The sequence below is a fragment of the Pogona vitticeps genome, chromosome 9 (genome assembly GCF_051106095.1).
Source record: "Pogona vitticeps strain Pit_001003342236 chromosome 9, PviZW2.1, whole genome shotgun sequence".
Classification (NCBI taxonomy): Eukaryota; Metazoa; Chordata; class Lepidosauria; order Squamata; family Agamidae; genus Pogona; species Pogona vitticeps.
In genome coordinates, this window is record NC_135791.1 from 7,218,014 (window position 1) to 7,340,373 (window position 122,360).

A 122,360-nucleotide genomic window follows, 5' to 3' on the forward strand; every position below is an offset into this window, starting at 1 on the left:
CTGATGGTTGTTCTTCCTGGTGTTTCGCCAGTCTCTGTGGCCAGCATCTTCAGAGGACTGGAGTAGGAACACCTTTTTGTCCTGAAGGAAGGCTGGTATGGCTGGAGGATACCTTTATCAGACCACGACAATATCACAAAGTGAAGCTAGCTTTCCATTCCTGCCAGAGTTCTTCTCAGGCCAGGCATGACAAAGTTGGAGGCAGTGCAGAAACACACACACACACACACACACAAAAGTTCCAACATCTATAGCCAGATGTGTGGATCAGGTTTCCTTGTCTAAAGCAAGTTCCAAAATGGGGGCTATAGAGTCCGCTCAGAAGCAGCCAGTTTCAGAGTCCATTTCTGTTGGTGCAGGTAAGAACGCCTCCCTGTCTTCTTCTAAGTAGGCCCTCCTAGGTAAGTGGGTTCTAGATCATAGAGACGGGACTTGTTCAATTCCCAGGTTTCCATAATTCAGCAACAACTCCTCAGGACAAATTACGGGAGAAAACTCTGCAAGCTGGCAGGAGACCCAGGAGTCCTTTCATCTCCTGGCCATTCATGTGCCATTTCTCTGAGCAGGAGGACAACCACCTTGTTATAGTGTGGAAGTTAAAAGATTCATTGGGGCTTGCAAAGTTGCAGGAGCGTGGAGAGTTTGCCAGTCTTAGGGAAACTGAGGGTGGTTTTCTTCCCTCTCGACACAGAAGTGGCAGGTGAACAGCAGAGTGGGGAGAGGCTGCTGTTCCTCTTGTCAATTTGCAGGCTTTCACTCCCATGATGGGTTCTCTGGTGGGTTCTCACCAAATTATGGGAGCGGAAGTCCTGGCATGGCCAAAGCTCCATCCCTACTTGATCAAATCAAACCAGATCTTCCTCTTCTAAAAGCAAGAATGATTAAACTGAGACTGTCGTACTTTGGGCACAACACAAAGAGGACTCATTGTAAAAATACAGTCATTCTGGGAAACATTGAAGGCAACGTGAAAGGAGGAAGGCCAAGATAAGGAATTGATTGACCCAGTAAAGTAGTGGCTCCCAACCTTGAGTCCCCAGATGTTCCTGGACTAAAACTCCCAGAAGTCTTCACCACTAGCTGTGCTGGCCAGGATTTCTGGGAGCTGTAGTCCAAGAACGTCTGGGGACCCAAGGTTGGAAGTAACTGCAGTAAAAGAAGCAACCGCCTTGAGTTTGCAAGCTGAGCTGGGCTTCTGACAACAAGAATTTTCCTGGAGGTCCCTCACTCAATATAAAGGTTAAGGTTCCCCCCTTGACATTTAGTCCAGTCATGTCCGACTCTAGGGCGCGGTGGTCATCCCCGTTTCCAAGCCATAGAGCCAGCGTTTGTCCATAGACAAGTTTCCGTGGTCACGTGACCAGCGTGACTAGACATGGAACACCATGACCTTCCCACCGAGGTGGTACCTATTTATCTACTCTTATTTTTACATGCTTTCGAACAGCTAGGTTGGCAGGAGCTGGGACAAGTGACGGGCGCTCACTCCGTTGCGTGGATTCGATCTTACGACAGCTGGTCTTCTGACCTTGCAGCACAGAGGCTTCTGTGGTTTACTTAGGTGTTTTTGGACTGCAACTCTCAGAAGCCTTCACCACCAGCTGTGCTGGCCGGGGTTTCTGGGAGTTGCAGTTCAGAAACACCTGAGTAACCCAAGGTTAAGAACCACTGGTTTAACCCGTAGCTCCATCCACGTCCCTCACTCAATATAGAGGGTCACAAAAAGCTGGACGGTCCAGAACCGCCTCCTAGTCTTGTTAGCGAAAGAGTTGCCATTTGCTCAGCACACACACACTCCACTCCTACTGCCACTTCCTGTAGAGATTCACACTGGATTTCATTCCAGAGTACAGTGTCAAGGCACCTGGGTGTCAGCTAAGATCCTTTCCCGGCTCTGCCTAGGGACACCACAGAACAAACCTCACACCTTAACCTCACACCTTCGGGTGTGCAAAGCCTATGATCTCCTGTCACCAAGACTTTGCCCTTTTTTCCTGCATCAACCTCTGCTCCTAGAAGTGAAGTAGGGCGAGAGAGACATCCACAGGCTGAATGCAGAATGGCAGCCGAGTCAAAACTTGCCATCGTTCTGCTGCACAAATCGTTGTTATATGCTGTCAAGTTGCTCTTGACGTACGGCAACCCCCTGTATGAGTGATCTCCAAAACATTCTGTGCTCAATAGCCCTGCTCAGTACTTGAAAACTCAAGCCTGTGGTTTCGTTTTGGGAGTCAATCTATCTCGTATTTGGATTGTAGCCCAGTGTGGAGGTGGAGGTGGTCCAAGAGCTGCCCCACATCACTAACACTTTCCTGTGTGGCCATCGGATGGAGAGAGTTCTACCTCTCACAGATCAGGTCATGTGGCTTTACGAACCTCCCGTACATCATAAGCATTGAGCAGGAGGTTGGCCTCAATGGCCTTTACAGGCACCTTCCAAGTGTAAACTATTCTCTGATTCTGGAACAAATTCCACACACCAGAACTTCTTAAGAAAACAGCAAAGTTCGTCTTTAAGTGAAAATATAAATTTTATTTTTTTAAAACAATAGCTGCCAGCAGTTTGCTGGTATATCTGTAAAAGATATTCCAGAAAAGTGAAAAGATAAGCATATTATAATATGTCATATTGAGACTTCAGATCTCTTGATACAAAAACCAAATTAACTGTCCTGCCCATTCTGGGAAATTTGCACCGCTTCCCCCCCCCCCCCAATAAAAGGGTTAAGTAGGAATTTGACTGTATCTAAATAATTGTGGTTTCATTACGGGACAAGATCTTCTTCCATTAGTCACAGCTGATTGGAAGTGGTTGTTTTTCTCATAAAGCAGCGATTCCACATTGTCTTTGCTGCCAAGGAGCATTTTGACTAAAGAAACATTTCATGGGGAAAAAAATCAGACTTTTTCTTGCACATGGGAGGTCTCTAACTTAAGGATTCTACATGGACAGGCTGCTTGTACTGCTCTATAGTGGAAGGTCTAATTATCCTGCCCAGAGGATCTCCTGCATCACCCCACTGTGTGTTCAGATTTTTCAACATGAATTGGAATCTTCATCTCTGCTTTGAAATATGCCAAGGGCTTAAAGCAGTCAACCTTTGACTCTCCGTGATGCCTTTTCTAGCTGCCAATGTCAATAGCAGCCAGCTGCTAAAGCAGGAGTGCGCCAAAGGCAACCCTCCAGATGTTGGGCTACAACTCCCACCAGCCCTAGATAGCAGAGCTTGGGGGCTGAGAGTTGCAACCCAACAACCCCTGGGGTGGGGGCGCTTTGCCCGCCCTTGAATTAAAGGCCTACAAACAAGGGGCCATTGGGCAGCAGCCATAGGTACTACCTAAGAAGCCACCCTCTCTTTGTGGGCTGACCCTATAAAGTATGGCCTACTTGATAAAGAGGCACAGATTCTATTCACAGAATGTGTCAGAGGTGGGAAAGGTAACATTTCTGCAGCCACTGCGCACAAACTCCATCAGGGATGGGGAACATGTATTCCTCCAGAGATTGGTTGGATGACAATTCCCACTGGCCCTAAGTTGGATATCCAGTGGAAAAGGACAATGGGAGAGTGAGTTTGACAACATCTGGAAGGCCATAACTTCCTCAGAGGTGTCACATACAGTGGTCTGTTTATGGAACAGGTTTCAAATTAAAAATATTCTAACAACAACTTGGCCCTTCTTGATCATGAATGCTCAGTTTACAACAGCGTTCTTCCTGCCGAACAAAACTAGCTTTACAAATGGGCAGTCCTGCTAGGCACTGTTGCTATGCTTTTTCTGCTTGGTACATTACGTTCTACTCTACTACTCTTCTGTACCTGTTTTCTGACCATAACATAAATTAATCAAAGGGGAAGGGGAGGTATTCTCTGAAATATAAATGAGGTTCCTTTGATATTCTCTTTTGACCTCACAATGGGTAAAGAGGACAAAAGCGAGCAATGACTCTTTGTCCGTGTTAGGAGGGCACAAACAAGAGTTCCAGGGCCAGCTCAGCATTTTGAATGTCTCGGGCAATGGGCAAAGGCTGTTTTTTAAAGAACAGCTAGCAGACATCAGCGAACCTTTGGTACAAATCTGCAGCCCTTCCTACCAATCCCACTTGCCTGGCCAACGGCAAGTTATGATGGGATGGTCAAGAGTTCCTCAGCCCTATTATAGGGGGAGTTCTGGGTAAGCCTCTTTGAAAGGAACACGAACTGAACAAAGTGTACAGGAAATAAAAATGAGCCATATCATTGTTTGTATTTTGTACAGGAAATATTCCAGGTGCTTAGTGTCTAAATAGGCAAATCTATTTGCTTCTGCTCCGAGCAGCTGCCTCTCCGTCTTATGGCACAACCAAGTGTAAAAACATTATGTGCACATAATTTCAAAGACACATATTTTTAGGTCCCAGGACTGGCTCCATGAGAATCCTCAGAATACCTTGTTCTAAGATTAAGCTCCATAGTGACAACTGTAATGAAGACGGAAAGGATCCCCTTTGGAGTAACGAACCCATGATACTGAGTGTAACACGCTTCTTAAGTGTCTTACACTTGTACTGCTGGTTCTCATGAGAGAATCAGAGTTCACGAAGGAAAACCAGCCCTGCTCTTGTGTCGTAGGACAACTGAGAACAAAAGGTTCGATCCAGATTTAGTCTTGAGCAAAGCCAAAGGGTCCTCAGCTAATCATGAAGTCCCATTGATTTTCAGGAAGTTGTGCTAAAGCTGGAACCAGCTCAGAATACTTGAAATTTCGTTATCCATGAAAATCTTAAGAATACATTTTGTAAGGTCAGTTTGGAAGTAGCAAGAAGCAATACCACGATCTGGACTGTGAGCCCTTCAGTGCTTTGCCATAGACCAGTTCCCAAGGCAGTCAAACAGGGGCACAAACTGTACCCGTGTTGGACCTTCCGTGTACTAGTCTAGTAATGGTCCCACCGGCCGCAATTTGCCATATAAGCACAATCCATCTAGAGGTCTTTCAGTCTTCCAGTCACTGTATAAACCCATGGATGCTATAAATGTGAGAAGCTAAACGAAGGCCAGCTAATGGCAATTCTTTAGAACTGCCATGACAAAAGGTGGAGACAGTGGGGAACTGAGTATTTGCCCCCCAGCTCTCTCCTGGTGAACTGAAGAGAAAATGAGACACTGTCTCATCTCTGGCGGCTCTCAAGTCACCCTAAAGCTGATCTACGCCATCCTAATTGGGGCAAGCATTTGGCTCAGCGACGCTCGGGGGACAAATGATCACAGAAAAGATTATTATCAGTTCTTTGTAAAGAAGAATAAGCAGAGCTTGCCCTGTGTTACTTAAAACAGAATTTACAACCAGCTGGCCAGGCTGAATCCTCTCTTTTGACCGATACACTTGAGACATTATCAAATTAAGTACTGTACTTTCAAAGGAAACCTAATTCATAACCTGAACCACTATGGACAACTTTCATATGTCTAATTGGATTTAATAACCAGCCAGGAACATGGGCAACAGGTGGGCATAAGCAGTCACTTATAAATACAGAGGAGGAAGAGATGGGACCATACCCTTTTATTTTCCATATCCCATCCAGTCCTTTGCACTCGTTACCTGACTTTACAACGACTATGCTCAGACAGAACAGTAGATCTGGAAAAATTCTCACTTGAGCGGAGCAACAAACCAGGATTCCTAGCTTGGGGGAAGACACGAAACAAAGGTTTCCTGATTTGTTGAACAGCAATAGAATAAGGAGGATGGAAAGATGCAGGCTGCTGGCTCCAATGCACGGTTCACAATAATTCAGGGTTCTTTTGAGTTTTTTGTTATCACTGCATCCAAAAACAACATGCTCAACTGGACAGGGAGAATTCTGTGCCGCTAAATATTCAACCTGCCATGAGACACAACTGGAAAGTCAACACAGATATTGGCTACCCTCTTCTACCAACATGCTACAGAAACCTAATCTATCATTTTGCTACCTTATTATTAAATGTACACTCCAGCATGGTCAACTGACCCCAAAAGGCAACACGGGCAAAATCAGCAAGAATGTGGAGCAGATTCCAGACGGGTGAAACTAAATTAAGAGGCAAACAGCAAAAACTCTACAAAATGTTTGCCTTTTCAATACTTCCGCCAAAGGTGCAGATTGCTTTAAGCCCATCCTTAGCAACAGCATATGCACCAAATGGATTTTACGAATACTGGAGACGTTAGACCTAGAAATGAGCAAGAAGGCACCACAAAGCCATGTATAACACATACAAAGCCATTAGTAAAGTCACATTTGCATAACTTGACAAAAACCACATAGCGAAAGTACGGAACAGGGGTGGGGTGAATAAACAAGTCTCTATAAAATGGGGTCCCTAATGAGAAAGCTATTGTACAAAAGTATGTCTCCAACTCCAGACATACTTAATTATGAACAGTGTTTGGAAAATTATTCTTGAATCACTGTGCCCAGAATGCCCTAGCTAGCATCACAATAGCTAGAAATCTTGGCAATGATTGTTGAGAAAAGTAACCTTTCTAAGTTGCATTCAAATCTCAGGCTGAGCAAGCATGAGGAGGGTAAGTTTCTTCGCAAGAGAACATAAAGTTGAACTGCAGAACTCTTAAAGGAACAGCATGCCCTTACTTGTAGACAAAGTCAGATAGCTACTGTTCTTATATTTTGTTTAAAAAAGGATAAACGTTGTTGCAAAGGATATAAAAATATGCTGGCAAGACTGATCTTCTTTGGAGTAGTTTCTGATGGCATTTAGAATCAATGAAAAGGTTACTTTGTGCCTCAAAACCTGGACTTTCTTTTTATTCAGAAAAAAAACCCTCAAATTTTGTAACACAACTTTTGCGCTTTTAAATGGCAGCACCGTTCTTTCACGTTGTTATTAGAAAAACCCAGACAACTTCTAACATATAATGATTATGTCATAAAAAAACGACAAGAGCTGGTAAATATGCAACTACTGGTCAAGTCGGAATGAAGATGCTAACAATGGAGGGACTGGCAACTTCATATTCGCCTTACCTGAAAGTAGAGAATCATCATGATGGAATTATGCATGTAGCCCAGTAAGGCAAAGAAGCTGGTTTTGGAAGGTCACTTGCACGTAATTAAAAATAAAATAGCTCTTAGCAAGATTCTGATTTTATCAAAGTGAGACAGAAGTATCTTCAGAATCCAATCGCAGCACTTCAATAACCAGCAACATAAAAGACCAAGTTACATCTGGAACAGAAAGGTGATACTTATCTAACACTGTCGGATAGGTCAGTTTTTGACCAGCAGATACTTCAGAAATAAATCCTATTGACAAGTCTCTTAGTGCCTTAATAAGAAGCCACTTGGTGCTATTGTGCTTCATTATAAAAGAGCCAAAGTCCTATGTATAGGGCGCCCCCAAAGGAGATCTCCAAATTCCCATCCTATCAACTGGAGGGCCACAGCAAAATAGCAAACTTTCACCTCTCACCCTGCAACTTCCAAAGAGCACAGTTGAGACGGAGATCTCCCAATGTCTGTGAACAGTTCTCGATATTTTTATATATATGCATACATGTGCCTTTTCTATTGTGAGTGAAGACCTCTGCAAGACGTTGCCCCAAGTATTTTGCAAGTCTTTCTTGGTGAGGCAGTAAGATATCCTGGTCTACATTTCAGAGAGACCATTACACAGAATGTTTCAGAGTTCTTTGCTCTGGTACATGAAACTGCCTAAAGACCACCCAAGAATACCCAAGCTGTCCTGGATCCGCCACCAAGAAGGGCTTCTACCTGAGAACACCAGGCAGATTTTGAAATCTGAAAGGCCCATTTATAGGATCTGCAATCTGAAGAGGTAACCCTTTCCCTAGGCTGAACCCACTTAGGCAGAGGGGTTGGGGAAGGCTACGGAACCATTTCCCAAAGGAAAGAACATCAAGGAAAGGTTGGCTGAACCCATTTCCCTAACCAGACAGCTTAATATCGAAAAAGTGCTCAAACATACACCTTGTTCCCATCACCTAAAGTGGTCAGTCAAGTGAAATCTTTTTCCCTTGGTTCCCCTGACTATGTGAACCGGGATCCAGACTAAAGCGGTCTGAATCTATAGACCCAGTTCCAGAACTGCTATCTGCAACATTAACCTTATTCTGGGAGGCAAAACGTGTGAGTGGCATAAAATTTGTTTGCATTATTTAAAAGAAAGTACGGTAACTGGTGTATGTGTCACGTAACACTGAATAACTGCAAGTACAAGCAAAGTAAATCACTATTGTAAAAAGGGCCAAAAAGGGAGCAGTCTGTTAAAAGAAGCTTTTTGTTACACATGTGTGTGAAATGCTGCTTATTTCGTGAGTCTCTTCGCTACATCGCTGTATGCTATTTCAATCTCTTTGTCTCCTGGACAAGTGTTGGTAAATTCATCCCGGCTGTAGGCATTACTCAGGTATCTCCAGATCCCGGTCATTGTCTTGGGAATATCGAAGTTTCGATACTTTTTGGCTACAACCTAGAAACAAAATAAAACCAAAAAAAATATGAATAATTGCTTCTGCTTAGAAAAGAAAAGAGCCATGTGGCCCTTTACACCATCTGAAGGTAAGAGTGAATGACACTTCTATTAAACCACTAAAATCTCTGACAGAGGTAACCTTACAATTCTGCATGAATCTTCGTCAGGCTGGCCATTACAGAACTAAGGGTCATGCAGAAAAAAGACCGAAGTTCCAAAATATACGGCCAGATGTGCAAGCCATATTGCTTGTTTAAAGCAAATTTCAAAAACAGGTTACACTAAATTGGTAGATTGTCAGCCTGGAGGCAGGCAGTGCATCACGGCCTCTCCCAATTTGAAGAGACCCTTGTCCAGCAGGCCGAGGCAAAGAGGAAGTCACATAAGCAGCAAAACCAGGGAGCCGGACAGGGGACAGACTGGGTTTGTCCTCAGTGTGGAAGGGACTGTCACTCTCGAATTGGCCTTCTCAGCCACACTAGGCGCTGTTCCAAGCCCTCCATACAGAGCACGCTACCATAGTCTTTCGAGACTGAAGGATGCCTAACTAGGTTTCAGATTTTCTATACGCATATGTATGGCCTCCCTGACCTCAAACCACCTATCTTCTTGGTCTAAGATGAGTTCATAGGGATCACCACAAAACAAAGTATGTTTTTTTGCTTCAGAAATATCTTTGTCATACATGCAAATTTAAATGCACTGAATTAAATGTTATTTAATCAGGGAGTAGTCTTAATATATACTAGCCAAATCTTTCCTTTCCATGCACCCTTGTCTCTGTATAATGAAGATGGGCAAGTTTATATCAAGTGGAAATTTGTAAGTGCACAGTGTTTTCATAACACACTATCTAAACTGTTCTTTACTACAGATGGTTGCCACTCTCAGCTTGAGACTCAAACACCAATCATACACAGACGCATGTCTGAAATGGCCCTCAAGCAGAGGTTTGCTTACCTTGACAATATGCAGCTTGGGCAACAAGTTGCAATCTGCTAGTGTCATCTCATCACCATCCAGAAATTTGCGAGTGGAAACGGTGACGTCCTCCATGCTGTTTTCATCAATCTCGTCAGGGAGAGGTGTGTTCAGGTAATCATCCAACTTCTGCAGAGTCTTCAGCAGGCCCCTCTCCAAGGCTAGGAGGAAAGAAGTGGCTGGATTAGCCAACAGAAATGAGAAAAGGAAAGCCAGCAAGGCTGAACAAAGAGACCTTGGAAAAGTGGTTGTTGGTTTTTTGGACTACAACTCCCAGAATCCCCAAGCAATTTGATGGCCATGCTGTCTGTCTGGGGATTCTGGTAACTGTAGTTCAAAAACAAACATGTCCAAGCCCTGAGAATACACCAATCAACTTCCGACTTGCATACCAGTGAGACCAGTTCTATGAACAAAATTCATTCATAGCCGCCCCGAGTAGACGTTGTCTAGAGGGGCGGGGTAAAAATCGAATAAATAAATAAAATAAATAAATAAATAAATAAATAAATACACAAGGGAGGGAGACTGGATGGTACCTGACGCCTGTCACATCAACCTCGACAAGATGTAGGTGTTTGCTCACAGGCAGCCCCAATTATGATGGAACACCCTCAAGTAACTACCAAGGTATACTCAACAGACGTGAAAAGGGTGAGCACCAGTTCTACTGCTGCTGTTTATTTGGATTTTAAAGGTTTTTTTGCTTTAATTGTTTTTATTGGTAAGGACATACAGCTGACTCTTACTGCAATCCTGATCAACACTTATTGATCCTTTAACAATGTAGGGGACTTTAAATGAATGAAATTCTGAATTCACACCAATTTTGAGAATTAGTACCACTCTCCCATCCACAAACACACAAACAAACAACCTAATGTTCCAGGAAACAGACTATCAATTCTTCTGGCTTCACCATCACATTCTCAAGTCACTTTACCACCCTTAGATCTATTCAGCTGGGTAAAAGCACAAAACATTTATAACTTTTCATTTGGGGGGATTTCTAAAAGACCTTCACAGTCCCTGAAATAAAGCACTAGAAGACTAAGCTATACAAATAAATTTCTAGCATTTTGATACCACTTTCATTGCCTGGCTCCAGAAGACTGGAATTTATAGTTTGGCAAATCAGATTTTTCTACTCCAAACGCCAGGATTCTGGAGGAGGAACCACCTAGCAGCGAATACTCTTAACATAACAGTGCAAATCTACTTTGTTCTCTGCTTGTGCTCCATAACTGTTGCATATATGGCTCGCAACACTGAGTGTAATCATGAATCAAGAATCTTTACATCGTGGATCAAGACGTCATATTAGTTTCCAAAGAGGAATCGTACAACAGCAGAGGGCAGTATTGGTCAACACGCCTCTCCGTGCAGTTCACTATTAAGTGGCTTACATTGTCTAAGATGGAGGACTGAAAGATTCTAACCTTCGAGCTCTCTGTGAGAGTCTATGGGCTATCCTGGGTGAAATCTAACACCACTGCATCACCTGAAGAGACCCACTTCTTCATCTGCAGCATCTCTCCTCCATTACATCCTGAAACACTATACAGATTAACGAGGGTTCAAGATTCAGCCTTCCTTCTCACATTTGCTTTTCCTCCCTCCACCCACTTTGAACCACAGACATTATTCTAAAAGCTTGCACAGTATGTGCCTTAGCACACCCTTTTGTACCTTTCTGGTTGATCTAACAGAGGCATCACATCAGTATGGATTTTCTTGCTATCCCTGCTCCACCTTTTCACGAGAGAGAAGCAGCTTTGGCTGCCAGTTTTCCTGTCCTGTGTAAGGAATGCAGGATCCGGAGACTTATTTACATAACCCAGGGCTAAGAGGATAAAGCAAGGGTCCTCTCGCACATTCCAAGCCACAACTTCTAAACTTTGGAGTGGCCTGGGTGTTGACAAGCAGTAATTAGGGCTTGGGGTTGTTTAAAGGCCGTCAGGACTTTTGTTGTTTCTGCAGGATAAGCAAATAATCTGAACCCACTTTAAGATGTTTACTACTTTAACTCAACTTTTGCAAGCAGTACAAAAGGTGAACAACTGTGGGGTCAAGAACATTCTTCAAGATGGATTCTTGTTAACACATGATTACACTCGATGTTACAAGCCAAATTCAGCAAGAATGGCATCCTTTAGCCTGGAACAAGAACTATGAGTTATTCTGGGGGATTCTTCTCTTCAACAGTCTCCCATCTACTGTCTCTCTTAGCTGCAGTAGCGTATTTACCAATTTGCAACCAAGCTGACAAGAACCTTGATGTCAAGGCTGTAGCTGCAACCCACCTCCAATGATCTCCTTGTGTATTCAGGGTGTTGAATACACAATTCCTCTGTGTTGTGCAAAACTCATTTTCAAGCACACACACCCTTTGCAATTCAAAAAGAATAAACTCCCATGAACATGCATGCTTGGCCTTCAGAAATAACCCAGATGGTCAAATCCACCCCCAAGCTATGATGCAGAGGCTACAGATATATGGGAGAAGACAGAGACAAAGTGAATAGATGCTGTGACTCAGAACACGAAATGGTAATAAGAAAACACCCCCCAGGAAGAACGCAGTTATCAATATTGTTCTTCTACAGTGAGCTGCTGTGTGACATTCCTGTGGCAAAAGGTCACTTAGCAACCATGGGTCGCTGATATACAAGCGCAAACCACAATCCAGGTTTTACAGGTCTGTGCATCCAAATGAATTGTCATTTCGAGACTCTAAAGAGCAGTATGTTTTCCACACAAGAAGCATGCAGACCATTTGGAGAAAATGTCAAACAGCAGCTAATCTAGCCAATTAAATCTTAGCAGGAGACCCTTTTTAAAAAAAAACAAAACCAACTAACACATTCTTACATTTAAAAAAATAGCTTTGTCTGATCCAGTCTTAAAAGCTGGTCCAGGAAATTCAGAAGTTAACAAAGCAAGAACAGATACACAAAGGATAAACTCTGCCACAAAGGATGGGGAATACTGATTCTGGGTATTTAGAAGCATTTTTAAGGAGTACATTTTTCATGTGTCATTGAGAGGAAGGTGACAGGAACATAAATCTGTGTAAACTATTGTCTTAAGTAATAAAGAGATGTCATTACAAAAGCAGGCTTTCAGAAATACAGACATGATCAATGACTACAACCTAAAATCTGCTACTGGATAAAATCATAGATTCCCAATGTAGAAATTGATCAGTGGCCAGCTAATGGTCAGAAATCCAGGAAACATTTATCCTGAGGAAACCAAGTGGTCATGGTTGCTAGTTAGTTTTAAACTCCATCGTTAATTTATCCTTCTTTTCTTAGGAACGTTTTGAGTTATACAAGTCTAAATGAAAGAACCAATTCAAATGTTACCAAGTTCACCTAATTAACATGCAAATTTTTATTTTTAGCATGGTGCATGATGCCTTTAGGTTATATACACAGTGACACCCAGATATGCAGCCATATTATTTTGCTGCAGGGATTTTTTTTAAAAGGAGCCTTTTGAAACCTCAAAGACAGAAAGATTTATTGCGGCCAAACCTTTTGTGAAGGCCTATCTTTGGTTGGCAGATGTACACAGGGAGAAAGTTATAAACAGAGAGGCCAAATGATCATGAAATATATTCAACCACTCAGCCGTGTACATAGATGGCATGTGTTTGCGTGTGTGTATTTTATGCCTTCACACTTGCTGTTTCAATTTTTTTCTATTATATCCACAGATGCACTAAATGAATGTAACATTTTATACACCAAAGGGGTTCTCGTCCACAGGAGACATCCAATGGTCTCTAAAAGGAGCCACAAAGCACTGCTCACGCACGTAAAGATTCTAGAAAATATGAATCCTGTAGAGAGCTGGGCTTTGATTAGAAGGCCTGGGTCTCTGTGTATCTGGCACATCAACAGAATCTTTCTGTATCTGTATATGCTCAAGATGACTTATAAAACTGCAGTCTCTCTTCTGGCTTCGACTGATAAGACAGTCTATTAACATCTGGAAGGTGACAGCCTCCCCACTCCTAGCTTAATGCTTATTCTCTGCCCCCCACCTTCCCCTTGCAGGACTGCAAACGCAGCAGGTGGAAGCCAGCATGCATGACCTGGATCAGCGGAGAGTGTAAGAAAAAAGTTCCTTGTGCTTTGTTTCTCTTTGCAGCAGCAATAAGGCTTTAGGGCTTTATTGCACATTGGAAAGTTATAGGCAGTGGCCACCACGAGGTCCTCCAGATGTTGCCTTTCTTTAAACCCATCAGCTGGAATCATGGGGAAAGCAGCCCAGTAACATCTAGAGAGTCATAAGTTGCCCATTCCTGATGAGACAAACACTGTCTGCTTGGGTGAGAGGCGCCACTTAACTGCTCTACATGAGATACTGTCCTCCTCTACCAAGGTGACTAGGGAGAAACACCTAGAAAACAGTCCTAATGCAAATTTATGCACAAGAGGAAAGACCAGCTTCCCCACCTTCATTTGTTTCGGGTTTGGAATTCTTGATAAATGCCGAAAATTTGGCAAAGATGTCCATTCCAGCGGTGTTTGATTCTGGATGCTTGGCTGAAAGCTTTGAATACCTAAAGAAGAATACATATTTAATTTAATACACAATTTCAGTAACAGCATGGCACCTCACAAGATATAGGAGACATCCCATTTAATAACTTTTGGAGCTATTTAATTCTGTTGTCACAAGAGGCATACATTTCCCTCTAGCTTACAGTAACCCTAGCTGTGTAAATTAAATTTTCTAAGAAATGATGAACTTGCCCATTCCCCTTTCTAGGGAATCTCCCCTCTCTTTCCCAGCCAGACATTTTTTAAAAATAGAAATTAGGTTTTTCCAACCCCTTTGCCTCTAGACCAGTGTTTCCCAACCTTGGGTCCTCAAATGTAGCCTTAGCTATTATCTCTGGAAGCATTGCTCTCCTGCGTGAACCCAGTGAAATTGTCTGTTCATTCACAGTGTCAGCAGTCATCTGATTTCTGCCAAAGCAAGTAGTGACTGATGACATTAGAGGAAGAGTGCTGTGTCTTAGAAATGCCAGCTAGCTGTTAAAATTCCAGATATTCAAATAAGTAGATCAGCCCTCTTGAGCAATATTAAAATGGTTGCAATTACAAAAACCCAATGCTATTTAAGCATTACAGTGGGGTCTTGACTTGAGAACTTAATCCGTATTGGAAGGCGGTTCTCAAGTCAAAAAGTCTGTAAGTCAAGTCTCCATTGACCTACAGTGCATTGAAAACTGATTAATCCCGTAACAGGCCGTTTTTGTTCCATTTTGGTTTTTTCTGGTCTGTAAGTCAAATCTCAGTCTGCAAGTCAAACCTAAATTTTGCGGCCAGAGAAGTCTGTAACTCAAAAAGTCTGTAAGTCAAGGGTCCACTGTACATCGCCCAGATTTTGTTCCTGCATGCCACATTTATTCTTTATTTAATTTTTGATGAATCCTCAGAATTGTTTAGCCCAAAGTTACAGTATTTGCATGTGCACACTTAATTCACAGGAGAAACTTAGTGTTTCAGCCAACAGGAGAGAATAATTTCAAGAGCACCTCACTCTGCATTAGATATGGGTACTGCCTAAACACTTGATTTCTTGCAAACTGTGCAAATACCTCTCAAACAACACCTGACACTTGTCTTGAAAACTAGAGCTCAGAATAGTTACACTTTTATACTACAAACTCTATGTTAGTTGCAGGATTCTGGGAACTGCGGTCTACAAAAGTAACTTTTCCAAATAGTCAAAACCCTGCTAAGCAAGGGGCTACACTTTTTTGCATAGACTTGATGGCCTGCCGAAGTCTGCAAGCATCACCAACTTTATTTGTGACATTATGCTGAGCTTTGGAAGGACTGCAAATGCCCTAAATTCCAGTGGAAATGTGGGAGGGAGTCCTGCCCTTAATCATTCACATAGGAACACCTCCCAAACTCAACAGAATGTCAGACACATCACACTGCTTTGTCTCAAAGGCTCAATGCAGCGTCCTGGGAACTATCGGCCTCCAACACAAATCAGAAGGTGGGCCAGAGTATGTAGAATTACTCAAAGTATGCCCATCAAGGCATAAAGAAAGCCCCTACTTTTCAAAGTCTCTCTATTATTCAGCATCAGGTCTGGGGAGTGAGTTATAAGCACAGCATCAGGGGAGGTTTAAAACAGAACATTCTCCCTACTAGTGAGAGTATGGTTTCCTATCTTGCCTGGAAATTACAGTGCATTGCTTTTAATGAACACAACCCTAATCTCTCATGAGTCAGGAAACACCAAGGGAAATTTTTATTGGAAGACAGGCTCGGTTTCATTTCAAGTACCAGTGACATTCGCAGAACTGAGTGTTGTGTCGAGTTTTACACAGCAAATCTTAGGTGACCTCCAGTCCCATCTGGCCTCTTCTTTTACAGGTGAATGAAGGCATACAAAGGTTCCTTTCTGCAGAGAGACCTGCTTGCCATAGTCGGGCCTGTTTAATGATTGGCAGAGCATCACAGAAAAGCTTCTCTGAGAGTTGATTTCCTAAGTCGTTTCCCACTCCTTGGAGGGGGCAATGCTAAGAGCACAGCAGCCGTGCGGGATGTGAACCACGATGGGAAGAAACTGGATAGAAGGGGAAGGGAGAAGCCAAATGGCATTTCTGCCAAGCTTGGTTGGTTGAAGACAATCGACTGCCTTTCCTCCCCAAAAATGTCATATTTTTCGCCCACATCAATTTGGATTGTAGAATTGAAAATAATTAATTTATAAAATTTTAATAGTCTTTCAAAAGCCAAAGATGCTTTTTAGAGAGGTCTTCCCTGCCTGATTTCATCCCTCATGTCCCATTTGTTACTGAAATAGTGTTATCTATTTTATTTCTCTAATTTTAAATTTATAACTTCATCTTTTCTAACTGCCTATATCTTAGCCCTGATAAACTAGCTAGTTAAAAAAAAACACATCATCTAAAGAGGCCATGGCCACATGGAAGACTAGCAAATAGGGATGGGATTTTCTCTGAAATCTGTTGGAATTGCTCCTGCTAGAAATCCAGGGGCTTTAGCTCCTGCACCCAAAAGACTTCATATAGTGCAAAGCAATGGGGGTATTGTACTATTTCTTTCCATTATGCTCCATATAAAAGGCATCTTAGGAAATTACAATAACCCTAATACTATGCAGTGGTCATAGAGCTTCACCCAACCAGTTCCTCATCCTTGGAACTCAGAGATGGAAGGATTTTTTTTCTCATTTATGTTACATCAAACACCTAAGTGGGCTTTTTTTTTGGGGGGGGGGAGTTAAAATCCTCTAGCCAAGACATTTCTGGTGTTGTAAATTTAAAAATCCTATCCCTACTAGCAGCACAATGCTCAGAAGCAACCACGACAATAATCGGCAAAATAACCTTCTGCACATGACCTCCAGATATAAACACACATATGGTAAAACTTACTTAGGTGGGCAGAGGACATCTTCAAGAAACTCTTCAATCTTGTTGACATCGGTCTTCACTTCATTATTAAATGTGATGAAGGGTGGGTGGGTCCCTGGAGCCAAGTTCTGAAGGTCAGCAGGCTTCCTGGGATATAAACAAAATTTTGCCTACATTATAAACATTCAGTACACTGCAAACGCGTGTAGAGTTGTAGTTAGCACTATTATAACCTTTGGTGGCCAAGTCTTATGTTGACCAGGAAAACATTTAACTTGAAATAAGCAGATGCACTTTAGAGGCAGAACGGAGCATTCGAAGTACAGAGTGGCTTCACAAGCAACTTCAAGGATTTTGCTGATAGGGTTAAAGAACACCCAGTCAATAGCTGAACCAAAGTAATACTGCAATGCCTTGCGCTTTTAGGGCTTAGTATTACTTCCAAATGATTTGCAAAGCTAGACATGGCTTTGATCGGCAGGGTGAGTTCTGCAGGTGTGCCCATGAGCACTCCTTACACCTCTCTTTTGACAAATATCTCAAGATCCAGGAGACATTTCTGAACAGATACTGGTTCTTGTTGGATATCAATTCCACTCCATCGCTCACATGCTGCTTGGGCCTCCTGGAATCGAGTTAGTTTTTCCTATCTACTTTCAAAAAATAGTTGTGTCTTCATCTAATCATCATCATCATAATCGAAATACAGAGCAGGAATGGATCCTATGGATCATGAATCCAGCCTCTGTCAAGGAGGCCCGGGGGGGGGAATCAAACTCCCAACCTCTGGCTCAGCAACCAGATGCCTAAGCCACTGAGCTAAAGTATGTGCCATGCAGAATAGATTTGCTGACAGTATGTGCACTGTGGTGGCGCTGTGGGCTAAACTGCAGAAGCCTGTGCTGCAGGGTCAGAAGACCAAGCAGTCGTAAGATCGAATCCACACGACGCAGTGAGCGCCCGTTGCTTGTCCCAGCTGCCGCCAACCTAGCGGTTCGAAAGCATGCAAATGTGAGTAGATAAATAGGTACCATCTCGGTGGGAAGGTAAACAACGTTCCGTGTGTAAATCACACTGGCCATGTGACCATGGAAAGATGGTCTTTGGACAAAACGCTGGCTCTATGGCTTGAAGAGCGGGATGAGAGCCGCCCCCTAGAGTCGGACACGACTGGACAAAAAAATTGTCAAGGGGAACCTTTACCTTTACCTTTATGTGCACTGCCCGAAGCTAAAAGTTCAAACCACCACTGTGTCTCCTGAGAAAGTGGCATCACCATCCCATGTGTGTTGATGACCAAATCCTCTGCTACTTGAATGGATTTGGACAAGTTGCACAATCACAGGGTGGCACCAGGAGGGGCTAGGAAACCGCTTCTGAGTGATTCATGTCTCAAAACGCCCCAAAAGAGTTCCCATGAGTCAGAATCCAAGTGGCACATAACTATTATTACTATTATGATGATCAATGCCTAAATGTCCCAAGCTCAAAGGCCTAGCTGCCTGGGGAATTCTGGAAGCTGGAGTCCAGCAACATAAACCTTCACACCTATGGCATACTCATGTGTATCTTTGCATATACCTGTCTGTGTGCGTGTGTTCAAAGTATTTATAATTCTTATGCTCAAACAGCTGGTGGCTTTCTTATTGCTGCTGCTATTAACATATTAGGAGCAGTTACCAGCCTGGGCAAGTATGGTTTTGTTTGATATAATCATATTTCAGGAGAGTGTGGGGTAACAGTTGTACCTGCAGGGGGAAAGCAATCCAGACGCTATACATCAGATAGCCACCTGACACCTCTGGCAAGGGAGTTCTAGAGATTTATCGCTCTGTGGAGGGCATAATCATGGGGAGGGTGAGCTGAAGCTCACGACAAGCAACCCACAATATCCAGCTTCAGAATGCTGTACAATGATGGGGTTTAGAGAGACCACGTTCCTCTGCCCCGAGCCCCAAATTGACACCTCCAGTGTTTCTCCAACTCAACTGCCCTCTGCTAGATATCCTTCCAGGACTCACAGCCTGTCAGCCTGTGATCCTATAGAACAGCTTCCCACAAACAGTTGCCCTCCAGATGTACAATTTTTACCATCTAGAACCAACATGGCTCTTTTAGACCAGATTTTCCCCTCCTGGAGTAAAAGAGCTGTTCAGAGAAAACAGCACACAGATGGAAGAATTTAGAACAGCTGTAATTGGGCAGCTGTTTTATTCCCCAACCACCCTCCCTCAAACAGATCGTCTGTCTTTTGCATCATTTAGCATGAATCCAGAGGTTCTCTTTACACACATCAAGGTTGAGTGGCTGCTCTTCTTTATGCCCATAACATTCTGCAGGTACCGAAATGACAATACAGTATATTGTTTTTTAAACATTTCTAGTTTAGAAGTTTGTAATGCTTACTGGCTTAGGGAATCCCCCGGATAAGGAGACGTTTCTACTTTATTTTGAGTTAGTTTCACTTCAGACCACAGATAGTCAAACTGCTTATTGAAGAGAATGGTGAATAGGTAGTGATGTATAAAGTATGGCTGCAATTTATCGTATAAGGGTTTTAGACTGGCCAATATGATGACACCATACATGATGAAAGCAAGAACTTTTACATAGGGTCCCATCTATTTTAATAGAGCTTTTAATGTAGGTACTGTGACTTGTGACCTTCTGGGTTACATCTTCCACCTTTAATAATGGCAAAAAAAATCTACTGCCTGGTATTTGTTGAATGCCAGAAAACACAAGCAGAATATTTAGTTTTGCAAACCTGCCCCTGACTACGCATGAAAGCATACCCTTTAAATGTCCCTAATTTGTCCTTTTCCAAAAGCTGAGGCAATTTGTGAGTCAGTTACATACCTTAAGCAGCTTAGGCTTCAATTAAAGCACTGCTGTGTACACCCACAATAATTACAGGAAATTACTACAGTGGCTCTACTCCAATTTCTCGTATTGGTTGGAAGATTCTCTCAAGTGGAAAAATAGCTTAAATCATATGTGGCAAACTGTACTGATCAGGTGTGAAGATTGCTTTCTGTTCTTCAAGGCAGGCAAGACCAAACTCATATCAACTGCCGCGGGGAAGTTTTGAAAGCAATGGACAAGGGCCTCTGGTGTGTCCCCTCCCTCTCAAAATGGCAAATTAACACTAATTGCTGAAACAACTCCCCTTGCTCGTATAAACAAGAGAGTTTGATAGTGCTATATTACTTCACTCCCTTAGCATCCCTTTAAGCCACTCCTTTCTCTAGATTACTTACTGTGCACATTTCTACTATAGATAGAAACACCGAGGTTTAATTATGTAAATTTATTTTTTTAGAGGCAACAATTGTTGAGGGGTCCCCCCCCTTTTGTTAAAGAAAGGATGGCCTATATAGTCACTTTCCCAAACCCACCTTTATTGGTCTCTGTTATAAATTTAAATTGACTTTCAACACGGTCTTCCAATACTAAGTACAGTGGTGCCTCGCATAGCGATCGCTCCGTTTAACGAAGAAATCACTTTGCAATGCTGTTTTTGCGATCGCAAAAGCGATCGCTTTGCGATGTTCCCTATGGGGAAAATTCGCTTTGCAATGATCGCAGGGAAGCTATCATTGCAAAGCCCCCATTTTCGGCCAGCTGATCGGCGGTTCCAAAATGGCCACCGGGTAAACAAAATGGCCGCCCGCTGTGTTGCCTCGCTTTAGAGGTACTGAAAATGGCCGCCGCAATGGAGGATTTTCGCATAAGGTTAGTTTTTAAGCCCATAAGAACGCATTAAATGTGTCTGAATGCGTTTCTATGGGCTTTTTAATATCGCTTAGCGACGTTTTCGTTCTGCAGCGATTTTTGCGGAATGGATTAACGTCGCTAAGTGAGGCACCACTGTATAAGGAATTAGATGGCAAGGTAAAAGGGACTACCTTCTAGAAACAGAGGACCACGGCTCTCAGTGTATACCAGAAGCACAGATAGTGTGTGACACTCTGCCTCTTCCAATTATACAAGAGCACAACAAGAGAACTGCATAAAGCGAATGTTGTTTGGGTCAAAATGAACAACATATCGGGGAGTGGCGGCGGTGTGGGGGGGAGTGAATAGTAAATAACATTTGTGGAAGAGGGACAAAAACAGGAAGTGGTATTTCAGAATGACAACCTAGTCTAAAGAAGTTACAAAATTTGTACCAGCCTGCCTGCAAATACTAGCATGCAATGCATGAGCACAATCCACTTCTCATTTAACAAGCACCCAAAAAACTCTATTCCTATTCCCTGTGGGTGGCTTAAGCCTCTGCTACACTACACAGATTTGTCCCCATGAGTGCAACAAATTCCACACACACTGCAAAGGAGTTCTGTTGTATGTACTGTGCAGAACTTAAAAGCAGAGGTGAGAAAACCTGGGGCCTTCCAGCTGTTCTTAGACAGCCCTTCACATCATCCCTCACCACTGGCTATATGTGTCGGGGTCAATGAGAGCCGTAGTCCAACGGCATTCAAAGACCACACAATCCCCACCTCTGCTTTAAAGAAAGGCTACTACCACTGGAGATCTGGATCTACTGCCAGATTGCTAAGTGATCTGCAATAGCCTGGCATGGATTTTGGGGATCCTAACAGCAGGAACAAGAAAAGGATCCCTCGACACACTGAACGGTACCACTAAAATGAAACAGAGTAAGCAGAAATGGATTTATGTGGGGAAGAACTGCAAGCTCTGTTCCATTCTGACATGAGTTCCTGGGCTCAGAATTCTTAACCCAAAGTGTATATTTATCAAATGAAGTTCTGATTAATGAACCTTGAGGTTCAGAAAGAAAATTCTGGGGCCTGCTTACCCCTGGAAGAAAACCCTGCCTCTCCCTCTATCTTCTAGCCATCAAATGTGCCAACAAGTATCCTGCCCTTCTTCCAAACAGTTTGGGGTAGCATCTGAGGTGGTGACTATGGTTATCTCATTATAATCCCACATCCCTCTGAGGCAAATTCAGCTAAAGCTACCCAAGGATCTCCACTGAGCAAGCAGAGTTTGGAACCAGAATCTTTCCAATTTATGGTATCCAGATCCCCACACTGCTTCTCAGCAGAAGCAGTCAATCAGGGGTGGGGGGTTGAGATTTCAGGCATTATAATTGAAGAGTTCAACTTCTAAAATCTTTCTGCGTTCTCAGAAAGTCTAAGACAGATAGGACCAAGAAAAGGACAATAACCAGGTTTCAGGTGCCGAAGCAGACATGGTTTGGTCCAAGTAATTACAGCAGTGACCCATGGAAATGCCTATAAATGCTCTCTGGTAAAAAGAACAGCCCTGTTTTCCAGTCTGACAAGCACAGTGGCACTAGCTGTGGGTCATTACAGTGTGTGTCATTTGGTGTGTTTTTCCTTAAGATTCACTGGACAGATGCCCAGACAGTCGGGCTGGCCAGGGATATTTTAAAGGCCCAAGATGGTATAAACATTACGATTACTGATGGAGCCACCCCTTTAGACTCTGTTCAGAAGAGGTGCAAAACGACTTTGCTTAACTTTAGCCTAATTCAGACCTAGAGGGAGTTGTCCTCTCCTCCATGTATGTGCAAAACTGCCCTCAAAGACAGACAGACAGACAGACAGACAGACAGAAAGAAAGAAGGAAAGAAGGAAAGAAGGAAAGAAGGAAAGAAAAAGAAAGAAAGAAAGAAAGAAAGAAAGAAAGAAAGAAAGAAAGAAAGAAAGAAAGAAAGAAAGAATTTTTTTTCAGTCTCAGACAGGGTGGATTTGATTTAAACCAACTTGATTTAAATTGTGATTTAATGTTGTTTAAATCAGATTTCTGATTAAATTTTAAAAAATTCAATCTTTTAAATTTAAAGCATGATTAAAACTATTTTATTTTAAATATCATTGATTTTTATCCACCCTGTTTTAGCAACACCTAGACTAGCATGGTGAGGAACTTCAACATCTCTTCTCCTCCTGCCCATTCACTTATTGTTTGTCTCCTAATTTACTGGGGGGGGGGGGAGATGCATCCCATGAAGTCTTAGAACAAGGGTAGGTAAAGATGCTCAGAACTGCAACCCTCGTCAGCTCCAGCCAAGATAGCTCAGAGTGAAGAATGCTGGGAACCGAGAGTCCAACAACAATTGCAGGGTTGCCCTTTGCTTGCTCCTGCCCAAAAGGATGGCAGATATCCGGAGCCATCAAGAAGCAGGGAACACGCAGCTCTGGTGGTTAGATAGATGTCAAAAACAGCAGCAGGAAGGAATCATGTGATAGCTTGCTATTTAGAGTCAGCCTCAAAAGGTTAGGGCTCTGCCTACAACAGGCTGAGGGATTCATTTCCAAGCTTCCCAATGCTGTGTATCAGCACAATGATGCACGGAAACATAGATGTCTATGCATCAGACCAGCCCGGTGCCTCGTTTCTAATGCTTCATACTATCCACTGCAATCTGTCTGCTAAGGAAACTCTGTACATTTGTACCGGAATCTCTGTGACCTTAGAGAGAATTCTGATATTGGGACTCTATCAGACTAGGGGAAGGCTGGCCAGACCAGCTGGCCTTCCCTTTTGCCATGAATGTACCTTGCCAGAAAAGGAAACTGGATAAATGCATGGAAGAGGAGGCTACCAACGAAGATGGATGTATACTCTTGTCATGAACTAGCGATAGTATCCTTCTGACCATCAGTTGCCAGGGAAGCACAAGCAAGAGTTTGAGAGGCTTCCCATGAGAAACTGGATGGCAACTGTACAACAAAATGCTGGACAGACCTTTCGTTTGGTCTAGTTCAGGCTTGTCCAAACTTGGCCCTCCAGATGTTCTTAGACTACAGCTCCCAGAAGCCTTCACCACCACCTCTGCTGGCCAGGATTTCTGGGAGTTGAAGTCCAAGAACATCTGGAGGGCCAACAAATGCAGCAAGCACTCTAGTCACCCACCAGAAGCGGCCTGCTACAGGAAAACGGGACTACTTTATCATTAAAGTTTTCTCAGACGATGCCACTGACTGAAGAACGTCTAAGGAACTCCCAAATTTCCTTGGGATTTCACTTGAAAGCCATTCGCTCCGTTTTTTCCCCCAGTGGTCCCCACACTATTTTTAAAAAATACTGCAAGTTTGCCCCATGTTCTTGGACAAGCTCAGCTCTGCTCCGACCAACAAAAGATGTCTAATTTCTGTACACAGACACAAGCTGCATTCCTGAAGAGGGAAAAGAATGAAGCCTCTGTCTGTAGTCCACTGAGAGGCAGAAAACATATGAGCACTCGGGGGGGGGGGGGGAGAAGAGCTGCTGTGTCCCCATTTGGCCCATGCATATTTCTTGCTTGTGTCCATAGCTACTAAAGAATTGAACTGGAAATAGCCTCTTGTTAGCACAGCACTATATTTAACAGAACTGCACAAAGGAAAATACATATCATGGAAGTTTACAGGGGAAAGTTTTATTCAGGGACCCACAGGTACAGTATTTGCTCTGATAGTAGCAGCACTTTTTTGGAGTTCAAATAATTGACACTGTCAACAAATGACTATTTGCACCCCATTTAATAAGAATATATTTGCATTCCCCATAGAGGAATGGGGTCATGTAACCTTACATATCGTAGGGTAATCGTACTCTGGAGTCACAACAAGACAGTCATATAAGAGTATGCAACAATTTTCTCTAGTGGATACTCAGTTGAGTTTACCCTCCGTCTGAAAGCGAAACAGGATTATCACCATCCCTGCAAAATTACTGCTTTCCAATCTTAAAACTCTTAAGAGACACAGAAATTCCTAAAAGGGAAAAATGGCTGGAAATGGCTAGTTTCAGATGAGGTTTCTATTATTTTAGCAATGAGAAGATAAAAGGTAAAGGTAAAGGTTCCCCTTGACAATTTTTGTCCAGTCGTGTTCGAAGATACTTTGCAGTTATTCTATTAGTTCTTTTTAATGCACATTCAGTGGGAGAAGACAATGCCACATAAAGGTTTCATCAAATTCAGTTAATGAGACTGGGTGACTATATGAAAAATGCTTCGTTTGAGAACTGAATTTATTTCTTTTTTATTTACGAGATTTTTTTACCCACGCCATTACCAATGGTCTCCAATTTGCTTTGTCATGCTTTCTTAGCTTCATAAGTTATTAATTGTTTTGGTTATTCATTTGTGCAGATACACAGCTGCTCCAAAGGACCACATTTTTGGAGAAACAACATCTTGTCACCTTCTAACTACATCTCATCTAGATTGGCCTGACTTCTGGCTCATTACCTGGTTAGCTCCCAGGAAGTTGAGTACAAAGATGAAAAAACACCATCAATTGTCTGAAGATGGAACTTCTAGGTTCAGAACAGTGGGAATCCTACTGGCACAGCTCTGCATGTGCAAGGCTCTGCCACCAGTGATTTTTGGACATTAAAATCCCCACTCACTGCACCTTGAGGTTCCCAAAGGCTTCCCCAAGTTGAAAGAGCCGTCCCGAGTAGACCTGGTCTAGAGGGGCGGGGTATAAATCTAATTAAAGTAAAGTAAAGTAAAGTAAAGTAAAGTAAAGTAAAGTGAAGAGACCCTTATGGGACCTTGAAACCTGAGGGGAGGAAGCAGGAAACCTTTAATTAAAGAGAAAACGCAGGAGCTGATTACATCACTAGCCTTATTTGAACAGAGCTGTGCCGACAGGATTCTGGCCATGAAAGCTGAAACCCGCATCTTCTGTCTATGGTCCACATTTTGCTCATGAATGTGGCAGGAGAAGAGAACATTCTGCTGGCTTATCTGAGCTATGCTAAAATCCTGAATTACTCTATTGTTTTTACAGACAACACTTCTGCTCCCAGGCAGAGAAGGAGGAGAAAAAAGGTCTTCTCCTTTTTGGCAAATGAGAGCTGTTATGTATCTCAATAAGCAAAATGTTAAAAGTGAAATTCACAGAGCAGAAAAAGCTGGAGGCATATCATTCAAAAAGTGCTGGGTGTTTCTGCAGCAGCCCAACGGCTCCATGGTATTTTGAGCAAAATTCTCATTTGCCTTCTTTGTCATACAGCTTGTTTGCTCGGATGTTCCATATCCATACCTTTTTCTGTTCAAACTGAGGTATTGTTGAATAATTGCGATACTTTGCATAATAGTCACACTACAATTCTTATGTATAACATTTACTCTAGACAGAGTAGAACATGTAAGTGCCAATGTAATGTCAACAAAGCAATTGGTCACACAAGATTTATCTCTCGTCCATAGCAACAACAGCTGCTAGAATCAAAGTTTAACATTTTGCTTTGAGAAAGAGGTTTCTGCTGAAATCTACCATAGATAACTGGATGCAAAGTAGTTCAGGGAAAATATGTGTTTCCTACCTTTTCAAATCAACTGTTGTAACACTAAATACCACTCCTTTAAGCCACAGGATCATGAAGAGTCTTTGAGAAAAAGGGCAGTTGCCTATGCTTTCACCATCACTGCCAGCCTGTTTGAAAAGAAAAAGAAAAATCCATTAGCAAAAGTTGAACAACTTTGAAGATCTGTCTTCAAACATTACCAGTATAAGCTACTGAAGAGGCAGAGCACTCTTCCAGCATTGACCACTGTCTAAGGTCATCAATATCATGTCCATTGGTGCCAATAACATCTAACAGAACTACTACAGCATCTCTCTCTCTCTCTCTCTCTCACACACACACACACACACACACACATTGTTGGAGCAACAAAAAATAAAGAAACCCACAGGACATCAGAAGCAAAAAAGAGACAAGGACCACTTCTCACTTACTACACTTACAGACATCAAGGGAGATACTCCCAAAATGCCCTCCACTTCAAGGTAATTTGTGATGGTAGTATATTTTTCAATATTTCTGATTACCCTTTGGTTTCAAAGGGTTGTAACATGGGCATTTGTGGCATGTTTAAAAGTATCCCAAGATACGTAACTGGAAAGCTAACGCATTAAAAAATATAAAAGGGATTCCTCCTTGCCTTTGAGTCTGTTACTCAAGAGAGCTAGACCATCGTTTGGCTCAACAAGCAGTTTAATCAAATCGCTTACCAGAATGAGCCACAGAGGAGTCAGTAGGAAATCATTTTCTACATAAATCCAGAAGCAGGCCTATGGAACATCAGATCCATGAGGTCAGAGCCAGGTTGCAAAGTCATCCACAAATGGGGTGGCTTTGCTCCCTGCCCCTGAGAATGCAGAAAACGGCGGTGTATGGATCGTCTGATGAGCAACCCTACTTTGCCTCCAGAGAGGGGAGGAGTGAGACAAGCTGCACTGAAGGCTGCTCAGTTTATAATTATTAACACCAGAAACATGACAGCTAAAGACTCTAAGCAGGAGAAATGTCATATTCCAATCAAACTGACCCTCGTGTGAAGAGCTCCCTGCCTCCCATGTCTGAAGGCATATTTTTAGATTGAGATCTTCAAAGGCTTACGTATCTGAAGCCAACTTTTTGGCAGAATCCACTTTAGACTACAACCATACAGCAGTTCCCCCCTTCCTACTCTAGGAGAACGTTCTTTGCGCACCCAGCCATGCATCAATTACAGGAGCAGAGGAAAACCCACCAAAGCACTCTGCAACTGCAGGCGCACATTTCTGCACAAGGATCCAGCCCTAAATGCCTTTCTTTATACATGGTGCTTTACAACTTTAAACAGGGAGGTTTTATTGCTTACGCAGGCAAGCAGCCACGAGGTGAGAAATCAAAATTGAGACTTACAGGAATGTAAAGGTTTTTCCAAGACACTGAGCAAAGGTGGGGAGTGGCTGGAAAGCAACCACAGTTGTGCCAAAAGAACACCCTGAGATTTTTAGTTCACAAAACCAAAGGGCTGGGAGGGACGCAAGAATATAACCAAAGCCCTCTTTTTTCTACATACAACGACACACAACCATATCTTGTAAAACCATGAAGCTAACTTAGTTCAGACTACTATGAAGACAGGAATCAATGAATAAGCTGTTCCGACCATATATGTCCACATAATATATTGAGGAGGAAGGCCTCGCCCTCTTGAGAAAATGACTCAAGCCACAGTAAGAAAAAGGACACAAAGTCTTCCATCAACCTCAGGAAATTATTTCCAGACATCTACTTAGAAGGGATCGAAAACCTATCCTAAAGAGATAGGTACAGGATGCCAAATGCAGTATCCCAGCTTAAGCAAAGAGAAGCTTTTAAGCTACTGTCTAGCACACTGGTTCTTAGCTTGTGATACTCCAGGTGTTTCAACTTCCAGAAGTCTAAACCAGCCTGGTGAAATCCGCAGGGATTCTGTGAACCGAAATCCAAAACATCTGGTCTAGTGAACCGCCAGCTGATGCTAACTGTCTTTCCTGCAGAGATGACATTCCAGGGAAACCTTATTCTCATCTCCAAATTACGCCTCTTCTGTTTTACTCCTAAACTGTCTTAGATATTTACAAGAAACTAACACGAAAATTACTACTGCTCTACCAAGAAATGCAGAATTTCCAGAGGTACCATGTCCTTCCTGATCAAAAACAAAAAAGGCTATTACTCCTCCCTGAGGAAAAGCAGAGTTTATTAAATCCACATTAAGCAACTTGAATACATAATTAGCTGGCAAAAGCTTTATTATAAAGAGCAAACTGCAGTATATCTACTTGTCTGCTGAGACTGGAAAATGAAGTGGCAAGCAAAATCTGAAACATACACACTCTTTGACCTCTTAGGTAATATTGCTAAGCCCACTTCACAGATTTGAAAGCGGCCTTACAATTTCCAAACCCTTGTTCTGCAAACATGTTGCCTGAATGTTTCCCAAAAGATGCCCCTCATCAAAATGCTATGTAAAAGATGGGCAATGAGGAAAGAAGGGGGAGAAATTGACTCATTTGAAAAGAGGTGTTGGAGGTGAGCCTTACAGATATGACAGACCGCCGGAAAGGCAAATAAGTGGGTGCTCAATGATGTAAAGTCTAAACTCTCATTAGAACAGGAACAAGTAACAGAAATGCACATATGAGAATATACAGATGACCAAAAAAAAGATAGTATTCCTGGGGAAAGGGAGGGGCAGTAAAAAAAAGAAGGAGATCTAACATGAGATGGGTTGACTCAAAGGAATCCACAGCTGTTAAGTTTGCAAGACCTGAGCAGAACTTACTAGAAAAGACAACTGTGATAGGAAGGAGGGGACGCAGTAGGAAAAGAGAACAACCAAACATGAGGTGCTGTTGGTTTGCAAGATCTGCACAGAGTCGTTAATGATTGGTCCTATGGGAAGTCATTAACTCATATAGTCATCATACGTCAGATGAGACTTGATGGTACATAATTACCTTAGAAGGTTTTCTTTCTTTCTTTTCTTTTTTGATTATCAGGCAATTGTATAGTGAGAAGATGGGTGGAATGACAGAATATAGGCACCAAAGCTATGCTAACATCAAGACTGACACAATCCACAAAGCAAAACCCAGCAATTTCAGAAGTTAAATAACCTTCTGCATATTTGTTGTGGAACCGCAAAACGCAGCATCCACACCAGAATCAAAGAACATGAGAGACACTGCAGACTAAAACAACCGGAAAAATCGGCAGTAGCTGAACACGCCCTGGAACAAGCTGGACATGAAATTCTATTTCAGAAGACAGAAGTACTGGACAACACCAGCAATCACTATGTTAGACTGCACATGGAAGCCACTGAAATCCACAAACACCAGCAGAGCTTCAACAAAAAAGAAGAAAGTTTAAAAACAAAGCCTGGCTCCCAGCACTGAAAAATATAGCCTGCAAAAGGTCAACGAACCCTACCCAGCCACAAGGACCGGTGATCACTGCACACAAAAGACCAGCTAACGACACTCATCAATCACAGTGACAGATCATCTCTCCCCCTTATCCACCCACAACAAAAACACGCTGATCACCATTATCACCCAATCTCCTGAAAAGGACTAAAGCTGATCCCACAGTTATACTCAACTATTCAACAAACTGCAACAGAGCAGAGTTCTGACTCCTGTGCTCTGAAGATGCCAGCCACAGAGACTGGCAAAACGTTAGGAAGAAAAACCTTAACAACATGGCCAAACAGCCCGGAAAACCCACAACAACCAAGGTATACAATATTTCATTTAACAACGTTCCCGCTAGTACATTTGCTCAGTCTTATAACAAAGTAGTTGTTTTCCCCATTTGAAAGGCCATTTTGATATATCAGGATCTCCTACCAACTCTCTTCAGACTGAAGAAGCTACTTGGATGAATAGCAAAATGTTTCAAACTAACAACAATGAAGTCCAGTCGCGATGACTAAACATCTAGATAACCACATCTGGATAACTGAGAATGTTCACAGATATAGGCCTTTTTGAATGATTAATATTTCAGCCCCTGTAGCCTGGATTCTATCCAAAAAAAAAAGTGGGTGGGACCAACCATTCTCTTTCAAGAAAAGCAAGTTTGCTATTTTCAATTTATGTGATATTTTTGATATCTGGAGTCATTCAGGGTCATCTATTTCTAAACACAGGAGAACAGTTCTACTTTTTAAAAAAAAACTGTAACTCAAACTCTTTTGCCCAAACTTTCCCAATTTGCAAGTGCAAACTGTCGGCTACAACTGTGTCAAATCTGCTGATCTGAAGCTCAATTTAAAAGTTGTAATTTCTTGTTTGGGCTGCTCCTATTTTTAGAATTGCCGTATAGAATGTTAATTTACTGTGCCAGGACAGGATTCATTGCTGCACTCATATGCAGCAGTAAGTTAAAGCTCACCTTTCCTCCAAGGGGCCTGAGTGTTTTTCAGTTTTCCACATTCTCATTTTATCTTTACAACAATCCTACAAGGCAGAGAGAGCCTTCCTGCACCAACTAGTAAGTTTTAGTAGGCATAAGCTTTTGGTAGATTGTCAGGCTGAGGCAGCCATTGGCCCAATGTTACCTGGTAAGTTTCATGCTGTGAAGATACCGTATGTGCCTGACCTTTCTGACCCTCATCTGGTATACTAACCATTATAGCATGCTGATTCTTTATCACTAGTTTTCCTACTTTAAGAAAAAGTGGTTTGAATACTAACTGTTTGCAGATGGGAAGCATTCAGAAGAATCTCAGGAATCCTAAAATCTAAATGGGCACATTTCAAAATAGTTTTGGAACAGCATAAAGCAGATGGGAAACTTTCCTCCACCTTGCTTCCAATCTAAAGCATAACTAGTGCCAAGCCCTGAAAATGAAATATGAAGTCTAAGTACAGAACTTCAATATCTTTCTTGAATATTCTGGATGGGGCAAAATAATCATCCAAATATATCATAATAGATGACATGCTTTCTTTCCTGAGAAATTCCAGTATACCACCAGCAGTTAAATACTTCCACTGGATTAATAACAACAACAAAGATCCCAAGGAAGCAGAATTAATACAACTTTATTGTACTTAGTTTAGAGCAGTGGTTCTTAACCTTCGTTACTCAGATGTTTTTGAATTGCAACTCCCAGAAACCCCAGCCAGCACAGTTGGTGGTGAAGGCTTCTGGGAGTTGCAGTCCAAAACTCCTGAGTAACCCAAGGTTAAGAACCAGTGGTTTAGAGAGTCGTGTCCTTGGATTGTTGTAACTCCCAGAACCACCATGGAAATGTGAGTTAGGGGTCCCCAAAGGCAACTTTTCCAAGACCCGACCCCATTCACCTGAATATATGAATAGGCTGCATTGGTTTGTCATTTTCTATACACACTACTGGCCACATTCAAAAGTAAAATCCTCATAACCAGGCTTTTGTTCTGCACTAACTTCTAAAAGGATTCTGCTATACAACGGACTGCGTTCAAGCACCATCTGTAGAGATGTAAAGTTGCACTCGGCTTCTTACCTACTCTGTAAGCACCAGAGTACATTTAAGTCTTCCTAGCATTCGATTCCCTGGAGAGTGTCTTAAGAAGCCTTGATATCCAGGAAACAGTTTTTCAAATGTTGGGTGTGCTGCTTCCATGCTTTAATCAATGTCTCATCCCACGGGGCAATACAGAGACAGAGCATCTATGTGTTATCAATGCAACATAAGCTGGTAGATCTCAGGAAGCAGTTTCAACAGCTCCCACACCACCAGAATGAAACTGAGATGGGTTTCAGTGTCATCCATTAGGCAGAAGAGGATACCCAAGGACTGAAGGCAGCATGCAAAAAAATGTTGTTGGTATGTGGCATTCAGTAACTACCCTTTGATTCAAAATTACCATGGGCACACTAGAAAATCTTTTAAAGATTATACCAATTTGAGCATATGCTCTCAAAAAGCTTGTCACCCCTTCTTTTGAAAACACTGAACGATCAAAACACACCGTATTAACCTTTGATATAAACATGGCTTCTATATAGTGGGCAACCTTTTTAAAGGACATCCTAGTGACCTCTGAAGTTGTTCATTCCTGCATTCTCTGTTCAGCATCTGAAGCCTTGTTCATCATTATTCATACCCATCAAGCACGACAAACAGTGACTGGGACCAGCTCCTTTTCTGTGATGACACTCTCACCGCTGACTGCCCTACTTCAGCCTCCCCCAATCCGGGGCCCTCCAGATGTTTTTGGCCTACAACTTCATCAACATTGGTTACCAAATGTGGCACCTAATATATGGAGGGATAATTTTCTTCTTTTCAGTTACACCTGGTGAAATACACAAATCAGTAAAGCATGAGATCTGAGCAGTTGTACTCCAAAAACTAACCCTATTTTCTGTGTATAAGACGCCCCCATGTATAAGACACACACACCCCTTTTCTAACCCAAAATTTATTTCATTGCAAAAAAGTGGAGGGGGGAGGCAAAAAGGGAGGAAGTCAGGAATCAAAGCGCTTTGATTCCTGCTTTCCCCTCCACTTTCTTTGCAAAAAGCTGCTTTCCCCCTCCAAGTTTTGCAACAAAAGTGGAGGGGGAAAGCAATTCCAGAACAAACAAACAAAGCCTGGGAAAAAAAGTCTGAAGACACCAGGAAAGGACGTGCATCAGATGGGTGGAAGGATAGTACTGAAATTATCAGCGTAGATCTTGTTTTTGCAGAAACAAATGCTCAGCCTGGAAAAGGCCTTAGGTGGTAAATCCTCTAGGCAGAAAGCGGAGGCGTCTTGATATTACAGCAACAAAAACACTTTTGCCTTATACAATAATCAATATGGAAAATCATTGGCAATTTTCACCTCCAGATAAAAGTGTGAACCAGCAAATGTGTTCCGTTTTAGGGTGAGTAGCATGTGTAGACTTCTACTTTTTAAAAAAAAAAAAATGAACACACTGGAACAAATATTGATTTGGATGCAACAGATGAATTCAAAATCCCTGCTTGTCTGTGAAACTCATTGGCCTGAAGCAAGCCACCTGTTTCTCAACACTATTCTCAGCAAAATGAAAAAAGAAAAAAGCGCTGATTTTTCTACCTTATACAAGTATTTTTCTAAAGCATTGACTGCTGATAAAAACATGCCATCAGACGCTTTTGAAGGATGGGGAGAAAGCTAAATAAATGTAGCCTTACATTAACCAAAATATGTGGTAAATTGTAGTCCTGCATTCATAGCTGCCATTTTGGCCTCCCCTTTTGATAGTCTCTCACTTATTACACTTTATGCTACTTAAGATGGCATTAACTATTTAAGTCTACATGCAGTTTTTCATGGACATCTAAGTACAGAAAGTACAGAAAAGAGATGGTAAATGATGCAAATGAAGAAATCTGGGTTCTTACCAACCCAACTGGAAGAGAACCAATACATCAAAAACGTAAGGTATATTTCTGGAGATACAATGACCCCATATTCTATTAATATAGACTTCAATTTTGGACCAATTGCAGCTAAAATGTGAAGCAAATATGAAAATGATGGGTAAAACTAGAATTTCGCTACCTAAATGAGTTAAAGGTGTAGAAGCATTTTTATGTTTCCAACTACAATGAAGGATCAGAAACAGTTGCCTAAATGAAATGTTTAAATTCTTGAACTTCGTAATTTGACTCATCCACTTCACTGAGATCACACACACACACACACACACACACACACAGAGAGAACTATAATTAAAATGGTAGCACCACGGCACTTTATTAAATGGGTAGAACGTGTTTTTGAAGTGCTGCATGCCACGTGTAGTGAACTGGGAAGACTTTAGGAGGCTTAAGGCTTACCCTTCAAATAACAGGCTGATCTGTGCCTTCTTTTATTCCTGTCTGACGTAACCCACTCCACTTCTGGAATGGAAAGATCGCCCCAAAGGGTGTGGGCATGGCCCAAAGGGTGCCTTGATCAGGGAGGCTCCTTCCAGGTCCCCATGATTTGTGATTAAAGGCAGTCAAGTTAACATCATTAAGTAAAAGAGGCAATACTTCCATATTTTAAGACCTCTCTGCAAACCCTACGTACACTACAAGACATTGTCCATACTACGTCATAGTTCTGAAGAGGCTATGGATTTTTTTCAAGAGGAGCCAAGCACTTAAATCAATAAAGGTACAGTACTTTCAACTGATGTGAGTTCAGGTAGCCCTCGCTCCAACAAGCCGCACTGTTACAAGTGAGACCTACAAGTGTTCACACAGGCTACTGATCCTTCTGTTCCTTTTTCGGACTTCTATGTCAGAGACCATAGGCTTGCAATAGCATCATGGGGTAGGGAGAACAGACCCGTCAACAAAGGAGTCAGTCAACGACTTTGTGAACGGTTTCTGGCAGTTTGTTTTCATGCTGCGAACTTAATCAAGAGGATTCAATAGCTTTATTTCTTCTTTGCGGTTTCCTAAACCAGATTAGCAACTGGTAAAGCAGAATTAAGTTTTGAAAGCTTTGACATACACTTTCTTTTTTAACGAGTAATTAGAACTTAATACAAGTATTAAAGAGAACACATGCAACGAAGGTCAAAAGGAAATGAAGGGCAACATCAGCTGTCCAGTTCTAATACTAGTGGAGGAAAAAAACAACACCCTCCGATGTGAACGTCTCTGTGAATTATTTCCAATGCCACACATTCCAAAAATGAGACAAGACGGAGAAAATTCCTTTTTTTAAATCCTCAGGAATTAGCACATCACAATCCAAATATGATTTACCAGGGAAATATTTGGTTTCCATTGTTTATCTCAAACACTGCAATTGCTGAAATGTTCCTGTACGATCACAGTAGCTGAAGTAAAGCAGCTGTAAACACAAAACTTGGAAAACGTTCTCATGAAACCCTGGGCAAATATACACATGGTTCTCAAGAGTGCATTAGTGCGCTTAGCATCCTATTACCCAAAGGGCTATTTAAACAACCTCCCACAACACTTGTGGCAAACAAGAAGCACTGCCAACAATATCAACTGCTGCATTCACTCTAATAAAAAAAAATTAATGGAGTCCAATTCATACTTGTATAGTTTTGTTTTTATATAGAAGAAAGCAAATCGTATAAGGGATAAAAGGTATTAAACCAAGGATTAGTGGAGCTCAGAACAATAATTCTGTTAGGCAAAATTTAAGAGTCATCACTCAAAGTACAGTCTTCAGCAAAGGTAAGAGATTTTTTAAAAGGTAATACATCACTCAAAGCCATGTCAATTGTACATCACTTAAAGGCCAAGCAAGGTGTATGTAATCTCCATTCCTTTCCACTGTTTGTCTACAAAACAGTGTCGGAGGTTGTGATCTAGATAGGAAAGGAGAGCTTCTGAATCCTTTTCCTTTTCCTAGAAGTCCGTAACCGGAAACTGCTTGTTTCGTGTGGGAAGAAATTTGGAATGTTTCATCTCACAGGCCAGTTAAATCTTAAGCAGAGTAACTTACTTCCACCACTTCTTTGGGGCAGCAAGAACATTATATAGCATTGGGTAGAAGACAGACCCGTACTTGTCCAATTCATGAGAAACGTGGTTCTTCAAGCACCCTGATCTCCAAGCCACATAGAGCTTTGTGGATCAAAACCAGAAGACTTGAGTTCTGCCACAAACCTCAGAAGACAGTAGAACTATTTCGACTCTGAAGATGGGGGCAGTTCCTGCAGTCAGCCTAGCTGCTCAATTCTACGCCAAAAGGGCTTTGCAGGGCCAAAGACAGCCAAAAGTACTTCGACAATCTACCTACTTGTTATCAAGGAATGAACTACTACCACCAGGGGTGAGAGAAACAAACAAACTCACAGGACCAACCTTCCCTTGGCCTCCTCCTGGCATCAACCCAGGTCAGTCCAGTTCCGAACGACAGACTAAATACAAAGTACATGCATTTTAATCTGTTTCATCCAGGTATGTCTGGAATTTGATGGTTACCGAGCACTGTGCCCTTCAAGAGAAGGCTGGTGGCATGCCAACAACTTCCAAAGTTCAAGGAGGATTTCTTTACAAATGGATTACATTTTAAAGCTGGGGACCACTCCCTCTTGTAAAATAGTATTAATTACTCCATGCATACACCCAGCTTTTCTCTGCCACATGTGTGCTACATGGGCAGAGCACAAGTAAACAGATGGCTCTCTCAAAGCACTTTTTCTGTACACTAGAGCTGCCCTCAAACTATACCACAACAAATGTAAAACTTAAAATTGTGAGACGTGAGCAATTTTATTTTCAATGTACTTTATTTACTGGGGAGACAATAGCAGGGTACCAATGGTTACTCAAGATCACATCAAAATCCACTCGTAATGTACCTGGCCTAGAAAAAAAATTCAAGAATGCAAAAGGAATAGGAAAGAGTAGTTAGTATTTTTTTTAATCATTGTTACTACAAAGTAGGTCCTATAATGGATTCTCTTTTATGCACAGCTTTCCCTTGCATGCATTCTAGTCACTGCAATGCCTTACAAAGTGACCTAGGTTTCCGAAGGAGCATGGGCCACATCAGTCAGCAACCTGGAAGGACCACCAATTTCAGAGCTGATTTTAGTCAGTTAAAGACAGTTGTTTTAATCAGGTATCGTATGACCCTATAACAATAAATGACAGATGATGTCAATATTGCTGAAACTCCAAAAGATCTTGACTATAGCATGCAAAAAACCAAAGGTGATGATTAAACCAGAGGTTGAAGCCCTTATGAAAAAACAGCTTGTCGATATATGGGGAAATGTCAGAATTATAGCCTGCCAAGTTTGAACTTCCATTTTACTGCACAGTTACTATTCACTATTCATCATCATTAGATTCTAACTGTGAAATGAGAATTCACAATACTAACAGGATCTGATATGAACATGCAATAACCTAATATACTGAGACTATAAAATAGAAAAGATCTTCATTGAATAAATCACTCTGTCAGGAACAGAGTGGATGCTACATGCCCAGAGACACGGCTATATAGATGGCTTTGAAAAGAAAATCCTGCTTCCACTGAAGAAACATGAATCCAAGGTCTCAAAAGGCTGCATCATTCTGGCATGGTGGGAAAAATCAGCTATGAGGAAACAGCAGGAACCTCTTTCATCATCACCACTCTGCAGGTGATTTCCTGGTTTTAAAAAGAGCATGTTGGGTAATGACAAAGGTACCTATATGCAAAAACGAATTCAGCCCGCAGAAAACTTGACTTGAAATGCAGAAACAGAACTCCATTATCTCAGCAGGTTTTGCTTTATTATGTGTTCCCTACACCTCCATCTATGCATGTAGGAACAAAAAAAATTTAGGCAGAAGGTATGTTCACTGATTTATTATAGTTCTGTTTGCCTAAGAAGCGATTTAATGCACCTGAAATCACAAAACACCCCATAGTGTAAGAATGTTCTCAACTCTATTGTACTGCCCCCACATGACATTTCTAAGTGTATATTTCAAAGCAATATTTGCTTTATTCTTAGGAAATGGGGCTGTAAAAACCTACTGAAATACAGTTTCAAAAGCTTATTTAAATGCAATCAACCTTCCATCTCATGACTCTTATAAAAATAATTGGCTATACAGTGTTACTTTCTGTTTTTGATTACTGTTGAGTTACAAGACCTATTTGGAACTTTGATTTAGAATGTCAAAAACTGGTTCTGGATAAAAGTTTGTCACTGTGTAAAGAGAAAAGACTTTAAACTGGCTTTGTTTAGTTCAGATGGAACTGAAACAAATAAGTGGAACTGTAAATACCTTAAATTATACTGAAATCAAGAACAGTTTGAGTGCAAAGTTATGGATCGACTACCAGATGGCAGATTTAATAGGAACCCGGGCTCATACAACACTTCATAAGACCTGCTTCTCAATGAGGTTTTGAAGGTACTGAAGCCATTCGTATAGCAAGTCCTAAATTCTTACAAAAAGACCAGCTGCATAAGTCATATTTGGTTTCAGATAAGTCATCATCACTTATTACTCCATCCCAATGGATCCTTCTTTGTTGCCAATGCTTACTACTTTCAGGTTTCCCAATAGGAATAACCAAGTTGACACGTCATCCAAACACAATGGGACCTCTGCTGGTGACAAAAATAATATTTTTCTGTGGATTATTCCACACCATATACAGTATACAGTATGTGTATCCAAAGTTGTCTGGTCTGGCATATCAAAGTCAATCATACTAGATAGGCTAAATATAGGTTAACTTCGATAAATTATTCTTCTAAGCCAGTGGTTTCCAATTTTGGTTAGCCCAGGTGTTCTTGGACTGCAACTCCCAGAAACCCTGACCAGCACAGCTGGTGGGGAAGGCCTCTGGGAACTGCAGTCCAGGAACACCAGGGTTACGCAAGGTTGGGAACAACTTTTCTAAAGACAGAAACACTGGCAAATACCAGTGCTCAGTGGCTCATGATGGGACTGAAAATTAACATTATTACAACCTCTTTCTGTGCACAATGCAGTTGGCTTCTGTCTGGATCGGGACTAAATTCATACTCAGTGTATTTGTCTTCTATTGTTAACATTGCTCAACAATGAACTGAAGCAAAAGTGAGATTGAAACAAAGAACGTGATTACTGTTTCCTTTCTTCAGAAAAGCAACTCATTTCTTCTCTGCTGAGAAGATTATAAGTGTTCCTCATCTGTGCTTGTGGTTAATTTGAGGCAAGTCATAATGCCAAAACACAAGATAACTTGCATACGCCATCACTACATTGAAGACACTGTAGGAAGAAAAACAGTTGCTAAGTACAGTATCAATATCGTAGGCAGGAGTATTTCAACCATGCAACAAAAATGAAGACACATTTAACATGCAGGCACTGTCCCGAAAAGAAAATACAAGATCCCTACAAGAGTTACTACAACAAAGTATTGGAATATTTATTTATTTTATTTATTTATTTATTTCATTTATACCCCGCCTATCTAGTCAATTGTGACCACTCTAGGCAGCTTACAACATGCATTTAAAAAAGAAACATATAACAAACCACATCACAAATAATAATTTACATAAATTAAGATAGAATAAAAAAAAAATTTTCCCAAAGATGGCGAGAAACGGGATATATTATAACAGAAAAAGAAAGTGTTAGGTAGAAAGGGGGAAGGCCTGCCTAAACATCCATGTTTTCAGTTGTTTCTTGAAAATACCCAGCGAGGGAGCTGCGCGAATGTCAGGAGGTAAGTTGTTCCAGAGGCGAGGAGCCACCGCCAAGAAGGCCCGGTTTCTTGTCTTTTCCTTCCGGGCCTCCCTCGGCGTCAGGATCCTCAGCCTCACCTCCTGACTCGCTCGGGTGACACGGGTAGAACTGGGTGGGAGTAAGCGTTCCGCCAAGTATCGAGGCCCTAAACCGTTTAGGGCTTTAAACGTAAGCGTCAGAACTTTGAAGTCAACGCGGAACCGAATGGGCAGCCAATGCAGCGCGGCCAGAATAGGAGAAATGTGATGGTATCTTCGAGCTCCACTTAGGAGTCTGGCCGCCGCATTCTGCACCACTTGGAGTTTCCGCGTCAGCCTCAAAGGTAGCCCCACGTAGAGCGCGTTACAGTGGTCTAATCTTGAGATTACGAGCGCATGGACCAGGGTGGTGAGCGCCCCCACATCGAGATAGGGTCACCAGGAAAATTCAGCTTCAGGAAACCTACACAAGTAAACAAATTAATGTCTCTACCAATACATACTGCAAACCTTTTATTAAAAAATATTGTAGCTAAAAGCATTTTTAAAGTTAATGAAACCCCGAGTCTATTCAATTCATTTCAATACTGTATATTGTATCCAAATATTCTGTTTGCACCAGTATCTCTCAATGTTTCTAAGATTTTTTTAAAAAATGAAATAATAACCACCCTTGCAAGAGAGGCCCAATGTATTTCCCTTTGCCTAACGTCCCAAATGTATTTCCCTTTCTTTTGGAGTCCTGATCCACAGCAAGTGGTAGTGAACCCAACACATCGTTCTTTCTGCCACAGGAAAAACGGAAGCTGCCTGCAGCTGTTCCCTCTCTAGTGAGACTGGAATAGGGCAAACAAAAATATCTTCATCTTTTTTGTTCCAGGAAGTTGATAGCTCAAGTAGAATTGGATGTTTTCCAGAAATGAAAAATGAAAATATTAGGTGTGAGTGAAGGAGAAATCCGTGAAACCAGATTTGCAACCTGTGAGTTGCACTTCAAGATATTCAAGCTTTTTCTCAAGTTTTGGACAGAATTTCAGTCATCCCACAAATTACCCGAATGTTACTGCATATCAGATTCTCTCTTAGATAAAGGAGAAGACAAATGTCAAAGAATGGTTGTTTTGAGGACTGACAAAGCAGAATCACTGACACAGATGGCCAGGGTTCTCTCTAAGGTGTGCGGCTGCATCAGCGTGGATGACCCGGCCTCCTCCATGCAGCTTTCCTCCATATGCACCCAGAGCAATCCTTTCCAGCCGCGACGGCATCCCGGGAGTGGCGGCAGAGCCCCACCCAGCAGGGCTGAAAATTAGACAAAAAGTTGCTGGTGGCAGATGGCCGGATTGAGATGTAGGGAAGCCCTTTATTTAACATTATACTTTGACTGTGACTGACTACGCAAAAGCCTTTGACTGTGTGGACCACAAGAAACTAGGGCAAGTTCTTAAAGAAATGGGACTGCCTGACCACCTTGTTTATCTCCTGAGAAACCTATATGTGGGACAGGAAGCAACAGTTAGAACTGGATAACTGGATATGGAACAACTGATTGGTTCAAAATTGGGGAAGGAATACGACAAGGCTGTATATTGTCTTCCTGCTTATTTGACTTATATGCAGAATACATCATGCAAAAGGTTGGAGTGGATGAAATCCCAAGCCAGAATCAAGACTGCTCGAAGAAATATCAACAACCTCCGATATGCAGATGATACCACTCTGATGGCAGAAAGTGAGGAGGAATTAAAGAACCTCATAATGAGGGTGAAAGAGGAGAGTGCAAAAAAAAAAAAAGGTCTAAAGCTCTACATCAAAAAAACTAAGACCATGGCCACTGGTCCCATCACCTCCTGGCAAATAGAAGGGGAAGATATGGAGGCAGTGACAGATTTTACTTTCTTGGGCTCTCTCATCACTGCAGAGGGTGACAGCAGCCCCGAAATTAAAAGACGCCTTCTTCTTGGGCGGAAAGCGAAGACAAATCTTGACAGCATCTTGAAAAGAAGAGACATCACCTTGCCAACAAAGGTCCGAATTGTCAAAGCTATGGTTTTTCCAGTAGCGATGTATGAAATTGAGAGCTGGACCATAAAGAAGGCTGACCGCCGAAGAATAGATGCTTTTGAATTTTGGTGCTGGAGGAGACTCTTGAGAGTCCCCTGGACTGCAAGGAGAACAAACCTATCTATTCTGAAGGAAATCAACCCTGAGTGCTCACTGGAAGGACAGATCCTGAAGCTGAGGCTCCAGTACTTTGGGCATCTCATGAGAAGACAAGACTCCCTGGAAAAGACCCTGATGTTGGGAAAGTGTGAAGGCAAGAGGAGAAGGGGGACAACAGAGGAGGAGATGGTTGGACAGAGTCACCAAAGCAACCAACATGAATTTGACCCAACTCCGGGAGACAGTGAAAGACAGGAGGGCCTGACGTGCTCTGGTCCATGATATCACGAAGAGTCAGACATGACTTAATGACTAAATAACCACAATACAGTACTTGCTACACGTGAAGCAACATTGCTGAAAGCAACTGCTACCAAATCAAGCAGGTGAATACATAGCTAATGTTGTAACCAAAGAGATTGAAAATGTAGGCTCCTCCAAGTTACAAGCCCTTGTAACAGACAATGTGTGAGTAACAAGAAAGCTGCATGGCAAATATTAAAGGAAAAGTATCCTGATTTAATAATATTTGGCTGTCCTGATCATGGGCTGAACCTTCTGGCAAAGGATGTACATATTAAGTGTGAAGGCAATGAAGACAACTTTGACAAAGTCAAGGTGACTGTGAAGGCATTCTGCAATCATCATGCTGCTAATCAAATTCTGAAGTTATAGGAAAAGAAGCAGGGGAAGCAAAGCACATTTTTATTGCCAGCAGAAATTAGACGGCACTCAACTACAAAGTGTTTGGCACACAGAGTTCCCAACCTGGGGTTACGACTCCCCAAGGGGATCACAAAATATTTGGGGGGAGGGTGGGAGGCACAGGAGAAACCAAACTGCACCTCTCTAGAGTGGAGGGCAGAGGGCTCAAGTCTTTTGAGCTGGCTTAAGGAAAAGTAGCCAGTGTCCCTCCAAAAGGCCCAATCCATGCCATCACCACTTACACGTTCTCAATCGACTATTCCTTTATGGTTTCTTTCCCTCCCACCCCTTTCCTTCTCCACCGGACCTGGGGAGGGAAAAAAAAAAAAGAAAATGGAAGTTCGGTGGTGGTGGTTCTGCTGCTGCTGTTGTTTCAGTCACAGCTGCCTGGAGCATTGAGAAAGAAGCACAATAGCAGTACAGTTTGTGATTTACTCCTCTCTTCAATATGCCGAGGCTGTTTAGTTAATATTTCTCACCTGCCTGTATAAAATACATTAAAGGTAGCTGACCCCCAAGATAGTCATAACAGTAATCAAGACAATTAGGCAACAAGATGAAAAATCTAGACAACAGAGCTGGGTATCGTTGTATCTTTTCCAGCATTCATGAAAACAGCTGAGAGTTTTTACGAACAGGTCAACCAATATGCTGCCAAATACATGTTTCAAGATATAATTTCAATCTACTCATCTAGAATCTACCCAGGCTACATTTCCTGAAGGAGACTGGGTTCAAATCTGCTGCTCAGTCCTGGAGAGCTCACCATGTGGCCTTGAGGAAGTGTCTCTCAACCCCAAAATATTTCAAAGGTTGTTGTGAGTACAGCCACCCCTTCCGAATAAGCCATTTTACAGTCACATTACAGCACTTAGAGGGTCCCTCGGAATCAAATCAGGCCCACAGCATAAATGGGTGGCATTTGACTGCTGTCAAAAGCTATATTGTTGCAGCACAATACTACAGTTGTGTAGAATCCCTGTATTGCAAGGCAGAAAAAAAGATTTGCTATGTTCTACTGGAAAATTTTCCAAGCTGGCTGCCTGCTATCAAGTTTGCTTTATATTTTAAAGTTGCTTTAAATTTAATGTTACATATTAGCAGAGGGCCCTGAAAAGCTATTGTCCAAGAACTTAGCTAGTTGTGCTTTGGCAATCACACAAAAACCTAACCCCCTTGGATTCCACATGGCTTCACTGCAGAGACCTCAGAAGCTTTCACATTTATATCAGAAAAAGACAAAGGGATTTCCTCTCAATATCTATTAGGTGTTTTTTTTTAATGGAACTAATTAGACCTCTGACACGTCAATTATTTATAAGACATATAGACATTTTCATGGTCAACATTCAAGGTATTTTATAAGCCCATTCTTTTTCAAACAAAGAAAAATGTGCCAGGCCGAGTTAAAGAATCTTTGAAGAATCAATTTAATTTACGTTTCCTGCCCCATTCTTATATGAAGCAAGGGGTCCATGTTTTACATGAAATAGGCAGGGGAGAGCACAGCTTTGCTACTTACCTTGCCGTGCTCTGACGTTTCCTGCTATCTTCTTCAAGCAGAAAGAGAATATTTTTCTGCAATAGAGTGTAATGTCAAAGGACGAGATATCCCGTTGCTAACACCCCATCCAATGTTTCTATTTGTTAAAAGAGCAGGTCTCTTGCACATATATACATCTGTACATGAAAAATGCAAATGCACCAATAAGATGCAGTATATGCAATTCCCCAGTACATCTAGATTTGCCCTTAAACAGAAACTGGCTGAAGTTATTTGCAGCACCACATACATCTATCCCGCAGCTTGGCATTGTAAATTACACTAGATTGATTCAGGCCCACTGAATCAATGGAGATTTGATGACTCAAGTCTTCCCCAAGTTCCTTTCCTTCTTTTAGCATATTAAGTTGCAGTTAGAGTAGGCTTGAATCAGTGTTACTCCATTGAAATCAGGGTTACTCCACTGAGGGGAGCTGACTCAATTAACGGCCCTCTGCTAGTGCAATTTATTACGCTTGGCAATATAAATTTGGCTCTTATTTAAGTCTTTGAAAGATCAGCACAATACTACTATAATTAAATCAAAATTAAAACCATGTACTGGCAGTCTGAGAGGGTTTTTTTCAAATGTATTGTTGTGCTCTGTTGTTTTTAAATGGGTTTTTAGTATTGATTTTATTTGCTGTTTTTAATATAACACTTGTTTAATTCTTTTTGAATATTTGCATCCTTACTGTTTTTAGCCTTTTAAATATTTTCTTTTTAATGATGCAAACCTGCCTTGGGTCCTTTTATGGAGAGAGGTGAGATAAAAATATTTCAATAAATGAATAAATATTAAAGCAACTCATGCACCCAAGGAACAAAATGAAAACAGACAGATCAAGGCTTAAATCTATTCTTTAATATGCTTTGAGACACTTCGTATACTAGAACAACTTTTCTTTCTGGAACACCAGCAATCTGAAATTTTGCTGTATTCTTTTTCAGTCTTGCTTGTAAAGCTGACTAGATGAGGTAGGTGTTTACTACCTGGGCCAATCAATTTCAATCTACTGGACTGTGAAACTCAATGAGACAGGTACATAGACCGTTATCAGCTAATGTGCCATGAGTACATCAGAGAAATACCTGCCAGCATAAAGCCTGGGACTGCTCCATTTAAATACGTATAAAGTCATTAAGGTTCCCTAATCTATTTAGCCTTAACCGCCCTGAAAGGAAGAACTGCAAAGCTTTATACACCGAGGCACTCTTGGATCATTCACAGAGAATTTCTGACTCCGTGTTATTTTTGGCAGAACCCGTTCCCAGTTCAACTACTGAAAGGAAGCTACTTCTATTTATTTGAAGAAGAAAAAAACACAAAATATGGAACAAGCTCTGAATGTTAAAGCTGGCAAGCAAAAAAACATTAAGTGTATGGGAGGGAAGTCTGAAGGCCATCCAGTAGCAAAGACTGACCTCATCACTCTCTTGAAAATTCACAGATGTGGCTTCTCTCCTGGGTTATGCACGCCTATATTTAGTTTATGCCTAATATGGATTCAAGTCCAGGACCGACAGCTACTTCCTTTCTCCAAGAAAAGAAACCTCTCGCTCTTTGTTCAGCCAACAATGCAAAGATTAAATGAGAACTCGGGAAAGAAACGGTGCTGAAAATCCACAAAACGAACACGTAATGTAGCTCTTTCTTAACAGAGCAAAGTTTTTCTGTAGAATTTAAAAACATTTAGCCTACTAATGAGCGATAGTGAACAATTAAGTGATAAAAACGTATTCATTTTCAGATCAGAGATTGAACAGAAGCAGCTTTCCAACAAAAACATGATTATTTACTCAGTTGACCTATTGTAATTAGGTGACTGACCTAGGAGGTTGACTCTCCCTACACTGCAATTGCTGAGAGCCAGGTTGTCTCCACAGAAGTTGTCCATTATCATTCTAGTGACAAGGGCACCAGGCTGAAGAAAGAGAACATATACACATTTGTTCTATTTAAACATGGGCTTCATGGTTTTAGAGCCAATAATCTCAAACTGTATTTTATTAAACCTCTAGCCTTCATTACTTATAGAAGCTTGAAATTTCAAAGGCAGACATAAAGACTAAAGAGCAAATAAAATACACCCTGACGTTTTAATCTTGGGGGTGAAGCATTTATCAAACGATGCAAAGGCTGGTTCCATTTCACTGGTATTTTGACAGTAACGTAAGAGCACAATCTAGCCCAAGTTAATCGCTTCTAAGCTCATTTGGTTTTAGTGGAAGAAAGAAGCATGAGCTTGACGTATTGTAAACAATCCTGGATATTTAACCAAAGCACAATATAAAATGTTTTAGACAAAAAGCCTCTCATATTAAAATTAAAGGGATGGAAATGCTCTTCTCTTTTGCTGGGCAGTCACCAGTACCTATCATGCTAAACTGAAGTACTTTTATCCAACTACATCTGGTGCAGTGCACCACTTTGAGATCTTGTGATTGGGTTCTACTTTCATGTTAGGAACCTCCTCTCTCAACTGCAACCCAAAAGATGAAGAGGTAAATGTCACCTAATGTTTATCTTTTCCTTTCCTTCCTTCCCTCCCTTCCTCTTCTCTCTCCTCCCTCTCTTTCATATTCTCTCCTTCTGTCAGCTCCTCTTCCTCTACCTCCAGTTCTTTATTCTGATCTTTCTTCTGAACCTGAGCTACCCACCCCCTCATTGGTATTGCTTTTCCCAAGCTCTCTTCCAAACTCAGACTGGTTATTGCTGGCCTGTTCCCCAGATTTTCTATATAATCTGGACTGTCCACTCAAGAGGAGCGTGACTCTAGACCCACCGATAGTATGCCAACCTCTACCCTCTACTTCTAAAGGTGGCAGGACACCAACAGGAAGTGCTCCCTGTCTCTTTCCTCACGGCTCTCTCTCTCATGTAACATGTCTTAGTAACTTCCACATAAGGTGACAATGCATTCTATGCAGGATTGCCTTGGAAGAGTGCTTGGAAAGCAAAGCTGCAGAATTCTTCAGAAACATTCCTGAACTGGCTGCTGTAAAGCTATACTAGTAACCAGTGAGTTTTCAGGTACAGATCAGTGATCAGCCCTTCCCATGGACACTCAAAGAGATACCTCCTCCTACATCTGTGCAAGGCTGGCCTCAGAAGGCTTGCTCCAGGTATACCCACTGTCTGAAATATGGCAGGTTAAGGTTACTTAATTGAAAAGTTTCACAACACTATCATTTAATTCACTAATATGCTTGGTTTGGTGGATGGATGAAAACTCCCTCCATCCCATATTAACATCCCTTTTCCCCCACTTGGGTGAGCATCTGATGTTTTAACAAACTATTTCACTTATGTTGCAGTTTAGTTTTTTTTCTCTCATTTGATTTTGCCTTCTCTTGTTTTGCTTATCTTTTAATATCACAAACTGCTTCAAGGGGCAAATAGTTTTGAAAACAGGATATAGACATAAATAGCAACAGCTGTGAATTTAGTTCTTATCCAGTCCATGCCCATGATTATATACACACCCCTGTCAGGACAAGTTAACTATTGCTGTCTAGCCTATCAGATAATTCCAATACTGAGGCAACTCTGCATTGTAACCCTTTTTAAATCTGTACCCTAATACAGTTTTGCTGGTATATCTGCACAAGTACACCACAAACAAAAGCTGCACTAACTCTTCCTATGACAATATTGTCTCAATCTTCAAAGCAATGCAAAAACAATTACTTTTGACATTGTCGTTAGTTGCATTAACAAAACAGCTATAAATAGGAACACTGAAGCAGGATATACCAAGAGCGAAGCTGAGGCCCACAAGATCTTTGAAAACTCTCTGAAGTAGTACGGTAAAACTAAATAGATCAAAACCATTAATTTAAAGGAATCTTGGCTCAACTACTTAAACGGATACACTTTTCCTTGTGCTGGATTTTATTTACTCCGCCTGTTTTCATTGGAGGACCTAGGCGAACTTGCACTGTTTTAAGACACGAAATTAACACATTGAAATGTTCATTTTTAAAAACAGCACATGGAACCAAGTGCAACAGCTACCAATAGAAGTCCTCTCCTCATCAGTCAATCGCTAACTAATCTTTCTCACAGGCAGCAAATTTCATGAAGAAAACAAGTCTTGGAAAAAGGCTCCACAGCCTGGGAGCAAGGACCAAAAAAAACATTTTCCATGTTGTCACAAAGCATGTTGTGTCTGTAGAAGGGCAAAAAAGGCATATTCTCAAGATCTTAAAGAACCAGGCAGACTCATTTTCAAATGATTAGGAGAAAATAAAGAGGTGGAGATTTCCAGTTCTTACCCAGCTGTACAGAAAAACAAACAAACCACAAAAGAATTTTTAGGGAACTTGGAAATGATTGGACACACATCCCTATAATGTCTAGTCATCTGCATATGTAATTTAAAAAACCTGACTCCTACTAAATCTCTCCTAGTAAGGCTAAATGATGCATTTCATTTTCAGTAACAGATTCCTAGCCTTTTCAGAAGTGCAACAGAATCCAGGTTCTACCATACAGTTAGGCACCTTTTTCACATTGGGAGCCATATTCCAATTGGGAAGAGTCTTGGGTGCTTCATTCCAGCAGTGGGCCAAAAACGGGCCTGGAGAGCACCACAAGTAGATGGCGACAGGTGTCACTTTTTCCAACCTGGATGATTTCACCACAGACCATACAGAACATCAGTCAATTCAACTCGGCCTCTACTGAGGAGTAATCACCAATTCAAGAGCTTTCTTGGCCACAAAGCAAAGCTAAATCCCAAACAATACATCAAGCAGGCTGTAGCTGACAGTTCCAAATGCAAACTGACTCCCCCCCCAAAAAAAAACCCAAATGGTTCTTACTGTGAGCAGCGCCACAGGAACTTATCAATTTAGGAAGAGATATGTGGGGGTGGGGTGGGGTCTTGAAAACCTTCCTCCAGAAATCATGTCCACAGCCCTAAGCTTGAATCTGAGACACTATTTTCTCAACTGTGACTTCTTAGTATACTAATAACTGGAGTTATATTTTTAGGGATCATGCCTTGTATGATGCCTTCCCTGAATTTTACTGTTGCTCTTATTATTCTTATATTATTATCTTGATTTGTTTGTCAAGAGTAGTGGCTCTGCCACTAGATAAGTGGAATTAAAATGTAAGTAAGCAAGTAAGTAAAATAAATAAATAAACTGCTGGTACCGTAGACTCTCACTTTCAAAAAGCAGTCAGCACATTTATGCAAAAATGGAACATTTCATCCATCATGCACCATGAACAGCCTAAGTTTCCAGACTGTTTTTGCTGCCACCAACACATATCCAATGGCAAGCTCACTTTCGCTTGGCAGCCACAAAGCAAGAAAACAAAGCTATCCTCGACTGAATGCAAAAGACCTTTACACAATCACAAGTTCTTACCATATAGGAGCTGAATTGGGGAGTGGGGCAACCAATTTATTTGCAACTATCAGTTAAATATTTCAGGTTTAGAAGCGATAGCTGTGTTAATCTGTTCAAGTATTACAAGCCAACATAAAAGAAAGAAAGAAAGAAAGAAAGAAAGAAAGAAAGAAAGAAAGAAAGAAAGAAAGAAAGAAAGAAAGAAAGAAAGAAAGAAAGAAAGAAAGAAAGAAAGAAAGAAAGAAAGAAAGAAAGAAAGAAAGAAAGAAAGAAAGAAAGAAAGAAATACAATGGTGCCTTAAAGACTAACAGTTCTATTTTAATGTGAGCTTTTGTGGATAAGTCCACTTGCTCAGACAGGGGAAGGATATAAAATGGCAGATTTGTATACATATATACATGGCATTAAAATACAGAGACCATGGTAGATTAGAAACTAGCAAAATGTGTGAGTCAAATGCAGTCTCTCTTGATATATTCCAGATCTACTCCATTCAAGCGTGTAAGAATCACTGGCATGAAATAAATATTTCAGATTGAAGTTGCATGGGAAGAAACATTAATAAATTTTCATAATTACCTCTTCATGATCAGAGGCCGAACAGCAGCAGCATATTAAACTGCACCTGTACAAAGAATCTGAACTGGTTAGGCAGATCCACCACTGATGTGACTAGTAAGGACCAGGCATCACATACGCTGCACACTGTGCACATTCCCCACAAATAAAGTACAGCTTCTTAGCCAAGCTCTTTCTGGCAGGTATGACCAATGAGCACATGTAGTTGAAATAACACTGGCTGGACAAAAGCCACTTAGCACATTTTGTAGTTAAGGAAAGATTTGAGCTTGAGAGCTTTGGCTTACACTCTCAATGTTCAAACAAGTCCACCAATCACCCAGCCAGTGTTTGTTCCCGACTCTTGCAATTGACAAAGACACTATGACACTTTCAGGAGTTAGACAGAGATAAAGAACGATCAACACCTTCCTTAAATGGGAAACACCAAATTACCACTTCACTTATGAAAAGCCTGTCATAAACTTTTCTGTAGCTCGTCAGATTGAAAACTTATTTTAATTTACTATCAGTTGCTTGCATGAACAAATCTGTACATGGTACTAGACCACACCATCTAAGTTGTATCAACAGAACAGTGGCAATCTTGCTGCAGAAAGCCAAGATGTTGTGACCTCTCTGGAGCTCCCAGGTTTTGGGGCAGAATTTGGCAGGCAAGCTACTTACAATGACATGTTAAAGTCTAAAGTCCTTCCAAAAGCACAAAAACAACAGGACTTGGATCCAGGCAGGCAGAGAACTCTCTGGCTTTTCCAAGCCAGGCAAAAATGCAGTGAAAGGTTTGCTCCTTCACCTCCCAGGGTTCCAGCTGCCAAAAGTGACCCTCGGTTTCATGAGTTGAGATGCAGATACTGCCGGTCAAGCTTCAGTACAGTCATGCATAGGACATTCTGACTCCCACACAGCCCCATGTCTAAAAACATTAAAATCCACTTGTATTTCCTACTTGTATTTCCGAATCAGTAACAGGTGTTGTTGTTTTTTTAAGAGGTTATCCTTTAGCAAGAGCTCTGTGCCTTGCATTAAGGGCTGGGCATAATGGGATTATTTTGATGCCAAACGAGACCTCTGGATAAGATTATCTTTGGACATCAATGCTACAGATGAATACACACTGCCTACAGTATTTCCTGCCTCCATTTCTGTTTATCTTTCAGAGGTTGGAGGTACATTGTTAAAGCGTATGACAAATTGTAACATTCTTCAGAGGAGTATGCATTGTTTTCTTGCCTTTCAGAAGGAGCGCCAATTATTCCTGCTGAGTCCAATTACTCCTTACTGCTTCCCAAATAGCTATTCCGGGATCAGGAACCTACTTGGTCAGCTGCTGAGACACTGAACATGAACTGAAGGTCAACATCTGATTGAGACTAGGAAAAAAATTTCCTAGGAGCTCAGATTGACCTACTTACTCGTAACCAGTAAGGATGCTGCACTTTCGCTTACTTCAGTTAAGTTTATGCCTACGAGCAAACGTGGCAACACTCCGGCTTCCTTCCACTTTGGAAGCTGTGGAAGGGAATGAGAATCATCCCATAGTTACGTGACAGTTGTTGTGTCACCCAACTTCGCAAACAGGGCAGGGCTGTAAACTCAAATGTGTCAGAACAACTCAGCAGCACACGCCCTAAGAAATAGGAGCTAGTTACACTTTCTGATTTCAAACTTGGTATCAAAGGGACAAATAGAAAATTCTGGTTCACCTAGCACAGCAGTATATGGCTTGGGACCAATGGAACCATAAGATTCTGATTTTTGGGACTGGCTACAAGGCCAGAAAAAAAATGGCTTGAGACATCGTCATTTGACTAGCAGACTCAACTAAGTGGTCCACTGGTAATGAGCCATGTTTTGTCCTCATGCCATGGTATACTTGAGAAATCTAAATAAAATCTGTAGGCAGCAAGCTTTCAGATAAAGGGTGAGAAAATCTTTGGCTGGGCTCCAGTTGTGCAATCTTATGATATTAACATTACAAAGCAAAGTTTTTATGTTTGGCAAAGTACTGAAAGCTCATACTAACACTGTATAACTTATATGGAGTCATGTTTCAGTAACAGAGTGTTTGGAAATCCCAAAGACTCTGGCATGTCATCAACTAGTTTCCAAGAAATGAGCAGCTGTGAGCCAACTTCAGTTCTCCGGCATGGCAAACTTAGTTTCTCATGAGCAAAACTTTATACGCCACTCCAGTGACGAGTCAGGGTTTTTCCAGATGTGCAGAGGGAGCACACACAGTGGTGTTCCTCACTGTACCTCCCTGATAGGGGCTGGACCAGCTCTGCAATTCGAAGAATACAGCTTATTAAGTCTTCAAATTTCATGTTATATCAGGGAGAGGAGGCCAATCCAACTTCTTCAAATATATATATGGCCTCCTCTCCCTGATATATAGAGGGACGTGGTGGCGCTGTGGGCTAAACCGCAGAAGCCTGTGCTGCAGGGTCAGAAGACCAAGCAGTCGTAAGATCGAATCCACGCGACGGAGTGAGCGCCCATCGCTTGTCCCAGCTCCCGCCAACCTAGCATTCCGTGTCTAAATCACACTGGTCATGTGACCACGGAAAGATTGTCTTCAGACAAACGCTGGCTCTATGGCTTGAAGAGCGGGATGAGCGCCGCCCCCTAGAGTCGGACACGACTGGACAAAAATTGTCAAGGGGAACCTTTACCTTTACCTTACCCTGAAAAGCATTTTCATTCACCAAAAGGATCAATTTGTTTTCTGATCAAATTACTTTCATTGTACTTTTTGTTTAACTGGATATAGTTTCAAAAGCTGGTCAGCATGCTCTTCTCCATTTCTTCTAAATATTAAAATAAAGAAAGGAAGAGTAACTTAACTGCAGTTACTCTGGGATGGCACATGCTAATCTCGCTCCTGGGAAAGAGTTTTCTTTAACTAGTTATAAGATCTTAGAAAAAGAGAAAAAAGTTCAGAATGCAACAGCTATGCTGACAGTTTAGAAACCCACCAGATTTGGACAATACAGTCTCAGTGTATGCTATCTTCATGACTTCACTGGTTTCCCTTCACCCCATTATGCTTTTAGAATTATAACTTTAACAAAAGACACCCTAAAACAAGAGTGTTATTTAGTGGACAGTAATCCCAAATTGTATGTGAAATATGTGTCCAGCCAAGAACTTATACCAGATCCACTACTTCCTTCCTGAAGAAGGAAACTGCCCCTGTTCTTATACGACTATGATATGGACAACAGCCATTCAGCACGCTGCATGTTAACAGAGAATGCATAACAGCATGTGAGAAATCAGCTTGGTTTAGCAGACGCCTAATCCGGGCTATAGGGACTTATTATCTCATATTCCTCACACTGCTACATACAATTCTGTAAGTATCCTAGCACCCGTTCTTAAATACTCTTACTACATAATGAAGATCACTCTCCTTTATCAATTATACATGCAGTTTTGCTAGGAAGCTCTTAGGGAATGAGGCATTGGCTGGTTTTGCTTAATAAGCATTAAGAGAGCAAATATTAGCATTGCACACTAACATGGCCTTCAGGGAGACCAGAAGCACTTGACGGAAGACGCAAAGTTATTCATTACCACCAACCACCAAAATAAGTTCTACAAGCTGTGAATGCTGTATTTCATCTATGAAATTTGCTTCGCAAATATGCTTTCAAGAAACAAGACATGCACGCACAGCATAAATATTTTTCTTTCACAGGCACTGAAGACATTACAATGATTATACTCATTGGAAGACAGCAATCTCCATCTGTTTTATCTCCCCTAGAGATGACACCCATTAAAAAAAAATATTGGGTTTGGAAAGAGACTCTCTTCATAGCAAACCAGTCAATGTATTAAATCCTTGTGGGGAAACTGCATTCCAGCATTTCTGACTAGTAATATTCTTTGAGTGCAAACACATCACTACAAGATTTTAGCCATGAACACTGCTTGCGCAGGAAACTGAATTTTTCTATGCATCTTAATGTACAACAGTGCTGAATTTAACGTCCACACTGGGACATTTGTAAGCCTCTCCTTCATATCTCAGTGCGTAGCCCTCCATATGAACCAGCCTAATTAATGTGTGGGATTCAACTGATCTTCAACACCCTGGAAAAAGGGAACACTCCTTGCTTCTGCCTGCTTGTTTTTATGACCAATATGCTATTTGTACCATTGTCTTCAAACTAAACAAAATCACTGCCTAACCCCCAGCCATGAGATCAGTGTAGGAAGCAGTTCTAAAAATTATTAGAGGATACACATTTATTCTTGTTTTCAAGACAATTGCACCACCGCACAAGACCAGTGATGAGATCCTGTATTCATCAGGGTTACACTTCAAGACTCTGGTGCAACGAGTTGATGACAGCAGGGGTGGAATCAGTGATGATGATTACGTGTTTATAAATCTAAGGTAACAAGGACTCAAATATTTATCTGCGTAAAGAGAATCACTTTTTAAATTCGATTCATATTAGCTCATAACACCAAAATCTGGCAGGACTGGAAAGAGGAACTCAAGCCAACCTTCCTTCCACCACCTCCAAGAGCAAGTGAGTAATGGTTTAGTCATACGCTGCATGAAGTAATGACTTCTAAAGAACATTACTTCATCCAGACCAGACTCCATTAAATCTCCACCCTTTATTCCCAGTTCAAGATTTTTTCCTCTCAACTGTGTCTGTTATATGCCAGAGAGAAGGGCACTTAGGTTGAGAACATGTCTCTGTTATGGAAGCAGGCAAGAATGCAAAGAGGAGATTGTCTTATCAGAGCACTGGCAAGGGAACTTATTTTGGAAAATAGGCGTCTCAAAATAAAGTTGCACTAAACAGATCTTAAACCCAGAGTGTGATCAAGCCAGGCAAAGACTGAGGGTAAGGCAACATAAAACGATCGTTTCCCAGAAAGTTGTTTTATAAACCCTTTGCAATCAACTTTGACACTGTTATGAAAGATGTTGTTCCAAAACTATTTACTTAACCAAATGTTTAACCCTTCTAAAAATAATGTTGAATGTTATATAATGAATTCTTTCATATAAATAGAAAACTGAAGATAAAGAAGAAAATGGAACTGAAAGGAGAGAGATTCATCAAATGAGAGCTAACCTCAAACTTGTAACACAGAATATATATTATTACAAAGCTACTGTTTTTAGCAATGGAGGAAGGGTACTACAGAAACTCAAGGACACTTCATGCAGAAGGAAGTTCCTACAAATCCAGCAATTCAAGGGAAGATATCTCAAAAATTATAACAAAAACTATACATGGGTAGTGTACCATCATCTTATCTCTTACATCAAAGAAGAGTGGAAATAACACTATGTGTTCTGAGGATACAGCACTTCCCAAAAATATACCATATTTTTCGCACCATAAGACACACTTTTTTCCCAGAAAACAGGGGGGGTGGAAAGTTTGTGTGTCTTATGGAGCGAAGAAAACAGATTATATTTTCCTGTTTTCTTCCCCTAAAAAATTGGTGCGTCTTATGGAAAGGTGCGTCTTATGGAGCGAAAAATATTATTCCATTACTGACTTACAGCAAACTCACTATGATATCATGTACTTACTCGTATCATGCCTGGTATCTTACTACTGGGAAGAATGCTTCTTTTCAACAAACACCACTTTCTGTCTCTGTGGAGCCAGGATTGGGTCAGAGAATGTGAGAGAAAAGCAACAAAGGGCTAAGGAAGCAATCCACATTTCAACTATTATTTGAAAACTTTAATTGAACTTTTCCCACAGGAAACACACAAGCCACTGAAAAAGTAATATTTATCAGCACAAGTTAGTCAAACACAAAGTACAAAACTGCTTGTAAAAGACAGTACTACAAGCTGATCAAAACCTTCAGGAACAATTTATATAGGCCAGGGACATATTAGGATCCTTCTACCACAGTAAATCTCTAAATGTTATTCCCAGCTGTTGCCTAAATCAGAGGACTAATTCTTTGCGAAGAACTCTCTATGAAGCCTAATGGTCAGCGAGATTGTTCTTCCTAGAAAGCCCAACTTCCCTTATTTTTGAAATGAGAACATGGCTGAAACAGTCACTCACAAAGAAAGTTGGTATGTAGACTTATGGTTCTGGATTCCACTTCCTAGAATTCTATCTAGAGAGGCTTTGGAGAATTCTGGGGGTTGGGAGTCCAAAAGAATCCAGAAGTCCCACCCTGATAACTGAAAGGGAGGATACTCCTATCTTCTAAAATTAATGGGACACTGGGGGTTTCCCAGTTGAAAGGCACCACCCATGATGGGAAGGATAATCTAAAATGAGGACTGAGTGTTCATTGGAAGGACAGATCCTGAAGCTGAGGCTCCAATCCTTTGGCCATCTCATGAGAAGAGATGACTCCCTGGAAAAGACCCTGATGTTGGGAAAGAGTGAAGGCAAGAGGAGAAGGGGACGACCGAGGACGAGATGGCTGGACAGGGTCACTGAAGCGACCAACATAAATTTGAGCCAACTCCAGGAGGCAGTGGAAGACAGGAGGGCCTGGCGTGCTCTGGTCCATGGGGTCATGAAGAGTCGGACACGACTCAACGACTAAACAACACCACCACAACAACAGCAGCCGCCACCAATTCTTAAAACACCAAAGGCACATCAGAACAGCTAAGCGCAGCGCTTTTAAAAAGTTACAAGGGATGGGACCCATACTTAGTGGGAGTCTGGAGAACTTGAGGCCACTACTGATAGCCAGAGCCCTTGTCCCCACCTGCCAAGGTGACAGTTCTCATCATGAGAGGGTCACAGAGCAGAGCCTCCAATCAGGAATTTAATACTCTAGGTTTTGTTTATTGAATATCTTTGCCACGCTGAAATCCTTTTCATGAGTGAAGATTCTGCCTGTACTGAATATTTAGAAAATCAATGAAAGGGGAATGATACAGGGACCACAATTGTGTGGACCTAGGAAGTGAAAGCAACCCAACTGCCCCCCCCCCCCCATATTACCTTGCTGTCTACCTACACAATGTGTTATTTTATGTAATCTACGTACGGGATGCTTCCTTGAAAACTTTGCCGAACTGAATTGAGTGACATCTACTTGGAGGCACACATCAACAGCACCAGGCTATTCTTATCCCAAGCGCCACTTGAGGAGGTGTCAGGTCCAATGTCCAGGAGCCCAACCCAAGGAGATAGTACCCAGTCATTGTGAAGAGAGGGAGTCGAGAATATCTCCCTACAACAAGGGTGGATAAAGTGCAACCCTGGGACAATCCTCAAAGGCTGTTCTTCCACTCTCCCCTCCTTTCCTGGTCCCCTCCTTTTTTTAGGGGGAGGATCAATTAATTAATTAATTAATTGTTTCAATGTGTGTACTGCTCAATTAGTGCAAACACACTGTTCTGGGTGGTTTCAAAGCAGATAGAACCAGTATAAACATACAATGGACAATAAATTACAAATCAGATAACAAATAGCATTAACTCAAAGGGCACCAAAAGGATGTCAGCTGCAGATGCTGGAAGTTTCGAAAAATTACTATCTTTCATAGAGTTCACACTCTGCAGCGCTTAACACTCTCTCTTTCCCAAATGATTTTCGCAAATGAAGAGGAACTTTCTGGCGGCGTTTTTTGTTTTGTTTTTATGTTTGTTTTTGGGGGCAGCCTGTGTGCCCACCTCGGGAAACAGCCCCCCCCCCCAATCTGCTAAAGTTGCGCGCCTACTTCTCCGCGCTAGACGTGTGAATCGGGAGTCGAACCAAGAGCGCTTAATCCCAGGGAGATGGAAAGCGAGGGGCAAACTCGGGGGCCAAAGACCTCGGGCACGAGCGTGTGTGTGTGTGTGGCTGGGGCCGCGCCGGGACCCCGGGAGATGAACTAACCAAGCCGATGCCCTCAAGGAGGAAGAGACTGGTGAATGGGGGGGGGGGGAAGTGGAGGAGAGAGAGAGAGAGAGTCGAGGGCGGCCCTAGAAGCACGGCAGGGAGGATGCTGCTCTGGGATGCGGAGGCAGAAGGAAGCCTTTTGATGCCCCCAGGGAGGAACGGGCAATGCAAGTTGAGGAACGGAGAGAGAGAAAAGGAACGAGCCGGCGTTACTCCTTGCAGGCCACGAGAAGGGGGGGCGTCTCCCGAGGAGCCCCCTTTTTACCTTGACGAAGAGTTCGATGACGGGCTCCTTGTCGCCGCCGCCCTCCTCCTTCACCCCGTTGACCGGCACCGAGAGCGCCATGCTCTTTCTCAGCTTTTCTCCCTTCGGGTGGAGACTCCGGCGACGACGCCCCTCTCTCTCTCTCTTTCTCGGTCAAGGGAGCGAGCTTGCTTCCTTCGGCCGGTCTTGGCTCCTCAGCCGTGCGCAGGCGTGGGAAGGGGGGGCGCGCGCTCTTCTCGGCCTCTCCGCTCCGCCGAGCAAGGCGGGACCCGCGCGGGGGGAAAAAAAAACAGCTGGAAGAGACGCTGAGTGTTTTTATACCGAGGGGCGGGGACTCCGGCAGAAAAGAGGCGTGGCTGAGGGCGCGAACGGACGAACGGGAGTCTCGGGGCGGAGGCAGAAAAAACCGGGACAGCGACCAATAGAAAAGTTACAAACCCGCCTCCTGGCAAAAAAAGGATTATGTCTGCCAATGGCGAGGGCGGGCCGCCGCTGATTATAGAGACGCGGGCGTGGCCTGAGATGGGTGTGGTCAGGGGGGAATGGGCGGGGCTATAGTGATTGATAATTTGCCCTCTGAAGCCTTGGAGAGAAGTGGGTTTGAACAGCATAAAGTGGGGTTCCTAGTTAGGAGAAGCGCTTGCCTTTTGGATGGAGGGCAGTGACTCCCCCCCCCGAAAAAAAAGGAGAAGGAGAAACAATCTGAGCAGTTTGCTAGTCCATAACGATTGCTATTTGTTTCCCAAACATGACACAATTTCTATTTTCTGGGCCACTGAGGCTGATAAAACAGCTCTGTCACTCCTAGGAGGCTGTTTTAAAATGTTAACTAAGTTCTGTAAACATTCTCACTCTCAAGAATGTGACCAGTTCTTTGTGGTCTCTGGAAACGTACATTTTGGAGTAGGGCCTGTGGTTTAGGACAATAATGCTGTGTGTGGAGCGGTTTATCAAGAGGGCTCCTTTTCCTTGGTATGCTGGGTGCTTCAACATGAGGCTTTCGTTGTGCAACCTGCCTCATTTACAAACTTTTATCAAGTCCAGACAAAGTTGTCTTTCACTAGTAACCTTTTTTTTTTGCACCACATTTTTTCATCCTTTTTTTCTTTCCACAAAAATCCATTACACAGGAAATGCTGGAATAGCCGCACAGCATTTTGAATATACACTGTCCATCTGGAAGCATTTGTCAATTCCTCGGTTGTCCTTCAGGAAATACCTTTATAGCAAATACACTTTTATAGCAAGTACACTTCTAAAGAGAAACATGCAGGTAGTTACTGTAATACTGTCAGTCTACACTGCTACAGCTTTTTAATTTCCCAACTTCATTTCTACATGATTTCAGAGGGTCCAGACCATCCTTGGTTGATAAATAATATTTTCTATTGCATTAAAATTCCATTCCATCTTTGGTGTTCAGTCAACATCCTATTCCTCTACAAGCATTTAATGGTAAATTTAATAATAATCATGTGCTGTCATGTCAATTTTGACTTTTGGCAACCCTTTTCATACTTTTCTAGGCAGAGAATACTCAAAAGTGATTTGCCATTCCCTTCTGGGGACACTCTGGGAACAGTGAACAGTAACACACAAGCTGGCTTTCTTCACACGAAACACAGTGGAGAATTGAACTCCAAAACTCTGGCTCCTTGGGCAGGTAACTAAGTCATTGAGCTGTCTGGCCAGCTATAATCACGTGCTATCAAATTGTTTCCGACTTATGGTGACCTTTTTCAGAGTTTTCCAGGAAGGGGATACTCAGAGGTGGTTTCCCATTCCCTTTTCCTGAAGGCAATCTGGGACTGCGCACCTTGCACAATGCCACATAGGCTGGTTCATCCCCTAGGAAGCACAGCGGAAAAATCAAACTCCCAACATCTGACTCCACTGCCAAATATCTAAAGCAGTGAGCTATCCAGCCAACTTGATGTTAAATTTAGTCAATGCCATATTAAACGGTAGCATCTTTTCCTATTCCTATAAGTGATACTCAGGCCACACCCTGTGCTAATTTGGGATTGAAGATTTTGTCTTTCTACACACACAATACACTTTATATTTTCTTGCCAAGGGGAGGGGCATGCAGAGGATGCCAAAATGAACATGCTGGTTGGATGCCCAATGACCTAATGTCTGGGACAAGCCTCTACACGCAGCTGGGCTTGGCAAAAATGAAACAGGAAACCAACCTCTTCCATGCCACAAAAACTGAAGTTGGGAAAAACGGGGGGGGGGGGATCAAGCTGCTATTGTAACTGTGAGACAGCCAAAGAGCTCGAGGCCCTCCCATCTTGTTGGGACTACTACTTCCAGCATGCCTTACCATTAACAGCTGATTGGAGAGGCATTCCAGGAACAGCTGGAGGGACACTTTTTGCCCACCCTGATCTAGTTTGACCGTCAATGGTTCTCAGTGGGAGGTATGCCGAATTAATATGACCAAGAGGCAGGGATTTCAGAGACTACAAACTCACTCTGTCTGAATCCTTTTGTTGATGTCTATATGTGCAAGTTACTTCCTGTCTAACCCATGGCAAGTAGAGTAACTGCTCCTGCAGTTATGACACATGTGTTGGGAAAAGTAAGGGAAACCTGCTCAGACCAGCTCAGCTGTCCATGAACCTGAAGCCTGGGCCATTAACCTGGGGAATGGGGCTAGTTTGTTGTTATGTGCCATCAAGTTACCTCCAACTCATGGGAACCCTATGAATGAGCGCTCTCCAAAATGTCCCATCCTCAGCTGCTCTGCTCAGTTCTTGCAGATTCAAACCTGTGGGATCTTTAAGGGAGTCCGTCTGTCTCATGTTTGGTCTTCCTCGCGGGCTGGATGGCTGGCTTGCTTCAAATCACAGAATCATGACGTTGTAAAGGGTCTCTAAGGCCATCGGGTCCAACCCCCTGCTCAATGCAGGAATACAAATCAAAGGATATCTGCCAGGTGTTTGCCTACATTTCTCTTTAATGCCTCCAGTGTTGGAGCACTCGTCACCTCTCCAGATAATTGATTCCATTGCTGTACTGCTCTTAGGAAGTTTTTCCTGATATTCAACCAAAATCTACTTCCTGTAACTTCAGCACACTCTTCATTATTTGTTCTAGTTATATCCTTTCTCCCAACAAGCCTGAGGTGACAGATGTATTTAATGTCTCTTCCACACTCTCCCATTGCTAATCCCAGTTAGCTAGATTTGCACTAAGTACACTTATATGTGCCACAGAGGCATGCATCAAATATACAGTCATTAGAAGGTTACCTGAAAAGAGCCAGCAGGAAACCCTAAGAACTCAGGCTTGAAAGACACCTCACAGACAAAACACAAGGTTTCTTCTCTTCTAGTACTAGTCTTTTGTTTGACTTCTCCACATCACCCATCCAAGATATCTTTTTCAGATTTTATTTTCCCAACATAAAACTTACAAATATGTAAAATACACCATTCATATATATATGCTAAAAGAAATGTATTATTATACAAAAGGCTTGTAGGCTATATATATAGCCTTTTGTATAATAATACATTTCTTTTAGCAATATCTTCTCCATATTATTCATTTTGGTCATTTACTTTCTATTTATTACAAAGTTTTTGTTTTCTACCATTCATAGAATAGGTTCCAGCTTTCGTACTAAGTTGATTTTTCTTGCCCTTTTAGTCTCTTTGTTAGTCTGTCCATTTCTGCACACTGTAATATTTTTTAATAATCAATTTGTCTTTTGGCGGGTCTCCCTCTTTCCATACCTGTGCCCATGCTAATCTAGCAGCGGTCAGGACATGTGATATTATATAATAACTTTGCTTATTTATATTATTTGGCATTAATCCCAATAAGAACATTTCTGGTTTAAATTGTATTTCTTGCTTAGTCATTTGTTTAATCCATGTATGAATTTTGACCCAATATTTCTTTGCGATATCACATGTCCACCATGTGTGATAATAAGTTCCTTCTTGGTTTTTGCATTGCCAGCACTTATTAGAGATGTTGGCAGAAATTTTTGCAAGTCTGGATGGAGGGAGATGCCATCTATAAAACATTTTGTATAGATTTTCTTAATAAGACGTTGCTAATGTTAATTTAAGATTTTTGGTCCACATTTGTTGCCATTTCTCAAGCTCTACCTATACTATATCCAAAAATATTTGACCATTTTACCATTGTCTCTTTAACCTCTTCATCTTGGGTGTCCCATTGCAATAAAAATGTATATACTTTTTGAATTTGTTTTTTTCTGTAGCGAGTAATATTTTATCAAGTGCTATGTATTCTCTATAAAATCCTCGTGTTTTGTTGTCGTGATTATAGATTGATTGTAGTTGTAGTTGGGGCCACCATGAAAAAGTCAGTCCTTGACTCTCTAATTGATCTTTTGTCTTTAATAGTCCTTCCTCATTTAAAAGCTCATTATATGTCGTTATTTTCTCAAAATTTTATAGATTTTGGTGAGTGAAAGCTGCCATCAATGAAACATCCACAGATATCTGTGGATACTGTTGTGCATCCTATCAAAATCAAGCTTGAGGTATTTCCTGATAAGCAGTATATGTGACAAAAACAAAAGTACAGTGGCATTTTAAGGACTAAGATTTATTTCATTGTGAGCTTTTACGGATTACAGGTCAGTTCCTTCCATCCTTTGTCATATGGCATTCTGTAAGCATATTCTTCAGCTTTTGTTTTTGCTTTGACCAGGGACCCTTTCATGCAGTGGTTGCTATCCAGGGAGCCACAGGGACAAATGGCCAGGAACAGCAACACGCTTCGTAAGAGGTCTTTTTAGAATTTGGATCTATTTAGTTTGGCACCTCTGAGCAAATGTGCAATATATAAAGTGCTTTAAAACCCCTCCTTCTGAGCTCCTCTGGGACCATGTTGTTTGCTAGAGGCCACATACCGTATTTTTCGCTCCATAAGACGCACCTCTCCATAAGACGCACCAAATTTTTAGGCGAAGAAAACAGGAAAAATAATCTGGGAATTTCGCTCCATAAGACGCATACATTTCCCCCCAATGTTTTTTTGGAAAAAAAGTGTGTCTTATGGTGCGAAAAATACGGTAGGTTGGCTTTTTTCTCCAGAGCCACACTGGGTAATCAAACTCCCAACCCTGGGCTCTGCACCAGTGTTAAACACAGTTTTAAGCCCATCTATGTCTGGGGAATCATTACTCCCCCAGTGTTCTGGAACATACTGACAAGGCCATTCTGTTCTAGTCTGAAGAAGTAAGCTTGGCCACGAAAGCTCCCATTAAATTATATAGCAGTTCGTCTTCAAGGTACCACAATGTTTTTGTCTTCTTTATTTTTATTTTTTATTTTTCTTGCTCTCTATCCTAGATCACTGGTTCTTAACCTTGGATTACTCAGGAGTTTTGGACTGCAACTCCCAGAAGCCTTCACCACCAGCTGTCCTGACTGGGGTTTCTGGGAGTTGCAGTTCAAAAGCATCCGAGTAACAAAGGTTAAGAACCACTGTCCTAGATGATTGCTAGTTTCCCTGGGAGTCGTGTATTTCAAAACTCCTGGCATAGAGATTGCCAGCAAGTGTATATAAATGCTGCTGTTGAGCCAGGGTTGCTATTGTGCCTCCGAATTACACACAGCTTGAGAAGCTTTCATGCAGTGGTTGCTTTCCATAGGGAGCCAGACTGATGCATGGCAGCCTATTGTTTCCTTGAATCTTAAAATGAGACCACCATAAAGAAATCATTGTCTTTAGGCTTTTGTGTTGAGAGCCAGCCCCCAGTGAGAGATTGTACGCTTGGGAAAGGAGGTAAGCAGCCAGATCTATCTCCAACTGCCACAACCTCATGTTGTTCTGCCCGGAATCATTTATTAGGGAAATGTTTACCTTAAAATTGGAGCAGGCTGAGGCATAGTAATCCAGGTCTCTTGACAAACCCCCTTAGAACTCCCACTGTGCTAGTGTCTTTAGTAATTGGTGCTATATTGCAGCTCTCCCTGCTTAACATGGACCAGGGCACTCATGTTGTTACCAAATAAGTTTCGAAATCCTTATTGGGTAATGCTTTAGCAGGCCAAGCAAATTAGGCACTTGCCATGCTGACTGATATTGCAGTCCAAAAAACCTGAACTTGTCCAACCAGCGGCTTAAAAAGAGTTCGCTGTGTGCACCAGAGCCATAGCTGTAGGGTAAAGCACATGCTTTGCAAAGAAAAGAAAACTGATTTTCATGCAGGACAGGAAAGGCGCATCAGATGGCCGCAGGCGGCTTTCTCTGGGACCAAGAACATTTGCACAAATGTTATTGATTCCATCATTCATTTTGAGGCTAGGATGTGCATTTCCTTGGGGCAACCAGATAATCTGCAGGGCTGTATGTAAACATGCTTGTATTTATTTATTTATTTTTATCGTGTTTTAATATGGTTGCTTATAAAAAGGTAAAGGTAAAGGTTCCCCTTGACAATTTTTGTCCAGTCATGTTCGACTCTAGGGGGCGGTGCTCATCCCCGTTTCCAAGCCATAGAGCCAGCGTTTTGTCCAAAGACAAACTTCCGTGGTCACATGGCCAGTGCGACTTAGACACGGAACGCTGTCCCTATTTATCTACTTGCATTTGCATGCTTTCGAACCGCTAGGTTGGCGGGAGCTGGGACAAGCGACGGGAGCTCACTCCGTCGCGTGGATTCGATCTTACGACTGCTCGTCTTCTGACCCTGCAGCACAGGCTTCTGCGGTTTAGCCCACAGCGCCACCACGTCCCTTTTATGGTTGCTTATACTTGACTTTATTTTATTTTTGGTTTTGCAAGGAAAATACCTTCACATTAAAATACAGTGGTGCCTCACTTGACGAGGATAATTTGTTCCGTTGAAATCTCTGTTAATCGAAATCCTCGTCAAGCGAAATGAAAAAGCCCATTGAAATGCATTGAAACCGGTTCAATGTGTTCCAATGGGCTAAACACCTCAGCATCCAGTGAAGATCCTCCATAGGGCAGCCATTTTCGGTGCCTGTAAAGCAAGGAATCCATCCTGAAAACACAGGGGGGAGCCATTTTGCATAGCGGGAGGCCATTTTAGAGCCGCCGATCAGCTGTTTCAAAATCATCGTTTAGCGAAAAATTGGCTCCCGAAGCAGGGAATCGATCATCGTTAAGCAAATTTTTACCATTAAAACATCGTTTTGCGATCACAAAAACTTCATCAAGCGGTCTCATTGTTTAACGAGGTAATCGTTAAGCGAGGCACCACTGTACTTGTGTGTACCCCCTATCATCAACATTGACCTATCTGGACCTGTGTCAGTTGCCATTCCCCATCTGTATGTGTCCAGAGCCTAGGAGGCTGTTTCCAATTACAATAATACCAGGGACTCAATATATTCTTTCTCCCTGCCCCCATCCCCATTTAAATTATTCTGAAGTCTGGATTCTCAGCTGCAGACAGCAAAAACAAGAGAAGCAGATCTCTTTTTAGACTAGGTCATGGCTGTCTAGCTTGCCTTGAGGCCTGGATAAGCTAACAAAGACATGCAATTGCAGCTTGTGGGTTTTAATTTTTTTTAAAAAAAAATCTTGTTTTCTTGTTTTTGCGTGCATTTGTTTTAGGATAAATGAAGAATTAAATAGGGCCCACACACTAAACAATTAAGCACGGGCACCGCTTTAGTCAGACAAAATGTTTGTTGCCAACCAAATCTTGCAGACCTAATAATAATAAACTGTGGGTAGAATGAAAATCCAGATTATAAATGAGCTGTACGTACCATGTTTCCCAGAAAATAAGACAGGGTCTTACATTAATTTTTGCTCCAAAAATGCATTAGGGCTTATTTTCAGGGGATTTTCATTTTTTCCATGGACAACAATCTACATTTATTCAAATACAGTCATGTCATCTTCTAGTTGCTGTACAAGGGTGGAGGGTGGGGTTTCACTTAACTAATTGAGCCAGAGCTTTTTAATGACCCATTTAAAGAATACAGAATAAAGAACTAGATTCTATTTTCTACATCCTGAGACTTCGTCTCTCATTTATAATCTGGACTTCCGTGGATGAACCAGTTCCTTTCATTTATTTTATTTGATTTATTTAACTTAGATGCCGCCCACACTACCCAAAGGTCTCTGGGCAGCTTATAACCATTTTGTTTTGTATAGAATGAAAAAAAGAGAAAGGCAAGGCAACGCAAAGGGTGCTGTTTATATACTGCCCTATAGTACGTAAAGCACTCTCTAGGTGGTTTACAATTTAATTATGCAGGCTGCATATTGCTCCCCTCTCCTAGCAAGCTGGGTACTCAGTTTACCCGCCTCAAATGGATGGAAGATTGAGGCAAGCTCAAGCCAGCTACCTGAGCACAGGATTGAACTGAGATACAGTACTGTATTGACCAGAGTACTGCGCCATGAGGCCCTAAAGTCCTGCGATACCTTAAAACCAGGGAAGGCAAAGTTTAGCCTGGGACTGCTCCTCAAAGGAATCCACTATTCACTTTTAGGTGGATCACAACACACACACACCCCAGCACCATTAGTTCCCCTCAGTTCTCCATTTTTCAGAACTAGAAGGCGATTTCTAGTGACTGCCAGTTTCATTTTCTGGCTAATTTTCAGCACATTTTGTGGCATCTGGAAGGTTCTGGAGCAGCAAATTGACCCCCTTGACCTCCAAAACACTTGGCCACCTCTCAGTTAAAGACTTAAGAACAAATATCACAACATCAATGTCAGGTCTGGGCCCAAACTCTTCTTTAATTCCCTTCCTCATTTCCCCCATGCAGGCTGTGGACATGTGTACCCTGAGGGGTTGAAAGAAAGCCTGTCTTTTCATAGCAGACATTCCTCTCCATGAGGGAGAGTGTTTTGTTGCTTGCATGGGACTTGAGAGAGAGAGAGAGAGAGAGTTCCTAACTTTTTAAAATATAAAAATCCATGTTCTTGGACTAAAACTCCCAGAAGCCTTCACCACCAGCTATGCTGGCAAGATTGCTGGGAATTGTACAGTACTCTAGTCTTATTCAAATACAGTCATGTCATCTTCTGGTTACTGCACAGGGGTGGAGGGCGGGATTTCACTTCACTAGGGCTTATTTTTGAGGTAGAGCTTATATTGCAAGCATCCTGAAGTATCTTACTAGGGCTTATTTTCAGGTTAGGTCTTATTTTTGGAGAAACAGGGTAGGAAATCTACCGTACTGTGAGCTGGCCAGCAATATTAATGTTCCTCAGGAATATTCCTATGGGGTGGGGGACTGAAAAACAAAATGGAGGTGATTGGGACTTGGTTTCCGGTTCCTCTCCTTAAGTGCCTGAAATGGCACGACACTAAATGTAGGCTTGAAGTAGCTAATCTACAAATCGCATGGTCTGTGTGCGAGAAGAAGTGGTTGTGTGATGTAATCCTTCAGCACCCATAGGCCTCTCTCTCTCTCTCTCTCTCTCTCAATCCTCTCTCCCTCTCCAAGTTGCTCTTCCCGTCCCCAACTGCCAGGAGCATATTGTCTGAGGCGTTGGGGACCCTTGTCTTCCTCCCAGCTGCAGCTTTGACCATCCAGCCCGCTCACAAGTGCGCAGACAATGGCAGAATTCAAATAAACAAAAGTGTCTGTTTTCACCGCAGCGTTTCAAGTGACGTCACAAGCCAGGCTTACCACCAGGCGTGCACGACTCATGCCGGGAGGCTGTGGTGTTTTTTTGTTTTTAAACAGTTTTCTCCTCAGGGGACCACCTCACAATGTTAATGGCAGGGAACCTTTGTCAGATAGTGTGGTTATCACTGAAATTTTTGAGAGACTTTGTCTTTGTTTGAAGGCATTCTCTACTAGGCCTCTGCTTTCTCTTTCCACTGGATTGTGTGCTCCCTCTTTGCCACCACAGGTCTCTTAGAACGTTTTCCTTTCTCTAAACACTGTGTGGCTTTCTCCATATGGAAGCTGACCAAGTTGCCTGTTCGACACTGGCAATGAGACAGGGCGCTCTGCCACACCTGAGGGAGCAGGCTAGTCTTATGACAACAATTATAATGTCCCATCAAGTCAATTCTAGCTTATGGTGGCTCTTTCTAGGGTTTTCCAGGTGGAGAAGACTCAGAAGTGGTTTCCTGGGACAATGCAACTTGCCCAAGCTGGCTCTTTTCCCTAGTGGGGAATCAAACTGCCAACCGCTGGCTCCACAGCCATTTGGAAACTGACTAAACTGACAGCTGGAGGCTGGCAATGGGGCAGAGCAGGCCAGTCTAGGGAATGGGAAAAGCTTTATGTGGGAGGGTCTCATATAGATCACCAAACTAGAGGACCCTGACTAGGCTAATTTATATTTAGAGGTATAAATTTACCAATCATTTTGTGATAATTTCAAGAAGATTACAATGCACAACAAGACAAGCAGGAGGGGGACGTTTTTTTGGCTGAAACCCAGCCTAAGATCCGCTCTTCCTCCAGCCTGGAGGACAGTCATTCATAATGGCAGTCATTCAAAGGGTAGATGCAGAAAGAGAGAGAGCAACTCCCCAAATTTTACTGCAACTCATGCCATTTGCATGACGATATTAGCCTTGTCCTGCATCTTCTTATGCTGGTGCATGAATTATGAACTAGAACAGACCACTTAGGGATAGCGACACTTGCAATGTGAGATCTTCCACAGAAACCAGAGACCAGTATTGTTTTACATTAGGGATTGCTACAGAAGAGAAAGCTACGTTTGGTTGGTTCTGCTCCTCCATCAACATAACATGCCGAAGCTCAGCTTCAGGTGCCCATAAGACAGATTCTTTCACAAAGCAGTTGTATGTGTGGGGGGGGGGGGCTCCTGGAGTTTTGTCTTTTAGTCTGGATGCCCCAGTTTTGGCAGTGTCTAGGAGAGCATTTGCACAGTTAAGGCTAATGCGCCAGCTGAACTCATTCCTGAAGAGGTCTCCTCTGGCCACAGTGACACATGCCCTAGTCACTTCCAGGCTGAATGGGTGTAACCCACTCTACATGCGTTTGCCTGTGTAAAATGTCAGGAAACTTCAGTAGGTCCAAAGTGTGGCAGCTAGATTGCTAACTGGGGCTGTCCACAGGGATCACATAAGCCCCCTGTTACAGCAGCTCCACTGGCTTCCAATCCGTTTCCAGAATGAATTCAAGATATTGCTCCTGGCCTATAAAGCACTAAAACAGCTTGAATCCAAGCTATCTCAATGACCACCTCTCCCTTTATGAGCCTGGAGATGATCAGGAGAGGACTTCCTCTCAGTCCTGCCACCTTCACTGATGTATTTGGTGGGCACAAGGGAAAGGGCCTTCTCTGTTGCCTTTCCCAGACTTTGGAACTCCCTCCCACTGGAGACCAGGCTGGCCCCATCTTGGCTGTCCTATTGCAGGCAGGCAAAGATCTTTCTCTTCAGGCAAAGTTTTTCTGATTGACTGGCAGTTTTAAATGGATTGTTGTGCTTTACTGTTTTGAATGTGTTTTGGTGCTGGTAATGTTATTTGTATGGTATTTGTTTGTTCCTTTTGTATCTCTATACTCACCATTGTGAGCATTAAATACTGTTTTATCTCAAATAAATAAATAAATAAATAAATAAAGCATAGCACTTGGAAGAAGCTCTTGCTGCTAGTTCTGGTGTTTTATCAGAGACAACCACCTCCAAACCTCTCCCAGCCTTTGGGGTTACTTCTATTAAATCTGTCTTCTGGCCAGTGCCATGTTGATCCTGCTGGTATTTTTTAAAATAACATAAACCCCACAGTATTAAATACATGATGAGAAGAACCACCTTGATAAAACTACTCTCGCGTAGTCTCCTGGCACATGGGCCTAATGTTTGATTGCTATGTAAAACAATTAAAACCAAATGGGAAAAAATAACAAGGAGAATTTATGTTGGACAAAACAAAAGGAATTTATTTTGAAATGACAGACATGTAGGGAGGAGGAAAAGAAAATCTCTGGATACTTAAACAGCAGCAAAAAAAGCCTTCAATGTTGCATTTCTTGTACTGTATCACACTATACTAGGGCAAAAGCCAACTGCCTCAGAACCCAACTGTCAAACCGAATTAACTGCCATTTCTCACTCGTCTCCTCCCCTATTCATTCTCAGCAACTGATCAGCATTGAGCACCATACCTAAATGCTCTAATACCCATCTGCAGATCATCCCCATGCATGTAATTCATTCAACCATTGTGTGTAGCCATACAGACAACAACACACCAATATTACAAATGATAAGAGTCTCTTTTTTTTATTTTCAAAGAAGACTGCCCTCATCGCATTCATTCACCATTTAAGCAGGGTGGTTGAGAGGCGGTAAACAGTTAAAGTTGAGCAGAAACACAACGTTGATTCCAAAGCAACGAAGAAAGTTTATGTTTTCAGAAAAAGGGGGAAGTTAATAGAGTTAGGGTGTTCCTTCCCCCCCCCCAAAGTAGATTCACTTCTGGCATTTTGGTGCACAGATACGAACCCCCCCCCCCCCTTTTGCCTTGCTCTACTTATGGATCTGTGAATCACTACTCCTGAAGGCTTTGAGGAGTGATTCCCTCCCTCGCCTTTTTAGCCCACTGAGGAGAAGAATTTAGGGATGGCAGGCAGTGAGGAAGTCTGATGGGACCTCAGGCCCTGGGAAAAAGCTTTGAGGCTTTTTCTTGTACTGTATCACACTATACTAGGACAAAAGCCAACTGCCTCAGAACCCAACTGTCAAACCGAATTGCCAATGGCTTCAAAACAAGGTTCCCACCCCAGAAGTGTTCATCTGTTCCCTGTGCTTAGAGAACTCAGCAATCTCTGAACAGCCATTTGCCTGCCTCTTGTGCAGGTCTCCATTAAGATAATAAGGTCTCAGAAACGCGACTTAGAAAAATGGATCCCAGTCACAAGTCAAGTCCGAGTCAGTGAATAAAAAGGACGCAGTAAGGGGGAGGGAAACCATCTCCCAAAGCATCCTGGCTTAGCGGAGTTGCCAAGGCAGCCATCCATCAGGCCAACCCAACGGGGAAGGTGGTGTCTTTATTGAAACCTCCACCTCTCCACTGGTGGCTGCCTTCCAAGATGGATTCCTCTAGCGAGGTTGCTGCACTGGAACTTTGTGGAGCTTCCTCCTCTTCCTCAGGCCTCTTGGTCTGGTGGGAACGTTTCGGTCTTCTGGAGGGAGAAAAGGAGGGAGAGATCAAAGGGGCTGGTTGGGGGGTGAGGGTTAAGGCAAGGCTGATCCAAACTCTCTGCCCCACTCCCATGCTGAAGACCTCCCTCAGCACCCCCCCACACACATACCTCTCCCCATTTTTTTCTTTTCAAGAGGGAATTGAGACTCAGACCCGAAGACTCTTAACTTAGATTTGGAACTCAGATCTCAAGGCTGTCCAAAATTGCTGCAAAATGTCTGGGTCATTAAATGGCTCTACAGTTGCCAGCAGGCCCAGAAGGCAGCCAAGGAGTCCATGGTGTGAGCAAAAAAAGAGAGAGACCTGGCTTCAAAGGCAGTTCTTAACACACGGAAGGCCAGGTGGACCAGCTGGGCCCATAAGCTTCTCTGGACCAGCTGGACTTATGTGAGGGCCGAACTCTTGTTTGAGGCTGATGGCAATGCTTCCATTTTGGGAAAACGAGCAAGGGGGAAAAGGTCTGATGCCTGTTGCCAGAGAGATCTTTCAGAGATGGATCTTTTCTGTAGCAAGGACGCTCTCCAAAAGACCCCACCAAGGAATTGCTCTAGAGCAGATCGGGTTAGACCCACAAGAGCACTAAGCCAGGCCACCATTTTGGAGGCCAATTTGTGGTCTGTGACAAAGAAGCAGGCATTGGTTCTTAGCTGTTCCCACTCCTGTGTACTATCAGTAAGGCACCAGAGACCAAGAGTGGGTCACTGTGTGCCTCCAAATGTTTTAGTAAAGACTGGATGTTCTCCGGCTGTGTTCCTTTTTGTATGCTAGCATGTGTAGAAATCCAAAAGAACTGATAGACTGCACTACCAGAAAGTGTGCTTGCATGTGTTGTTCCTAGTGAAGGAGAAAGCTGGCTATCAAATGTGTCTTTCTCTGCTAGCACAGATCTGAGAGTAAGAATCCTTTTGTGGCACCTGGGTGTAAACTGAACCCTAGAACTTAAAATTTGTAAAGTTTTTGTTTTGTTTTGGATTGTAATGCTCCAAATCCCGGCTGATTTTGAGAACTGTTGTCCAAAAAAGATAACTTTTCCAAACTCTGGGTATAAGTACACCTCTTTGAGCTAAATTGAAACCGAGATGGTTTTCCCTTGATATTTTCCAGGTACAACTCAAGTGCTCTTTCAGCTTGCCCTGAGAAAGTCGGATGAAACGGCTTCCACTGAGGGGGGGGATCAAATGCTTAGAAAAGTGACTTTCTGAACTGCTAGAACCTCCTAGCCTAAACTAACATTGAATACCACATGTATGTACATATATACATACAGCCTGTGTGGCTTTGGGCAAGCTGCACAGTCCCAGGGCCGCCCCCCAGAAGAAGTGAATTGAAATCTACATATTTCAGACTATTTTTTAATCTGGAAAACCCTGAAATGGGTTGCTGTAAAGTCAGAATTGACTTGACAGCGCATGTTATGTATATGTGTATATACTATATATTTTATTCTTTGCCTAAATTGCACTGTGCAGTGTTCTAAATTATACTACTCAAATCTGAAATGCTACAATAGGCTTATTTTTGGAAAACCTGGATAAGTAAAATTGTATAGATTAGAAAGTACAGTAACATATTAGATGACATCAGACACACTGTATGCATTGTAAGAAGATCCCGTTGAGATGACACAGCTACAGGTACACACAAGGCTAAGATAATCCTATGATTTGTTTAAGCTCAGGTTTTGGCCATGCTGTGCAGTGAAGGTTTTTAAAATGTGAACCCTGCTTTTGTATCCTGATTCGTGACACTTGAGTATACAGTGCTCCCTTGTGGTACACTTAGAAATAGGGAAACAGTCATGTTAACTAAAGAATGCACCTGCATTCTATAGAGCCAAGCAATGCACAGCATAGGCTATATGGTGCTTTTAAAAAAAGCTTTACCAATTCTTCTTAGGCATCCTTCAGTCTCGAGAGACTATGGTCACATGCTCTGCATGGAGGACTTGGAACAGCGTCTAGTGTGGCTAAGAAAGCCAATTCGAGATTGACAATCCTTTCCACACTGAAGACAAATGCAATATGTCCCCGGTCCAGCTCCCTGATTTGGCTGCTTTCGGGACTGCCTCTTGGCCTCAGCCCGCTGGACAAGGGTCTCTTCAAAATGGGAGAGGCCACGATGCACTGCCTGCCTCCAGGCTGAACGCTCCGATGTCAGGGTTTCCCATATGTTGAGATCCATTCCCAAAGCTTTCAGATCCCACTTGCAGATATTCTTGTATCGCAGCTGGGGTCTCCCCGTGGGGCGATTTCCCTGCACTCATTCTCCATACAGGAGATCTTTTGGAATCCAATCATCAGCCATTCTCACAACATGCCCAAGCCAACATAGACGTTGCTGTTTCAGTAATGCTTTAGTAAAAAAACAAAAACAAAATCATGTTCCTAGCCCTCATGACTGCAAACATCTGTTTGAAAGTGAGTGGACACGAAAAAGAGCAGAATCCAAAAGGGACTGGTGAATAGTGCATCCAGTATTGTCAAAGCCAATGAACTCACCAGTGGGTATATATAGTGCATCCCAATACAGGAGTGGCACTGGAGTTCACACCACCAGCACCAGAGACTGTTACAGCTGCCCTGGGAGTGAGAGGAACTGCTGAGCCAGGACTCCCTCTGCCATAAGGGTAGACCATCCCTTGCTAAGGAAAGCCAGTCCACTGGAACATGTGACACAAACTCAGCCCCAGCTGTCCATTGTGAGCACTGGAAGTATTAACTGGAGTCAGTGCAGATGGACTACAAGGAGACTGGGACGGAAAGGGGCCAAATAGGGGTGCCAGACCGCTTGACACTACAATAAAGAGTGTTCAACTTGACACACAGCCCGCTGAATTGATGGAGCGCATGGTGGAGGACATATTCCAGCCACCCTGCTCAGCAGGCAAGCACAGAGGGGATCACACTAGGGTATTCTGGGAGTTATAGTCCCACAAGATAACTTCCCCATCCCTGATCACTGTTCCCATTATCTGAGGTGAGGGAGATGAGAGTGGGTTCCTTTCAAATAAGGAAAAACCCAGGTTTCCAGGCTGTAGAGGGCTAGAACTCTGTCTGATCCACAATGAATGCAAACTCATGTTATTTCATCCTTTCAAATCCATGCAATACCAGAAACTATGCTGCTACTCAGAATTCGCAGGGAGGGTGTTGACTTCCCTGGGGGGCTTCAGGGGTCCTTTAGTTAAGCACACCATACCTTTCAAGATCTTCCTCTTCTTCTCCTGCCTCTGATGATTCCTGTGAACGAGAGGGAGGTTTTCAGCCTAAGGGTGCTTCTTTCCCCAAACCATGCCTGAGGTCAGAGAGTAGGGCTAGCCCAGACTGTTTGATTTCTACACATCTCCTTCTGTTGTATTATTATTATTTTTAGCTTTTCAAATTAACTTCAGGAAAGTGCTGCCATCCTTGGGTGGCTTCAGGGGTCACCAGACCATACCTCGCAGGATCTTCCTCTGGCTCTCCTGTGTCTGATGATTCCTGTGAACGAGAGCGAGGTTTTCAGCCTAAGGTGGCCTCGCTAGCCAAAGCATACCTGAGGTCAGAGAGCAGGGCTAGCCCAGCCTACAGCAAGCAGAGGCCAGGCAGGGCCATCCCCGCCAGGAGAGGGTGAGGTCAGGACATGGATGAAAGATATAGGATGCCTCGGGAGGTAGGGGGATCCGGGCCTTTCCTTGCTTACCGTTGAAGAGAGAGATGTTCTGGCGATTTCCTCCAGTCGCTCCACCACACTAGAAGACAGAAGAAGCCACCATGAAGTGACAGGTGACGCTTGGAAAGCAGGAGTCCCAACCCTCTCAGCTCTTTTTTCGGGGCTGCTTCCTTGGCCTCCCAGTGACCTCAGTTCCCACTGGGGCACCCCCAACCAGGGAGCCCAACCATGAGCAGGGAGGAACCGAACACGCTGCCCATAGGCCAGAAGCCAGGACTCCTGCCTTGTCTGTTTGCCTGAACCTCAGGGACCCAAACCAAGAGAAAGGGGGTACCTCTCCAGGAGTGTTCTGACGGAGGCCTCTGACCCGATGCTGCTGACATCATCCAGAGAGTATTGTGGGCCTTACACTCTCTCTAGTCAGTATTTTTTCTGTTTCTTCATCTACGTTTGACGCCGGTCTTTTCCTAGCCATTGAGAACACCTGGGTTTCTTTATCTTGCTTCTCTGTTATGTTTTCCTTAAACACTGTCACTTTCTCCGTCTCTTTGGATAAGCAGCCTTCTTCAGTCATCAGAAAGACATCTATATTTTCCCTCACAACCATCAGCTCTTCTTCTCATCTCCCTCGGTCGTTTCTGACGGGTTTTACTGCCTTTCCCTTTCGTGGCTTTCTCGCGTCATCCCTGTCTCCTCCGTGTGATCACCTGCATGTCTCTGTCTCTGTCTCTGTCTCTTTCCTTTGATCACTTCCTATTTCCCATTCTGATCCTACTGTTTCCCTTGCTTGTTCCTTCCCTTCTGTTTGCTTTACACTAGACGCTTGAGGGGACGGCTCACTCTCTGTCTCATCAGTAGCCACTATCTCACACGCTCTTGCATGAGAAGACCTAGTGGGCGTGGGGTGGGGGGCTTAGGAGATTTTGGGCCGGGGGCTGCCTAGCCTCTCAGGGAGGGGGGTTTCCAGAGCCTGGGAGATCAGCTCCCCAAAAGGCTCCCGTCCTCTGCTAGTCTGGCTCTTGTGGGCGCCGGACCGAGAGAAAGCCTCTCCCTGCCATGACGAGGGATGGCTCTTGGCCTCTGCCTACTCCTGAGGAATCCCATCTTCCTTGCTGGAGAGCCCCTCACATGGCTCAACTCCAGGGTCACTGAGCAGATCCCAGGGAGGAATCCACTAGATTTCCCCTTTTGCACGAGTGTGAATGAGCACGGTTTTCAGAAAGAGCGAGGGCTTAAACCAAACCGCCCATCCGGGCCACTGAATCCACGGGACTTGGGTTGACTCCCCCTCCGTCCGGGGAGGGCTTTGGTAGGTCTCCTCTCCTCTCCTCTCGCTGTACCCAGCAATAGGACTAAGGCCCCCCTCCCCGCCTGTCTGCCCGTGTGTGGATTTCAGGGGGATCGAGAGAGCCTCCGAGGGGGAGGTTGGGCAGCTCTCGGCCTCTCCCTGCCAAGCCAGGGCGGGCCGAGCCCGGCAGAGGTCCAAGGGGCCAAGAGGAACTGCACGGTGTGGGCCCCTCAGAAGCCCTCTGGTCCCCCCCCCCGTGTCCACCTCAGTCCTTCCCCTTCGGGAAGGGTCTGCCATTACCTGGGGGGGGGCTTCAGGGGTCCTTCGGCGAAGCACAACCCACCTCTCTGGATCTTCCCAGGCCTTTCATTCTGTGGTATTTCCTGAGATCTGTGAACGAGAGCGAGGTTGTTAGCCTAAGCGGCCTCGCTCCCCAAACCATACTTGAGGTCAGAAAGCAGGGCTAGCCCAGCCTCCGGCAAGCAGAGGGTGAGGTCAGGACCTGGATGAAAGATATAGGATGCCTCGGGAGGTAGGGGGATCCGGGCCTTTCCTTGCTTACCGTGAGGGAGTAATACATTGTAGTCCGTGTCATTATTTCCACCGGCTCCATTTCGCTAGAAGACAGAAGGAGCCGCCATGAAATGACAGGCGGCGCTCGGAAGGCAGGAGTCCCAACCCTCTCGGCTCCCCATCTCGGGGCTGCTTCCTTGGCCTCCCAGTGACCTCAGTTCCCACTGGGGTACCCCCAACCAGGGAGCCCAACCCTGAGCAGGGAGGAACCGAACACGCTGCCCATAGGCCAGAAGCCAGCCCTCCTGCCTTGTCCGTTTGGCTGACCCGCAGGGACCCAAACCTAGAGAAAGGGGTTACCTCTGCAGAAGTGCTTGGACAGAGTCCTCTGACCCGGTGCTGCTGTCATCGTCCAGAGGGGAGTCGCTCACAGTGGGGACGTCCTGCAATCAGAGTCAGCTGTCAGTTCATTGAAAGCCAAAACCTTCCCTCTCCTGAACTCACCCACACTCTATTTGCAGAACTGGGAATTTCTCAATGAAATTAAAGCAAAGGCGTGGGAAGGGGTTGGATTGGGGAAAAAATGGGAAACTAGAGGCTGAGCAGGGGGAAACGGGTTGGCTTTCTCCCCTTCAAGGACCTACCTGGGACTCCCACCACCAACTTAAAAAAAAGAGGGGGGGAGAAAATGACTGATTGTGAAGGGAATCAGTCTTTCAACTTCCTTCAGTTGAAAGGAAGGCCACCCTCTCCCACCCTCAACAGATGCCCATCGAAAGGATCCGCAGTCCTGGCTTACCCAGGCAAAGAAGGGCCCCTGGACGATGTCAGCAGCATCGAGGAGGGAATCTGCTGGAACGGCTGAGCTGTAAGAAAATGTTGGAAGGAGTAAGAATCCAAAAGGGGAGGCCTGCCTGGTGTATCAGGCTACCAGGTCTCCAGCCACCCCCTCCAAAGGGGGAGGTCAGTGGGCAGCCCCAGACGGAGAACCCGGAAAGCCCTCCCCTGCCCCCTCCTTCCTTCCCACACCAGGGAAATATACCATGGAAAGCCACGGCTCTCCTCGCTCTCCAGCTCCCTCATCACACTGGATTCCTGCAAATGAAATGAAATAAAGGTTAACGTATGTGTCACTCCCACACCCCACTGTGTGATCAAGGGATCAGCCCTTTCCTTCTCTCCCAGGGGTTGGATGCAAATGGAGGAAAATCAGGTGGATCTTTCAGGTGGGGAGAGCCCGTGGGGTGTCTTTGCAAAGCTCCAGGTTCAAGGATGAACCAACCCCCCCCCATTGGTCCCTCCTGCCCTTGCCCCGCTCTCTCTCCTCTCCCCCTTCTCTTTCACCAACAGTGGATGTACCGGCTGCCTCTGCTTTGTTACGCTTCGGTCTTGCCAGCAGAGAACCAAGCATGATGCTCCAAACTTGCCCCCTCGACCATTTTCTCACGGCTCTTATGGTGGAGGCTCTTATTTCTCAGAGCTAGGTTATTGTAGAGGTCGGGTAAGAAAGGATGTCCTGTTCGCTCTGCCTGTCGCGCAGTCCGTCCATCCCCCAGGGCCCATCTCCCTCCTCTCTCTCCCACCCCCCAGCACACATCGTGTACCCCTCGCCCAGGTGAGCCTTCAGCACTTACTCTGAGCCACCGCAGAAAGCGCCCCATCGTTGGGGGAAGCCCAACAGCGCCGCCAAAACCACCAACAAGCAAGCCTTGTGCCATTCGCTTTGGCGGTTGAGGCAAATGGGAGAGTTCGGGCCAGCTCAGAACCTGGGCTCTCCTCGCTCTCCAGCTCCACTGGAGCCCTCATCTCCCTGGAATCCTGAAAAAACTCTCGCTCTCACGGTTCAAGAAGGTGTCACTCCCACACCACACTGTGTGATCAAGGGATCGGCCCTTCCCTTCTCTCCCAGGGGTTGGATGCAAAGGGAGGAAAATCAGGTGGATCTTTCAGGTGAGGAAAGTCTTTGGGTCCTTACCGGATCATCAGGAGAGGCATTGATAACATATTCTCCTCTGAATCTCATAGACTATTCAGGAATGAAAAAAGGAAGAAATCAGACCATGTAATAGGTGAAATTCATCACAAATCCCCACAGGATGTGACTGAGGCCCTATGCGACCTGCCCTATGATGTTTAGCCGAGAACAGGCAGATGGATCCAGGAAGCCCGAAAGCCATCACAAAGGCAACATAAATTAATAATAATTTATTGTCATTGTAAGTATATACACAGTATACCATACAACGAAATTCACAGACACCCAGAGACCAGACACATGCACACACATAAAATTCCCCAAACACTCCCCACCCACTAAAAGTCCCCCACTAAAAATACAAACATCTACACCGCAGGCCAAGTAACACAGTCCAACTAATTATTCACTACTGGTGGTCTTTAAGCTCATTATTAATTGCAATTATAGCTCTGGGATAAAAACTATTCAGAAAACGTGTGGTCCGAGTCTTAATTGTTCTATATCTTCTGCCAGATGGTAACAGTTCAAAAAAGTTATAAGCAGGATGGGAAGAGTCTCTCAGGATGCTATGTGATTTCCTTAGACAGCGGGATGTGAAGATGTCATCCATAGAATAGTCATTCACCTTGTATGGAGTTAGGTGTTATTATACAAGGGCGATGAAACATGGGCAGATGCCCAGTATTGCCTCAACCAGCAGTGCCATGAATGAGGAATCTTTGGTGAAAATTTATCAGTAACTGCAGAATATCATTTACATAGTCTGGCTGTCCATCAGTCTGTTGAAGTATGTTTGTGGTTGTCGTTTTCCAAGGGCAGAACAACATGTGCCTTCAGAAAACTAATTTTCCAGAAGAAAGCAGCCAACACCTCTAGATTTGTAGGACCTGAACATACATATTCTATGAAAACCTATTCTTAAGAGGGCTAGAAGTAGCAGGTGGTAGAGAGCTCCACCTAGTGGGACAAAAATACCATGCACTGCAAATTCATGGTAAATTCATTGCAAATTCATTCTAAATACACTTTTTAAAATCACCATCAAGGAGATGCAGACCACGATTCCTACATCACACTCCCAAAAAAATTCTATGCACATCGCAAGCTTAATCAGTAATGTTGCTAAGCCCTGAGACACTGAAATGCTTTTCATGTTTGCAAAATGCTTTTGTTTCAGCTTGACCCCTCCTTTCTTTCCTTGTTCTTGTGCTCGGAGGAACCTCTTCCGGCAATTTAAGTCAGCCCTTCTCTTCAGACCACTCTATTCTGGCCCCTATCCTAGTAATGAGGCAGCATCCCATTCCATGGCCATTGGGGGTCCTCAATATTGCTTGAGTTTGGGGGATTGTGATTAGGTTCTTTATAGTTTGGAAGCAGTTCCTCTTTCGGTGGGAAATAACAAGGGAAATTCTTTTTAAACATCAACAGTTTTATTATTCTGAACATTCAGAGAATCAGCAATTGCCTCAACCAGTTCTAATAAACTGATATTATTTAACTGTCCATAACATGGTGTCGACAGCTCTATCTTTGAATTGGTGGGTTATAGGAAGGGGGCTGGTCCAAACCGTTCGTGATCTGTTGGTCTCCTCAGTGGTGTACTCCTCACCACGCACATGATCCCACAACGGGGATGTCTGGCCCAGTCACCCTCCAGAGGCAGGTGATTGAATGCGGAGTCCAGCCGGACCACCTTCTTCCAACGTCCCTGCCCTCTCAGATATACCACCACTGTCTATTCTAGTAGATCCGACAGGACTTCCTTTAACTGGATATGGTCAGGATTAGGCAGTAGGCCTCCCGTCTGTAAATTAGGGAAGTCTTCCAGCAGATATTTCATTCTTTCATATTCAGCTTCTTTTCCCATCTCTCCTGTCTTCTTTCTCCCTTCCTCTTATCCTGACCCTGCAATTCTGAATTCTCTCCTCCCCCTCTTGTCTTCTATATCTTCCTCCCAAACTGGTAAGATTAACTCCTCCCTCTTTTCTCCCTCTTTATCTTCTACTAAACAGCCCTCAATCTTTTCCTTTACCACTTCTTCTACATTTGCCCCTTCCTCTAATGTCTCTCCCCCTTTTTCTATTTCATCCCGCAGAGGCATCTTTTGTGAAGGGGACGGCTCACTCTCCATTTTCTCCTTTCTCTCTATCTCTCTTACACAGGGATAACTTTTTATTGACTGATAGATTGATGGAGGGATTTTGCAATCCTCTGCATTCCACTCCGAGACAGAAAGTTCCAGTGTGGTCCGGAGGGTTCCTCTAATATGTGTGGGATGACAGAGATGTGGGACATTTTCTTGATGGGTTATTGTGTTTCAGGTTCTTACTCAGAGCTAATTTTGTTCCAATTGAGTAAGAAGAATACACAGTTGGCCTTGACCTAACCTCATGCGCATCACCCCATTCCACATCTCTCCCCTCCATCCCAGCACCCACTGAGACACCCCCACCCCCATGTAAGTGTTCAACACTTACCCTGATCCATGCCAGAAAACAAACCATGGTAGAACATGATTTCAACCACGGATGGCCAGAGAAACAGTTGCCACCAAACACTACCAGTCAGAAAGCCTCAGAGGTCCTTCTGTTGGTGGCCAAGGTAAGTGAGAGGTCCCGCTCAGGACCCTGTTGTCATGGTGTAGTGTTTCCCCTTTATTATGTCAATGGTTCATGTTTGTTATGTTAATTGTTCATGCATATTCATCTTGCTGAGAGGGGAGCAGAGAGAGAGAGGCAGGCAGGCAGGCAGGAAAAAAAGGAGAGTGAGAGAGTGGAGAAGGGGATAGAGTGTGGAGTTTGGGGAAATCTGAGAGTTGATTAGAGTTAGGAGTGTATTATCAAATAGAAGATTGTTGTTAATAATAAATTTACCTATAGAAGATATTCATGAATCACTATCAATTTCTGTAATCAATAAACAAAAGTTTTATTTAAAAGACTTGAAAGTGTGGAACTGAATCTTCATCTTCCTGAAGTAATGGTGATTTAGTGATCATCTGGTGGCAGCAGTGTAAAAGAGGGGATTGTTTGCCTTCGAGTGCTCTAAGCCTGGGCAGTCAAGCAAGGGGGCACGAGGGTGAACGCCACACATGGCAAATATGTAAACATTCAGGACCCTGAAATCCAGAACAGCATCTGCCACTTTTTTAACTGTATACAAGAGCTATCACAAGAGCCAGGCCTGGTCACGGAGATGGCCTTGCTGCTGTGTTTAGTAGCAAAACATCCTGACAATTAGAAAGTGTGGTTTGGCTACAGATACAAAGTTGCCTGTGGATGATCATCATTCACACAACTAGTACACGCATGCTATTCCTTTTATCTTGTTTGCACCTGTAATGCCCACTCCCTTGAAAGTGACTCCTGTCTCAATCCATCAATCCAAATTCTGTGGCATGTCTCAGGAATGCCATAGAATGGTCCCCGGTTGGGAACTCCTGGCTAATTTGAAAACTTTTTGGTTTGGGGTTTTTTTTTGTTGTTTGTTTTTTGTTTTGCACATAGGGTGAAATTTAAGCAAAATGTAAAAAGTAGTGCTGTTTCCCCCCTCCCCAACACTCACCAGTCGATTCACCTCTAGAATTTCGTATGCTCTACATTTTGGTGCACAGATACAAAGCCCCCCCCCCCGCCTTACCTTAGCTATGGCCCTGTAAATCACTACAGTGGTGCCTCGCTAGACAGTTACCCCACATGACAGTTTTTTCGCTAGACATTGGCTTTCTGCGATCGCTATAGCGATTCGCAAAACAGTGGTTCCTATGGGGAAATTTCGCTGGACAATGTTTGGTCCCTGCTTCGCAAACAGATTTTCGTTAGACGACTATTTGGACAGCTCCCTCCACGCTTGCAAACAGGTGTTTTCAGGACCTAAGCTTCGCAAGACAGCGATTTAAACACCTGATCGGCGGTTCACAAAGTGGCTTTCCTATGGCCGATCTTCGCTAGACAATGACAATTCTTCCCCATTGGAACGCATTAAACAGGTTTCAATGCATTCCAATGGGGAAATGCTTTTCACTAGACAATGGTTTCGCTAAACAGCAATTTCAGTGGAACAGATTATCATCATCTAGCAAGGCACCACTGTACTCCTGAAGGCTTTGAGGAGTGGCGATTGCGTCCCTCACCTTTTTAGCCCAGTGAAGAAAAGTAAATTTAGGAGTGGCAGGCGATGAGGAAGTTTGATGGGACTTGGGAGCTGGAAAATGGCCTTAGGGTACACGCATCCCTGTATTTTGCTTGCCACTGGCTTCAAGAAAGAGGTTCCCACTACACAAGTGTTCATCTGTTCATTTATGTTTCGAGAGGCCAGCGACCATTCATGACCACCAGTGACATCTGTAGCTTCACCCTCCAAGGATTATTCCTGCACGCAAGCTAGCACTGATGACCATCTCCATGCTGAACCATCAGCCTTTCTCCCAGGCTCTGCAGTTCCCTCTCCCACTGGAATATGGGGAGGGCTGGTAGAAGGCCCTGGATGAGTATTCACTCAGGGCTGACTGCTCTAAAGAACTGCAAAAACCAGTTTGTCTATGGTACACACACTCACAATCAGTGTGATTGCCGTTGGGATGGTGATTTTGCATGCCCCTGTCTCTGTACTACATAAGCATGGTGAGATTCACTCCTGAGTAAACGTGCATACAATGACTTGGAAATTATATCCACCAGAAGTTTAGAGTTTCCTGACTTAGCAGACATTGATGAGTGATTTTATCATACAAAGTGTTTTAGTTTGTGTGGGAAAGAAAACAAACTGTGGGGTTAATGATACTAAGCTGATTTTTCCACATTTCTGTGTTGTTGCTGTTTTTTCTACCTCATACTCTGCTAACTAAAAGGAATAACTAAACTTCCATAGTAGTTTAATACCTTGAAATTCTAATTTATCAAAACTAGAGGTAGACTTCTAGCCACTTCTAGTTTTACTGTTGCCCATTTTCAGTAATTTCTAGGCACTTGCGCAGGTCCTGGAGAATCCCAAGGACAAAAGTGCTTCCTTCCCCCGAGCTTGCCAAGTTACCCACCTTGGCTTAGAAACATTATAAATAAAGATGTGTGTCAGATTGTCATCCTTAATCTCAATGATTCTCCCCACTCAACCTATCGTGTTTCCCCGAAAATAAGACAGGGTCTCATATTAATTTTTGCTCCAAAAAACGCAGTAGGGCGTTCAGGGGATGTTTTATTTATTTATTTTGTGGACAACAATCTGCATTTATTCAAATACAGTCATGTCATCTTCTTCTGGTTGCTGCACAAGGGTGGAGGGCAGGGTTTCACTTCACTGGGGCTTATTTTGGGGGGTAGGGCTTATATTACGAGCATCGTGAAAAATCATACTAGGTCTTATTTTCAGGTTAGGTCTTATTTTGGGGGAAACGGTAGAAATTGGGGATGGGGTGGGGAATTGAGCCTAGGACTTTCCACATCTAATGCCTTTTCACCACTGAACTATAGCAGTTCCCATATAGATAGAGGGAGCTTCCCAGATTTAAACAGACACAGTTTTCTAGTCGCAAGTCAGCCTTGACCCCATGGGAGTGCCAGTGATCCTGATGCAAGTGTGTCTTCCTTCTGCATTGACAGCATCTCTATCCTGCTCTTCTTCTGAAAAAGGCAAGACAGCACCATCCCTGTTCCATACACGTCTTGGTCAAGTCAGGATCTGAATCCAGGTCTTCTCCATCCATGTCTCTCCATTATGGCCTATTGGTTCAGAATCAGTCTGCAGCATTCTCCCCTCCTTCAAGCAGTCGCTCGGATCAGCAAGCACTGAAAGGTCATTTCCTGAAAAATGTACAGAGAACAGAGCCGGCCCTTGTGTTAGTCAAAACAAGGCAGCAATCTTAGGTGACACAATCTAAGTTTTGCAGATGGTTCCACAGCAATAGTTTCCTGGCCGTTCCCTTCTGACAGGAGACAGAGCAGCATGCTCCTGCCCTCACCCTAGCCTGCTGCCTGTAGGTGTGATGAAGAGCCAGGGCTGAAGGAAGTTCAGCTGCCAAAACAAACAGCTTCTGGATGTCTGTGGCAGCAAAATGCCTTGAGGAGGCACCGCCACAGCATGCCAGCATCAAAAGAGATGAAGAAAATGCCCAGTTCTTCCTTTCACTGGTAATGATCCCTGCCAAGCGAGATGTTCCAAGAAGTATATTGTTTTATTTCAGGAACTGTCTTATGAGGAAAAAGAAAAGAAAAGAGGGAAAACAAAATGAAGTGGAATGGGTACCATCCGAGACACAAGACACACTTCAGAGAGGAGGGCAGTGTGCTGTTGTTCTAGTTAACAACATCGGAATCCGGCAGTGGACCCTTTGCGTCATGCCCAGCGGTTCTGTTGGAGAGGTGTTGGAAAAGATTGAAGTCTCTGCCCCAGCCAGAAAAAGCTCCTGTCTCAATCAAGAGTCCATCCCTTCCCTGTCTTATCCTAGTTGCTCTTTGGGGCACTTCTGTTCTTCATCTCAGCCAGTTTGCTGGTCAAGAAGCTCCATCGGAAGGCCACTCCTTCAGCCTCTCGGAGGTCGTCGTCCCGGCTGGTGTTGCTGGCTTCCTCGGCGGCTGTTTCTCCCGAGGCTTCGCCGTCGCTGCCACCCTCAGTCGTTCTCTCTCCGGTGTCACCCGTGGCAGCCATCTTCTCCAGGGCTGGCATCTGCTGCCATTTGGTGGCAAACACATCCCAAAGGCCAGAGGCCTTCTTCTCCGAAGCAGATTCTTCCGCCGGTTTTGCTGCTAGAGGGCTGAAAGCAAGAGGGAAGAGCATTGAGGAGAGGATTGGCCCTAAAGAGATGCAGACTAAAACATTGGGGTCCATATGGCATCCTGCCTCCAAAGTTCACACAAGTCAAGGTGCACACTATCCCAAAGGCAGGCAAGTCCTTTTAGCTTGCGAGAGGGGAAGTCACACACAAGAAACTTCCACACTCATTTCTTAGCAGGAAAATATAGTAACCACCAAATTAAATCACTCAGCATTTGCTGAGCTTTCATGATGCCTCAAACCTACTGCCCAAGGCAGTTACCTAATTCTGTCTAATGGCAGGGCTGGCCTTTGTGCTGAAGCTTGGCAGGGTCTTCTATATTGTTCTGAAGACATTCAGGGTAAAATATGGATTAAAAGAACCTCCCTTATCCTGAGTCAGGCCCCTAGCTCGGTATGGGTGACACCAAGGAGCAGAGGCTCTCCTTCACTGTTTCTCACCTACCACTAGCTGGAGATCCCAGAGACAATTTCTAGCACCTTCTTCATACAAAGCATATGCTCTGACATTTTGCTACAGCCCTTACTTGTAAGCAGAGTGAGGAAAGATACCTACAGTATATAAAGTCATTACTTACAATGACAGTCCCAAGCCCCCTAAGTAGATTCTTATGACTATACTTGCTGTTACGTGCTCTCAAACTGGAACAAACTTATAGCAATCCAGAAAGGGCTTTCAGGATACGTGAGGTATTTTAAGGAGTGGTTTTACCAGTTCCACAACCCCAATGAGTTGGGGGGGGATTCAAACTCAGACCCCCTGAGTCCTTAGTCCATCATGCTACCCCCTACACCACCTGGGGTATCTAGTACTATATTTATATTTCTAAACTGTGGTCTTTACTTTCCTCTTTCTCAAAAAAAAGCAGCTACTTTTTAGTCACCTTTAAAAAGATCTAAATGCTATACGCTGCTGGTCCATGATACAAACTGCTCAGTCCAAACATCCTCTAAGCATCTCGAAAAGAGCATGAGGTAAACAACATATATCTAAACCAAGTCATATTCTTCCTACACCATGATGTGAGGCTATACTGTATATCCCAGGAACTTTTATAGTACATTTTTATAGTAAACTATAAAAGGTATTCTATAAAAGTAAACTATAAAAGGTCTTATAGTAAACTATAATATAATAAACTATAAAAGTCATTAGAAGAGTGGTATTATCCCTTACCAGGTTACAATCGTGCTATAATGTTGCCATGCCTTTGTTGCTGTAAATGTGAACTAATTACCATTAACTCATTATTTGTACCTATTACTTACTTTCAAGCGGTACCATAAACTATTTGCAATGCCTTCACATCGGAAGCTACACTACGCTGAGTCAGGTTACCAGTCTAGCACTGACAGCACAAATAAGTGCTCCAGGGAGCGCTCCCACACCTGCCATTTTGACTTCCTGACCCCCAATTTTTGGCTTAAAAGGAGCCAGGTGTATCATTTCTTGTCCCCTCTCAGAACCCTCAGGGGTGTGTGTTCCAAACTGAATGCAATTTCTCAGCTGCTGAATACAATAATATATAATAATAACACATAATGTCACATGCAATGTCCCATTTTGCCCCCTGAAAGCTTTGAGGACACAATTAACCATTTCTAGGCTAAATATTTTTCAGCCTGGAGGGGTCTAAATGGTGGAAGAGCAATTTTGGAGGGGCCCATGCCCTGGCCATCCATAAGACAGCTTTCCAACATTTCAGATACAGTTCTTTCTGAGACCTCTCTGTAGAGATGCCAGGCTGAAGTCATTCATGACTGAAGTCATTCTTACCTCCCCATGAGAATATTTCAATAGCTTTACCAGTTCCTCAGCAGAAGATTCCATACTTTTTTTTGTAAATGGAATATATATTGTCTTCTGTCAAGACCAGAGTTTCTGCCAGAAATCCCAGAATCCCCTAGAATCATTTTAGTCCAAAAAGTAACTTTTTCAAGTTTTGTATACCTCGATAGGTTTTGGAATCTAGTTATGTGCCATGTAGGGCCAAATGAGAAACCTGGTGGGTTCATTTTTAATGAATGATTGCTCATTTCACGGCTTCCAGAATTGATGCAGATGGTTGCACATCTGTTCATCTCGAAGCTTACAACATGATTTGCAAAACAAATGATGAGGAAAGCGTGGGTTTGGAAAAAGCACATAGAAAATGCCCACCTTTGAAAAATGGGTACAAATACACTTCAGAGAAAACAAGAAAACAGCCAGAACGCTGATGTTCTTGTTCCTCAAAACCCTGCCATGAATGTGAGTGTGGGGGACCTGAGGGCTTGTTGGTGGTTCTTCAGCTATGATTACCTGTTGTAGATGCGAGAGGTATTCGGGGACTGCTGTCCACATTGGAGCCTTGTAGCATAGTTATTAAAGTGCAGTACTGCAGCCAAAACTCTGCTTATGACCTGAGTTCCATCCCAGCTAACCGGTTTGAGGTTCACTCAGACTTCTTCCAAGATAGGTAAATTGAGTATTCAGCTTAGTGATGTGGGGGGGGGGGAACAATGCGTAGCCTGCATAGTTAATCACAAACCTCCCAAAGAGTGCTTTAAGAGTTATGGGGTGGTATATAAGCAGCACTCTTTGCTTTTCTTTTTTGCTATCTTGTTAAGAGGAGAAGACATGAAGCAAGCCTGCCATTTTTAGATGGAACCAGTTGTTCTGGCCCTTTGAGAGTTACTATTATCACCTGACCAACACAGCCTTGTGAACGTATTGGTCTTTCGAGAGACCAGTTGGAGTAGAAATGTGACAGAATGAGGGGAGGATTTCTCTTACTGATCAGCACAAGGTTCAGAAGTGAGTAGCTTATGTTCATCCTCCCGGGTGAACAAGGATGACATGGTCTTCCAGCCTTTGGCCCCAGCGCCCTGAACCTGCAGATCAAGATGGAAGAAGAGGGAGGAAGAGTGTCAGCAAGTGGCTTCTACTGGTAATGCTAAACTTCCATTAAAAACAAAAAGTCCGTCTCTGGTCCACTTGAATTGTGAGGATGTGAGAACACTGTGCAGGCAGTCTTCAGCCTAACAGTTGAGTGAAAAGGAGAGGCTTTTTCACCTTCTCCTGGATGGGCTCAAAGTGCTGGGATATATGACAAGCCCCTGGGCTATGATTAGTTAGTCATGTCCCATTAAGTCAACACTGACTTACAGCAACTCTAATAAGGCTTTCAGGAGTGGTTTTACTAGTTCCCCAGTGAGTTTTCATGGCCACGTGGGGATTTGAACCCTGGTCTCCAGCAGCCTAGTCTAGCACTCTATCCACTACTAACTGTGTTAAGATCATCAAAAGAGGCCTTTCTCTCACATCCACCAACTTCAGAGGTCCGTCCGATGGGGACACAGGAGAGAGCCGGCTCAGTTGCTTCTCTCAGACTCTGGAACTCCCTGCCACTGGAGGCCAGGCTGGCACCATCTTTTATGTCCTTCCGCAAACAGACAAAGACCTCTCTCTTCAGGCAGGCTTCCCCTGAGTCACGATACATGAGGGACTTTTAGATGGATTTTAGACTGCATTGATTGGTTTTTTTCCTACTACAATACTTGAGTTTACCATCTATCAGAATGGAATTTGTTTGTTCCTTTTTAATACAGTATTTGCACATTTATTGCTTTAGCTTTAATATTGCTTTTTCACGATGTAAGCTGCTCCTTTATACTCATTGTTCTTAGCTTTAAATATTGTCTTATCATAAGCCACCGTTGTATTATCATTCTTTTCAGACGCCTTGGGTCCTTTTTTAATGAGAAAGGTGGAGTGAAAATATTTTAAATAAATAAATATGTGATTGCATCTAAATTGACTCTAAGATTTAACAGGCACAGTCCATTTCTATATGCAAAAATCTGGTCCTTTGCCATAAGTAGCAAAGGGTCTTAGACAAGCGCTAATTATGACCCATAGTTAGTAGCCTGCGTTTTGGTTAGCACATCGGACATGCAACACTCAGTAGGGAATCCACCAATATCAACTCCAGAAGTATCTCCAAAGCTTCAAAAGCAACTTCTGCTCTTTGTAAAAAGAAAAACTACAGTCCTTACCCGCCGCGCCAGCTGAGAAACAGGATTTGATCCTTCCTCTGTCAACAGTGTAGAGTCTGTGGTTTCCATCAGTTCAGGGCTCTCTCTCTGAAACAAGAACTCGGCTTCAGGAGTCTTAAAGGAAGGCCACCTGTGGCTCTACTGGTGTTGTTGGACTCCAGATCCCATCATTCCTGATTATTAGCTGTTGTGGCTGAGGTGGATATGATCAGAGTCCAGTAATATATTGAGAACCACAGGTGGCTTATCCTCTAGTTGAGGCATGTTCTTCACCTCGCTCAAGAGAGAGGTGGCATTCTGTTGCCATACTAGTACATACAATTTTGGTGGAAAGAAGTCTACGGCTTCAGGGTTGCTTTTCTTAAAGGGGAGGGATGACAACTCCACATATGCTTTACAGCAGTGATGGGTAGCTTTTTCTATCTTTGGACCAAATTCTAGTTTGTTAAGCGTCTCAAGAACACCAGGCAGGACAAGAGCAGAAAGGTTAGGGTCAAAGAAAAACAGGTGGCCACGTATAATTCAGAGATTTTGAGAGATACTCTCAATTAGAGTAGACTCTACAGGACTAAACAGACAAATGGTATAAGAGAACATCCCCTCTTCCTGGTTGGGATGCCTTCAGGACAGGACGTAGGGACAGAGGTCCAGAGCTCAACTGGAGAGTGAGCAGGAAAGGCCCCGCCATGTAAGTGCCACACCCCTCCTATGCACCCCTACATTTTCCTTTGTTAGCTGAGTTATGAATCAATCAGTTAGTTGACTCCCTTAAAATACTCTGATTAGCAAAAGGAGGGATGTGCCACTGGTTGATTGCACAGAAGATTTTTTTTAAGTGCTTTGTTCTTTTTCATAAATGTAATTTATCAAAAACCGCAGTCGCCAAGTGGGAGTGTCATCTGGAGAGAGGCATTCTCTCTCTCTCTCTCTCTCTCTCTCTCTCTCTGTGTGTGTGTGTTTGTGTGTGTGTGTGAGAGAGAGAGAGAGAGAGAGAGAATGGAATTGTTTCTTCTAAGACAGCAAATACTACATGCAAATTTAATTCCAATTTAACCAGGTGTTAATCAACTAAGATTTCTTGACATGATGGACGCTGCCTTCCTAACTTGCCCAACCGACTCCAGTATAGTGACCTCCAAATATGTGAGATGACAACTCCCAATCATGTTCAGTCGGTGTGACTGTGGCGGCTGAGCCTGAGCGTGTCTTATTCCAAAAGATCTTGAGGACAACTCAGTTGGGACAAGCCTATCTAGACACAGACAGACAGACAGACAGAAAAACGCTTCTTTCGAGAAGGGAAAGAAGTCCATATCATGCAACTATTCCATGCTTCATGGGCAAAGAGGTGGGCCTAGTTGAGACTGTCTCTACCTCATCCTGGAGATCGTCCTCCTCTGGTTCTCCACCAAGAGTTTGCAGAACTTTGGCCTTGTAGACCTTCCAGAATCCCTGAGCCATCTTGGCAATGCCCCACTCAGCTTCTTGAGTCCAAAGGTCTTCTCCCAGAGAAAATAAGGTCGCTGTAAGCAAACCCCACTGAGATTGTGGGCAGTTTGGAAGCCCCAAGAAGTAGGATCCCCACCCTAGGTTCTGTGCCCTTTTCTCAGAAGGGTTACGTTCCAGTTGCCATCGCGCCTCTGTGTCCAGCTGCTCCTGAAACTGCGGAGAACCAGGCACTCAGACAGATGCTGCTCTGTTCTGCGAATTCACACCTGCCACTCGCTGCCACCTTCTCAGATCTGGTGTCTTCATTAAAATTTCAGAAGCTTCCAAAGTACATCTCAAAGAACAAAGAGGAATCAGATCCATGGCTGACCCAGAACACCAGTGGATTCCTTCAGTGAAAGCCACAGGAAATCATGCGAGCTTGTAGGTCTCTTTCCCCACATCTCCACAGCATTTCTCCAGAGATTAATTCAATTGCTTCCTCCAGCGTTTCTGTTTTTGGTTTTTTTGGGGGGAGAACACTAATCCATGTTAGTAAATTTATCTTTTACATCTTCATCCTTGCAGGTGGCTCCTTTGGAGGACAGCCCCTTCATCTTTTGAAGAGGGATGGCTCGCACAGCTCCAGAATTTCCCATCCAACAACCTTCACACTCCAAGCAGACTCTTCTTGGCGTCCTAAGGAAAACCTCACTCCCGCATGGCTAACCTCTTCCATTACGCACCATTGTCTGCGCCCTGTAACTGATCTCTCACAAGAATGGCCTTCGGAACGTGGTAGCTCAGCAACAGGCTCAAAATAGCCCCTGGCAGCTAAATTATTTCGTAGGGACGATAGTCTCACAGGCCTCTGTCTTCTCCTTCACAGATCTAATTTCTGTCTTAGACCAAAAGGAAAAAAAACTTCTCCCCTCCAGTCCCCACCACATACAGACTGCTCTCTCTAACTACTCTGTGCAAATTGCAAGCAAGAGATGACGATTCCTTGTCTGCTCTCCAGACGAGGCTTGCTCCTCTGTTACACCCTGAGTCCTGTGCTGATTGTAGAAGACGAGGAAAGGGGCTGGTCTCCCTAGGGCCCACCTGGCTTCAGCAAAAGCACTTCTCTCCCCCCCACCCCAGTTAATGACAGATGTCTGTCTGCCACTTTTACATGTCTGTGAATGTATTATTGATTTCCCGGCTTGCTGCAGTAATGTGATCGCAAATAGATAACTCACTGGCGGATGTCCCTTTGTCCCACACTGACATCCTAAATGCACAAATCCATATTTGTTAAGCTACACGCTGCCAACACAGCTTCGACATGTGCTTCCTCCCAGAGCTGAGCTGCATTGGGGATTGGAAGCGCCCAGGGTGGGAGGGTGAACCAAAGAGTTCACGCCCTTCAAAAATCAGACAAAGCAAAAGCACCACTGCCACCCAAGGGGCTTAATTTGTTATGTTAGGGACATGTCTCCCCTTGAAGTGACAAGAAGCACATACCCAGGTTCAGTTTCTTTTTTGAAATGAAGACCATATTGGCTTTTTTAAAAAAATGTGTTTATTGATAGCACTAGTAGAAATCATGCAGATCATAGATTCTATGAAGCGCTGGTCCCAGCCAACACACCCTCCTCCCAAAAAGTGAGATAGCACATGTTTCCTAAAAGAATCATAATCCCTGGAGACTTCCGAGAGCACAGTTTTACTTTTCTTGCAATGGGCACAAATATCTTTGTTTGGCTGTGTCACAGAAAAGGTGATGAGGCTTGACGGGACTGTATGCAGTACGTCATGTACAAGCCAGGTGCAGCCCACGATTGCAAAAAAAGAAGAAGTCTGCAATCGGCTACAGCCAATGACATGATTCCTGTTGTTCAGGCAGAGCTGCGCAACAGGATCTCAGCCAAGTGTTTTCTTAAGGTTCTGTGAGGAAAGATTGTGTTTATGTTATATGCCTTTATCTCTGACTTATGTTGACCCCATGAATGAGCGATCTCCAGAATTTGGTGTCCTCAACAGCTCTTGCAAACTCAGTGGAGAAGGGTACCTTACTTTATTCTTTCAAACATTGTGTTATGGTTCTGTACGTGTTCTGTATTCTCTATGCTTTGGTATTCATTTGTCATGAATGCTTATTGATTTAATTGTTCTGTTTGTATAAGATGATAAAAATATTTTGCAGTTCTATTGTTTTAGTACTTTTATCTGATATTTGTTTGATTGCATTTTTTAAATTATCACATAACTTTCAAATTTTCTTTGAGATTTTAAAAAACACACACCACAAGACGTATAGAATGCCGTGCTGCAATTCGGCCCAGAGATCTATAGCAATCCTGATGAGTCCCTCCGGAACCCACAGTTCCTTGAAAGCAAAAACATTTTTCCCCCTGACACTTCAAAGCTCTTTACCTTTCCTTGGAATTCCACTTTTAAGGCATCTAAGATCAAAGTCAATGGAATGTAATTCCATCAGGAGATTTTCGTTGCCGCTCGCCACCGATTAATGTCTATTCCCTGTAAAAGGATGACTCTTTGACCCATGTAACTGTTGTTTCTGCTGTTCAGCTAATCCTCCATGGAGGAAATATAAACCTCCAAGGCCTGGTCATCAAAAGATCTCTTAGGGCTCTTTGCAAGCCAAGGGTGGTAAGCCCAGTGTTCTGGCCAGGTTTCAATTCAGGTCATTAGATTCTGCTGACCTAAATTTCCCCTGCCGTTTGAATTGGATACGGTATTCATTGTCCTCTGCCATACAATAGTTACTGTATATAGGCCTAATTAGAATAGCAGATTTATGGATTCTCTAGAAGGGATTTCAGAATGGTGTAGGCAGGAAAGGCGAAATAAGCACGGGAAACTATGAGTGGTTTTTCATATTTAGATGGAATTATCTTTAAAAGCACGTGGGATATTAAAACTAATAAGAATTATTCTTTAGACAAGTCCATAACAAGGCCCCAGTAATTTCATAGAATCATAGAATAGTGGAATTGGAAGGGGCCCATAAAGCCATCAAGTCCATCCTCCTGCTGAAGGCAGGGTTTGTCTTGATATGTAACAGCATCTGGCTGCCTGTAATTTGAGCCCATTATTACATGTCTCAGTCTGGGATGACTGAGGACAGATCCTGCCCTTCCTCTGTATGACTGCCTTCCAAATATTTGAAAAGTGTTATCCTTTCTCCCCTCAGTCTTCTTTTCTCAAGGCTAAATATGCCCAATTCTTTCAGTCTTTCCTCTTGGGGCTTGGTTTCCAGTCCCCTGATCATCCTTGTTGCCCTCCTTTGAACTTGTTCCAGTTTGTCAGCAATGTTCTTGAAGTGTAGTCTATAGAACTGGGGACACCATTCAAGATGAGGTCTAACCTGTGCCAAATAGAAGGAAACTTCATAGGATTTGAAGACTATACTTCTGTTAATGCAGCCAAAAATAGCATTTGCCCTTTTTGCAGTCACATCACACTGTTGGCTCGTATTAAGCTTGTGATCTACAATTCCAAGATCTCCTTGCTCATTACTGAGCCAAGTATCCCTTGTCTTGTAAACGTGTCTTTGTTTCTTTTCTAGGTGTAAGTTTGCATTTCCCCTTGTTAGATTTCATTCTGTTGTTTTCAGCCTAGTGCAAGTCTATCAGGATCTTTTTTAAAAATTATGTCTACCAGGGCATCAGCTATTCCACCTTATTTTGTGTCATATGCAAATCTGATAACATTTCCTGCACCTTCCCATCCAAGTTTCTCCCTCATCTTTTTGTAGGAGAAAATTATCAGCAACACAAGCCAGGAAAGGACATATTTTGCAGAATACCAGAATAATCAAAATCTCCCATTACTATGACAGTGTGTCTCTGAAATTCTTGCAATTTGTTTTTCATCCACATCTTCTCCTTGATGTTGGTAGTAGCCTCCAACTACCATGTCCCTTCATGGATTGCTGCCTTGTCATGGCGAAGGGGCTTGAGTAATTCAGAGAAGCTATGGGCTATGCTGTGCAGGGACACCCAAGACGGACAAGTCATAGTGGAGAGTTCTGACTAAACATGATCCACCTGGAGCAATTGGCAAGCCACTCCAGTATCTTCGCCAAGAAAACCCCATGAACAGAAACAAAAGGCTAAAAGATATGACGCTGGAAGATAAGCCCCTCAGGTTGGAAGGCGTCCAACATGCTACTGAGGAAGAGCGGAGGACCAAGACAATTAGCTCCAGAGCTAATGAAGTGGTTGGGCCAAAGCCAAAAGGACGCTCAACTGTGGACGTTCCTGGAAGTGAAAGGAAAGTCCATGATGAAATAGAGGAAAACAATAGAAAGGGAAAAACCAGAGATCTGTTAAAAATTGGAGATATTAAAGGAACATTTTGTTCAAAGATGGACATGATAAAGGACAAAAATGGTAGGGACCTCACAGAAGCAGAAGACATCACGGAGAGGTGGCAAGAATACACAGAAGAATTATACAGACTCTTCATGACCCCATGGACCAGATCACGCCAGGCCCTCCTGTCTTCCACTGCCTCCCGGAGTTTGGTCAAATTCATGTTGGTTGCTTCGATGACACTGTCCAACTATCTCATCCTCTGTCATCCCCTTCTCCTCTTGCCTCCACACTTTCCCAACATCAAGGTCTTTTCTAGGGAGTCTTCTCTTCTCATGAGATGGCCAAAGTATTGGAGCCTCAGCTTCAAGATCTGTCCTACCAGTGAGCACTCAGGATTGATTTCCTTTAGACTGGATAGGTTTCATCTCCTTGCAGTCCAGGGGACCCTCAAGACTCTCCTCCAGCACCACAATTCAAAAGCATAAATTCTTTGGCGATTAGCCCTCTGTATGGTCCAGCGCTCACTTCCATACATCGCTACTGGAAAAACCATAGCTTTGACTATGCGGACCTTTGTCTCTGCTTTTTAAGATCCTGTCTAGGTTTATCATCGCTTTTCTCCCAAGAAGTAGGTGTCTTTTAATTTCGTGGCTGCTGTCATCATCTGCAGTGATCATGGAGCCTGAGAATGTAAAATCTGTCACTGCCTCCATATCCTCCTATTTGCCAGGGGATGATGGAGCCAGTGGCCATGAACTTGATTTTTTTAATGTTCAGCTTCACACCATTTTTGCACTCTCCTCTTTCACAGGGGAAGTGAGAGCTGCCTATAGAAATCAGTGGAGAAATAAAGGATTTTGGCTACCTGTCAGCGCATCTGTTTAGACAATAGAGGTGTTAAAAATTTTTTTCACTTAGCTCTTATTTTGTATTTTAAAGCTACCGGATTTTCAGTAAAGTTTTTCAACATTTAAGTTTCTTTTGCTAAGTTCCTACTGTCTGCTGTATCCGTGCTGCTTCGGTAGGACTGTCGCTCACCTAGAAGGTGATTGATGATTGTCTTATGATGGCCCTACAATATAGTCCACTTTTTTAATATGTGAGAAAATCAATGTAGGGGGTCTGGATTTAGGTTTCCTACCCAAAATCTTTTTTATGGGGCAAATGTTTGCCTATTTTATTATATGGCAGAGTATGCTATGAATACCTGAAACAATAACTCGTGCGGGTGATGAAGGGGAAATCCCCTGGGCTAGTTCTTTTACTATATGACTGGCTTTCATTAATCAGGCATGAAGAAGAGTCGTTTTGATTTATAATTTCTATAAATTATGTTCTAGGCTGAAGAAGAGTCGTTTTATTTATAATTACTATAAATTATGTTCTGGGCTTCCATACCTCCCCCCCTTTGGGTGAGGGAGATGGCTTAAAATGATACGTTTGTCTTCCTAATTTCTATTATAAAAAGGCAATATTTTTTTTTTAAAAGCCACAGGGCGTCGCCGGGCGATGACGTCACAGGCGGGCGACGGAAGGGGCGCGCGCCCCTCCCTTTCCCTCCCGTCTCAACCGGAGCGAAGCCGGCATGGCTCCCAAGAGTTCCCGGCGGACGGGATCCCACAAGGCGCACTCTTTGGCCCGCCAATTGAAAACGAAACGGCGCCGCCGGGATCTGGATCAGATCCACCAGGATCTGCTGCCTGAGAACACGGCGAAGCTCCTGCGCCAAGACCCCGATCCGGACATGCCCGGGAGCGCGCAGCACTATTGCCTGCACTGCGCGTGCGTAAAGAAGGGCGGGATGCTGGGTGGGGGGGCGGCGGCGAAAGGGGCTCGGGGGTTACCTTGGAGACGCTTGTTGGGCTTAGTGCGCGTGCGCGGAAAGTGGGGGCTTGAGCCCTGGCTTCTTGGCTGGTAGAGATTAGGAGCCTCCAAGAGAGAAATGGGATTTCTTGCTCCCTGTAGATTAAGTCCCTCCAGATATTTGTTGGGCTGCAGTGTCTGCTTAGCCATGGAGAAGGGCTGGGGTTTTTTTTTTTGAAGGCCTGCCCTTTCTGGAAAGCCCCAATTGCCCAACCCAGGTTTAAGTGCATTGGCTTTATTCTCCCCACACCACTGGGGGAGGTCAGAGCTGCCTATAGAAATCAATGCAGAAATAAAGGATTTTAGGCTACCTGTCAGTGCATCTGTTTAGACAATAGAGGAGGTGATAAATATTTTTCACTTAGCTCTTATTTTGTATTTTTTTTTTAAGCTGCTGGATTTTCAGTAAAATATTTCAACATCTAAGTTTCTTTTGCTAAATTGCTATAGTCTGTTATGTTCGTGCTGCTCCAGTAGGACTGTAGCTAACCTAGAGGGTGATTGATGATTGTCTTTATGATGGCCCTGCAATATAGTCCACTCTATAGTGGCCTTGGCTGACGGATGGGCGGTTTATAAATCAAATAAATAAATAAATAAAAATAAAAGTGTATCTCCTTAAATCTGTCAGGTGCTCATTTCACGCTGAACACTCCTGCAGGATGAAGCCTTTGAACTGCTGAGTAACCAAGGTGTTTAACTTTATCTCTCTTTCTCCATCAACAGACGGTATTTTGTTGACTCAAAAAGCATGAAGGATCACTTCAGATCTAAAGTTCACAAAAAGAGGTACAGTTATTTTTTTCATCAATAATGAGATAAACCCTTCTTCTCTAGGGAATAAACTGTCTGAAATGGGTGTTCATGCCATAACAAGCAGCTGGTATATACTTCGGTCTTTACCTACATCAAAACCTAACCATCCAAACTTTGTGAAAAGCATTTTTTTTTAATCAGATAAATGAGCACGTAGTTGACCCATGGTCAAATTGAAATGTGGTGGTTGGATCCTGTCTTGCCTCTCATGTTTGTCTAAGGGCAGAAGACATTTCTACAGTCCTTTATCTGAAGATGTTCAGTGCCATATGGCCCCTCAATCAAGAAGTTATGTGGGTTTAGCAGAGAAGAGAAGAACAGTGTTGTGTTTTCTGGGTGAAAAGTTAAAAAACGGCAATTTGCCGTTTAATTTCAGTTCAATATAAATACAAATAAAATACATTGCATGTCATTTCTAGTCTGCAAAGGTTTTGTCTCCTACACTTATTTGACATGCGCTGCTTTCCTCCCACAATCTTGCAGATGATAGTCTGAAACTTGTAATAATTATTATTCAATTAGTTATTCAATTTATATTCCACTTTTCTCAAGAGGAAAGGCAGTTCACAATATTGAACTGTTGTTTAGGTTTTGCTGTCATACACATGCATTTTCACATGCACTTCAAAACCTGAAGTTTTGAGTAAGGGAAATGTTGACCGCCCCATCCTATGGTTATCTACTCAACGGTTCATTCACTTCAATAGCACTTACATCATTCATGGGACCGTGAATGATAACATCTGTTTTTGATGCTGTATCAACATAAGCTAGCTGTTGTGTTGCTTAATGACAAATTTATGTTAGATTCTAGCTCCTTTCTCTATTTATGGGGTGGGAGTGAAGAAGCACTGAAGTGCTTATAGTGCTTTGCTATCTTCGAGAGGCAGAGAGTTGTTGGTGCCCAGGCTACTTGTAGCTGTTTTGTGATTTGAGTTGGCACTTATAGCCCTTTATCATGTTATACTTTCTTTGGTGAGCGATTTCCTTGTATCTGCAAAGCATTTAACATCTCCCTGACCTCTTTGTTATTTGACTTGGATGTGAGTGGTATGAATTTTCTAGCAAATTTAGAGTTGGGTGATTTCCCTGCTGCTTGCAGTTATTTGTGGTTGGAAAACAGAGTCAAATGTATTTATTGGCCATGGTGTAGAAGCAGCTTATTCTCATTGCTGAAACATCTGAAGAGAAATAATAAAGAGAACACATCAATTTTACATTTAAACAAATTTGAAAATGGTTTTTGACATTTTATTGAATACTTATAAATGTCTTTAGACATGGCCTAATAACATAGACCTATTTCCCATTAGGGATGAGTAGAAGTTGGCTCCTCTAGTAAATCTCAAAATGTTTTGCAGTAGATTGTGTGAATAGGGTTTATGATTCTCAGTTCTTCAAGACAAAATGGCCCCATCCTGCTGTCTTAAAGTACACTACAGAAATGAGAAAAACATGTGGGGTAACCGGGGGTAGGTTTTTGTGTGGGAACTCTTCCATTATTGACTTAGAATTCTCCAATCTTTTGCACCAGTTCCTATCTGGTGTATGTCAAGTTCTAATAAAAAATAAATCCCAGAAATTTGAGGTCTGCCCATCATTTTTGTATTATTTAGATGGTTGGGCAGGATGGATATAAATTAAGTTACTGAATGCAATTAACTATTGTATCATGTTGTACTTTGCCTAAAGAACTGTACACAAAAGTGAATGTGCTTCTAATGAATTGTAACTTTTATTCTAAATTTGATTACTATTGTATCAATTCCTTTTGCCTGCTTATTGTTCTGTTTGGCTTGTATAATTCTGTTAATAATTACTCACCATCGGGTCAATTTTCCAGGGTTTTCTGGTATACTGAGTAGTAGTTTACCATTCCTTCTGTTGATGCACTAATAAGCTGGCTCTTCTCCCGAGATGCACAATAGGGAATCAAGCTCACAACTTCAGCACCAAACTCACTGTATTATTTTGTTGGTAGTTAACTTTGTGAAATGGTGGCATTTCTAAAAATACGGGATTCTTTGCCAAAAAAAAAAGAAAGAAAAAGAAAAAAGGGAACAATACAATATAAAATTGTCCATGCTGTGTCTTAATTGGGACTGCCATGCCTGAATGGTTCATTATTACACATTTGGCACAAAAGCAGAATAGAAGCAGGAGCACAAATTGTCTCCACCTAACTCTTACAGACGGGACGTGGTGGCATTGCAGGTTAAACTGCAGAGCCTCTGTGTTGCAGGTCAGAAGACCAGCAGTTATAAGATCGAATCCACATGAAGGAGTGAGCTCCCGTCGCTTGTCTCAGCTCCTGCCAACCTAGCAGTTCGAAAGCATGTAAATGCGAGTAGATAAATAAGTACCACCTCGGTGGGAAAGCAACGGTGTTCCATGTCTAGCCATGCTGGCCACATGACCACAGAAATTGTCTTCGGACAAAATGCTGGCTCTACGGCTTGGAGACCGGGATGAGCACCACGCCCTAGAGTCAGAGATGACTGGATTAATGTCAAGGGGAACCTTTACCTTTAACTCTTACATTTTCTTATAGAAAATGTAAAGCCATCCAAAAGTAAATTAGATTGCAAGTCCCATCCATTAGCCAAGGGTGACTAAGAGGGATGATGTGGTTTGTAGTCTAATGATTAGAGAATCAGGACTGAAACAGAAGCTATAGTGTGGGATTAGAACTGTAAGCATGTATATGTTGGAGAGGTATGAGCTAGGCAGTCTTTCATGTTTGTGAAATCAGAGGAATTTTGTGCTTAAATCCTGAAGACCAATCACAAATCAGAGCAAGCTGATTTGTAATTTATGTGATGTGGGGAAAGCTCCCAATGTGCACTGGGACACTTGACCAAACTAAAAACGTCACGGCTGGAGTAGACCACTAAAGTTTGCAAACTCTTTTTATGTGCTTCTGTTTTAGGCTGAAACAGCTAAGCGAGGAGCCGTACACCCAAGAGGAGGCTGAAAGAGCAGCTGGGATGGGGTCCTACATTCCTCCTAAGAAGATCGAGGTTCATACACAGCCCTTGGAGGAGATGGAGGAATCCAGCTGAGAGCAACAGGGCTTCTCTCTAGCTTGTTTGCACAGTCTGAAGACATCCGAGACAACAGGGAGGGCATTCTGGCATAATTGTTGGGGGGGGATGTAGGTCTCTCTTGCTCTCCCTATCTTCAGACATCACTGTTTCAGGGTAGTAGAACTGAGGTATAAAAACAAGTAAAGGGCTTTCAGCAGAGAAGGGTGGTGTGCCTTTTGCTTCGAAAATAAAGGACGTTTTCACCCTGTCTTCGTTGGCAACAGAGTTCAGTGAAAGGTCTCAAACGGGATGAGCAAGACACCCCGCTGTTATAATGTCCTGAATATATGACTGATTGCTTCCCTCGGCTTCTGTTGATAGGCTGTGGCTCTGGATTTTGAGGGATTTTCCTGTTAATGTGAGCTATTCCATTTCCTAAACGAGTCCTCTTAATAAATGAGCTGACAATCTGTTGCCAGACCCCTGGGCTGCCCGTTTTGCTGGTTTGATTGGAATGCGCTGAAGGACCTTTTCTGTGCCTGTGAGAAGAAGAATATCGGAAGCCCCCAAAGGTCCTGACCTCTAGTTCTGCATGAGTTGCTGGAGGAATGACGGTCTTGGCTCATAGCTCCCTCCTTCATCCATTAAGCATACACTGAACATGCCAGAATAATCCATCTTTCCATACTTAAAGCTGTGGGGAACCTTTTGTCCTCTAGATGTTTGAGGCTTCACATCCAGGAAGTCCCCACCACCATGGCCAGTGATCACTGATTATGGAAATTGCAATCCTAAACATCTAGCAGCATGGAAGTTCCCCTATCTCTGTTTACATCATTCTTACCATGTATGTCCTAGGTGGTTAAAAAGAAAATGATCCGAAGGAGGTCATTCTGACTGTTTTAAGCAATTCTGTCACTTGGGGCAAATGGAAAGTGAAAGATGTATTTTGGTTCAGAATTGCCAGTTCCAGTCTAGCAAAGCCATGACTTAATAGCCCAGGTACAATGCCTGCTCCCTTACCTCCCTTTTTGTTTCTCTTGCATTTCTTGCTTCTATCCCTGAAGTGTTTAAGTCCTGGTTTCCTTTTATACTGCTTATCAAGTAGAGAAAATGACAGTTGTGTACAAACCCAGGTGATGGACCTCAGAAAGGGTACAAATGGAGATCATGAGGACTAGTTTGTAAGCAGTGGATAAATCAGGAGTGGACCCACTGTGACCCTCTGGATGCTGGATTCTAGCTCTCATAGCACCTCACAATTGGCTTCACTAGCTTTACAGCGGAGATAAGTCACTGATCGTGCAGTTGCTGTTGGTTTTTGCCAGCACTGATGCTAGTAAGAGGTGATGAGTGTCGCAATCCACTCTCACCCAGAGAGCCACATGTGCTACCTGTTTCATACTTAATTCAAATTCTTAATGTTTAGCAAGTCAAAAGTAGACTTGTCTACAATGCTTATCCCAATCTGAATTGGCAGGTTGCAGAAGATAACTGTCTCCATGCCCTTAACCAGAATTTTTGCTTCTAGCTCTCCCATTCTAAATCATTTGTACCTGCCTGCGTTTGGTGGGTCTTTGAGGTTCTAATTTAAAAAGAAATACGATTGCACAAACTTCCAGTTGCTCCCCTCTTGAATATAGTTCATATCCACTCTTTCGATCATTTGGAAAAATCCTACTGCTGTCCTGTTGAGAGAACTGGCTGTTTTCCTTTGTCTTGCATAGGCGGATGTATCTTGTTATACCTGAAGGATAGGAGAGTTATCCTAACCCTCTAAATCACAGCTGGGAAATCACTGGTGCTCTGAGTGTTTTGGACTACCACTTCCACCATCCCTTGCCATTGGTCATGTCTGTTGAGGTTGATGGGAGTTGCAGATCAAAAGTCTTGGAGAGCCAAAGGTTGTCCATCCGTATTCCAAATGATCGGCATCTTGCCAATGCAGTTAATCCTATGCTGCTGTCAGTAGGACACATGGTATAACATATTCAGCGCTGACAGCTGCTGAAGCAAGCACATCCATTTGCCATGTATCAGCAGAGATTAAGCCTCTTTACAAAGGCTCTGGAAGAAGAGAGATGGGAGCTCTGAATCACTGCTACTGCCTCTCTCTCAGCTGTTTGAGGGGTGGAAAGAATCAGGCGGCATGCTAGCCCTGGCCTGTGCCCCTAAGCATCAAGTACATTGTGTGCTGCTAAAATGTGCCTTTTATTTCTAATTATGTAGTCCTGGCTATGGAGAATGCTCTTTCAATGTTCATGATGGTGAAGACTCAGCCATCGGGGGAAAGAAAGAAAGACAGACAGTCTCTCTCTCTTGTATTTGCAAGGCAGGAGAATGAGTTTCTGGTGTCAGGTGCATCAGCACATGCATGTGCACACACACAAACACACACAAAACAGGAATGAGTGTCTGGTGAATCAGACTTTTGTGCAACGTTCCAACCAGCTCACAGCACTGCCATTGTTCACCAATCTCTCCTTCGTCCTGTTAACTTTGGAACAAAGACCGTCCTGTTTCTGTTTTCTTCTCCACTGTTTTAAACACATTCAGATAACCTGGAAAGCAGCAACATGAATGCTCTGGCCAAAGCAGTGTTTGAATGTGTTTGCTTCTCCCCCTCCCAATGCAGTGTGTTTCTGATACATCGACAAGGGTGTCAAACTGAAATCGGACATCAGGACTATGAAAAAATTACCAAGGTGCGCTCTCTGCCTTGTGAATCAGTCTTGCCCTATTACAGTGGGAGTGTGGCTATCTGCCTCCAGTGTGGCTTATGCTGCATTGTAGATGATGGACTTTCATCCCCATGGCTATTCTACTGCCTGTCATTTGTGACCAAATTCCAACCATTGTTTTATAAGATCAAAGAGATAACCCTGACAACATACGTACAAGCCAGTTACCTGCTTTATGTAAGGAACGTGAAAAAAGCCCCACTTCCCTTTGAACTGAAGGTACTTCTAAGGTGTTCAAAGCATCATAATATAGCTGTCAATTCTTTCATGGGTGGAGAAAGCACATCTTGTGCAACGTGCCTGAGCCTGTAGAAGAGGAGCATGTCTAAATGCAGGCCCCCTTGCATTCTCCACTGAGCAAAATATGTAACTCTGCAGGAAGAATCTAGATTTTGCTGCAACCAAACATTTTTAAAAGTTCTGTATATTGTTCTGGTTTGAATCAATTTGCTTTTGAATTATGGGGATGGGGCCCAAGATGGGCAAAGGATTAAGACAGAGAGGCCCTCATCCTGCCCACTCCTTTGAGTTAGAGCAGTTACCAGGCATTTCTTGTCCAATCAAGAATAGCTTTACAAGAGGTAGCTGTGTTCATTTGTGCAAGGACAGTTTTGTCCAAGGGGCAAATATTTACTTTTGAAAGGGGGAACTGTGAGATGAAAGGAAATGGAATTCATCACAGGTACAATTCAGCAGTCATATACACAACCTGACTGATACCTTTTTCTCAACCTTGTTTACCGAATGCAGAATGTCTGGCATGACTGTTAGGCCATTGACGTGTCTTACATTTGGTGAGTAAGAGCTGAATTCCGTTTGCTTATGAGAATAGAATTCAGCCACATTTTAATGAACAACATCAGTATTTGTCTTGTGCCAGACAGCTGTATCTGGCTAAGAAGAAAGACCAAGGCAGAATATTTTGAAACAAATTTATTGTAACCGCAGGATATTCCTTCCTGTCATTACTGTGGTGAGAGAGAAAGCAGAATCCGGCTAACATTTTCTTCCAAAACCTACCCTTTCCTAGCAGAAGCCTAATCCAGATTGTCAGGAGGGCAGAGTTTGCTTTGAAAGCATGAGGAGGCTCTTTAGTCCGCTACTAGAACGCCAGCTTTGTATAAGCAGAAATGCCAAGGTTTACCCCCTTGGCATTGCAGGATCAGGGAGCAGGTGATAACATAAAACTTGCTGGAGACCCCAGAGAGCTGCTGCCGGTCAGAGTACATCAAACTGGGCTAAATGGACAGAGAAATCTGACCTGGTACAAGAGCACCCCTCTATTTTCATTCTGTAAGCCAGCCAAAACAAAAAAAAAATCTCTCAAGGGTTGCTATAAATTTCACCACGACATGGATTTAAAAATAAAATGCTGGCTGTCCTTTGCCCACCTGTGCTGTATGAAGGGTCGCATACACCTGTCTCTTCCTTGCATTCTCTTTCGGACCAGAGGCACGTTTTTAAAATGGGAGAAGTCTAGACATCACTCCCCCCTCCCTCCGCCTTCCCTTTCCCATCTAATTGCTGGTTTAAAGGCATGATTTAGGTCACTTGCTGTCTGGCCACATGTTTGGTTATGTAACACTGTCTGGCAGCATCTTCCAGCTAGCTTCCCATGATGCACTGCTTCTGATGAATAAGGGTGGGAGGGAGTTCCTGGCACATGGAGTAGTACAACGTGCTCTCATGAAATGACGTGCTTTTCAATGCGGCACAGTTTGATCTCTCTCTTTTTGCATCCCTCTCATTTTCTTTTCCCGAACAGAGGAGAAACAAGGTGTGTTCTGGGCTTCAGAAACTCCCCCTTTGGGTGAGGGAGATCACTTAAAACCATACACTTGTCTTCCTATATTTAGACCCTGTTTTAAATTCCCCCTCTGTAACATGGGGGCCAAACTAAATTTTATTCTACACACGGTGTCTTCCGTGTGGCCCTTCAGGTGTTGCTGAGATTGCACCAGGTTTATGTTTCCCAAGGACAATGGGAACTGCAATCCCAACTATAGCTGGAGAATTCCAACTTGCCCTCTGGAAACATCTCTAGTGAGCAACGTCAGCAAATTCAGTCCAGTGGTATAGCCTACATTGAGGCCAACTTGGGGCCAATCTGAGTGTCCTGAATTCTGCCCATGGAAGGCTGATATTGCAAGTCAGCAACTTGCAAGAGGTGTGCATTACTTATTGCTTCTTAAAAAGATGCTACTTAGGCAGACCATCTGTCCTGGCCCAATGAAGTGGTTTCTGCCTGCAATAAAATGTTATCAATACAGTTCAGTTTTTCATACTCTGCATTTAGAGGAAATGTCATTTTCCTTTTGGGCCAATCTATAGTCAGTGAAGCCCATAGGCTCTTCCTCTTTCTTGTACGTTGATTAGTCAAGGGAATAGCTTTCACATGGGTGTAACTACATTTTTCACACTGTGCGTGTGAAAAGTTCTAAGTTCAAGTCCCAACATTACTAGGCAGGCAGAAGTGGGAAAGATTAGATTCCTATCTCTCATACAGCCTGGAGAGCCAAGGCTAGCCGATACAGACAAATACTGGGCTTGGTAGACCAGTTTCAGCAGGGTGGGCTGTACGATCGGCCAACAGGAAGCAAGCATGGCAGCCACAAGGGGAAACCAGTACCAGCCCCTTCATTCTTCCTGAACCATCATCATCTAAACTGTCCTGCTACCATCAGGCACAGTGGCAGATCTACCCTGTTGCAAAAGTTGACATCGGATTCAACTCGGGCAGCAAAATGTTTTAGGATGAATGAAATTCAGCCTAACACAACATCCTAAGTTTAATGATTTCTTGGAAGTGGGGGGTCTTGAGGTCTGGCCCTCGATACCAGAGTTTGGAATACTTTGCGACTATTTGGTCTAAAAGTGAATGCTCCCCATTCTCACTGGGGTGAGAAAATATCAGCCTATTTCCCCCACTCTGGCTGCCTTACATTGGCTGCCCGTTCGTTTCCGCATTGATTACAAGGTGTTAATGATGACATATAAAGCCCTAAAAGGTTTAGGACCTCAATATCTAGGGGAACTCCTTCTCCCACCTAGATCTACCCGAATCACTCATTTTAGCCAAAACGGGCAACTGAGGGACCTAACACCGAGGGAGGCCTGGAGAGAAAGAACAAGAAACTGGGCCTTCTCAGTAGTGGCCCCTCATCTCTGGAACAGTCTGCCTCCAGAGATCTGTCTGGCTCCCTCGTTGGGTGTTTTTAAGAGCAAACCTAAGACCTGGCTCTTTAGGAAGGCTTTCCCTCCTGTCATCACCTAATTACTTTTGCTATCTTGAATTATATTATTACTTATGTTTTTATCTTATTATATTGTTTTTACCTTTATGCATTATTGTTAGCCACCCAGAGTAGACTTCAGTCTAGATGGGTGGGGTATAAATTTAATCAATCAATCAATCAATCAATCAATTTCTCTCTTAATGTGGAACCAGCTCTGCAAAAGACACTAGTCCACCCTCCCTTCCAATGTTAGTCCTTTCCTGATCCCTGCAATAAAAGGACTCAATGCTTCCGTATGTTTTATGTTATGAAAGTTTGCAAGTCCATTACCTGGAAATAATCTGAACCTGCCAAGCAAAGAAAGGGCTGTGTATATGCCAAGGCAGCCCTGCAAACCGAGTAGCCTTAAGCTGCCCTCTCCACAGGCATGCTAGCCTAAATCCAGCTAAGGATTTTAGAGGAAGATTGAGCCAAGAGAGGTGGAAACCCCAGAAGCCATGGTAGCAGCCCTCCCAAACTAGAACAATGCATACCGGAAAATATTGGGGTGTATCCTTTTGTTTTAGCGAGGATCAAGGAAAACAGAGCTAGCAACACTGGAAAGGCAACCGGCACTAACCCTTCCTTTACAGGACTAGAAGGGGTAAGGATGCTGATTGTAACACGAAAGGTCCAACAAGTGCACCTGAAGGATATTGCTTGTGCTGCAGGTTGAACATCCTCATCTTCAGTCTTGCCTCGTCTCTGTCTGTTGCTGAAGTCTTTTTCATTCTGGGTCACTTCTGCCTACCAGGCAAGCATCAGGGTTCCGGCTGTGCTTTGATCTCTTCACTCATTTGCCGGGCACTGTAGTAAGAGAGGCTTAACCCCATGATGGCTAATAGCAACGCCAACTGATTCACTAGCCTGTCTTGAGGTTCTGACTCGGGCCCGTTGGCCAGCTGCATCTATGTGAATGCAAAAGAAAGGCAGAGCTTTAGAATGCTGAAAGCAGGCTCAGCGTTTGAGATGGAGGGGAAAGCATATCCACGAGAGAGAGAGGAAAACATGTTTGGTTTCAAGCAAACATTTGTGGTTGAAACTGTACAACCTTCATTCAGACTGTGACAAACCCAGACCTACTGGGATCTGCCACACGTTTACTAAGCTGCCACCAACCATTCCCTGTAAGAAGTCACACAGACCAGGGATGGATTTTTAAACAATAAAAAGAATAAGGTTTATTTTAAATACACACAGGGAAAAATAAACAATCAGGTGAATAAAATAAAGTAACGTGGCTTATTCTCACTCTTACAAGCATACAGTTTGGTTCACCCAGAACCCTTAACTTAAAGCACAGACCCTGAACCTATCAGTTCTGGCTAACCAACAGACACCTGAACCTATCAGGTTGGTACTCTGACACACAGTAGTACCCTGTCTGACACACAGACTCCCACAACAGCTTCTTCTTCCCAGCTGCTGCTTCGTCACATCCCAGTGTCTCTCAGCGTCTCATAAACTCTCCACACACGCTTCACATATTTATACAGTACAGCCCCTCCTCCTGATGTCCCGCCTTCCACTCCCCATAGGATGGAACTTTCCCTCCAAACCCATGACAGACAGGTAACATCAGTGCTGTATGTAACACCTCCCCTCTTTATAAGTTGTTTTGTAGGGGGAAAGCTAAGGTGCTTTTTCCCAAAAAACAACCTGGATAAAACACACAACAACAGTTATACATACCATATTATACTTACTCATACTTACATTCTAAGTTAATCATAGCAAATAGGCATTTAAACATTTACCATATATACAATACATCCATTTACCTTTATTCATACAAACCAAATTCAAAACCAGGTACATTTAACTTTTGTCATCATTATATACACATATAGTCCAGGTTTCTTTCGCCGTCTTCAATCTTCAGGTCTTCTTGACAAGGCGTCAGCAACACAGTTCACTGACCCTCTGACCACCTTCACTTCAAAGTCATAGTCCTGTAGGTTTAAAGCCCACCTCATAAGTTTGCTATTGTGGGTTTTCATTGTCTTTAACCATTGCAGTGGTGAATGGTCAGTACACAAAACAAAATGTCTTCCCCAGATGTAAGGCTTGGCCTTCTGGATCGCGTAGACTATGGCCAAACACTCCTTCTCCACGGTTGCCAAATGTCTCTCACCTTTTTGGAGTTTCCTACTCAGGTAGGACACTGGATGCTGGTCACCATTCTCATCCTCCTGGCACAGAACTGCTCCTACCCCGCTGTTAGACGCGTCGGTGTAGATAATGAACTCCCGGTCGAAGTCTGGAGCCCGCAGGACTGGATAGTTGATTAACGCCTCCTTCAACCTCTGGAACGCCGCCTCACAGTCGCTGGTCCACGGGATGCGGTCATCAGCCTTCTTCCTCGTCAGATCGGTCAGCGGAGCCGCAATCTCGCTAAACCTCGGGATGAACTTTCTGTAGTAGCCCACCAACCCAAGAAATGATTTGACTTTTTTCTTGGTGTTGGGTCTAGGCCAATCACGAACTGCTTCTATTTTGGCCTCTAGGGGTTTTATCATTCCTCCCCCTACCATGTGACCCAAGTATTTTATTTCTGAGCTACCCAGCTGACACTTGCTGGCCTTTACTGTTAGCCCTGCTGCACTTAACCTCTGCAGCACTAATTCCAGGTGTATCAGGTGATCTTCCCAGGTATTACTGAAGATCCCTATGTCGTCAATATAGGCCACTGTAAAGTCACTGAGCCCTGCCAAGGTCTGGTCCATCAGCCTTTGGAATGTGGCTGGTGCATTTCTGAGACCAAAGCTCAGGACTCGAAACTCATAAAGACCAAAAGGGCTGCAAAAGGCAGTCTTTTCTTGATCCCTGGGATCAATTCTTAATTGCCAATATCCCTTTACCAGGTCCAATGATGAGATGAACCGACAACCCCCTATGGTTTCAATCAGGTTGTCTAGCCTGGGCATTGGGTAGGCATCAGGAGTGGTTACACGGTTTAATTTCCTGTAATCAACACAAAACCTAATGCTCCCATCAGGCTTGTCCACAAGGACTATCGGAGAGGACCAAGGACTAGAAGAGGGGACGATTATGTTCTCCCTAAGCATCTCGTCCAGCTCCTTCCGCACCTTGTCCCTATAGGGTCCCGTTACTCGGTATGGGGATACTGCCTGCGGGGGTGCATCCCCTGTGTGGATCCGATGCATCACTCCCTTCACTATCCCCGGCTTGTTGGAAAACACCTGTTGATATTTACTAAGCAGCATTTTTAGTTCTTGCTGCTGGTCTTGGGTGAGTGCAGGACTGATCTTTACCTCCTCTGGGTTGTATTTTACTTCCCCTCTACCCTCCCAGAAGGGCAATTCAGCTTCCTCACTCTCAGCTGCTTTTATCGCGAATAAAACCCTCTGTTCCCCTCTGTAGTAGGGTTTTAGGGCATTCACATGAACCACCCTCCTTGCCTGGTTCTCCTCCTGCTCTATTAGGTAGTTCAGGTCTGACATCTTGGAAATGACCCTATATGGTCCTGCCCATTTGAGCTGCAGTTTATTCTCTCTGCAGGGCCTAAGCCAAAGCACTTCCTCCCCTGGGTCAAAGTGCCTCTCTCTAGCTTTGTGGTCATACCATGTTTTCTGTCTGACCTTCTGAGCTTGCAGGTTTTCTGCTGCCAGCTCTAGATTTCTCCTTAGGTCATTCATCAAGGTGTCTATGTATGTCACAACGTCTTGTGGGTCATCCTGGGTGATCTGCTCCCAATTTTGTTTGATCAAATCAAGGGGCCCTTTCACCCTTCTCCCAAATAAAAGTTCAAATGGACTGAACCCGGTACTGGCTTGTGGCACTGATCGATAAGCAAACAAAAGGGATTGCAGCTTCTGGTCCCAATTGTTTGGATTCTCTGCCAAGTAAGCCCTAATCATGCGCATTAGAGTCCCATTGAACTTCTCAGTTAACCCATTACTTTCAGGATGATAGGCAGTGGTTTCCTTGTGCTTAATTCCACAGATTTGCCATAAGCGTTTCATGAGCTTTGATGTGAACGATGCGCCCAAATCTGTGATTATCTCTGAGGCAAATCCCATCCTGGACATATACCCCACCAAAGCATCGGCCACTGTGTTAGTTTCAATGTTAGTCAAGGGTATGGCTTCAGGATACCTTGTGGCATGGTCCACAATTGTTAGAATGAACCTGTTCCCCCTCTTTGTGGCCTTGGGCAAAGGTCCCACAATATCCACCCCTATGCATTTGAACGGAGTGTCAATCACAGGCAAAGGGCACAACTTTGCTTTTGTCCTGTCGCGGTTATTCCCCTGCCTTTGACACACATCACATTGCTTACAGAACTCCCTGATCTGCTTCCCTATGTCAGGCCAGTAGAAATTCTGTGTGATTCTCTGCTGTGTTTTGTTCACCCCTAAGTGTGCAGCAAACATGTCAGAGTGACCCCTTTGTAAGATCATGGGGCGATACTTTTCAGGTACCACCAGCTGACTTCTGATCCCATCTCCCCCTTTTGAGATATTCCTCAGGGTCTCTCTATATAAAATCCCCTTTTTCTCCAGAAATCTCACTGGGGTTTCAGGTGTTAGCTGGGCGTCAGTCACCTGTTCAAAACACTTTTGGAGAGTGGCGTCTGCCTTTTGCTCCTGTCCAAATCTGCTGTCTGTGGTTAAGGTTTCCACCACAGCTTCTGAACTCCCCTCTGCTTCCGTCTCTGGCTCATCATTACCCCCCTGAACTGTCCTTGTGGTGGCTTGTGAGCGTGTAATCACTAGCACCCGTTTCACATGTTCAGCCAGGTCATTTCCCACGAGCACGGCTGCTGGCAGAGTCGATGAAATCCCTAGCCGCCAATCTCCCCTCCAGCCTTGAAAGTTGACAGGTACCTCTGCTACTGGCAGAGAGATTACCTGCCCCTCAATCCCTGCCACCTTTATGCTCTCATTTGGGATTATAAACTCCCTGGGAATAATATCTGGATGGCACAGGGTTACCTGGGAACAAGTGTCCCGCAGCCCCCTATACTGACGGTCAAGTATTCCCACGTCCACCCCGGCTATCTCAAACAACTGAGAATCTGTTTTTATCAGCAAGCAGCGCTTTACCTCTATAAGAGGACCATTTTCCTCAGCCTGATCAGCAGAGGTAGCTGTTCCAGACTGAGTAGCCATGGCAACAGGCTCCCTCAGTGACACTGAGCCTTGCTCTTTCTGGACACAGAACACAGCTTTTGGCTTGGTTCCACTAGAATTCTGAGGCACCATTCCTTTTAGCTGCTTTAATTTCTCACACTCTGAGATTAGATGACCCTTTCCCTGACAGAAATAACATTTTCTGGTGTATTTTGATTCTCTCTCATCTTGTTTTGGTTTTCCCTCCAAAATCTGAGGTCTTGGTTTCATGTCTGAGGGCTTCCCTTCACCATGGGCCCCTCCCCCTTGCTGGCTTTTCCCTGGTCCCTGAGAGTACTTGCTGTAGGTTTCTTTGGGTTTACCTACAGATTTCCCCTCACCCAAGGGCTTTCTTATTTGGGAAATAAAATCTGCGATCTCTGCGGCTGCTGCCACAGATTTCGGTTTCCTTTCCCTCACCTGGAATTTCAATTCCCCATGCAGGACTGAATAGAACTGTTCCAGTGCTATCAAGTCTTTAAGCTGCTCATAGGTCTCTATTCCCTCCTGCGATAGCCATTTCTCAAGCAGCCTCACCAATTGGGCCCCCACTTGGGTAAAAGTCTGTTCTGGCTTTTTGGTGAGGGACCTGAATCTTTGTCTCAGCTGTTCTGCATTTATCCCATGTCTGGCAAACACCAGCTTTTTAAACTCTGCAAAATCTTTCATCAGTTCCTCAGGCATCTCGGCATAAACCTCAGCCAGGCTACCACTGATTAAAGATCGCATGATGGTCATCTTCTCAGTTTCCCTCACTGAGAAGTCCACAAACGCTCTTTCCACTAAGGAAAAGAACACCTCAGGACAATCTCCCTTGTGGTACACAGGGAATTTCTTCAGGTCAGCCTTAGACAATTGGCCTCCCTCAGAATCCCTATTGTTATTATTGTTCTGGTTCATTATTTCCAATTTTCTTAATTCAAACGCCATTCTTTCTTTTTCCAGAGCAATTTTCTCTCTCTCCATTCTTTCTTCCCTCTCCATTCTCTCTCTCTCTCTCTCTAATTCAAATTGCCGCTGTTTCTCCCTTTCCCTTTCTTCTCTTTCCCTTTCCTCCATTTCAAATTGCCTCATCCTCAGTTCATGCTGTTGGGCTATGAGCAATTTTCTAAGTTCTGGGTTCTGCTCTCCTGTGCTGTCACCCTGCACTGAGCCAAACTCATCCTCAGAACCTTGGTCAATCTGGGGGTCTTTCACTTCACTCATGTCTGCTATCTGGCTTCGAGTCAAGGGCATAATCCCCCCTCAGAACAGGCTGCTTTAAAAAGTCAAGCCTCAAAATAAAACGACCACTTTTTCCTTCTTGCCTCAGAACCAGCTTTCCTATAGAAATTGCTGCTGTTCTTCAGCACTAACTTGTAACAGTATCGAGTCAGAGCCTACCCCCCTCTGCTGGGCCTCTCAGCTGGCAAGCTAGATCACTGTTACTACGCAGTTTTGCCTCAGCTTTTTCCCGCCAAAACTAGGCTACCTCAGAGCACCTTAATCTAAGTCTCCCCAGTTGGCACGTTCTTCTACTAGCGCACCTCCCCGTGAGGTACACCTAGAAGATTACCTACGCGCCTCAGACTGTCCCTGACTAGACCCCCCTTGCTCTGGGCACACTTGCCAAGGCTTTGCTGGACCGCTGGACAACTGGACCAGTCGTATCCCACACGCTGGACACCAATCAATGTGACAAACCCAGACCTACTGGGATCTGCCACACGTTTACTAAGCTGCCACCAACCATTCCCTGTAAGAAGTCACACAGACCAGGGATGGATTTTTAAACAATAAAAAGAATAAGGTTTATTTTAAATACACACAGGGAAAAATAAACAATCAGGTGAATAAAATAAAGTAACGTGGCTTATTCTCACTCTTACAAGCATACAGTTTGGTTCACCCAGAACCCTTAACTTAAAGCACAGACCCTGAACCTATCAGTTCTGGCTAACCAACAGACACCTGAACCTATCAGGTTGGTACTCTGACACACAGTAGTACCCTGTCTGACACACAGACTCCCACAACAGCTTCTTCTTCCCAGCTGCTGCTTCGTCACATCCCAGTGTCTCTCAGCATATCTCTCTCACCACACACGCTTCACATATTTATACAGTACAGCCCCTCCTCCTGATGTCCCGCCTTCCACTCCCCATAGGATGGAACTTTCCCTCCAAACCCATGACAGACAGGTAACATCAGTGCTGTATGTAACACAGACTACAGATTGAGACCTCTCTTCTCATAAGAAAGGCACACCGATGCATTCTTCTTGTACCTTAACTTCCATCCCAGGTAAACACAAGAGGTGGGCTCTAATGTTTGATTATCTAAACAGGAAGAATCTCAACTTATATAGGACCGAGCCCATTAAACACGACACAGCTTTCTTCCCTCAAATCTGGATCAATTGGGATAGACTAGTAAAGATTGTGTAACTATAAACAGGACTGCAGTGCACATTTTCTGTATGCAGATGTTGGCACTATCAAAGCCTGTTTTATTTCATAATATAATATTTATGGAGTGTTTCATAAGCAGTGGGGTAGCTGATGGGATTATGCTTTGCTGTCTACTTGGAGTGGCAGTTAAGGTAGAAAAAAAGGTGCATTGGTGTGCCCATGTTTTGAGTGGGAGTGTGCATAATCTGTTGTCTGACTGTCCTTACTTTAGGCGTATACCATCAATCATAATCCTTTTCCTTTATACTAAAGATTATCTTTCTCTTTGGAAAATTTTCCTGTTTTTAAAAATGTAAGAATATATAAGCATCAGTGCCTTGGCATGCTCTGGTCCATGGCGTCATGAAGAGTTGGACATGACTAAACAACAACAACAAAAGCATCAGTATTTTTTAAATTCCATCTTTCCTCTGAATTGCTTGGGGTGGATTTAAAACAAAAGTGTGGGATGCTCCTGATAGTATTAGCCCGTAACTCCCATTTGTCAGAGGCAGCAGGATGTTGTTGTTTAGACAGTAAGTTGTGTCTGACTCTTCATGACCCCATGGACCAGAGCATGCCAGGCCCTCCCGTCTTCCACTGCCTCCCAGAGTTTGGTGAAATTCATGTTGGTCTCTTCGATGACTCTGTCCAACCATCTCATCCTCTGTTGTGCCCTTCTCCTCTTGCCTTCATACTTTTCCCAACTTTTCAGAGGCAGCATAGCCAATAGCTATAATCTAACAAAATCTAGAGTTCAAATGTTGTCCTCACTCCCCAGTTTTGCGGTTCACACATGTGTTCATTTCACATTCACAGCAGCTCTGTGAAGTGAGCTGGGCTCAGAGTTTGGGGTTGGCTGTGGGATGCCCAGTATGCCACCTTACTGAATGAGAATTTGAACCTAAGCCAGCCTGTCACTCTGTATAATATACCACACTGTTTCTCCTCTCTTTCCAGTTATCACGAAAGCCATATACTCCATCTTATGTGGTCATGTTAAAATGGAATAATTCCATGGATGCTAGACAAGGGATCTGAAAGTGCGAAATAAAAATATTGTCCAGTACATTTGCAGAATATAGAATCTGTCAAACGCACTTATGTATTCATCCTACTATCAAGAAGAATCTTCTGCTTGCAACATCATTCATTCATTCATTCATTCATTCATTCATTCATTCATTCATTCATTCATTCATTCATTCATTCATTTATACCCCATCTTTCTCCTTAAAAAGGACCCAAGGTGGCTTACATCATTAAAATGCAAGATTTAAAAGCTAAAAGCAGTAAGTATACAAATATTTAAAAGAATCAAACAGATGGCACACTAAAAATGGTAAATAACATCCACACCAAAAACAGATTCAAAGCAATAATGCATAACACTCAATTTAAAACCCTCCTCAATTACTAAGGGAAAGTCTGCCTGAAGAGAAAAATGGGGCCAGCCTGGCCTTCAGTGGGAGGTAGTTCCAGAGTCTTGGAGCAGCAACAGAGAAAACCCTCTCCCACGTCCCCACCAAGTATGCCTGTGGATCCTCAAGGGAGGATCTTAACAGGCTCATAAAGGGAGACACAACCCTTAGGAGAGATTGGACCCAAGCCATTTAGGACTTTGTAGGTTAAAACCAGCACTTTGAAGCCCACACTTCTTTCCTTTATGATGGAGAGACACATCATACCACCCAGAATGCACCCAAACCCTTCTGGTTTCAGAAGCTAAGCAGGGTCGGGCTGGGTTAGTACTTGGACATGAGACCATCAGTGAATACCAAAGATCATGGTTGGAGTTAAGAAAGAACACTGCCTAAATCTTGGGGAACTCCTGGCACTGAAATGCACTGGCTAAATGCACTAGTGTATCAGGCAGGCTTTTGATACTGGAGGCTGAGATGATGACTGATTGATAGCTGCCTCCTTGGGACGGAAAAGATTTCATTAGATTTCATAGAATCCTAGAAAAGTGAAGTTGGAAGGGGCCTACAAGGCCATCAAGTCCAACCCCCCTGCTCAATGCAGGAATGCAATCAAAGCATATCTGCCAGGTGATTACTACTGTAAGTTTTTTCTTGAATGCCTCCAGTGTTGGAGCACTCACCAAGGTAACTGGTTCCACTGCTCCTGAGTAACTGGTTCCATTGTCGCATTGCTCTAACAGGAAGTTTTTCCTGATGTTCAACCGAAATCTGGCTTCCTTTAACCTGAGCCCATTGTTGCATGTCCTGTTAAGATTTTAAGTTCTCAACAGAAGTATTTTCAGAGAGTCCGTGTGAGACACAGCGCATTGTGTGAGTCTTGCCATGACATTTGGAAGAATAAAATACATGCCAAACTCCATGTAGTTAGCAAACATGACTAGTTCAAAATGACTACTACAGAAAAATTTGGTAGGCATGTACAGACACACCCCAATTAATTGTAGTAATGCCTACTGAAATTTGAGCTGGTACGCATTAAAAAGGTGGGCAAAACACATACCATTTTTGATGCAAAAATTAAATATATACAGGTTCGCTTACAATAATTGAAAAACAATGTCTTCCAAGGATGGGATGAGAAGTCAGAGAGAGGTCTGAATAAACCACCATAAAACTGAGATTTGAGGAGCTGATAGCTTTGCAAGCGGGCGAGACCGTGTTGTTCCTGCTAATACACATTGTGTTCACATCTGCACAGCAAGTTTGGAAATGAAACTTATCTCCTCATGACCAGTCACCAGAAAAAGAAAAAGGCAATTTAACATTTGCAGAGCTACGATAGGAAAAATAGGAGGAAGCTCTGCTTCTAATTGTGAAGCTGCTATCTCCCTATTTGGTCTCTCTCTGCTCTAAAAGATTCCTGCGTCCTAATCAGCTGCAACTGACTAAAAAAAAAATTCGGATACTTTGGGTGAAATTAGCGTTCACTGTCCAAACACTGTCCAGAGAGTGGTGGTCGTGGTTGTGATCATAGCAGCTCTTTCTCTAGTTTTCTCAAATGTGACACACACGACGCGCAACTCATTACGCTACTTCAGGGTTAGTTTCCTGCAAGACTTGATGGGGGGGAAAAAAAGAATATGCTTCTGAGGCTTGATAGGGTAGAAAAAGTAGATCTTACCTGTAGCAGGCGGAAGTAACCTGGAGTCAGATGCCTGAGGCGGAAGATCATAGCACGGAACAGTGGCAGGTTAGGTTGCTGATGTGTTTCCACCTTGGCTGGTTTTGTCAAGGTATTTGATTAAGGCTTGAGGAAGAATGAGACAGAGCTGGTTAGCTGACCATAGCAGAGAGAGAATAAGAGGAGGAAGAGAAGAGAGCAGCCCTTGTTACTCAGCTGTGGGTTTTTCTCTGGAACTTGCCTGCACAGCACCCGGTTGTTGGCGATCACAAAATCATCTTTCGTGGAACGTGTACCAATCCTAAATACTAACTGTATAGGTTATTGTCTTGGGATTAAATAAGTGCAATTAGTATTTCTGTCTCACTGGCTGCCTACTAAAGACATCTTTCCAGTTCACTGTGATGCGTGGAACAGAGCACGTCGCTCCTCTTGGTGGAATGTCCACCTCAATTTCCCCCCAGTCGTTCCCTGTATGTTTTGGCACTTTCTCTCCTCGCCCTCCTGTTTGGGTCCTGCTTGGAGGCTAAGGGGTCAGGCAGAAGCGAGATGCCACTCACCGGGCTCTTGATCCCAATCCTTGCGTGCTAAATTCCAACACTTCTGCCGGCCGGCTGGGTTGTGGGGCATTTAAGTATCACCTCCTCCCATCCCTTGCCGGATGACGATCCGTAGCGCAGCCTGCCTCAGGAACAGCTGTCACAAGAGATCAGCGCTTCCTGCTCTCCCGACCGCACGCAATCACCGTGTTGAGAGGAGGCAGCTTTTTTTGCTGGAGAAGAAGAACTTGTGCCGCGTTTGCCATCCTATGAAGATGAATATCTGCTGTGGCGCAGCTGAGATTTCAAAGCAGGCCCATGTCGAGGTGACCCAAGGCGTTTTGCTGCCTGAGGAGACTAGTAGCTTGGGGATTGGTCTTACTCTCGGACAAACGTTGATTGATCAAACCCAAAATTGTCAATGTTGGCCAACAGTGGCTCTCTAGGGCTTCAAGCAGAGTTCTTTTTTATCTCTGCCTGGAGACAATGGAACTGAATATACAACTTCCTGCCTGCAAAGCAGATGATCCATCACTGAGTTATACCCTTCACACTGAATAAGATGGCACTTCCTCCTGTTCCATGCTCAAAAGTCATTGGGACTGGCAGTTGAATCTTTTTCCAGCACTGGTGGATCGGGCAGGGTTCTCAAGTCCATTTGAAGGCAAAAAGCTTGGCCATAAGACAGTCCATGAGGCGCACAGCCTTTCCTCCAAAATCTTCCTGCCATCTCCCAGCATATGCTGCCTAAGGAAACTACCTCCCTCTGCCTAATGGTAGGACTGGCCTTACCATGTGATCTTATTTTAAAAGCACTTCCCTCATTGTCGCCCTGTACAGTGGTGCCTCACAAGACGAAAGTAATTCATTCTGCGAAAATTTTCATCTTGCGAAAAGCGGTTTTCATCTTGCAATGCATTCCTATGGGAAACCTCGCAAGGCGAACAAATTATTTTCGTCTTGCAAGGCATTGGTCTTGCGGGGGGGGGAATTGTCTTGCAAAGCACGGCCATAGAAGAAGTCGTCTTGCAAGTCACCAACACGATCGCAAAATGCTTTTGTCTTGCGAGTTTTTTGTCCGGCAAAGCGTTTGTCTTGCGAAGTACCACTGTACTTGAAGAGCTGTCCAATTGAAGTATGCTTTAAACAGGTGTCAGGAACATGTGGTCCTCTAGATGGTACCAGACACAGGTCTCACCAATCCCCAGCCAGCATGGCTAGTCATCAGGATGGTGGGAGCTAAAGCATAATAGTATCTGGAGAGCCATACCTTTCCCCATCCCTGAGAGAAAGACACATAGGTGTTGAAATAGCCCATTATCAGATTCAGCAACTGGCAGAGGTTGACCACAGTTTTCACAGCTGGTGTCACTACTCTGGTGAGACGAATTGAGTTTCTCAGCAAACAACACTCATTGTTTCTACATCATATATGCATATAACAGCATAAATGGATTGGAAATCTGCGTGCTCTTTCAAAATGCTCTTTTGTTGGTATGTAAGTGACCATGATGGGACAGGGACATGGTGGCACTGTGGGCTAAACCGCAGAAGCCTCTGTGCTGCAGGGTCAGAAGACCAGCAGTCGTAAGATTGAATCCACGTGACGGAGTGAGCTCCCGTTGCTTTGTCCCAGCTCCTCGCCAACCTAGCAGTTCAAAAGCATGCAAATGCGAGTAGATAAATAGGTACCAGTGGGAAGGTAAAACGGTGTTTCCCTAGTCACGCTGGCCACGTGACCACGGAAGATTGTCTGCGGACAAACGCTGGCTCTATGGCTTGAAAACAGGATGAGCACCGCCCCCTAGAGTCGGACATGACTGGAATAAAAATGCCAAGGGGAACCTTTACCTTTACCTTTAAGTGACCATACTTGGTTGCTGTGTTTCATTATCTAAAGAGAGCACTTAGACCCTACATTCCAAAATATGACTGAGTTTGACTGTAGTTCTCCAAAGTTTGAAACACCCAACCAAACATTTGAACCTCCTTGCCTTTGTTTTTTTGCCTCCTTCCCAAATGTTTTAACTTCTAGCCTGATTAGGAGTTCTAAAAAACTCACAACCTTGCACGTTTTGTGCATTTACAATCAATCCTAAGAAAGGTATTGTCCACCTATGGATTTCAACTTTGGTTTTATTCCTAGGGATAAACACAGCCTCTTCCCAATATGGTCTCTAAACGAGATGAACTGTGGAACAGGCATACGAAGTTCAATGAACATTAAAATAATGATGATGGGGGATAGGGAGTAAACAAGAGGGTCATTATCTATTGCTGAAATATTTTTCCTTCATTCAGCAGTCTAATCAGAGAATCAGAAAAGCAAATTAGAGGAAAAAAAGTAGCCGTGTGATCAGTCCATAGAAACTGGTTTCTGATTTGAGTAATAAAATCATTATATTCTAAACTAAGCTTTAGCCACAGCTAGAGAGAGATAGGACAAGGACTCAGGAGACCTGGGTTCAAATCCCCACTCAGCCAAGGACACACATCAGGGAAGGGAGTGAGTGGAACTGGTAAAATCACTCCTTAAATATCTCACTTACCTTAAAAGCCCTAGGGTTGCTATAAGTCAGTTTCAACTTGAAAGCACATCATGTGCACACACAGAGAGATAATTGCAGTTAAGCATTGCAAGTTGACTAACTTAGCCTAGAACATCCATGACCAACAGTTGCACATCGGTTAAATTCTCAGGAAATTGTTCCTCATTCCCAGCTTTTCAGCTGGGGAGACAAGTTTCAATGGAAGTGGTGGTTGAAAAGTTAACACAATATTTTTTTTTCCTAGATTGAATAATACTTTTACTGAAGGTGTTACTAAGAATTTACAAACAAGGCGAGCTTTCTAGTTCTCCCAAATGCTTCAATGGGCAAAGATGACATAACAGGGGAATAAAATTTCAGTAATGATGGATCAACGATGCTTAGCTGCTCTTGTATCTCCCTCTACTGGTAGCTAAAGCTGATCTCAGACAAGAGCATGACTAGAAAGGGGATTTAGAATGGCACCGCGTCAGTTAGGAAAATATGTTTTTAAAAAGTTAGAGAAAATGGAAATGGAGTAGGGGGGTTTCTCACTTTTAATGTCACAACCCCATATATCTGTCATCACCACAGAAAACCTCACCCACAGCCCTATTTGGGAGCAGGTGAACCAACCAACAAAAGTCCGAATAGTCAAAGCTATGGTTTTTCCTGTAGTGATGTATGGAAGTGAGAGCTGGACCATAAAGAAGGCTGACAGCCGAAGAATTGATGCTTTTGAATTGTGGTGCTAGAGGAGGGTCTTGAGAGTCACCTGGACTGCAAAGAGAACAAACCTATCCGTTCTGAAGGAAATCAACCCTGAGTGCTCACTGGAAGGACAGGTCCTGAAGCTGAGGCTCCAATACTTTGGCCATCTCATGAGAAGAGAAGACTCCCTAGAAAAGACCTTGATGTTGGGAAAGTGTGAAGGCAAGGGGAGAAGGGGACGACAGAGGACAAGATGGTTGGACAGGGTCACTGAAGCGACCAACATGAATTTGACCAAACTCCAGGAGGCAGTGGAAGACAGGAGGGCCTGGCCTGCTCTGGTCCATGGGGTCACGAAGAGTCGGACATGACTTAACGACTAAACAACAACAAAACTAATCAAGAGTAACAAGAACCTGACACCATGTTACACTCTTCTTTCACCCTTTTGTTCGGGGGTTTTAGACCCTCTTCTGTGGTGCCGGGTAGGTGTTATTCACTCATCCGTGTTGCTCTTTAGGACAATTTACCTGGCAGGAAAAAAGAAAACAACGGTTTTACTGCACAGCTCTTGGCTGCATAGCTCAGTCAGTTGGGCGCCTGGTGGCAGAGCCTGAAGTTGTCAGCTTGATTCCCCACTATGCCTCCAGGAGGAAGAACCAGCTTATGTAGCCTTGGGCAAGCTGTGTGGATCCAGAACAACCCCCCCCCCCAAAAAAAGAAGAGATTGGTACATCTCTTTTGAATACTCTCAATCTGGAAAACCCTAGAAAGGATCTCCGTAAATCAGAATTGACTTGACAGCACCTGGTTATTGTTGCTGCTGCTATTATTTAGCACATATGGAGCCAAAGCAGAGGCAGCCTCTGTTCCACTCATTAGCTTTGGCAGAAACTAGCATTTCACTCTCCCTTGATACATTTTAATCCCAAATTATTGCAGGAAGGATCACTTCTGAACCAACATTTGTGGGCCACTCCTTGAATTTCTTCAAGGAAGCAGACTTATCACGCTAGCTTCGGATGCTGCAAGGTGTCTGGGGCAGAAACCTGTACGGTTACATTTATTTTTATTTTAATCTTTCTTCTTCAAAAGACCCAAGGCGGTGCACGTCCTGAAAGGACAACATCAAAGCTAACAGCAGCGCAGGTGTCACAGACAGCCGCCGCGCAAAGAATCAGAGTGGGGTGGCGCTGTTTTACAACTGATGAAAAGTTTCGTGAGTTTGGAAAAGTTACTTTTTT

General features: G+C 43.4%; 3 protein-coding genes and 2 long non-coding RNA genes across 7 annotated transcripts; 1 reads left to right on the plus strand and 4 right to left on the minus strand.

Annotated features, from left to right (window-relative positions):
• Positions 1-2,512: 2,512 nt before the first annotated feature.
• On the minus strand, positions 2,513-58,018 carry CLIC4 (chloride intracellular channel 4). 2 transcript variants are annotated; one of them, XM_020803240.3, is made up of 6 exons: positions 57,830-58,018; positions 26,200-26,309; positions 16,903-17,028; positions 13,931-14,037; positions 9,444-9,625; positions 2,513-8,480 (listed from the first exon to the last, which is right to left on the minus strand). In XM_020803240.3, the coding sequence occupies exons 1-6, from the start codon at positions 57,908-57,910 to the stop codon at positions 8,316-8,318; spliced, it is 771 nt and encodes a 256-aa protein (XP_020658899.3). In that variant the 5' UTR covers positions 57,911-58,018; the 3' UTR covers positions 2,513-8,315. The 2 variants fall into 2 exon arrangements, with proteins under 2 accessions (XP_020658899.3, XP_020658901.3); XM_020803242.3 differs by lacking the exon at positions 57,830-58,018 and adding an exon at positions 45,605-45,698.
• A 10,415-nt stretch (positions 58,019-68,433) lies between these two features.
• On the minus strand, positions 68,434-77,260 carry LOC144584235 (uncharacterized). 2 transcript variants are annotated; one of them, XR_013538362.1, is made up of 6 exons: positions 77,211-77,260; positions 76,772-76,854; positions 76,461-76,515; positions 74,398-74,438; positions 74,158-74,198; positions 68,434-70,939 (listed from the first exon to the last, which is right to left on the minus strand). It is a non-coding gene; the product is annotated as an uncharacterized LOC144584235 (long non-coding RNA). The 2 variants fall into 2 exon arrangements; XR_013538361.1 differs by lacking the exons at positions 76,461-76,515; positions 76,772-76,854; positions 77,211-77,260 and adding an exon at positions 74,641-74,777.
• Positions 77,261-83,580: 6,320 nt separating this feature from the next.
• On the minus strand, positions 83,581-95,525 carry C9H1orf232 (chromosome 9 C1orf232 homolog). The gene is made up of 4 exons (XM_020803231.3): positions 90,570-95,525; positions 89,196-89,282; positions 87,934-88,031; positions 83,581-85,137 (listed from the first exon to the last, which is right to left on the minus strand). Exons 1-4 carry the CDS (start codon positions 90,654-90,656, stop codon positions 84,828-84,830), a joined length of 582 nt encoding a protein of 193 aa, XP_020658890.3. The 5' UTR covers positions 90,657-95,525; the 3' UTR covers positions 83,581-84,827.
• Positions 95,526-96,463: 938 nt separating this feature from the next.
• ZNF593 (zinc finger protein 593) lies at positions 96,464-101,133 on the plus strand. The gene is made up of 3 exons (XM_020803232.3): positions 96,464-96,730; positions 97,538-97,600; positions 100,557-101,133. Exons 1-3 carry the CDS (start codon positions 96,534-96,536, stop codon positions 100,687-100,689), a joined length of 393 nt encoding a protein of 130 aa, XP_020658891.1. The 5' UTR covers positions 96,464-96,533; the 3' UTR covers positions 100,690-101,133.
• A 3,179-nt stretch (positions 101,134-104,312) lies between these two features.
• On the minus strand, positions 104,313-118,324 carry LOC140702013 (uncharacterized). The gene is made up of 3 exons (XR_012081056.2): positions 117,899-118,324; positions 117,339-117,464; positions 104,313-107,577 (listed from the first exon to the last, which is right to left on the minus strand). It is a non-coding gene; the product is annotated as an uncharacterized LOC140702013 (long non-coding RNA).
• Positions 118,325-122,360: the final 4,036 nt, after the last annotated feature.

Bases quoted from the DNA above. Each gene is read 5' to 3' on its own strand.
- C9H1orf232 (XM_020803231.3), bottom strand. From the start codon at position 90,656: ATGGCTCAGGGATTCTGGAAGGTCTACAAGGCCAAAGTTCTGCAAACT. The intron at 89,283-90,569 runs GTAGAGACAGTC...TTCTTGTTTCAG, and splicing joins AGGACGATCTCCAGGATGAG to AGAGAGAGCCCTGAACTGAT. The intron at 85,138-87,933 runs GTAAGAGAAATC...TCTTGCTTTCAG, and splicing joins TCTGAACCTTGTGCTGATCA to CCCTCTAGCAGCAAAACCGG.
- ZNF593 (XM_020803232.3), top strand. From the start codon at position 96,534: ATGGCTCCCAAGAGTTCCCGGCGGACGGGATCCCACAAGGCGCACTCT. The intron at 96,731-97,537 runs GTGCGTAAAGAA...CTCCATCAACAG, and splicing joins CACTATTGCCTGCACTGCGC to ACGGTATTTTGTTGACTCAA. The intron at 97,601-100,556 runs GTACAGTTATTT...CTTCTGTTTTAG, and splicing joins TCTAAAGTTCACAAAAAGAG to GCTGAAACAGCTAAGCGAGG.
- CLIC4 (XM_020803240.3), bottom strand. From the start codon at position 57,910: ATGGCGCTCTCGGTGCCGGTCAACGGGGTGAAGGAGGAGGGCGGCGGC. The intron at 14,038-16,902 runs GTAAGTTTTACC...ATTCTTCTTTAG, and splicing joins GATGTCCTCTGCCCACCTAA to GTATTCAAAGCTTTCAGCCA. The intron at 8,481-9,443 runs GTAAGCAAACCT...TTTTGTTTCTAG, and splicing joins CCAAGCTGCATATTGTCAAG to GTTGTAGCCAAAAAGTATCG.